Below are 144,179 nucleotides of genomic sequence, written 5' to 3'. Positions count from 1 at the left end.
ATTAGCTCCTACTATGCATTTCGAAAGCGAACATGTGTAATTGTCCTCTTTATGGAAGTAGTAATATTTTTTAAAAAATTGTAGAAGGAAACAAATAGCAATTGGGGTTTATCTTCCTATGTGAGGTTTAAGGCTAAAACGCAAAGAAAAAAACTGTAATAAATAACAATCTACCACCCCCAACGTACAACGTAGTTCTACCACAGATAAATATATATATATCTGTGGATCTACCTGATGAAGGGAAGCAGTCAGTGGCCTGCCATTGCCAAGGATTTTCGAAAAGGGACGGGGGTTCCTTCCGTCACTTTGCCATCTTTTCTTGCCTTTGATGTTCTTTTCTATAGGATTACTGGATCAAAAGGGGGAGGAATGACCCCCTACAATCCCCCTTGAGCCCACAACTGGAAAAAGAATTTGGTTTCTGAGTTCTAAGGTAGTGAGTTACTACGCTATTGAATGCAATGACAGTTTCTCCTTCGCGTTTGCAGTTTCATCATAACTATATCAGTTTTTTTTTATTTTATAGAAATTAATATTCCTCATTTGATTTATCACAAAATACGAATGTAATTTTGTTTCACAGTAGTAACGAATATATCTCCCACAATTTTTAGTAAAACACAATTGTTCTTGTTTGTATGCAATATTATTTTTAACTTTGTGCATTTCAAATAATTTGTTCTATAATTTATTTCATCTATACAATCTTCGTCCCGATTACCTGAAAGTTAGAAAAGTGACCTTATAGAACAAAAAAATTAAAGAAATATTAAGTGTACTAATATTTTCGTAATAACTACAATATTAATAACAATTCAAGTCTGCTTGCTTAATGAGTATTAGCTTTTGTTTAGTTAGTCTTTAAGTCCACTTTCTTCACATGAAGGCTAATCGGGACTGGACGTACAGTTTAAAGTAAGACCCGAACAACTATGCGCCTCCACCTTATGTCGAACTACACCCAACTGGTCGTCTTTTCACCAAGAGGCCAGTCAATATACAGGAAACTTAATGCATATGTGTGTCCAAATACACTCTTCTCAAGAATGAATTAATAATACTTCAATAAAAATGAAGATGCAGAACCACTTTTCTCGGACACCTTTTACAAAGGTGACCTCAAGCCGTTGTCCTAAAGCTCTTGGCAATTGGGTTCATACAGGCCCCCGCTACCTTTCTTTGCAAGCTCTTCACCCTTCAGTCGAAGGTCACTTTTCCTTTCCCTTCACCAAGGAGAAGGAAATCCTTCTTGCATTCTGTTTTGCAAAGGTAAATGTGCTTCGCATACAAAACAGATTCATATTATACGTTAAGGCCTAGGGCAACAATATCTTGTAACCCCCTTCATATATGTAGAGCATTTATATTTTTGTCATATAGCGTTACTTTTCTGATGCTTTTGGCTAATTGTAACGGTATGGATGAGTGAAGATGTGTTCAAATTGATGAACGAAAGAAAAACAATTCCAGATCGGGTCTCGAACGGAGGAACGTTAGTAAGGAAATTAAATGTCACCCACTGAATGGCTCAGCCATCGATCCAGTCACCCCTATTTAAAATTTCCTTTGCAACTTTTAGGCTAAATTATGTCTGACGGTTAGTTGCATTTATTATATTATCATCATATTATCGTTATCCCACACATTTGTGACCTACCATCAGAACAAATAATCGGATTGATCAAAGGTAGCCAAGTGGCACTAGCAACATTTCTACGTTGTAACAATTCCATGGAAAGTTAATGGGATTGTTACAATCTAGAAGTGTCCGCGACTGTACCTTTATACACCATTCGTTATAAACTGGTAAAGTGTAAATTGCATAGAGTTAGGAATATTCTGTTGTTGAGCCGGTCTGTCTCGTATTGCCACACGATAATCAAACTTGATAATTTATGAACTTTTCACAGAACAGCCGACGCCAAGAAGGCCAACATTGTGCACATCTGTTATGCATTACACGTGATTCTCAACTCTTACCTGTACTGTGTTAAGGTAACTGATTATTCTTTTAAGTGTTAAATACTTGAAAGGGGCTCCAAAACTCAAGTAGGAGATGAAGCCCAATGCCCTAGAAACCAATAATAAGTTGTACGCCCCCCTTCTGTCTTACAGGTTGGTCAATTGGTTGATTTGGTGTTTTAAATCCACTTTAGGCAGAGTAAGGCAAATCGGGACTGGACCTAGAGTTTAAAGTGGGATCCGAACCACTATGTGCCTCCACCGGGTATCGAACCCGGGACACCTTGATTACACAGTGATATATGGGGGAAAAATATCATCGTTAAAATTATGTTTAAGAGTATCGACGTGCACCAACATAATTCCGCGCTCCTGTGACAACTTTCGAGGTTCAGGTCCTTCCAATAGACTTCCTTGTTGGGTGACACATGAACAGCGAATCGAGTCCCATCGCCGTTCTATTTCCTTCTGTAGATTATAATTGACGTTGTGATGCTGAGACAGCACGGGCAATCCAATCTCAAGCATTGAAGTCACAAGATTGCTGTCGTATATTTGTTACTATTAGTATTAGTTGACGAATGTGGCTTCTTCTTTGAATATTTGACTTTCTAAGCGATGGGAAGGTTTTTGGTGCTGAATCGCTTCGCACCTCGAAGCTCAAAAGAGTAGTCTTTAATACCTTTTAAATAATCCTCCAAAATTGTATTTTTTTTCAATGCATGAATGTGTAGGCTAATTGTTTTTGTTTAGAATTGTATGAAGCACAAAAATACAAAAGATCGTGTATTATATATTTTTCCGCACGAAGAATCCTCCCTTCCCCAAGAAAGTACCATGACTTCGCCACTGCGTGAAGCAAAATAAAATATCCCGAATGTCCTCATACAGTTATTTCGATATGTATTTTAATTCTTGTGCAAGTTTGTGTGTGTTGGGGTCTAACTATTGTGCGTCCGTTTGTCCTATCTACTATCAACAATGATATGTACAATATTGGATTCTCAATAAATATCTTCTTTACTCTAAGGGGTTTCACAATATTTTACTTGCGCGGAATGGGGGGCGGGGAGTGGGACACAGAAACTTACTATGAGCACAGAGCTGTGTGCTATAAGTCACTGAAGCATAATTCATCCGATTGATAACGGTAGCGATACCGGGAATTTTCGTCTAATCATATCCTGATTCTAGTCTGACGAGATGGCTAAATTATTCTCATCTGTCGAGGGAAATTATTAACTGAAATTATCTGAGATCAGAATTTCTTGTGAGTTAGACAGCAAATGATGCCTGTGAATGGAACCAACAACTATATATAAACCATGCTTGATGCATAGTAAGGCTAATCGGGACTGGACCTAGAGTTTAAAGTGGGATCCGAACCACTATGTGCGTCCACCGGGTATCGAACTCGGGACCCCTTGATTACAAGGTTACGATGCAACCACTGCACCATCGGGGAAACCCTGTTAAACCATAAAATAAGTTAGACACCCTACATTCTAGTTAAACTCGAGTCCCCATTTGTCTTGTATTTTTGGTTATTTTATTTTAATTTTCTTTACATTAGCCATCTGCTGTGATCTTAGCTCGCGTTAATTCGAAGAAAACCCTTAAAATTTTTCAACGCCATCTCCTGGTGGGGACTTGCGGACCTCCAGGAGAGAAACTGAAGGTAAGGCGCTGTGCGCTCTCCCTAACGAGGAGTATCAGAACTACCAAGAGTGCTCAGAAAACTACCGGTGCTCAGTCAAGCGTGGTGAAGGGTGACGGCCATAAGAGGGATTGCTCTGGTTATAAAATTACTTACTGTGGTATAACATTAAAAGTTGTTTTTGAACTTTTAATGTCGCAGTTTCGTTTACGCTAGAACATATTTTTGGTTTAACATTTCTAATTTACACTTTAAAACTGCTCAAGAAAACCCAAGGATTCTTTACTGTTTTTTTTATTACGAACTTCAAAAATAAACTAGCGAGTAGTATGTATGCTTCGTTCTGGGGACGCCCTTTGACCTACTTTTTATTTTACGACGTTTTACGGACTAAACTAACCTACAATGAGAGAAAAATGGACAGAAAAAGCTCTGGCATCACTTTTTAAGCTTTTTTTTACCTCCTGCAAATCTTGCTCTTATGCTACCTCGCCTTTTGACCTACTTTTGAAATGACTTACGACATTTTCCTATAAGGAGACTGTCTCCTCTTACTGTAAGGTCCCTTAGTGTAATCTACTACGACCTGCTAATATTTAGGCTTCTGCTCTCAGTGTAATCCGTTTTACGGACTAAACTAACCTACAATGAGAGAAAAGTGGACAGAAGAGAAGCTCTGGCATCATTTTTTTTAGCTATTTTTTACCTCCTGCAAAATTTTGCTCTTATATTAACTCGTCCTTTGACCTACATTTTTGAAATAACTTAAGACATTTTCCTATAAGGCTGCTGTCTCCTCTTACTGTAAGGTTCCTCAGTGTAATCTACCACGACCTTGTACTCTCAGCGTAATCTGCCACGATGTGTTTTTTTTTTTTTTAAAAAAAACACTCATGTGTGATCTTCTACAATGTGTGCCCTCCCCCCCCCCTGCTGCGACCTAAACGAGACACCTCTCTCCTACGATGTTTTTGGGCCCCCTCTCCTCCTGCTACGATATTTTCCTCCTCATGATGCAAAAAAAATGGTATTGTAGCGGTATTTGAAATCGACTGTGCCGCGTGAAGGGCACATGTTCAGTGAACAAATAGGAGAGAGAGCTTGGGAGAGAGAGTACAAGCAAGCGCCGCGCCGCCTCCTCAATTTTTTTTTTTCAAGAAATTCGATTTGATCCTAAAAAACTCTGCTACCATATTGGAGTGCTTTGGGTGTTTGTTTTTTTTTAGATTAAAAATTTTGTAATTGTAGGGGTTGTAGAAAAAACTATTATTGCTTGTTGGCGATATATTTAAAACTGTTCCGTCACCCTCTCGTTCTTCACGTCGTGGACGAAGGACTTCTCTGCGACCAGGATGACGCTGCACAGAGTATCGGCAGGTAGCGCGTCGTGGAACTCGCAAACGATCTTGATGTTGGTTCGATCGTTGACCACCACCTGCTTTCTTTTTGTCGTGTTGATGACGGTCATGGGTCTGCGTGTTTTGAATTCGCTGGGAGTGTAGTACATGTCCACGCTTCCCTCGGTCACGCGCTTGTAAGCCGTGTAAGCTTCGTAAAGTTTGAGATAATCATCTTTGGTCATGTCGAGGTTGTAATTCTCGCGTGGGAACACTTCGTTCCTACCATTCTTGAGATAAACGTTTTTGATCTTGCAGTCGTCGAATTTGCTGGAATCTTTTTCCTGATTCTTGTCGCGTCCGGTCTGAAAGAGCACTACGACGAAATCTGGCATGTCGAACTGTATGTTGTTGAACTGCGTCGTCACGTCGAATTCCATGTGACTTCCCGACGCTAATTTTTGCACGCACTGGTAACCGTGAAAGTGAATCGGCACCTGTGGACTTTTCAATATCTCCGCTTTGTACTTGAGGGCGTAGTTCGTTTCGTATTCCACGATCGGCATTCTCAACTCCATGCTCCGGATGACGCACTTGGCTGCTTCGGGTAAAGTGTTGGCTATCGGCGTGCCGTCCGAGTTTAAGTTGGTGTATCGCATCAGTGCGTCGTTGTCGTTGGCCGCTCTTCGAAACGTGACGCGCAGTCCTCCCTTCCACATGATCTCCTTGTAGTCCGAGAAGAAACCGGGCAGCAGACGCATGGGAAAGAGCACCGTGTGACTTGTCGTCGATATTTTGGTCCCCGCTTCGAAACCTCCCGCCTGATAGTATGCCGCGTCCGTTTTGGATAATTTCAATGTTCCCACCGCCGTCGACGTGATGCCTGGATAATCTATTCTGTCGATGACGGTACCGTGTTTCCTCACCTCCACCTGCGAGAACAGGTGAGGCACGAAGTTGTCCACGAGTATCAAATTTGCTGCTGGGGGAAACGCTTCTCCGCTTTCTTTCTTCAGCACGTCGAATTGAAGGTAGAGGTCCGCTCTGTGAGGATGAACGAACCCGTCCCCTACGTCCACGTCGTATTCGATCTCCCGGTTCGCTTCGTTGAGATTGGCGAACGTGCGACGGTTCGGAGGGAAAGATTGCAATTCGTAACTTTCGATTTGCTCCATTTTCACTATGTATGGTTATTTATTATACGTTGATCTCCACGATGGCAGTGGTCGTTGCACCTGCGAAATCCACCACCTCTCCTTTCTCGTTCGTGACCACCAACTCTATGTCGTCTATGCGGTTGCGACATACTGGAAAATAGATCGGCGAAGATGGCGTGTAGATGATCGGTTCCATGAATTCGGAACTTGGTTTGAACGTGGCTATGATTCCCGTCTGCTTGTGACTTCCCAGCAACCCCCCGTCCGAAGATTTCGTGATCATGCCTTCCGCCACGTTGCAGTGAACGTTCAAAGTTTCGATGGCCAAGAATTTAGGAATGTTGGTTGCCGTGTGTTTGATGCCAGCTTCGATTTTTGTATCGTTCTCGAAACCTAAAAGTTCTCCTATGGTGCCCAGGTCCACGGTCTCCGTCGCGGATACGATTTCCACTCTGTGCGTGACCGAATTTTGAGAAAGGTACGTGCCTTTGGGTAACTGAACTTGCAAAGTGGAAAGATTGTATTGGCCTGGCGTGACGACGATATGTTCGCTTCCGACGCTAATTTTGTTGTTGTGGTGCGTGACGTTAGGTATGAGGTACATGCTGTAGAATGCACGCAGAGCTACGGATTTAGGATAGACGATGTCGTCGTGCAGCGTGAGTTTCAAGATCGAAGATTCGCTCGTGAGATGGAACACGCCCATCGTGGTGATGCTGTTTCAGGTTCCACAGTGCTTTCTGGAAATCTTCCACCGATGGCTTATTTATTTTAGAGAGAAACGCGAGCACGGAGAGACAGAGATGACCGCAGTTCTCGTCTCCGAAATTTTGAATGCGTTCGTCGTTGTAGTATATATAGATTTTGTTCGTTATCAGGTAATGTTCTAAATTTGTAGGTGGAACACCTCCGAAAGAATCGAAAACGAATGCTTTGTTATCATTTTTGTGGTAACATATCCAATGCGTGCCTGGATTTTCTTGACTGTCCAAGTTGACTACGCCGCATTCTCTTCTTTTAACGGTTGAAGGTAACGAGTCGGACATGAAAACTCCTCTGAAGTGTTTGATTTGTAACGGTTTGATCAGAGATTCAATGTCTCGGTTGGTGAGTGCTGCTGTTTCTTTTTTTTAACTTTTTCATCACGCCCTTCCCCCCTTTCTTCTCCATGGCCAGGTTGTGACGTTTCTGTTCTTCCAACTCGGCCTTGTTCTTCTTCGAGTCGATGACGGTTTTCGCGATGGCGGCGCTTCCGCCGGCCAAACTTCCAACGGCCCCCAATGCTGCCAGGATGGCCGGGATGCTGAATATGAAACCTCCGATCTTTTGCTGTTTCCGCGAACGCTGCAAGCGTCTCAATTGAGGTGTACTGAGAAGTAATTTCATTCCGTGTCCTTTCGTCAAGCAAGAACGTTTCTTCTCGCGTTGTTTCTTGGTGAGTAACCCATCGAGGGCACCTAGATTTTTCAGATTGTAGTATGGTATCTGGTACACGACACCCTTGGGCTTCATGTTTTTTTTTTCACGGTATGTTATTTATATATAAATGTTCTGAGATTTTTTTGTTTCCCTCTCTCGCGTAATTTTTTTTTCACGGTATGTTATTTATATATAAATGTTCTGAGATTTTTTTTTGTTACCCTCTCTCGCGTAATTTTTTTTTTCACGGTATGTTATTTATATATATGTTCTGAGATTTTTTCGTGTAATTTTTTTTTTCAAGGGATGTTATTTTATATATACTCCGTGCAGCCCCGTTACACAAATTCTATTACGTGTTTTGTTTTCTTACCAAGAAGTTCCTTTGTCCCCTTGTACACGATTCGAGTTTTGTTCTCGATTAAAATAGATAGCTTCTCGTCGGATAACATGTTAGCGTATCGATCTGGTAAAATAGACTGTATTGTCCGTCGAGCAACAGACGCACCTTGGGACCATACTGGGTAGAAACAATTGAACCGGAAGTTATCGTGTAAGGTTTGCCGACTTCCAATTCCTGAATTTTTACATACTCGACTGACAAATTTAGCATTTGTTTTAATGCTTGGAGATCACTCATTTTTTTTCAGTCATATCGAAGAAAAATTTTCAGAGAGTGTTAGAGAAATTTAATTTTTATTCACGATGTGTGTTATTTATATATACTTTTTTCACGAGATTTTTTTTGTATCGAAGATTTTTTTGTCTGTGTTAGAGGAAGAAAGTCCGTGCTTCGGAAAACGCGATGATGTGCGTGATGATTTTTTCGGTCTCTTGCTTAGATTTGCGCCAATCATCCGTGTATCGTCTTCTTCCCTGCCTCGCCTCGTGCAATTCATCCAACCTATTGTTTAATTTTTCCCCTGCAGCCGAAAGAAGAGTGTCGAGATCACCGCACCTCATGCCACTGATCTCCCGAAGACGGTCCTTGACAGCCATTTCACAAGGGAAACGAAATGCCGGCGTTGATCTCGCTATGATTAAAAGTTTATTAACATCTCCGTTTACTGCCTGTTTGAATATTTTTCTAAGCAGTTCGTGCGGCAAATCAGTTATACGAGACATGTTGTTTTTTTACTGTATGTTATTTATACACCCCACCCAAATTTTTGTTTCGTGTTCATGGCGATGGTGGTGCCCAGTGCCGCAACTCTTTCACCCAGCGATGCGTCTCTGCTGACGAACCTTTCGAAAGCTGCATGCTCCAATTTCTTGTCTGCTTCGTGACGTGCATCCAGATCCGTCTGTTGTAGGCGATGTCGTGATCTTTGCATGCCGCGTCCAACGGATTCACACCCTTGTCTCCTCTCTCCAATCTTTTCTCGAGTTTGGTACCCGGTCCGCAGTACTGGTAGCCAGGTAAATGCATCTCGAAAGGTAACTTGTTGATGATGTCGTTCACGAGTCCCTTTCCTTCGGCCACGTTCCAGAATCTCGGAGGCAGCGTGTTGATGATTTTGATGAGGTAACCTATGCCCTTGTCGTCGTTCACGATGAAGTTGGAAAGTTTCGTGCTGATCATGTCCATGATGCCAACCTTCTCGTTGTAAAAATTACGATTGCCTGCATTCTCTTCTCCGGCTATCACCAACAATCGATCGACGAGCTTCCTCACGTCGTCCACCCAAACGAATTCTTTGGGTAACGTGTTGTAGCGTTTGACGCCGCTGCTTGTTTTGACCTGGTTCCAAATAGGTTTGATGAGATTCCTGTACTTCTCGCCGCTGCTCGATTTCACCCTATTCTGCGAGGCGTCGTTGTTTTGGTACAAGGCATCCGTCATGATCAAAATTTCCTTGTAACTCTGGTAATCTTCGTCGGTGTAATCTTTCGGCTGCTTTTTGGCGACGAGTTCCCACAGTCCCACCGTACCCGGATACCTGGTCCAACTATCCTTATCGCCTAAATTAACTTTAATGTCGTTGCCTTCGAAGGTCACCTTCGATTTTCCAATCTTCCACACGACACCACCGCCTTCGTTGCTCTCCATGCTCGGATACAATCCGAACACTTCATCCTTGTCGAATTTCCCCGTGCTCAGATAGTCTCGTGCCAAAGGTCCCAACTCGATCTTATCCGAAGACGTGCTACCTATGGCTCGACGTCGTGCCGGTACGTCCTTCAGTTCGAACGGCGTCGAAGGAATGCTCGAAATGGGCGTGGGCACGGTGTAACTTTTAGCTGCGAGTGGTACGAGTTCGTTGATCAAATTTTTATTTTGTTCCGTGACACTTTTAATTTCTTTACCTAGACCGCTGATGGCGTCGATCACGGGTTTATCTTGACGTTTCTTCTCTTCGTAGGATCCGCGATTCTCGGATTTCCAACCTTTGAAGCGTTTCACGAGGTATTCCCGCAACTTGAGATTTTCGTCTTCTTGAAATTGACGTTTTGACATTTTTCTATATACGTTGAAACGTTTTTGAAACGTCGAATTCTCAGCCTATACGTTCGGTTCTCCTAGTTTTCTTGCCGTCACCCGCTTGAGACTATCCACTTTTCTAACACTCACTTTTTGTTGTAATGGTTATTTATATATGCTTGTCAGACGTTTGAAAAAAAAAGAACGTTTTTTCAAATTTTATTTTTTAGATTCTCACGATTTTTTATTTTTTTTGGATTTTTTTCTTCTTGTTGCAAATCTGAAATTGTCCTCTTGTTAGCCTTTGAGACGTCTAGATAAACGTTTATTTTATTTCTATATTTTCCATGGTTTGCTTTTCGAGTCATGTCAATGGTCACGAATCCGAAATCGTCACTGTTCCAACAGTGGGAGCAGAATTTAGAAAATAGATTGTAATTTATGTCAGCCCCTACGTAATCATCGTGTGCGTGTTTTAAATTGGTGTGGTCTTGTCGAAACAAACATATGAAATTAGTGTTGTCGCGTAGCAGTTGTTTCGGAACCTTGGAAAAAGTTTGTGCCAGGTAGAAACAATCCAATCCTTTGTGACGACCTCGAGTGAAAAAATTACGAATCTCGTTTTGATTTTCCAAGATCATGTCGTCGAACACCACAACGGAATTCTCGAGACAATCGTCCAGTGGAATGATTTCAGATGCGAAAGTTGCAATGCCCAGTCCCTCGTACAGTTTCATAAGTTGCTGGTATTTCGCTTGTTCGAGACTTTTCGAAAATACGTAGAGGTGTCTGTTTTCCCAGTCTAACCAATTGGGTGAGAGGATAAAATTATCAATGAGCAGTGTCGTCTTTCCACACCCCGAAGGTCCTACGATCAGACACCGTATGCTGTCGGGGAGCAATTCGCCGTTCCTTTTCTTCGTTCGATTTTCCGAATCAGGTAGACGTTTCACGACATTCCACGCACTCATAGAATCACTTCGTTCGAATCGATCCAACTTGTGTCCGGAAGTCCCAGCCATTTCACCAAAAGTTTGTCGCCTCTCTTACGCAAAACTTTTTCGATAAGGTACGTGTCGGGGTGTTTCGTTTTAGAGAGTTCCTCCTCGTAAAATCTTCCTTTCAAAATCTCGCCGCTACTATCTTTTATTATATACGTGTGTCGGTTTCCGGGTAAAACTCGAACCACCGTAAAAAGTTCCGTGCTCCAATTTTTTGTGAATCCCTTCTCGAAGGTGCGTTTGAATTTGCTGATCCTCACCTGGTCTCCAATTTTGAATTTTGATTTCTTGGTAGTCGTGGGAGTGTACTTTGGACAGTAAACTGTAGAAATTAAACGCTGCTCGTCAGATTTCGTAACGTCAGCTGGCTTCATGCCTATCGTTCTGTGTACCGTATCACTATAGGTGTCGACGAGTTCCGGCAGGATGTCGATCCATTTGTAATTTCCCCGAAGCGTGAATCGTTTCCACATGTGTGTTTTCAAGGTTCGATTAAATCTTTCCACGATGCTGCCTTTGACGTGACTGAAGGTCGAATAATGTCGAATGTCATGTTTTTGAATAAACTTTTGGAATACGGCATTGTAAAATTCTTTACCGTTGTCTGTTTGCAGAAACCGAGGTCGTCTGCCACCGCTTTCGCGAAAAATTAATTTGAATGCTTCCGTGACGCATATTCCCGTTTTCGTCTTCAAAGGTAGAGCCCATGCGAATTTCGAAAATGTGTCTATGACGGTGAGGAGGTACTTGTTGCCCTTGTTCAATTTATGTACGTTTTTCAAATTGCCGCTGCTCATCTCCACGAGGTCACTTTGCCAGAGGTCATCGATGCCCTTGGTTACCACCGCCAAACGTTCGTAGTTGCGGCGTGCTGGTTTATGCAATTCTTGGACGATGGCTTGCCTAGACATTTTTTTTTTTAGAGATTACGTTTGAAGAGAAGCACCAGCGTGATGGGATTCAAAGGGGGTGGCACCTCGCTCGTGTTTTGAATGATCAGCTTATCGCCGGCACTCAAGTCGAAAACTGTAAGATCTTCGTCTTCGTGTATTTCATATATATTGCGCGTTTCGTTCCAACGTGCCAGAGGAATGTTTCCTGCTTTCTGGACACCACGATTCGATATTAAGGTCATGGTGAGAACGCTAGCTTTTCTGCCGTGAGACCAGTACGAAAATTCGTTTACCTGAATCGTGCCATCGAGGAGAAACTTGTAGTACGGATGATAAGGATGCAACATGTAGAGTTTGTTACCTTCGACGAACGTGGAGATTCTCTGTTGATTGGGTACGCTGTTGATTTCGATGGCTTGCAAGGTGAACAATTTGGCGAATTTAGTGTCGACGCCGAGCAGATTACTGTGAACGTGTCCGAGTTTATTTTCGATTGGCAACAAATATTCGACTATGGTATCCGTTACGGTAGAAAATGACGGTTTGATTTTCACTTCCACGTTCAACTGCTTGTAGTTTTCGTTGAGTTCTTGTAACTTGGCACCGAAAGAGGCCAGCGTCGATTCCTGCGTGGATTCCAGCACTCCAACTTGATCTCTGATGTTGACGACAATGTTCTGAAGGTTCTCGACTTGATTCAATTTCGAACTCTTCTCGGTAAGATCGTTCACGATGCTTCGCATCTCGGTAAACTGCGTGTGAAGGTCGGCGACGCTCTGCGAAGTGGGCAGCGTCGACACCAGCAAACTAATTTCGTCTCGAATCTGTTCCACGTTCGCCGTTTCCGTTTCCAGTCGTTTCAGCATTCGAGATATGTTCCTTTTCAAAGCGTGTAATTCTTTGGAGGTGGGGAGATTGGCCACCCTACTCTCGAGATCGCTCAACGAACTTTTGATGTCGCTCGATTCGGATAGTGCAGTCACCGCCGTTTTCAATTTTTCCAAATCTTCGCTCGAAGGTACGCTCGTCCGTAACGATTCCAAGTCAGCCTGTATGTTGTCCAGTACGTGATGAAAATGAGCAAGATTGGATTCGACGTTCAAATTTTCCAAATATTCCATCTTCTGCTGAACCGTGCTTAACGTGTCCTGAATGCTCGTCAACGCACTCGCTTCAGCGTGAATATTTTTAATTTCTTCGTTGATCAACTCCAGAGACGCCTGAAGCGTAGCGATGGTGGTTTGAATGTGTTCGAAATCTTGATAAGCCTCCAGTTGAATTTTTATGTTCGCGACGCTTTTACCGATGACCTGCAGTTCGTCTGACGATGGTAGGTTCGTCATTGTATCTTCCAAAGTCTGTAACTTGGATTTAATTTCTTCCAACGTGCCGGTGAATTCTTCTTGTAATTTGGAAACGACGACATGCAAACGTTCTACATCTATATCATTCACGACGGTTTGAAGTTCAGAGAAATTCTTTTCGATTGCGGAAGTTCGTTCTTCGATTTCGAGTTTCAATTTTTCCAAATCTTCATTTTTCGATTGAAATTGCTGTAATTTGGCCAAATCATTTTGAAGCGAATCCACGCTCAACTGTATATTTTGAACGTTGTCGTAAGAAGGTACGTCGACATAATTTTTTATGAGCGTCTTCAGTTCGGAATCGATTTTCAGAATGGGGTCGAGACATTGCGTTTGGAGCGTAGCGATCTCCGACTCTAAACTTTTGTTTAAGGTCTCCTGCAAAGCGATCAAATCGCTCCTCAACTTTTTAATTCGGACATCGAGCATGAGAATCTCTTCTGCGTGGTCCACACGCTTGGTGTTGCCGAAAATGTCGTTAGGCATTTTGGTTAACGGTTATTTATAATAGGATAGACGATTCGTAATTCTACGAAGAGAGGAATGAGATTGTCGTAATCTCCGAGGAGTTCCACGTAAAGACAATCTCCTGCAGACACATCGTACGACATGTTAGAAAGCACCTTGTCGTGCTTCATTCGAAAAATGTTCTTGCCGCTAGAAATTTTAATATTTCGCCCTTCGTTCTCCGGATTCACGGTGATTTGAAGTTTCCCGTCGATCGGAACTTCGTAGAAATGTAAATTGTTATTGAAGACGTAAAACATCTTGCCCACGTCCTCATCCAATTTCGTCCAAATACTGTTGAGGTGAATGATCAACAGACCGTTGAGTTTAGTTAACATGGAAGGTAGATCTGTCGTCGTGCGGTGTACAGTCTCCATGTTTGTTTGCTTTCGGAAACCAAAGAGATTCATGCTGGTTATTTAAGAAAAAATTGAGATCGTATCTAATATAAACAACACCACAAATAGTAACTTCATCTATGGTAGATCAATTATGCTTGGGGGTCTAATATAAATAACACCACAAATTAGTAACTTCATCTACGGTAGATCGTTTATGTTTTGGGGTCTAAAATAAATAACACCACAGAAAAAAGTGTGCAATTTAGTAAATTCATCTTTTTTTTCTTAGCAAAAAAAATGGAGAAGAAGGAAGCGAAACGTGCATGTGACCACTGTGGGAAATATATATCCATTTCTCACTTGGGTAGACATCCGAAGAATGTGCATGGGGAAGGATCAAGTAAGAGAGAGCTCGATGTTGACGATCAAGCGCCACGAAAGAAGCAGAAGAGTGCCGGCGAAAGTATTCGAAATATTTTAACCGAGGAGACTTTCCGATCTGAAGAAACATCTGATCTAAACAACTTTTTTCGCTCGGTCAAAAACAAGTTAATTTCGTCTATCACCGAAGCTTTGTTGCAATGCTCGTTGAAAATCCACCTCATCGTTTCCGTCATTTACGAAAACGTAAAAAAAGAGCGAGAAACTTTCCATCATTACACTGGTGTAAAGAGCCTCCACGCCGCCGACGTCGATGAGGTGGATGCCATTTGCAACCAGATGTTTGACGCTTTGTTGAACAAGCACGAGACTTTCCAAAAACGTGGATCGGGTTGGACACTTTGCGGTTCGCCTCACACTTTAACTTTGAAGGTGGCACGATACAACCCGATGGGAGCATCCAGCTACATCATTTTGCCCCCGGAAATAGCCAGTAAGAAAGCCATCATCAACATTCAAAATGAGGATAACAGATGCTTTTTGTGGTGCATCATTGCCGATCATCACCCAGCCAATAATGACAAACAACGTTTATACCACTACAACAAGCCAGAATATCTCTCAGAATTTGAAAAACCTATGGCTGGTATTAATTACCCTGTAAATCTACGAGACATTAGTAAATTTGAGACACAGTACAAGACAGATAAAAACGAAAGTATAGCAGTACACATCTTCGGATTAGACAAAAACAACACCATCTACGTTCTCAGACATAGCAACATTAAAAGTAATCGTGTCATCAGATTACTCCTGATCGAAGATGATGATAATTATCATTATTGTCTAATCCAGAATCTTTCAAAATTAACAAGAAGTCAAATTACCACAGATCACCATAAAATTCGAGTATGCGACAGATGCCTGAGTATATTCTACGGTCGAGGAAAAAAGAATGCTGATGAAGAACTCCGAGATCATCATGAAATGTGTAGTAAACATCCGGCTACGGCCATCAAAATGCCTTCTCGAGACATGACATTTTCCAACTACAAGGCATTGCTCTGGCATCCCGTGGTGATATGCGCCGACTTTGAAAGTTTCCAACTTCCACTCGCCATATGCGAACCGAATCCCAGCGTATCGAGCACCACCGAAATTCTACATCACGAAGCCTGCGCTTTTGGATTGATGGTCAACAACACAGGCAATGTTATTTTACATCGTGGCAATGATGCTCCACAAAAATTCGTTCAAACCTTGAAACAGATGGCCATACAATTCGCTCCTCTACTAAGAGAAGACAAAGCAATGAAGCCTCTTACCCAGGAAGAGAAGGAAGCATACGACCTTGCCTCTCAGTGTGGTGTGTGCGAAAGTAACTTCACCCTCGAAAATGTCAAAGTTCGCCACCACAATCATCACACGGGAAAATATGTGGCCCCCCTGTGTAACAACTGTAATCTACAAGTCAAAAAACCAAATTTTATTCCTGTATTTATTCACAATTTGGAGGGCTACGACGCCAAAATCTTCATAAAGGAAATGGGATGCGACGCTCAACCCATTAGCGTCATAGCTCGCACCAACGAGAAATTTATTTCATTCGGCAAGAAGGTGGACGTTGGAAATGGCAATCACGTAGAAATTCGCTTCTTGGACTCCTACAACTTTCTGTCTTCGAGTTTGGCGACACTTGCGTCTCAACTCACCGACGATGATTTGGTCGCCACCAGGAAATGTTTCGGCGACCAACATTTAGCACTGTTGAGACGCAAGGGTGTTTACCCCTACGAATACATGACGGATGCTTCCAAATTCTCAGAAACATCGTTACCACCGAGAGAATCATTCTACAGTCGTCTTAGCGACACCTGTTGCACCGAAGAGGACTACCATCATGCTCAGCTCGTCTGGTCTACATTCTCTTGTCAAACCATGGCCGACTATCATGATCTGTATTTGAAACTGGATGTTACGCTATTGAGCGACCGTTTTCATCTCCATCGCTCGAGAGGAATGGCAGCATATGGTTTGGACCCCGCTTTCAGCTGCACCACACCGGGTTATTCTTGGCAGGCGATGTTAAAATCCACGAAGGTGAAGATAGAACTCATCAAAGACGTCAATCAACTTTTGTTTGTCGAAGAGGCAAAACGTGGAGGAATCGTCTAGTGTCCCCTTCGATACGTCAAGGCCAACAATCCATATGTTGCCGATTTCGATGCAGGGAAACCGACAAACTTCTTGGCATACTGGGACATGAACAACCTGTATGGTTATGCCATGTCCGAGTCTCTGCCCATCGGAGAATACGAATGGATGAGCGAACAGGAACTTCAAGATTGTTTGGAATGGAGCGAAGATCATGAAAATGGATGTTTCCTGAAAGTAGATTTGGAATATCCTGCATCGCTTCATCGAGAACACCATGGATTTGCTATGGCACCTGTGATGGAATCGGCTCCGGAGAAGAAGCTGATGCTCACCTTCAAGAGCAAAGAGAATTACGTGGTGCATTATTGTCTCCTACAATTCTACCTCCAGCATGGATTGGTTTTGAAGCGTGTGCACTCGGGATTGAAGTTTAGACAGACCAGGTGGCTAGCACCCTATATCGACGGCAACACTCAACGTCGAGCATCAGCTTCTTCTTCCGCAGACAAAGACCTATACAAATTGATGAACAACAGCATCTACGGCAAGAGCATGGAAGATGCTAGGAAAAGAAGAAATATCAACTTGGTCTCCGACCCGAAGAAAATAAACAAGCTCGTCGCTCAGCCCACGTACAAGAACTTCACGATACTGAGCGACACGTTGGTATTGATCGAACGTGCTCTCCGCCACATAACATTCGACAAACCAATCGCCGTGGGAGTCGCGATCCTCGAGTTGTCGAAGCTGGCCATGTACAAGTTTCACTACGACATCATGAAACCACGCTACGGAGAGGCGATCGAGGTGGCGTACACCGACACGGACAGCTTCGTGTACAACATCCACACCGATGATCTATACGAAGATCTCAAAAGCATGAGCCAGCATTTCGATTTCTCCAATTATCCGAAAGATCACGTTCTCTTCGACGACAGCCAGAAAATGACGATCGGGAAGATGAAGGATGAAGTCAACGGCCGCATCATCACAGAGTTTGCTGGTCTTCGAGCCAAAATGTACGCCATCAAAGTTCAGGATGAGACCGAAATAAAGAAGGCAAAGGGGGTGGGGCGTTCGAGCACAAACGAACTAACCATAGAAGATTACAAGTCGTGCTTGTTCGACAAAAGCAAGCAACGCATGACCGAACATCGGATCACGAGCACCATCGGCCAGTTGCGTACATCCACGATCAACAAAGTGGCGCTTGATCCCCACGACACCAAATTGAGGCTACTGGACTGCAACATCCACACCCGAGAATGGGGATACCATGACGAGGAAGAAATCTGCTCGCACCATTAGACTTCTGCATCAAAAAAGTACGTATTATTTCTTGCACCACTTTTTTTTTTTTTTTAAAAAAAAACAATCATTCACACTAATTTTTGCATTCACGCTAATGTTTTAAATATTTTTTTTTATTTTTCTATCATATTATGTACACTATTTTTGAGGATATTTTTTTTTCTTTCAGATGCTGCACCCCGCGGAAACTTTTTTAGTTCTTACACATTCCATTCTTAACCAAAAATTTTTCTTCTCTTCAATCATAAAACACACACATTACACACGGAGGTCCTCTGTAGGGAGTCATGGGGGGGTTTAAAAAAAAAAAGAACCCATGAAACTCTACAGAGGCATGGCTTTGTTAGCCGTGGCCATTAGAACTGTGTTGGGCACCACGCACCCCCGGCGGGATATTTTTCTTTTTTTGGGGGCCAGGGATTTCCTTAACAAAAATAAATTTTGATTATCACACACACACACACACATTGTAGAAGATCACACCTGAGAGTTTTAAAAACAAAAACATCGTGGCAGATTACGCTGAGAGCAAGGTCGTGGTAGATTACACTGAGGGAGCTTACAGTAAGAGGAGACAGCCTTATAGGAAAATGTCGTAAGTCATTTCAAAAGTAGGTCAAAAGGCGAGGTAGCATAAGAGCAAGATTTGCAGGAGGTAAAAAAAAGCTTAAAAAGTAATGCCAGAGCTTTTTCTGTCCATTTTTCTCTCATTGTAGGTTAGTTTAGTCCGTAAAACGTCGTAAAATAAAAAGTAGGTCAAAGGGCGTCGCCAGAACGAAGCATACATACTACTCTAGCGGTTAATACATTTTTAATTTGCCCTGGAAAACTGGAGGGCTTTGTTTTACATAGTTAATACTAATACAAAAATTACCTCCAGTTGCCTTAGATTAATCTTAGATTAGTAACATGGATTAATAAACAGAAAATAAACACTTCAACCTCAATTAAAAGAATATGGTCGACCTACTTACGAAATTTACTCAGCGCTGCGCTTTCAATTTGACTGTAATCAACACTTCCGATATAAAAGTACACATCTCGAGAGCTCTCGACACTAGGGAGGGGGGGGGGGAACACTATTGGCAGAAGCTCCTTGATGTCTTCTTTCCGCCGCTTCTTCTTTCCCTCGAAGATCTTCGACGTCTATCCCTCGAAGTAATTCACCGTCGCATTCATAGTTCAAAGGTCGAACTTGGTATCAACGTCGTCACCTCGATTAGCAATTCTCAGTTCACAACTACACACTTGCAGTGTTCTTTTCACTTCTTTCGCTATAAAAGTTGCCACGAGAAAACAGTCTGTATTTAAATAAAATTCCGCGCGCTCTTTTCCTAATCACGCGAACGTTCTAATGTCCGGAACACAGATCACTGTTAACTGTCCACTAGGCAAACGACATCTACAAAAACACTCCCCGAATATCTAACTGCAACTTGCTGCCGATAGCACAATCAAATTCGGGAATTCTCCATACCCAGAGATCTGGACGCCAACTGCTGCATGTAAACTTCTGCAGCCAACGCGCGAAGCAACGCGGCCTTTCACTCAAAGGCTCTACAAACACTACTCGATAAACTTCACCGCGTTTTCCTTTGTCCCTTTACACAATGCATAGTAAGGACAGAGTTCATTTTCCCCGAGGGGTGTTAATCTCTATAACCTCCTTCTTCTCGGAAGAAATAATCAGTCCTCAAAATAATCTGTTATAGATGCCCCCTCCCCTGTAGAGACATTAGATGGACTGATCAAGAAGAGCTAATGTCTTTTAGAGTCTATTCATCTCCTTGAATTTTTTGACCAGACATCGTATATACATTTTTCACACTCACATTACAGTTATCATTTTTTCTTTAAATACACATAACGATATCGATATTTCTTTATATGTAGCACAAAAATGTTTGTAAGGTATGATTTTCAGTTACTAAATATGTGTATAATAATTTAATTACAATGATTTCACGTGAATTCACGACAATAAAAATTCAAATATTTATTCTTGAATTCATACATAAGCACCATGTGTATTCATTCATCTAAGCACTATTAACATTCTGCACAAACTTTCCAATATATATATCATCATAGTTCACCTATCTTAATACCTTACATAAAATCAACTTTCAATCATTACCACTATACGGTCTATCAATCCAGTACAAGTAACCTTAATCAATCACATTTAGTCTTGCAGGTTTTCCAATTGTTTCAACTGTCTTACATAAATTTCTCTCTTACTGTTACTGCAATTCCATAATTTTATATTTTCCACATGTTGTGATTTGAAATATTTACTAGAGCTGGTACAGGCGGGTAAGTGTAGAATATTACAAAAGTATTTTGATTTCTATCTTTACAAAATATCATCATACTTCATGAAATTAATCTAACAGTAAACCTCCTTCCTCTTGCCATGATCTTTACCTTTCTTTTCTTCTTTAAGGCATCAGCATGCTCAAATTACTAATTTCAGGAAAATACATCCTATCGTACGTCGCTTATCTTTTTAACAAACTATTTCTTGCAACAGAATTCTGGACATAATCTTTCACTTAAACATCAGCATGTTCTTTATTACGTAACTACAATAATTTTCGGTTCGCCTTCGACCTACTATTTTTCATTTCTGGTCCGCCTTCGACCTTATATTTTAAAACATTTCCGGTCCGCCTTCAACCTTATATTTATGTGCCTCTCTCGCACTATATCTTAATACACACTGACTTTTACCTCATATAGCTATGTCCAAGAACTCTCATCACTTCATTATTATATTAATGCTATTTAACCTTGCTTTTTAAAGAATTTCCTCAAATAACTTTCTTTGGGCATAACTGTTTCTATCTTCTTTCTCATTTGTTCTTCACTCTTTATTTGCAGAATCATTAACAGTTCTGAGGTTCGTTTCATATTTCCACCTTGGTCTTCCATAATTATTCTTCCTTATTACAGACTACTTTCAAATTATTATTATCATTTACCCGCTCATTGACAATAATAGTTACCAGCGCTTTTATCAAAACCCTCATTAAACTTTTTACATTGCACCACAACAAGTTTTCACATAACCTATACAAAACAACTGACATTAAATAACTTTTTCTTTTCATTTTCTCAATTTTCAATATACTTGGCTCATAACAACATACACACATTTTTTTAAACAGCTTATTTACATTTGAACAATTTCCATCATTTTATCAAAATTTAGATAAACTAGTAATTTTCAAAATGTTCATCAAGAGAAATGGAAAATTAGATCTTTCTCTCTAACTTAATAATTACATTTTATTATATTAACCAACAAATTAGAATGTCTATCATCTTTAGATTTATCAGTCTTTGTTGTTTCTTCAGTTTCCGAATATTCCCGTTTGTCGTCACTATCATGTATCTTTTTCGTATTCCTCTTCTTTTTCTTCTCTCTTCTCTGCTTTTCAAATTTCTTCTTCCTCCTCTTCCAACTTTCTTCAAGAAGGGAAACTAACAATCTGTCAACACTATTTGAACTCTCTCTTATCTTTAAAGTCTTTTCATTTTGTTTCCGATTTTCCATAGGTTCAATTTTCTCACTATGAGAATCACCACTAGCAACTTTCTTCCTTACTTTCTTCTGATTCTTCTTGTCTCGTATCTTTTGTGGCTTTCTCTTACGCTCTCCACCCTCATCAGTTGAACGCATTTCTCTATTTTCCTGTTTCATCCTTTTCATACTTGCCTTTGATCTATCTGTGCTAACATTCTTAGATTTTTCACGAACTTTCTTCTTCGCTTTCCGTGACGCTTCTTCAATTTTCTTCACTTTCTTTGCAGCTTTCAATTTCATTCTCTTCACTTTCTTTACTGAACTATATCTAGGTCTCATTCTAATTTTCTTCCATTTACTGATCAGAGTCATTTCCGGTATCGTCACGTCTAAAGTTACACATTCTTGCAGCTTAGGAAACAGATCATAATTTTCCTCAGGCTTTTCGTAAATATTTTCTTCTTTACTTATCAGTTCAGGAGCTAACTGTATCCCAAAATGGAACTCATCAATTTTTTGACTTTTCAATCCCAACTCGCAAACTCGTTCCTCAAGAACCTGTACTTTTTCATCTGTCTCTCTGTGTTCATTTTCTATAATCACTTGTTGTTGATCAAAATCATCTTCTTTCTTTTCACTTTTCTCACGGACCTCATTACAATCATCTTTTACTTCATCGATTTTAGCCTGAAACTGAATCTTACTTTCCTGGATAGCGTTCACCTTAACGACAGCTGATTTTTTCTGTTCTGGAACTGACATTCGATCACTCAATTTTTGTAAACCAACACTTACTTCCTTCATTTCCTGCCTATAGTAAGAATCACGAACCTTCCGACCCTCTGTAAACAACCGTCTCACTTCGAGTAACGTATCACTCCGCGCCAGCTGTTCGTGAATGGTGCGGCCATCATATGCTGCTCACTCGCAACCTATAATTTTACGTAACATGGGAAAACGTATTCTTATTTTAACTGATAATCTACACATTGAAGTATAATATATTTTCTACAAGTTATTAAATACGTGTTCTTGTTCAAGAATGAACATATTTTTCTACGCCAAAAGTCCCATTTATCTGACACTGGGTTAACAGATCCCCCTTCCCTCCTCCTCTCTCAGTATGACAGCGCCAAAGTTATACAAGAGAGTGAGAGATTCGTTTCAGTAAATTCAAGCCTTTTGGTTTTATTGCTTCCTCTTCCAACAAATTATTGCCCAACATTGTTGACATGTAGAGTATTGTTTTCTCCTTTGTGCAACAAATATACCGCCAGTTTTAGCAGAAGCTAAACAAAGATAAGCCGGGGAATAAAAATAAATTGTTTATCTTTCTGTCGGTTTCTCGTGCACTAGAAAACAAGAAGACGATAATAACCACATTATTTACGCAAGTCTCATGCAAGTAATGTATTTTCTTACCTTGATTCAGCAGTTCCGTTTTGAACTTGAGGCATTTTCGGCGCTAGACATCATCCTGTCAGAGTACAGTCTGTCAAATTTGCTTCCCAAAAAGGAACTCAACGTGGCACAAGAGGCGATTTAACGTCGACTGCTAAAATTGGGGAGATCGTCATCAGTCATCACTATCAACATCTTCCCCACAATGGACAGGACGGCTCTTTTATTGAAAGAATACGAAAGCACCTCGCGTTGTATTGAGCTTATCTCAAAATCGGTGTACTTGTTTATACGAGCAACAACGTGTTTTTTTTTCGCGGGACTCACAACTTGACCGGTCGTTTTCCTTTCTTTCACCACACAGAAAAAACAAAGACGCAGACACACAATTACACTTGGACACCAACTTCACTGCTTGCTCAGGATAGCACCGACACAACCTCACATAAACGTTAAGAACAACCTGCTTCTTGCCACTTTTCAAACGGCTGTATTTCCGAAAGACTACTCTGAAAACACGGGAGACCGTCCTGCACGCATGGAAGTCGCCATGTTCGAAACTGGCGCTATTTTCTTGCTGTTCACGTGATCGATTGTAATTTATACAATAATCACGTATTATTATTATAAACAGAAACCTTTAATGAAAATATATTTTAAAATGTATAATCCAACGTAATTTACACGTTTTTCTTCCATTAGCGTACTTTCATAGAACGGACTACATGATGCGGAAGAAATCCGTTATTAGGTTGTTGCCAACCTCAATACTTCTCACTAAGTCAAGTACAGAAACCGTGGTATGTCGAACGTCGGCATATGATAGTGTGATTTCACATTGTTAGTGACGATCCTCCGCGGATGGGGGAGGGGGTGGGACGCAGGAGTCGATCTATAATCCAGAGGTGTTCACCATCCGGACATGGGCGTCCGGAAGGGGGGGCAAGGGGGGACGTGCGCCCCTGGAAAACGAGAGTCAACCAAAAATTACATATTTCACACATATAATTTAATTTTAGCCACAATAATGTGTGTTAATTATTGCACGAACATGATAAATTCAAATTTAAGCAATGTTTTCTGAGGGATGAACACTATTATTGCGGAAAATATGCCATGTTGGACCCCCCTGGAAAAAATACCTTCCTTGCCCCTCCCTGGAAAAAATCCTGCGGACGTCCATGCATCCGGATTTTGACATCCTCACACTCCGGAATACTTTTGCGGGTGAAGGAGGTCAGGCCGTAGGGTGAGAGAGGTTGATTTAAAATGAAGATTTCACAACAAGAGAGAAGAAAAATGTGACAATATTTAAAAAATCACCCCCAAATATGCATTTTATTTTATATGTAGCGTACAATAAAATATGACTGCCTCAAAATATTTCTGTACTCTACAGTCTTCTTTCCCCACTTTTATGCTTCTCTAAGTTTCCGTTTTAGTTTCCCTTGGTGTCTTTGCTGCATAATCCAGCATTTTTGAACGGGATGAAAAGCACAAAACGAGTGTGTTTTTGGATGAAGTAAGTTTAGAGATGTTGAAGTACACTCTGGAGGATACTGGAATGTGTGACCTTGAGGTGTAGATCGACCACGTTGTGACACGCACATTTTTCATTAGTTACGAGACGATGAGGGATAGGTGATATTTTAATTCCAAATTACTTAGCCGCCCCCGTGACGGAGTGGTTAGCACATCGCTCTACGACACCTGGGGTCCCGGGTTCGAATCATGGCCTCGGCATGGGTGTTTGTGAATTTCCATTCATCGATTTCATCATATCATCATCATTCATCCCCATCTTCGCAAATCAGCCATAAGTGGCACAAGAGGGGAAGTAAAATAAAGCAATTGAATCAAACCAAATGAGTTATTTCCATTATTTTTATCTAATTAATAATAAATCATAACACTTTCAAACATCAAATAAATTTAATGAAGAGACCCCGGTTTCAAAACGTAATTTATCTCAATGTGTCATATTCTTCTAGCAAGGTTTCTTTTAGTAAAATATGAGAGAAAATTAATCCTTTGGTACGGAACCGTTTTACTCCTGGGGGATAAGATGTAAATTTTGTATTTGATTTTTTAAAATTTAGTGTTGCTTTTCGTCCACTTTTGGCTAATCCCGACGATGAGAATGAGTGATCGTCAGATGAAATTGATGAAGGTACACTCACAAATAACACCCATGCCGGGATTCGAGCCAGGGAACTTCAGTGATGCGTCTGAAAGTCGGCCACCAGGCAAGATGTACATTTTTAACTTTACTTTTTTACATACAGTCAATAACTTTCAACAGGCCATCAGTGATACACTGCTTATTCCGCATCTGCTGACAAATGGAATGTTTTTACACCTTGTAGGCTATGTGGATTAGTTTTTTTCATAAGTTTGCAACACTGTTAGGGTACACGTGCTTTTGTTTATCGAAGGTCGTAAGTTCTATGATTCTCACTTTACGTTCTTCCATTTTTTTTTTTTTTGCATAATCTCTCCCATTTCAATCTATCCTGTTCCTTATTTTCTTCCCATTTCAGCCTATCTTGTTCTTCTTTCTGTTTCCGTTCTAACCTATCTTGCTTCATCATCGACAAAATTGTGCTTAAAACATAATTTTCCTTCCCCCGATCAATGTCAACTTGACAAACAAATTCGTCACTTTCTTTCGAAACACCCTGTTCTTTTTCCGTTATTTTTTCATTATCATGAACTTCATTTCCAGCTCCGTTCTTGCACTGCTTGCAGGAAAAATCTTTCTCAACGCAGTCTTTATGCACCCATTGTTTACAGTCTAAACATTGTACAGCAGCGTCTGAAATCAACAAACTGCCGCAACAAGGAGCTTTCCGTATTGTACGAGCCATGCTGCCGACAAACATGAACGCAGGTTGTAACACTCAATGTTTACATAAACATCGCCGACAACGACGCAACACAATGCCTGTTACCCCTGTCATTTTTTTCTTTCACAAAGACAATCTAAGGCAACTCCCGGGTTTCGTCACCATGTAACATTAAAAGTTGTTTTTGGACTTTTAATGTCGCAGTTTCGTTTACGCTAGAACATATTTTTGGTTTAACATTTCTAATTTACACTTTAAAACTGCTCAAGAAAACACAAGGATTCTTTACTGTTTTTTTTTATTACGAACTTCAAAAATAAACTAGCGGTTAATACATTTTTAATTTGCCCTGGAAAGCTGGAGGGCTTTGTTTTACATAGTTAATACTAATACAAAAATTACCTCCAGTTGCCTTAGATTAATCTTAGATTAGTAACATGGATTAATAAACAGAAAATAAACACTTCAACCTCAATTAAAAGAATATGGTCGACCTACTTACGAAATTTACTCAGCGCTGCGCTTTCAATTTGACTGTAATCAACACTTCCGATATAAAAGTACACATCTCGAGAGCTCTCGACACTAGGGAGGGGGGGGGGAACACTATTGGCAGAAGCTCCTTGATGTCTTCTTTCCGCCGCTTCTTCTTTCCCTCGAAGATTTTCGACGTCTATCCCTCGAAGTAATTCACCGTCGCATTCATAGTTCAAAGGTCGAACTTGGTATCAACGTCGTCACCTCGATTAGCAATTCTCAGTTCACAACTACACACTTGCAGTGTTCTTTTCACTTCTCTCGCTATAAAAGTTGCCACGAGAAAACAGTCTGTATTTAAATAAAATTCCGCGCGCTTTTTTCCTAATCACGCGAACGTTCTAATGTCCGGAACACAGATCACTTTTAACTGTCCACTAGGCAAACGACATCTACAAAAACACTCCCCGAATATCTAACTGCAACTTGCTGCCGATAGCACAATCAAATTCGGGAATTCTCCATACCCAGAGATCTGGACGCCAACTGCTGCATGTAAACTTCTGCAGCCAACGCGCGAAGCAACGCAGCCTTTCACTCAAAGGCTCTACAAACACTACTCGATAAACTTCACCGCGTTTTCCTTTGTCCCTTTACACAATGCATAGTAAGGACAGAGTTCATTTTCCCCGAGGGGTGTTAATCTCTATAACCTCCTTCTTCTCGGAAGAAATAATCAGTCCTCAAAATAATCTGTTATAAACGTTGATAGTCTAATACTAATAGTGGCTTCCTCGATGGCGCAGTGGTTGCGTCGTCGCCTTGTAATCAAGGGGTCCCGGGTTCGATACCCGGTGGAGGTACAAGTGGTTCGGATCCCACTTTAAACTGTAGGTCCAGTCCCGATTAGCCTTACTGTGCATAAAGTGGACTTAAAACACCAAATCAACCAACCTAATACTAATAATCGCTATTCGCTAAAGAAGTGGTTACGGATTGATAAATTATTAACAGAAACGAGTGATAAATTAGCAAGAGCAGAATAGAAGATTGCTCTTCTCATTCCGTATATTTACACAAACTCAGATATGTCAGCCTTGCACTAAAAATTTAATAAGACGAGGAATATTCTTTTTTGCATTATGCTAATTGGAGTATGTGAAAAATAAATTTTGTAAGCTTCCCACTACTTCGAAAGATTGCGGGTTATATTGTATCATATAACATACATTTGATATTATATGAGAGTACGACACATGCATTACCTACTTCTATCAGCTGTTTCAGTTTATTGCAATAAATATTTAGGTTTTTTTTAAAACATATTTCAGTTGAAAAAGCATGAATTTGGAATTGACAAGCAGACATTAGCACGTAATAAAGAAACAAAACACAATCGAAAACACAACTTTCTCCAGTTTCTGTTGCCAGGTCGTACGGCAAGCAGGAGAAAGTTCCACCTTACAAGGTGGAGAATAAAAATGCTTGGTGCAACCCACGGCCGCCTAAATCTCCCACCTGTCGTTATCCAGCACTTTGTAAAGTGGCAGATTGAGTGGCGATGGTGCAACCGGCCCTTATTCTTACTGCGGACACGCGCGTGGCACGCAGCAGACTCGGCCTTGTTTTTATTCCATAAATACAAAATCAATCACTTAAGTTGAAAATGACGTGTAGAATTCGAGATTTTCAGAGCTTCGAGAAATTTCGAACATTTCCCGTCGCTAGTCGTGAAATTGCGATTTTTTCCCGTCCCGAATGTCGGGATTTAAAAAAGGCCGCGTCTGCTGCCACGCACGTGTCAGCAGCAAGAATAAGCTTCAAATTTGCTCCTGCCACGTAATTCGTCTGCTAAGAGGATGTTACAAATCTTAAGAACAGATTGAGACGAGAGAAATGCAAGTTTATGTTTTGTGGGAATGAATGTACAGATAATTTAGAACCTTTTTCTTTAGACAGCATTTAGCGATATTATTTTAATGATAATACGAGAGCATACATAGCATGATGAAATCACGATAAAACAAAGACCGAGTCTACTGTCACGCGCATCTTTTTTGAGGTTCGAGCAGAAAAATAACGTGGCAACAGACACTACCTTAAAGATTAGGTCCCTAATAAACCTAAATACTCTCGTAGTTAGCTGATTAAAATAATATCGCTAAATGCCTTCTAAAAAAAAAAGGTTCTAAATTACCTGTACATTCATTCCCACTAATCATAAACTTGCATTTCTCTCGTCTTAATCTGTTCTTAAGATTTGTAACATCATCTTAGCAGACGAATTACGTGGCAGCAGCAAATTTGACGCTTATTCTTACTGCTGACACGTGCGTGGCAGCAGACTCGGCGTAAATTTAATTTCTCTGTGGTCTTATATTGTTCAGAGGTTGGCAACGCTGGTGCCGCCATGGATTGAAAGCTGAAAGTAGGCGCTGTACTGAAAGGTTTAGTGATGGCAGAGCGTATAGAAGAGAAAGTGTGTGCACTTCGGTTTCTTCCCGTAAGCCAAGTGAATAGAGCGGTGCCCCACCGAAACACTGGCAGCACCTTCGCTTGCGACGAGCGTCTTCTGCTTGCAGTGCGGCCGCGCTTTATGTAGAGAGTTGTGTTTTGTTGTATCAGAATAACATTGTGTACTTTTATTAAAGACAACGTTATTACGTTATTGAGTTTAGTGTCGTTAGATTTGTGATTGATCCGTTGTGACTAGTTTGTGTTGTGTTCAACGCATTATTATTGTGTTTGAGACAGCAGCGAGCGAAAACTACAAGATGCCTACGTGTTTCGTACCCGGCTGTAGATCTAGATATGACCGCTGTTCTTCAGGTAGTAGACATTTTTTTTAGGCCACTAAAGACAAAATGGGAGTGTGCCATCCCTAGAACAGATAAAAAACTAAGTCATAATTGCTATGTGTTTGATATTCATTTTTCCTCTGACCGTTTAGTGAAAGTGCATTCGTTCATAGTGGATGGCGAAACAGTAGAAATTCCACGACAAAGGTGGAAATTAAAACCAGAAGCTGTTCCTCATATATTTCCTAATCTGCCCAAATACCTCTCTAAGACAGTTAAATCTCCCATGAAAAGGCAATCCTTGGGGACAGATGATAATAAGGTAAGTACTCGTCGCAATGTATCATTAAGCTTATCAGTAGAGGACGATTTGCTTCACACTGCGGATGCTAGCAATACAATAGCATTGCTAAAGAAAAAACTTAAGAATCAGAAACGCAATTTAATTAGAACGCAGAATAAACTAAAGGTCGCACAGGCTAAAATAAATTTGCTTGAAAAAGGCGTTAAAGATGCTAAATTAAAGACAACGGTCACACTGTCAAAACAGTTCGCGTCTCTTAGCAAAAATCAAAAAATTGTAATTGATGCAATCTTAAAGAAATGCCAACTGAAAAGTAAGACAGGAATGAGATACAGTTCTGAGTTTATACTGGAGTCTCTTCTTTTAAAAATTAAGTCCCCAAGGGGTATAGACACTGTTTGCATCACGATTTGCTACCTTTGCCTTCTGAAGATCACTTAGAAAAATTGGTGAAGGGTCTTATATGTCCTTATGCAATCAATTTACGTACCAGCAAAACTTGCTTTATTTTCGGGCGGAAACTGTGAATACAGGACTGAATCTCCTCTGACGTCTTTTGTTAATCAAATGCGAACTCTGGCAAGAGCAACCGAAAATAAAAATCTTTCGGTGAAGAAGCAAGCTGAAAATGAAATAAGGGAAAAATTTCCATTGTTGAAGATGAAATTCAAATACCGAACTGAGAAAACAACATACCGAACTTAAATGAACAAAGTGTTGGTAAATAATACTTGGCGTATCATTTGGCAGGATACATGGTGCGGTATATTTCCAAAGTGACGGATTGTAAACTGTGTACAACTTTTCTGCACGGGGAACCAACTAATGTACCTGCCCCACTTACGCTAATCCAAGCCTATGGTTCGGACGACGGCTGTAATACCTTACCTATGTATCGAAAAGTGTTTATGATGTTCTGCTACGAGTGGAAGAAGTTGTTGCAAAAAGAATTATCATGTGCTAATAGTTTATGGGGTGATATATTTTTTGAGTGTTTGGACAATTTAAATATAATTGCTGTAAAAACTACGCAATTAGGATGCTGTGAAGATCATGTGCTGCGTATCTAAACTCGTATTTCACTATCTGAAATGTCTATTTTTCTTCCGCACCAAAGAGATAAGAAAGGAATTAAGTGCCTCGAAGACAGCAAAATCATCTCGGAAATTCTCCAAACTATCCAGCTGCTGAGCTCTTCTCCAAACGTAAGTAACATGCATTTTTGTTTCTTATGTAGTTAGTTATGTAAGCAACGCGCCGTCTCAAACGTCACCACTGCCATCTAGGCGGTGGACCACGGCAACTCAGGGAGTGCGCACACTATTTCTTCTATACGCTCTGGTGATGGGTTCAAGCCGTTTGTGTGAATCGACTCATGAGCGCTCGCTCACTGACAAGAGTCGTTCAAAAGAGTCGTCAAGCTTCTTTTTCTCGAAACACGTGCCTGAAGAGGGGGAAGGGGGGTAGGAGGTGTTGAAGCAGATGATTGCATTTAAATAAACGAACACAACGGAACGTATCAGCCTCTGTCCTTCAAGATTAATAAATTGTATTGCATTTTTGTGTATGTGTGTGTGCGCGTGTACCCGACTAGATGGCCAAGATTCTGAAGTAATCGACATTTGATCTTGCCACAGAAGTTCCCGGGTTCTAGTTCCGGTCTGGGCAAGGATATTCTTTACGAGTGTCCCTTCATCTATATCATCACGCATCATCCTCATCGTCGCGATTACTTAAAATTTGAAGAAAAGCGGCATAAAATAAGAAAAATACAAATACGATTCTGTGTGTGTGTGGATATACACATATGAGTAAACAGTAAACACACACACACAAACAAAATTTATTACACATACTTGTTTTCATTACTCTGCCTCATGAGTGAGATTTTCTATAGTTGTATCTTTTCAGTTTGCATTTCATGCTGTGGATAATGCAAATTATGCAGTACGATAGCATGCACAGAAATGCTATATAATTATATCAACCTTTTATTAGTAATAACGTGCATTTACATATTCTTCCTTATTTTCATTCGATCACTGGTTTTAATATCGCAACAAATGTGAGAAAGCGAGTCAACAAAATGCACTCCAGATCTTCGCTGCGACACATGCTTGCCGACTCTTTAAACAGCACAGTCCCACGACTCTCTCCCCATCATTCGTTCACGACTTTCCTGGCAGCTCGAAGAGTCACAGCACAGCGCCACGACTCTTCTCCCGCCGTTCGTTCACGACTCTCGAGACGGCACGAAGAGTCGTGGAGCACCTTAACGACTCGCTCGCCTTAGCGACTCTTCTCCTCACTGCGCCACTGGCCAAGTGCAACAAGTGCAGATGTTTTCACCCAATTTTCAAATTAATATTGACATTTTTCATTTGCTTGTTAAATTAAACTATTTCCCAGCAGAACGCACACGATAATACTCAAATAATTCGCCGCTCGGCGCTACGCACGTGAAGAGTTCGTCGTAGCATAAACAACCCAAGAGCAAATGCCGCCAGGTTGCGGAAAACTTAGCGCCGGTTGTCATGGCAACGGTGACGTCACCAGCGTTGGCCTTGAACGGGTGTCGCCTTTTAGGTGCAGCAGTTCTCTTGTCGGAGAAAACATTGCATCCAGTGGTTGCGGCAAAATCTTTGCGTTCTCGCGAGATCTTGTTCCGCGTGTGTGTTTCGCGCTTCCTATCGTGTGTTGTGTTCATGTGTTGAGCTGTGGTTTCTACAATAAACCCAGTAAATGACTTAGTGTGTAATTTGTTGCAGACACCATTTTCCAGATGGACGGATGAAGACAAAAAAGACGTTTTAAATTGTGGGCGGCCCACTGACATTCTTCAAATATCAGTTAAGCGAGGGAACAAAAAGGCAGGGAAATCGTACAACATTAAATTTAAAAGTTCCTGGTTTGTCGACTCTCCTTGGTTGTGTAGTAGTCGATATTTGCCATCGTTGTTCTGCTGGCTTTGTTTACTGTTTAGCAACAAATACGTACAATGTGTGGAATAAAGAAGGGTATAACGATTTTGTCAATATAACGCGTTCTCTGCATAAGCACAATGATTCGGTGGAACATTTAAAGTGTAAATTACAATTCAAAGTTTTTGAAAAAAACAGGAATACCATAGCAGATGCCCTTCAAGAAAATAGTAGGCTTTTAAATGTACGGTTCAATGAAAATGTAAGATTAAATAGGCTTTTCCTACAATTAATAGTTGACGCAACGCTGTATTTATGTAAACAAGAACTTGCGTTCAGGGGTCGCGACGAAAGCGTGTCTTCGTTTAATCGTGGGAATTTCAAGGAACTTGTTGCATTATTAATATCGAGAAGTTCGTTAGAAATACAGAACCATTACAAGAAAATAAAAAAACGTGTTCAGTGGTGACTCTAAGACATTACAAAACGAACTCATTGCATGCATTTCTGAGTACTTACAGGAATATGTTAGGAATGAAATTAAAGCTTCAGGTTTTTTTTTCTGTTCAAGTGGATGACACCACAGATATCTGCCAGATATCACAGTGCTCCATCATTGTGAGATATGTTAATGAACTGGTTGAACGATTTTTAGGTTTTTTTGACGTAAGTGCTGATAGGTCTGCGGAAACACTCTTTCATTTGTTAGACGGTGTATTGGAAGAGTTTGATTATGAACGTAAATTATTTGCGCAATGCTACGATGGGGCAAGTGTAATGTCAGGGCACTTAAACGGACTGCAGAAAAGAATTAAGGTTAAAGCACCTCAAGCAATGTTTGTCCATTGTTTAGCCCATCGGCTAAATATGGTTCTGAAACAAAGTTGCAATAGCAATTCAAAATGCCGCATATTTTTTGCGAGTATCAGTGGTTTTCCAATTTTTTTTTCACAAATCTTCCAAACGAACGCATGTTCTTGATTCAGTTTTGGCCAAAAGAATTCCAACTTTAACTGAGACGAGGTGGAGTTCCCATTCCAGTAGTGTTGCCCACGGGACGAGACGGGACAGGCTTTTAAAAATTCGAGACGAGACGAGATTGACCATGTGTCATAAGACAAACGAATATTTTCGAGACGAGACAGCATTTCCACGAGACTCCACGAGACGAGACAGGTCAAAGTCTTGTCTCGTGGGCAACACTACATTCCAGACTCATTCGTGTGATCATTGAAGACTGGGATAGGCTGAAACATGTATTTGAAATAATTATGGACGATCCAGAATCTGATGAAAAGGCCATTCGATCAAGCAAAGGTTTTCTTCATGAAATGAACAGTTTTCAGTTCACTTTCCTGGCCGTAGTTTTCAATGACATTTTTAGTATGACTGACGTTCTTTTCGATGTTCTTCAGAAAAGATCGTTGGACATCAGTTTCTGCGTGGCTAAAATCAAGAGTACGACTGATATTCTAACGGCAAGAAGGAACGAACAATATTTCGGTACATTGTTTGAAAACACAGCCAAACTCACGAGTGTGACTACCGGAAGAGAACAATCAGAAGTTTTCTTTAATTATAGAATCCTCTACTTTGAAATACTTGATAATATTTTGATGCAAATAAGTGTTCGGTTTCAAGACTGTGACAAATTGAAGTTCCTCTGTCTTGTAGACACATCGAAATTTCAGACACATTCCATTAATTTCCCCTCCGATGCACTATGCCAGCTACAACAGTGTCATCCCCAAATATTCAATAAGCCTCAGCGCCTTAAAAATGAGCTGTCTCTTTTTTACAATGATCATTTAAAGTACAAAAATTGCACACCTGAAGAAGTTCTTCATTCTTTGAGGGCAAATCGAGATGTATTCGAGGAAACTTACAAACTCTTCTCCCTGGTCGAAACAATACCCTCAACCAGTGCATCAGTGGAAAGGAGTTTCTCGTGCCTCAAGAGAATAAAAACCTACTCAAGAAGCGCTACATCACAGAACCGACTTTCATCTTTGGCGAACGTTTCAATCCAAAAGGAGCTCTTGAACGAACTTATTGAACGTCACCCCTTCCATGAAGACATTATCGAAAGATTTGCAGCCCTGAAAGATAGAAGGATCGATTTGAAACGTAGGTGAGTCAAGCATGATTCAGTTCAACTTACTATTTGTTTTTCATTGCCTATAAATGTACTTCTTCACCTGTTATTTTAGGCATCGTTCGTCGCGAGCTCTCTTACACAAGGCGCGGCGGCGGCAGTCTCGCCAGCAGACTGGATCTACAGTTTAAAGTGGGATCCACCCGCTCGCTCTCCGCGGATGGCTAACAGATGTGTTTAAGAAATTTATATCGCTCTTGAACATTGTCCATGTCCATCCCAGATAGTTGTTTGTTGTTCCACAGTCATTCAATATAAGTTTCTGCCAATATCATAATGTATGATCGAATTTCTATAATTATACGTATGTATTTTTTTTAATGTTGCTTTCTACTAGTAAAACACCTTAACACGTAGGCGCACCGCAGATGGCCAACAGCTGTTTATATCACTCGTGAACATGACCCATGTCCATCTTACGTAGTTGTTCCTAATTCTGCAGTCATTCAATAAAAGCTTTTTTGCAGTATCATGTACGATCAAATTTATGATTAAACTTCTATATTTATTCTTTAATGCTGTTTTCATTAGTAAAATATTTACACGTTAATGTTAATGAAATATTTCACGTCCTATGAAAACGATTTTGACGGACAATGTTTAAAGTTCACTTCATGCTCAGATAGTCTAATCGGGATTGAAGCTACATTTTAAACAGGGGTCTAAATTACTGGGCAAGGTGCCTCCACCGAGGATCGAATCCGAGACAGGAAGCGATTTCCTTACCAGGATTTAACAAGGAATGAAAGGATGGCTGAATAAAATAAATAAAACAAACTCCATGGTGCATGTTCTTTGTTAAGGTTTCTATGTTGGCCAGCTTGAAATAATCTTGGAGTGACAGATAAGTGGTGTCGCCCTCCTCAAAGTAAGCCTATTGACACCGAAAGTTCCGGGTTCGAACCCCAGCCCAGAGATGAGTGGTAATCTGTATTTAACCTCCTGTCAATTACTCTAATCCTCCGTCGTTGCCTTGTAACGATACCTGGTGGATCCCACTTTAAACTGTAGATCCAGTCCCGATTAGCTTATCTGTACGTAAAATTCATTCATCCTCGCTGTCAATACTAAGTAATTAGGTATAAAAGATGCATAAAATACAACAAAGCGTGTTAGGCAGTTAAAATATTAAAATTGAATTAATAAATTATAAAACATAATTACTCCATGCTAATTTATAAGAAATTATAGCATTTTGAAAAATGTTTGTTCCTTAATGGGAAAATAACTAGTAGCTTATTTCTTCTGTTCATTCTCATGTTAACAGATTTGTTTTCTTGGATAAATAAAATTGAATGTGTAAATTAAAAGGTTTACATGTGCACGAAGCGGAAGAGCAACTCGATCGGGTATCGTGGTGAGACAAGATGACTTGGCACATCGTTTCAACTCGTCAATGAGATTGCATATCTTGTTCGCGATTTGATTTCAAGTTAAAAACACCTGTCTGGTCTTGTTCGCTTATCGATTTCTAAAGCATAAATCGGTATCGTTACTCCAATGAGACGAGATTCTCGGACAGTACATTTTACACAGAGTGTCTCTCATCATCTCACCAACTTTGGAAGGGTTGGCCCTGTTTTCATTGCGATTTTGTAATGTCCTGCTACTTGTGAAACTGATTCACTTCCCACAATTTCAGTCGCCTCTGTGGAGGAGTGGTTAGAACAGTGCGCTAAGAGGAATCTCGGAATTGAGTGTCACTTCAACAATTTTTTTTTCTGATTCACCCTAATAGCATAGTGGTTAACGCTGTCATGTATTAAAATGGTTTGCGTGGCAAAAATTGTTATAAGTCCACTTTTATGCTCCAATAGGTTAATCGGGTCTCCCCAATGGCATAGTGATAACGTCGCCGGTAATCAAGGGGTACCGTGTTCAATACAAAGTGGAGGTTCGGATCCCACTTTAAACTGTAGGTCCGGTCCCGACTATCCTATCTGCACATAAAGTGGACTTAAACAATAACTACTCAAAATAGGCTAATCGGAATATTGTAATCAAGAGGTCTCTGCCTAACACCTTCCCAAAATTTTTACAAGATTCCCCTAATATTTTTTACTAACATTTAATTTCTTGTAATTTTAGCGCTAATTTTGTCTGGACATCATAACTGGGTATAGGCTTCCAGGGGCTTGACTTCCGGCGAAGAAACGCAATGGTTTGGCCGAATTTGAAACTACAAGACCAGGGACGTAGCTAGGTTGATCAGTTCGGAGGGGGGGGGGCAAAACTTAAGATTTTTTCTATTAAACCATTAAAAACTAACAAACTATTAATATACCACATAGGTCTATATATATAATCTTGTTGGAAGAGAACATTATTTTCTCCTGTAGCCCCCAAAAATTTACGGATATACACTCGCGAAATCCACGGCCATTATTCTGGAATCTAAATGCAGAATGAACTTATTAACTTAATGGCATCTAGACAGTCTTTAAAAATCCATGTATTTTCTCTTGTCAGATTTTTGAGACATCAAGAACAATGTCATTAGTCCTTACTCCTTAGAGATGTAAATTTGCTCGAAGAAAATTGAGAAGTAGAGACCCTCTTCCGTGGGTTTAAATATAAAAGGGTGCTCGTATCAAGTGTACGTACAAATATGACAACGGTGCGAAAATGAAATGTTTGTGTAATGAGTTCATGATAGGTATCCCATGTATATGTTTATACCAGAATCGAATCCGGCGGCCTTTATAGCAATTCGACACCCTTAACCACTATTAAAGTCCGCGCGTTCATTATATCCCCAGCGGTTAACAAAGGGAGCGGTACTCTTTGTTAAAAGAAACACCCAAGCTGGCGGTTTTCTTTTGAAGTAGAAGCAACAAACTGGAGTAGGAAAGCGATGTTGCCAAATTGAAGAAAGAGGAAAAGCAGAAGGAAATTGTAAGGAAAAAAGAAAAAGAAAGAGAAACAAGATTAAAGAATATGGAAAGAGAAAATAAATACAGATAAAGATTAAAAAGGAAGTGTTTAAGGGTATTATCGAAAAGGGGGGGGGGAGAAATATCCAACTCTTACATATTAGGCCTTAATTGACACCGGTGTTCGGGGGGATTCTGAATTAAACGTGTTAAATACTCAAATTTTTTTTTTTTTTATATGAGACATGCACGAGTTTTTTGTGGCTAGGGTTACAAGACGTCCGGTTTTTCCCGGACATGTCCTACATTTTAGCCTTATGTCTGGCGTCCAGAAGGAATTTGAAAAATATCATAAATGTCCTACATTTTGAGCGTCACATAATATTAATTAGGAAAATAGGTAACACAAAGAAATCATGCAAGTTACAAGTCTATGGACTACGCTTCCAAACTCAATAGTGAAATTTATTTTAATTCAGTCATTGAGTCATTGCCCAAAAAGAAAAAAAGTTTGTCCTGCTATTAAACAAACAGGAAAACGGAAGCACTTAATGAACAAAGTTTTGGGACCATTTTCTGATAACGTCACTGTTCAATGCCTGAGCAGAATTTCTTGTCTTAGGGTTTATACTGATGGAACAAGGTGTTGCCCATTCTTATTCAATATAATTTGATTGTAAAGCAGGGGTATAGAGAACAAAATTATTCAAGATGTCTGCCAGTCAAGAAAGTCATGGTAGTCAAGAAAAAGTAAAGAAATTAACAAGTAGGTCAAGAAGTCAATAAAAAGGCAATAAATTATTCTTGTGGTCAAGAATTTTTGCTATCACAATGACTGATTGGTTGATTTAGTTTATTAGAATGAAATTTTATGCACATATGACCAATCAGCATTGGGCATACATGCCCACACACAAATAACCACAGGCCAACCTAAGTACAAGGGCCATTAGGTTGGCATCAGGGAAAGCTTGTGAGAGCTATTTTCCCAGAAACTTATACCCCCCACCCCCAATTAGAATCATGGGTCATGTTTACCAACCAGTTGTCACTCATGGGAGGGGTAGAAATGCTTTATTTATAAAGAACCAACCATTGTTAGGCTAACAGTAGCCATTTTGGAGAACAAAAACCATGTGCTCCAAATCACATGTTTACTAAATCTTTTATTCTTTACTGAAAATCAGAGATAACACTCACCCATAGGTAAAATCATGCCTAATTTATTAAAAGTAAACTCATTTGCAATTATCTGGCATAATTAAGCCAGAAAAGCTGAAAAAACACTTTTGTTTATGCTTTTTAAGCAACTGATAACTCTGCCATCTGGTGGGAGAAAGTGGCAATTCTCCCAAAGACAAGGAAAGATCTCAAAGGACACCAGCTGGCCAATGAGAAGCCGTCAAGGCTGTGACGTCACAGAGGAAACTTTCAGATGGCCTATTGTGTTCTGAGCTTGCTAGTCAAGCTCACTTGTATTACAGACCCACCTGAGAGCAGGTCAGCTTGGAAGTTGCTGGTAAAATCCAGTGTGAGAATGGCCACCTGTGCCAACAACAAAGGATACATAAAGGGAAAAAGGATCTAAGGTCCTGTTACAGTAAACACAGGCCTAAGTGTGTGTGACCAAGTGGGATATTGTGTCCACAAGTGCAGTTAAGGATCCCAGTGAAAATTCAGCAAAATAGCGAGTTTTGTGTCCCTCATCCCATGTGGAAATCCAGACCACATGGTCGGCAGAACTGACGCCATAGAAGCATCCATAGGATATCAAAGAATATCCAAGTTGTTCTTAGCCATCCTTCCAAGAAAAGCCAGGAAAATTCATTTATCACCCCCCAAAGCCTTTGTTACACCAAGGAAGCACATAATAGTAATTTTTTAGTGTGGTATACCACAAATTTGTCCATGTGTCGGGATGTGGCAATAAAGAGTGAAACAGCGTGTGTAAAGCCCCAGGTATGAGTGATATAGTGTGAAAACGGCTGATATGTAAGTACAAAATCTTTTGTATATCTTTTTTGTGTCTTGTACAGTGAAGTGCTCATGTTTGGTGGCAGCTATGTCATAAGCGGTGTTCTTTTCAATGAATAAATATGTCGTTTAAAGGTGTCTGACCTTCTATCATTTTAGTGAATCATAAGCCTATTAACCCCTCCTCTAGTTACCGATTATTAAAGTTAGGCTAAAGTTCGTCTGTTGCTTAACAGATATCTCAGGGGATATCTGTTACTATACGGAACACCACACGTGGAATAGGGTCTGCGTGTGGCCGCGTAAAGCGTGGTTCTCTTTTGTTTTTGTTGTTTTTGATATATTATATATTTAAAGTTAACCTTTTGTAAAACCAACTTTAAAGCAACATAATATAAGCAAACCCCCAATCCAACAGAAACCAATTCTCCCCTTATACGAGATTATGAGACTCAGAGGTAGCAGATTCACTACAATGGATACAAGGTCAAAGTCACTAGAACGGCCAGCCGGCCATATGTCATCCCCCAGTGGTAGTGGAGACTCCCAACTAGCCTTAATTATAGCCATGCTCAAAGACCAAGGGCAAAAGATTGACAATCAGGGGCAAAAAATTGATAGTCAGGGACAAAAGATTGACAATCAGGGGCAAAAAATTGATAGTCAGGGACAAAAGCTTGACAGTCAGGGAAGGGAAATCGTCCAGGCATCAGCAGAGATGCATAGGAAACTGGAGGCTGTTCGTATGGAGTTCCAGGCTAGACTGGACTCCATCCACAACGTAACGACAAAAACTTCCGAAGCACTGGTTAGGTCCGTATCGTCAAATACCGACAGGATCAGTAACGTAGAAATCAGATGTAACGAGCTGGAAAAACAGGTCAATAGGGACTATGTCCAGCTATCTGAACAAGTTAGTGAATTGAGGGAAATAGTGCAAGGGGTAAATGGCACAGACAACCAGACCATCGTAGCACAACTCCGAGGCAGGTTAGATGCCCTGGAGGACACTTGCAGGGAAATTGCCCGCAGTGATAGTACCATCGCCATAGAAGATAGAATTCTTGAGCGATTGAGGAGGGAGATGCAGAACTGTATGGTTAAAGAACCTAGTTCGCACAATAGCATCTCCGAGGGTCAGAGTGTTCCGCAGCCCGCCTTTCCGCTATCAGACAATAGTGAGGAGGATCGGGCAACCGAACAGGCTAAAGATAGTGCAGCCCTCACGAAAATTTTGGCGTGCCTAGAGGGGTTGGAGAGGTACATTACTAAATCACCTGCTCCGGTAAACCCATGCACCAAGCCAAGTCCTCACCCAAGTAAAGAGTCTGCCGTCGGAGCCACCAACCACTTGCACAAGGTTCCCGAAGTCACTAGCAGAGGTCCAATGTCAGATCATAGTAGTGGGTATTCCTCCCCCCAAAGGTACCATGCTTCACATAACTTCTCGGAATCCTCATCCGGAGGTTCGGACACAGAATTCCGAAGCCAAAGGAAAAGGAAAAACCGAAGAAGGGGTAAAAGTGCACCCAGGGTTAGGTTCTCAGACCTAAAACAACTGCCCACGTTTAGCGGTCAGGGAAATAATCTGGCCTCTGATTTCCTACAAGAATTTGAGAGGGATCTTGATCTTCTAGAAATAGATCTAGAGGATGCCCTTAAAATAGTGTCGTATAGTCTGCGGGACGAGGCACGCCAGTGGTTCGAAAGGAACGAACACAAGTTCCGATCGTATGTGGACTTTAAGAAACAGTTCCTGAAGTATTTTCAAGGTGATGGGTGGAGGGCTTCCTCATTATCAAAAGCCCTTAATGGCAAATATAACCCTAACCTACATAGATCAATGCATAAATATTTTTGGAAACAGGTGAAGATGTTTAGACTGGCCTTACCAGAAATTGCAGATCACCAGATTTTTACACATGTCATCCAACAGCTGCCACGTAGCTTAAGGGATCAGCTAGTCCTAGCCCCCTTTACCTCTTTACAGGCAGTGGCCAATTCCATACTCAGGTATGAAAGTGTACAGGCGCCACAAAACCCTGAGAGGGATAGCACAAGGCATGCACGACTTCCATATGGGAGAACCACCCCTCACGTCAACCAGACGTACGTGAGTCGTGGGAAGGATGACACAAGTGGTCCATCAGATCCCGATAAAGCATACAGTAACCAGTACAGGCGTAGGGATAAGAATAGGTTTAAGGAACCCATCAGCGGGAAAAAAGGTAAAGGACCAAGAAAGGGTATAGAACCCCAGGGTAGGAGTTCGTTAAGACCTCTCGGGTCCACAGAGCATATAGCTGAGGTGCATTCCGAAAGCCACAGTCAGGGAAACTAGATAGGCAACGTCCTGAAGTGGGGAGGGGCGATGCCGAACCTAGATTAAGCCCACCATGTTCAACCCAGTGTGATCATCATCCAATCATTAAGGCCCATCAAGCCATTGGAGATTCAATGTTGTCTAGGCTAGCTCAAAACAAGTTTGGTTACCCAGTCCAAAGGGACTATGACGGTAGATACCATGTAGGGCTATGTAAGTCGGGACAATCCTCTAGCCAGCTGCTCAGTGAACTCCGTCGTACTAAAAGTGTGCACGATAAAGTAGTGTTGATGATTGCAACAAATGACATGCTCCGAGGGGAAGACAGCGACCGAGTGCTGCGGAACCTCGAGTGCATAGTAGGGGTTCTTAAGAGGAAGGGTGCCAAGAAGGTAATCATTCTGACACCTCCACCAATTCCCAGACTAGCTAAGGAAAATAGAGCTAAGTTCTGGGCAGGGTATGATTCTCTCATAGGTAAAATTACCTCACTGGATAACAAAGGTAATATAAGAGTGCTTGATGTTTTTTCCAAGTTTACTCACCAGGGTCAAGAATTAAATATGTCTTTATTTGAGGAAACCATGGGGTATGGCAGTTACAAAAGGCCTGACCTGGTTCACCTCAGTCCCAGGGGTATGGACGTAATTCTCAAGGCGTTAGATGAAGTACGGTGGTTTACCCAGCATCAGCCAGAGACCAACAAACGTCAGTCACCTCAACAATGGGAGGATGTAGATGCCATAATGCCATACACCCCACCCACGGGAAACTAGCCAACGCTGCTCTCGTAGGAAGTAATGGTGGCGAGGGTAAAGTAAATCCCCATAGATTAATAAATGTTCCATTCTGTAACAGGGACGACAGTGTGTCTATAGAAAAGGAACTGGTTAGGGATAATTGTAACAGTGTAGTACCCATTAATAATTTGTATTAGCCAAGTAACGTGCAATATTTTTAATGTTATACATTGTGTCAATGGTAGAATTATAAGTAATCAACATGTAAATAACATGAAGATATGGAGATGTAGTCCCAAAGTATACAACCTGTACATCGACAAGCTCAAACTATTACATCCCGATTTAGCATCCAAAGTGCCTCAAAAATGCTAAGCAAAGTTGTGGATGGAGTTCAGTTCTGTCTGAATACAGAACAGCAGTTGTAAATAGTATATGGGACCTATATTTCATTTTTGTGCATTTTATATACTGTCAATGTTCTAATATATCCTATATTTAGAGTATTTCACATTTATGTTGTCCTATTTGAGGGTAGGGTAAGAAATATATCTCAGAGCTAAAAAATGCCAAAACAAAATTAGTAAACATCTCCACTACCACCATGTTTGAGTAGGCCAAAGGTAAATGTCGACACAACCAAGGTACAGCCAAAGCCAAACATGGGAATTCACCACCAACACAGCCAAATTGTGTAAGTAATGGGGCAAGTGATAGTGTGCAGTGACCCATCACAAGTGTGCCACCATCCCAAAACACACAGGCTTAGAGGTGAAGTGCGATACATCGCAAGCAAGATGTTGGGAACTATCCACCATGCCCCCTGAGGCACAGGAAGCATGGGGAGTGTCCGAATAGTGGTGGATACCCATAGTGCGCATTGTGTAAGTGCGCATAGACAAGTGATATCCGAACCTACGTATAAATAAAGTCCAATGTGTGTATGCAGACTTAGGTACGCAATTACAGTGTTCAAGGGCTTCTTTATATAAATGTGTCTCTTTGGACTAAGTGCTGAAAGGGTAGAGTAATCCATTCCCTTCAAGGCGAAGAGAACAAACAGTCTTACAAATTACGTACGGTGACCAAAGTATCTTATATATATATATGTACATCTATATAAATTCTTTATCATAATGGGTATTCATGACTCAAGACACCCAAGAACTTTAATAGGGATAGGAATGGAGTAGGAGGCAGAAACTCTGTCCTCAATGTATTACAAATATTTTTAATATGTATATTTCCAAGAGTGCATCAATGTAGATGTGTATTTCAAGTATGGTAATTTTCAACATGTCTATTACAGGGTTATATTAATGTCAATATGCAAGACTATTTCAAGTGTTTCTTTTAACAGAATATGTGTAATTTAATTTTATATAGCCGTGAATATTTATTTTTGTGTGTGTTTGCATAATAGTGTTTAAGGTTAGTGAGGATAAAGAAAAACGAATCGCTTCTCGAATCCTTTTTCTTTTTCCCGAGGGGCCGGGATATGTATGACCAATCAGCATTGGGCATACATGCCCACACACAAATAACCACAGGCCAACCTAAGTACAAGGGCCATTAGGTTGGCATCAGGGAAAGCTTGTGAGAGCTATTTTCCCAGAAACTTATACCCCCCACCCCCAATTAGAATCATGGGTCATGTTTACCAACCAGTTGTCACTCATGGGAGGGGTAGAAATGCTTTATTTATAAAGAACCAACCATTGTTAGGCTAACAGTAGCCATTTTGGAGAACAAAAACCATGTGCTCCAAATCACATGTTTACTAAATCTTTTATTCTTTACTGAAAATCAGAGATAACACTCACCCATAGGTAAAATCATGCCTAATTTATTAAAAGTAAACTCATTTGCAATTATCTGGCATAATTAAGCCAGAAAAGCTGAAAAAACACTTTTGTTTATGCTTTTTAAGCAACTGATAACTCTGCCATCTGGTGGGAGAAAGTGGCAATTCTCCCAAAGACAAGGAAAGATCTCAAAGGACACCAGCTGGCCAATGAGAAGCCGTCAAGGCTGTGACGTCACAGAGGAAACTTTCAGATGGCCTATTGTGTTCTGAGCTTGCTAGTCAAGCTCACTTGTATTACAGACCCACCTGAGAGCAGGTCAGCTTGGAAGTTGCTGGTAAAATCCAGTGTGAGAATGGCCACCTGTGCCAACAACAAAGGATACATAAAGGGAAAAAGGATCTAAGGTCCTGTTACAGTAAACACAGGCCTAAGTGTGTGTGACCAAGTGGGATATTGTGTCCACAAGTGCATTTAAGGATCCCAGTGAAAATTCAGCAAAATAGCGAGTTTTGTGTCCCTCATCCCATGTGGAAATCCAGACCACATGGTCGGCAGAACTGACGCCATAGAAGCATCCATAGGATATCAAAGAATATCCAAGTTGTTCTTAGCCATCCTTCCAAGAAAAGCCAGGAAAATTCATTTATCACCCCCAAAGCCTTTGTTACACCAAGGAAGCACATAATAGTAATTTTTTAGTGTGGTATACCACAAATTTGTCCATGTGTCGGGATGTGGCAATAAAGAGTGAAACAGCGTGTGTAAAGCCCCAGGTATGAGTGATATAGTGTGAAAACGGCTGATATGTAAGTACAAAATCTTTTGTATATCTTTTTTGTGTCTTGTACAGTGAAGTGCTCATGTTTGGTGGCAGCTATGTCATAAGCGGTGTTCTTTTCAATGAATAAATATGTCGTTTAAAGGTGTCTGACCTTCTATCATTTTAGTGAATCATAAGCCTATTAACCCCTCCTCTAGTTACCGATTATTAAAGTTAGGCTAAAGTTCGTCTGTTGCTTAACAGATATCTCAGGGGATATCTGTTACTATACGGAACACCACACGTGGAATAGGGTCTGCGTGTGGCCGCGTAAAGCGTGGTTCTCTTTTGTTTTTGTTGTTTTTGATATATTATATATTTAAAGTTAACCTTTTGTAAAACCAACTTTAAAGCAACATAATATAAGCAAACCCCCAATCCAACAGAAACCAATTCTCCCCTTATACACACATCTAGTTTCTTAAAAGTAATCTTCTTTGCGCGTGCAAAACTGAATATATGAAGGCAATAGAAACAACAAAGTTCTCCGCGCTCTAGTCTTTCAAGGATCGATCCCTGGTGGAACTCCAAAATTTCTGAGATGGCCTAACATCAAGAGGACAATTGAGAAGCTACTTGAAATCAATATGTAAGCGAATTCCACTCTCAAGACTAGATGGGACTCGATGTGATGACCACGCGTCACCGAATGGAAAAACACTTCGGAGTCTTTGTCCTTCAAAATTAATTTTACTGAATAACTGTAGTTTTCTTTAGAGTACCTAAACATGGCTTTTTTTTGCGCAGTACAATGTTGTTTTCTTTCACCCTACTTTTATAGTTTTTCATTCAAAGGATTCCACTCCCGAAGCATGAGCATGACGCACTACGAAACCAGAGGTCCAAGGTTTGGACCTTGGACAGGTGTGGTTGCATTATGTCTCGGATTGCTATTCCTTCGGATCATCATTAAATCTCATCGTCGCATTTAATCCAAGAGGTAGAAAAGCGGCGTAAAATAACGAAATAGAAATTATTGATTGACTTGGTTCATTTTATTTCACTTTTCTGACACTTTTTGGCTAATCGTGACGATGAGAATGAGTTAAGATTAACTTGATGAAAGGGCCATCTCAAACAAGACACATTCTCAGGCCGGAATTCGAACACGGGACATTCTGCTTCGTAGCGTAACCTGATAACCACTGCACCACGGAGTTGTCGGCCCAAATAGAAATGAAAATTAGAAAATGCCGTCTTGAATTTGCAGGAACCGAGTTCACCAGCAAGGCCAAAAGATTTTCGCTCCCACTAGGATAGGCAAATAACAGAAAATGCTTGATAAGTAATTTGGCTCTCCATATTTCATGATATTATTGTTACGGGCTGCTAATTTAATAACTAACTAATTAACTCAATTAACTCAACTGAACTGAGCTTAGCAACGCAACAACGAAGAATCTCTCGCCTCACCTGCTGGGCGAATAAAACACTACATAAATTATAATACGGTCAGGATAAGTGCCTAACAGTCGGAGTTACCAAGAATAAACCTAGGAGGATTTGATTTTAAATACCTGAAATGACGTTACATAATACCACGGTGTTTCTGAATATACACATATATTAAAGCACAGATAAATACACATTACATCTTGCCCTCTTTCACTCGATCTCACATTCATTCTCTCATTCTATGGCATATTGCGACAATATGACAAATACAAAGGTTAGATTATTTACTACTTTGACCATACTCTTGCTATGTCTTGGCTACATTGCCTTTTACAATTTATCGTTTAGGATTTTAAGCATAAAGTGAATAATTGTTCCTTGTGCGAACCCCTTCTATCTTTTCTGAAGGTATAAATATATTCAATGAACTATTGTTTGCTGTTAACATAAACTCTCATCTTTAAAAAACAAGTATTAAATGCTTTTGATTACTCCGCCTGAAAACAGATGCCTAGGGATGCCGTAGCACTGATTTAAGTTATGCAATGATTTGATTTACGCAGATTCGCGGTAGATAGTTGTCATCTTTCTCACACACGCACATGGTTGGATCTTACCTTCGCTGCATTCCCTCTGACCTGGGTTGGGTGAAAGTGGTCCTACAGTTCTGGAAGGCCTGCACACTCCATTGTTGTACCTCGCGGTTATCCTGGTTGGCGAAAGTGGATCAGTCGGCAGCTCCATCTGGCATCATCGGATCCTGGCTTCACTCATGCACTTCGCAGGGACGTCCAGGACGGTACACGCACACTGTCGACTCCATACGATAACTTGCGCAATAATTGGACAGTTCTTCGCGGTCACTCGTAGGTACAGATACATGACTTGGGCGGTGAGACGAACATACGCGATTAGCCATTCGCGGTTTCACATGGATATCAAATGTTATTAACTTTTACTATTTAGGACGTTGTTTCGGACGATTGACACGGGTGGACGTGTCTGGCGTTATTCTCACATAACCACACGTATGTGCACGGATGCGTAGACGGCGAGGGGGAGAAGGACCCCCTGATTCTACTTTGCTCTACTCCATGGCTCTGAAACACTCACTCGAGGAAAACAAATCCAGACCTCGCAGCTTGCAACTCGCAGCTCGGTCGCGCGTAGCTCACACTCCGGTGGCGATTGTAGGCAGAACTGTGCAAAACTGTGTCTCTCTATTCCAAATCATCCCTTTTATTCCAGATTTGAACGTAGTGACGCGCTACCCTCTATGATCAGGTGCTTGTTTATTGTTTCTGGTGCTTTGACCGTTGTCCTCCTATCCTGGTCAATGCTCACTCCGGACCTTAACCCCTAGTAGCAGCCCCTCGTGCAGAGATTAGGCTAACTCTTCCTCCATTGTATTCAGTCACGAAAAGCAAGGACAACTCAGTAGGGTAGCTTCTCCCTTTCAATTCAGCGATGAATCTTTAATAATTCATAACTCCCGTATTTCTGTTCTGATTAGGCTCAAATCTTGGAATCAGTACTTTCATGATGTGGTCTTCCGCTGGTTAAAATCTCATCCAATTCGGTCCATTGGTTAAGAAGTTGCATTTTTCTTGATATTCCCATAAGAATACATGTAAATCCGAATTCCGGCGAAAAACGGTGGTTGAGCAAGCTAGTGCTGGCTAAGACAGTTCGCTAGACACCTGTATTCGCGACGGATATTAATATTACCAATTGCAATTAATTCCTACTAACGGGCAATTAGATTAATTACTTGTCACTCAATATTTGACCGTTATATTATTATGTAAGTAACTATTAATCGCTATATAACTTTCGATTAATTTTTTTTGTATGTCTAGTCAACTTTCCCGCCTAAGCACTAAGCAGCAGCCACAGCGTCTGCATTTCCGGGTAGAGGTCAGAGTTGCTAATGGTCCAGGAATTTTAAATAAATTCAATTCCCATCCAGGAGAGAAAATCAGCAATCGTGAATGGGTTCTGGACCGTAACGAACCTCTTCATCTGTAACGTTTTCAATTCGGTCCATTAATTTTTTCCAGATGAATTTAATTTCGGTCCAGGAACCTTATTTCCTGAAGAATTTAAATACGATCAACGAACATTTTTTTCCTGATCTTTTTAAATAGGGTCAAAGTTCCGTATTGAAATGAAACAATTCGCAGCTTGGTACAAATTTAGATTGTGCGAGAGAAAAGGTTCCGGTCCTATAACGGAATCCTATAGAACAAATTAGAATGTATGCGTTCCCTAATCTTTAACAATCCCAGGGTTGTTAATGGTCCAGGTATTGTAAATAAATTCATTTCTCATCCGGGAGAGAAAATCAGCAAGTGTAAATGGGTTCTAGGCCTCAATTCGGTCCAGGAACCTTTTTTCCGTATGAATTTAAATACGGTGCAGGAACTCTTTTTTCGGTAAAATTTAAATACGATCCAGTATCCTTTTTTTAATGGAACAATACACTACTAGGACCGAATTTAAATTGTGCGAGAAGAAAGGTTCCGGTCCTGCAACGGAACCCAATAAAACCCATAGAAGTTATGGGTAGATGGACCTTTGACAACCCTGGTAGAGGCTAAATGAAGAAAAATCACAAAATATGCAGAATTTTGAAACGTATTATTTCTAGAGCATACACAGTACTATATAAAATTGACTACATACCTCGTTTCCTTCCTTAATTGAAATGTGACTTATTCTTCATCATATGTGAGATCAACCGCCGTGAGAGTCAAACGCGGTCTCCTGTGTGGTAGTCGGACACCAATTTAGAAAGTCAATGTGTTGGACATTTGGTCGATCAGTAGATCCTACTTCAATTTTTTCGAGAGGTAAACGAACTGGCAGCTTCACACTCGAAATTTCACTTCGCCACTTCTCGGATCAAACTGTTCTTCGAACTAGCTGACAGTCATCAATTATCGACCAATGAACACAGTAGGGCAAAAAGAAGCAGATGTTTCTTGAAAATGAGTGGAAAGTTACCAAGGAAGGATTATAGGATATAAAGTTGGTACATTACAAAGGCTTATTATGGCCTTTCCTTTCATTACAGGTTATGAGCACAAGGGTTGAGTGTGGGAACCTGAAGGAACTGCGACATCTTTGTCATTCATCTTCGGCCAGAAAAGGGACAAACAGTAGAATTTTGTCTCTTGCAATTTGAGAAGCCTATGTCCATGCTGAACCATAAAGTAATTAACCCAGAAAGTCCTAGCTACCTGCAGTGCGTTTCGGCGCGGCCGATAACCAGAGCCAGATGAAGATAAGATTTTGTGGGAGGGGGTAACCTGGCTTAGGCTCCCTGGTGTGCATGAAGGGAAAGTGTGTTTTCAAAAGGTCCCCGACTTCCCAGAAAGGGACGGCCCATAAAATCACTGCATTTCCTACCAATGTATCCGTTTGTTTTCAACCAAAGTGTATGTCACCGTAAGATCCGAGCCCTTCGAGTTCTGTCGGTGGCGGGACTTCTTGAGTCTTTTGTCACCATGGTGCCAATCAGAGTTTCTTTCTGCCAAGGTCGTTGCACCTATGAATTGGCTCTTCAGCTTGAGTGGCAAAAGACATGTTGTACGGAGGAAAGTTGCACCGGAAAAATTACCTTCTTAAATACGATGAAACCTGTAAAACATCCACAGATATTTATTCGGGGGTGGTCCCTTTGACAAAACATCAATATTCTCAAAATTATTCGAACGGACTGTGTAAAACATTGCAATACTCCAAAAACTGAACCTGCTCTGCAACACAAGGAAAATGCCTCATTTAGCAATTGTTAAGTTGGTAAGTTCAGTATGGCACTACATTTTAAATAATACTGATAGAATAAATCAATAAAGTTTGTTAAATGACAACGACTCCTTACCACAAGAATATAATTAATCTTTACGGATATCCCATATAACGGTTTGGGGTTCGACGTGCTGACCCCACGTCACCCCATTACTGGTTAAAGATGTCCACACCTCTAGATATGATTGTGGGAGGGAGACTGGCAGTCGGGAGATAGACCAAGGCCCTACCAGGGCTGTCGAACCACGGGTTATTATTTATTTATAGATGCTTAAATATATGTGAAACCTCACATGTCTTTCCAGTGACTTATTTCAAGGGCTGTACTTGACTCAACAAAATAAGCTTACTGTGTGAAGCAGATTCATACGAACCAAAAATATCCAAAATTATAACAATAATAATAATTTACTTCAAAATTACAAAAATGTATTTACTTGTTCTTGTTTAAATTTTCGATTCTTCGAAAAGTTTGTTAAGGAGTTGAGTTGATGTTTTTAAGTCCACTTTATGCACAGTAAGACTAATCGGGACTGGACCTACAGTTTAAAGTAAGATCCGGACCCCTGTGTACCTCAACCCATGTATCGAACCCGGGACCCCTCGATTACAAGGCAACAACCCTATCACTGCGCAATCGGGGAGGCATCGTTTGTTAAGGAGGAATCTCAAAATCGGTCTTCACGATATCGAGAAAAATATGCTACTCGAGAAATCGTACAGTTTGTGAAGATAATTACTTTTAACACGTTGCGTGTTTTAGACTGTTTCAATAGTAGAATAGATATTTGGTGCGAATAATACTACTTACCCGGAGATATGAGGCATCCTGCCACCATTATACTTATTTAGCGTGTATTGCACTCTGATTCGGGACCAGTTGTAACTGTTTGCATATATGCGGTTTACCGCTGCACAAGCGGTCGTTCTTCAATCTACTCAATAGGCCTCCCCGATGGCGCAGTGGTAGCGTCGTTTCCTTGTAATTAAGGGGTCCCGGGTTCGATACCTGGTGGAGGCACATAGTGGTTCGGATCCCACTTTAAACTGTAGGTCTAGTCCCGATTAGCCTTACTGTGCACAAAGTGGACTTAAAAGATCAAACCAAACCATATTCAATCTACTCAAGCTCAAAACATTGTTTGGACGCAACGGCAACACTCAACGCCCAACCCTGATTGTTGTTGACCTTTGACTGCTGGAGGTGGAAAGACCGCTCCCTCAAAATTCCGAGAAACGACGAAGTTCTAGGTTCCTAAACTGACATCTACTATAGCTAGAACCAGGAAAACGAGGAAGAAATGTGGTTTTGGGTTCGTGCAACTCAAATTAAGAACAGTGTTTCTAACTGAAAGAAAAAAAATACTGAAAAACTATTTTGCAATATTTGTCATGAAAGTAAAATTTTCAGCAAATGTAGAACAGTTTGCCGGGGCCACGTGAACGTTTCGGGGGGCCAGTGACCCCCCGGGCCCTCCCTAACGACGTCCCTGTACAGGACAAATTTGTTGGCTGTTCTTCCTTGCCCGTCATGGCCTGGGGTTGCGCGCTCTCTCTCTGCAAACAACACTCGCGAGTCGACTCTTTCCTTCGTTCAAAGAGTCGTGGCACACTTTAGCGACTCCTTCCCCTCTCATCGTACACGGCACGTTTCAGCCAGCTTCACTCAACTATGGGCCCGTTCCGAAAGTCGCACGAGTTTAACGCGTTAAACGAGTTATGGTAACTGACCGTTCCATAAGTGCTTCCGTGCGTTTCGTGAGTTTCATTATGCTGTCCCAAAAGTCGCATTCCGTGCGTTTCGTGCAAGAACGAGATTCACCAAACGCACGGGCCAGGATGCTGGTTTGTTCCGTGAAAATCGTCTGCTCCTTGCAGACAAAGCGCGTGCTGATGGATTCAAACTGCACTAGTTCGGAAAATGTATTATAATTTTAACAGATAGCGATATGAAGCAACATGCACAAGATAAGTATGCCTTGACCGTTGTTAGAATGTGATTAAAATGAGTAACAGTGGCCATAATAGAGTTTATTTTTGCCATAAGGACATTCCTTCCGCTGACGCCATGCGGAAACTTTCTCTAAACAAAACGCTGCGCCTGCGCTTTCGCCTAGAGCGTCCCATAAGTCTGTAAAATAACGGGTTTCACCAGATTCACGAGCCCAGTTATATTCGTTGAATGCGTTCGTTTCGTTAAGACTTTCGGAACGCACCCTATATAGGGGTAGGGAAAAGCAAGACTACTAGAAGGAAAGGCTGGGGTCAGATACGCCTCTTTTCGCGACTGCCGCGGGTGTGACGTCATCAGCGGACAAAACCCAGCTGAGTCTTTACCCCATAAGGAAAGAAACGTGGAAAGGCTGATCTGTTTTGTTCTTTTCGCTCTTTTTTCTTGTATTTCTGGATTGTTGGGTTCAGGGTGCGAAATCTTGCAGGGGGGACGAGGGTAATTTCCGCCCACCAACAATCTTGGCTTCAAAAATCCCCCCACCAAAAATTTTCCGGTGGGTAGAGTTTTTGTTATAACAAAGGAAAGATAAGCAATTACTTTAATTTCCTATATACTTTACTAAGAATAATATCGAAAACACACACAAATTAGTGTGGTTGTGAGTGTTGAATGCTTTCTCTCACAAGAGATCATTAACAAATCTACAACAATACGCACAATAAAAGTAAAACAAGAATGCAAAACAATAATAACTATGAAATCTAATTGATTTATATTAACATAGTGCACAAACTAAACAAAAACTTACACATAATAAAACCAGTTCAACTATGTCATAATTTATTAACATCTTTAACCGGTTAGTAAAGGAATTACTTAGCTGCTTTGCAATATCTGATATGTATGAAAGTAACCAATTAATTTCTAATTAATAATCATAATAATTATTTTAATCGAGTAATTTATTTTTACGTTTAATAACATTACAAATATGTACATCGTAAAATTCACACATATGTTTGTGGGGAGGGGGTTCTAGGTTAAGAACTTTCTCCCCCTCACCAGTTTTCAATGATTTCGCACCCTGGTGGGTTGCGAGGTGTTGCAGTTTACAATGCCTTCAGTGAGGTGTTGCGACGTGTCGTGATCTCCGATGAAAAAATAAAAACAGCGGGTGACAATATTTAACTAAACACTTCGCATCTAACGAGACTTGTTAGTGGATTGCGATACCAGATACGCTTTCGTCAAGGACCACGTGTAGTGTTGCCCACGGGACGAGACGGGACAGGCTTTTAAAAATTCGAGACGAGATTGATCATGTGTCCCGAGACAAACGAATATTTTCGAGACGAGACAGCATTTCACAGCATTTCCACGAGACGAGACAGGCCAAAGTCTCGTCTCGTGGGCAACACTAACCACGTGATCAGGTATGGCCCCAGAACTTCCCCACGTTCCCCGAAGTGTTGTTCAAAGATTCATAAGACTCAGAACTGTAATCCGAATGAGGAAAGTTAACGAAGAAGTGAATATTAATAGCAGAAGCAAAGTCAACAAATTGAAAAAGTTGAAGTGAAACAGCTCCTCCCTCACCTCTAAAATAGACGACTTCATAAGTATAACAATAGGTAAGTCCGCATCATTTATTATTATTATTATTTTACGCATTCAACATATATTTTTCTTTCTGCCCTAACAAAACGCATTACTAGGTGAATTAACCCAATTTTACATGAAACTAATGTTTCAGAGAGAAATGTGACGACATATAAACTACCGATAACATGTGTGCGTAAATGGCTGTGTAATCCAACTGTAAGGACATACGTTATGTCGGATCCTAAGTATGTCTGCGTATTTACTCCCAATTAGCTTCTGGGCATAATTACGGATCTTTTTTGTTCATAATTACTGCTTTGATTCGGCTGCGAAACCGGAGCGTAGAGCGATCTGTCCGCCCGTGACGTCACGCCTGACGTCAAGGACCACGTGATCAGGTATGGCCCCAGCCTTCTCCTTCTAATAGTCTTGAGGGAAAAGGAACAGAGAGGACCCCCCCCCTCCCTCTCCACTCCAGTCACCATTTGCTGCCCGCAGAATCGACTTGCTTTCTTTTAAATATTCCGGCCGCCAGGCGAGTATAAACTTGCGCATGCGCCTTCCTCGCAAAAGTCGTGGAAAGGAGAGGGAATAATGGAATAATAGTTGCTTGGCGGGCGGAGGAGTCGTGGCACACATACGACTCTTGGAACGTGTCGTTCAATTCTGGTGAACTAGTCGTTCACCGTTCACAAGAGAGAGTCGTTACTTTTGAACGACTCGTTCATGAACGACCCATCACTAGAAAGGTTGTTTTGGTTCCTTCTCTAGTCGGTTTCCCCCTCAAATAGTTGTTACGTAATATCTGAAGATTTTTGTTAGTATACAACGAAGAAATCCATTGGCAAGAAAGTAAGTACGTGTGTATGTAACCTCGCGCTACGACGCCAGGGGTCCCGGGTTTGAATGCCAGCTTGGGCATGGTATTCTTTGCGAGTGTCGCTTCATCCATTTCGTCATGTCGTCAGTCATCCTCATCTTCGCGATTAGCCAGAAGTGGCTGAAATACGAAGTAAAAATAAGAAGAAAATTGTGTATGCAACCTTCAGATGAAAGCAAACTTTCAATTGGCTGATTCCGAAATCTGCATTTATATGTACAGGGGTGTGCTTGTGTGGGTAACAGTAGGATAAGCCGGAGACACTTTATACTCGGTTGTTTTCAAATAAAAATCATTGCTACTTACCTCATATGCAGCGCGGAAGATTTTTGAAGCTGGCGATAAATTTTTTTCCATGAAAAACACGTTACTTTTAACGTTATGATTCTTTATTTGTCGTTCCTAATTCGGCGGCCAAAGCTTGACTCACGTTGTCTGTCGTCAGCTGATATGCAGTACTGTCAGATGATGTGCAGTGTTGCCAAACGTATGAACCTATAAATGTCGCACAGGCTATTCACAAAATGTTTTTCATCGACAATTTTTCCACAAAGAGCTTCGAAACTTGTTCAACAAACCATTCACGTAAAGTTAGGTTAGGTTCAGTTAGGTTAGGTTCAGTTAGGTTACGAAAATTTAGAAAAATTAATTTCACCAAAAAAAATATTCATTTTATTAATTTCACCCAAAAAAAAACATTTTATTAATTTCACAGAAAAAAATTAACTTTCACCACACTTAAATGTATTTTATTACTTTCACCAAAAAAAATCATTTTATTAATTTCACCGAAAAAAAAAATAACTTTCACAACACTTAAATGTATTGCATGCGACCGGCATGCTTAAAAAATTCATGGACTCTTCTCTCAAGTGGGAATTTTTTCTTGAAGAGGTACTCCGATAAGTAACCCGTGAAGTGATGTTTCTTGCGACCAAACATTGGGATGGAATGACGGACATTACGCCAGGCTCTTTCGATGTTTTGAGAATGAACTTCTACATTGGCGCCTCTCATTCTTTGCTGGTTTGCATTATGGATATGTCCACTTGCAGGTGTGTCGATGAACTCCACACTGTGGTTAACTCTGAGGTGCGTGTATCCTGCTCCCTGCAAGTTTATATATGCTTTCCAGCAATCTGAAATAATGGTTGTTCCAGGCAGAATGAATTGCTGTATTACTTGTAGCAGAGTTTGTTCGTTGCGGTTTTCTACAGGAACCATGAAGAAACGATCACTGTTCTCCCTTTCAATTCCTCCAAACACCCACTGACCCCCAACTGGACGTGCTCTTCTATTCAAACATCTTTTGGTCTTTCCGAACTTTGCTTCATCAACTTCTACAACCACTCCAGGACCTCCTATTGGTCTCGAATTGGCAAGAACCCAGTCTTCGCACACTTGCCGGCAGTGGTTGGACCAATCCACAATTGTTATTGAACACATGTTCAGTTCGAATTTCATGTACTCTTGTCTTGGGTAGGGCAACAACAGCCAAATTTTACAAAATTTCACGATATTCTGAACAGTTAATTTACTTTGTCCTATAAATGTACCCTTCCTTGCAGAGATTTTGAATCCACATGGAAATCTTTTATGCTTTAATTTCCCACGCCCCTGCACTCTTTTCGAACATATGTACAGCCATTTCCCATCCCGAGCAATGTGCAACTTACACATTCTTGAACATTTCGGACATTCCATTTCTTCTTTCAATATTCCATGTTCGATTAGAAAATCTCGAGGATCCTCAATATCCGGGAACATTTTCACCACGCAACCTTGACACGTCATCTTGTCAAACTTCCGCGTGGTTGCTACACTGTGAGGGGGTTACATAACCAAACGCACGGAAAATTTGATTCACGTAGTCAACGGTAATGGCGGCACGAGCTAACGCACAACGGAGATGCATGATTGACGAAAAATACCTTTTTTACGGGCAAAAAACGTAGCACGATTCTAAAAAACAATACCTCCGGTTTCGTAAAGACCTCCAGAACACAATTCCGTAAGTACTTTCTCGTCTTTTCTCCTGTAAATTTTAAGAAATCCGTCTCCGGCTTATCCTACCGTTACCCTGGTGTGTTTATTGAATTACCAGAAAAAAATTAGGGGCTTGGTGGTAAAAATTTACTATCCTTCGGACACCTCTAATTTTTTCGTTTCGTCAATTTTTGACATTCGTACTTACGTATCTGCTTCGCGGAATATTCCTGAAGGTGTATCAACGTTGTTTTTATGAAATTTGAACTATGTTTCCTAACCTAACAGAACTAACCTAACCACGTGCCAATGGTTCGTGGGGCTAGCGCCAATGGTTCGCAATTATTTCCAGTTTCCAGATCCTGATACTAACACAACACCAAATTTTAACTATGTTTCCTAACCTAACAGAACTAACCTATCCACGTGCCAATGGTTCGTGGGGCTAGCTATTCTCCGTCGGAGAATTGATTTTCAACGAACAACATGAATTTCAGCTATGAAACATTCACACATCACACAAAACACTTTCCCGATGTTCGACAATGCTACAGGAATTTATTACGGTAAGTAGTTTCTTCTGTAAAAATAAATAAATGTGTCCGAAGGATAGTAAACTAGTACCGAAAAAAAAAAACCGCTCACACGTCATCTTGTAAAACTACCGCGTGGTTGCTACACTAACACTTATTAACCGAAAAATGATGGTTTTTAGGCTAAAATTGATGCACAAACCATTCACGGAAGGTTAGGTTCAGTTAGGTTAGGCAAACAGAAAATTAAATTGAAAAAAAAAATCCTGCTCACACGTCATCTTTAAAACTACCACGTTGTTGCTACACGGACAGGGGTTTACATAATCCAACGCACAGAACATTTGATTCACGTAGTCGACGGTAATGGCACAAGCTATCGTGCAACGGAGATACATTAATGTCGAAAATTACATTATTTACCGGCCGAATAAGTTGCACGAATGGAAAAAACACTATTCCCAGCTTCCAAAAGTCCACAGGAACTCAATTCCGTAAGTACTTTCCTGTCTTTTTCCCTGTAAATTTGAAGAAATATGTTTTCACTATATCTAACTGTTATCGTCATTTCGATCTTAGTGGCTCTTGGTACATAAATCCATTTCCTCAATTTGCTGATGATGGGTAATCACCAGATTCCCATATTTAGTCCTAGAGCAATTATCCACATTTTGGAAATCACGGTTTTCCTTGTTTCAGAGAACCTATAAGTTGTTTACTAATAGTTCACCCTTTTATGGGTTAGCCACTCCTCCTTATTCCAACCTTGGCCTTTGGCCAATGAATTGGACTTATCCTCTTTCCATGCTGTTGATTCACCAAGAGACAGAGACTGTATGCTTTAGTGTGGCACGCTGATATGCACATAATAAATTAGACTTCCAGTATTGTTAAGACTAGCACCAAGTCAAATACCATGAGTTCAAATATTTTATTGAAGATAAAAATGTATTTTATATTAATTTGGTTTGTTGTAAGGAATGGTTGAAAATCCATCCGTTTCACCTGTTGTTAGTATTGTGGGTGTACCCATCGATTCCGTGCCCACAGACATTTTAAAACTTCAAGCTAGAACTCCCCTGTGACCGTCTGTCCATTAGGAACAAATTCTCTATGAATGATACCCATGGAGTCAAAGAACGTGATGAGCATCGTCTTCATTCGGTACTTCTGCAAGTGAACTTTCTTGGTATTTGTTGACCCTTGGCTCTTCTACACCAAACTCTGGCACTTTGTTTTGTTTAATTGTTTCCAGCATTTTGACCTAGGGTAGTTCCGCTTGTGTTATTGTAACTTTTAAGAGGATCCTTCCCCAAAGTTCAAATTTACTGGCCAGAGAGAGAAAACAGAGTAATTAGAGAATGGGTGTTTTTCCAAATCTTGCATACAATATGTAAATGCACTACAACATCAGTCTGGAAAATTATGGGATACACTGTGTATATTGAAAACAGTAATGTACTGTCTATTGAGTACTCTGGGGAAAAATTGAGAATTCTGGAAATCTCAGGGAAAATGTATTTGGAGTTCATGTGGAGACCCTGAATTAGCACCAGAATACATGCGCGGGTGGAGTAATGCTGTTCGGACAGAACTAATTATCATAGTATTGCATGTTTTTGTTGGATGGATCTGTTCTTTCAGAAATTCTCTTGCACAAGTGCCATCCCCAAATCGTTACAATGCCCATTTTCTTTAGCTGTGCTACTGTCAAAATGCCAGAGTTTCTGTGCATTCAGCTCCATACTGCCCACGCGTGCATTGTTGTTTCTGTTTTGCAACGTTCATTGCCGAGGTTCCCTGTCCGAATTGTTGCTGTGAAAATGGATTGCTAGGCAGAGCAGACACAAATTTTGGACCTGATGAACAAGCTGAATGAGACACTGAGTTTGCATGCAAAATGTGTGTCGCTGCTGCTACAAAGTGATTTGCAATTTTGCAAGCACTACTGTGTATAATGTTTTACTATTAATAGTATTGAAATAAAGTTTCTGTTAGCAGATGTACTACTACTAATAATATATTATAAGTACATAATACACAAATATATAATATACATAATATATTATTAAACTACTTATGATAATATCTTCTCTCTGAGTCATAGTATTTACATATGAAGGAGTTCTGTGCCTAAATATTCCAAAGAGAACAATCTGCACTTAAATTTCCACAAATGGGTAATTCCATATCAAGTCAAACAAGAAAAAATAAATTTTGGAATTTGATGTCATGGATTTGACTACGTTTCATATCATCTGAAATGTAGAAAATAGTTGTGTTTTTTTTATTTTTCATGTTGCCCGTTTTTTAGTTATTGCATTTTGATAATTGACAAAATTGCCCAAAAACCGCTCACCGCTGAAACTTTAAATACAATTTGCAAGAGATCTGTTTCAACTACAGGGCTGGTGGGCATGGTCCCATTTTAAAGCTTATCAAGGGGGCTTTAATTTGATATGCAACATGCTTGGTTTTTTATAAAAAAGAAATTTTGAAAGTTTTTCAAAATTTAATTTTACAATTTCCAAAAATCAAAAATTTTAAACATATTGGTACACATCTACTGAGGGTTGTCAAAATCTCAAGCTGGTATGTCTGGTATCATATGAAAAGTGAATTCCTTTCAAGACCATGCAATGATTTTTAAGTAAACAAATTTTACATGCTTAACCACATTATAAATACAGAAGCATACATACCAAGTAACTGCTTAGTGATACAGAAAGTCTTTCTTTGATAATATGTATGATGTTTGTGTCATCTCCTCTTGCTTCAGCTGGTATGTTCTACCAGTGGCTGTTACAGGGTCCACTTCGCAAGGACTGTGTGTCTTGGGATTTTAAGAACATGTGGTCGCCTTGGATAACTAAATGGCTGTGCTGGACCAGAAGAATGCAAGACACCTCCACTTCATGTTCTACATTCTCTTTCGAAAGTACACATCCCACTCACCAACAAGGTTATTAGAAGTATAGGTTGGGCCAATCCGTTGTTTACTCGTAATGACGAAACGACGGCAAAAGGTGAATGTATCCATGAAATGAATTCCAAATCTATGCGCTAGTGTTGCACTATGCAGATAGGAAACCATGCCAGAAACTGAACACACAAAATCGAGTACACAAATGAGCATTTCCACCCATTTACATTTTGTGGCTTCAGACAAATTGAAAATAAATATCGAAAGGTACTTATTGTTATGCGGGACAGAATATTTTTGATCGGAACGGGAATTTTTTTTAAATCCCGACATTCGGGACGGGAAATATTCGCAATTTCTCGACTAGTGGGGAAATCTCAAATTCTCATTTTCACCTTAAGTTATTTTCTTTGCATTTCTGGAATGAAAACTAACAATTTCCGATAAGTTCCAGACACTTGCAATGTAGAAAACGTCAAGAATTAATACCGTTTTAAAATGACCATTCGGTATTTCTCGACTGCTCGGGATCCAGAAATTTAGGGAAGTCATTTGCTGAAGTCGTGATAGGGACTGAATTTTTCTTTCCTATCCCGGTCCCGACTTTCCGAGATACCGCACACCACTTGTTATTATTATTTATTTTAGTTCAGCACAAGATACATCTTCCAAGTACGTTGAACATAATAATATATACGTTTTTCAAAAGGATTCTTCGGTCACCGAGCTTTGGATCGTGTGGAAACGCTAACGTGAATCATGCTAATGCTAGAATCTGCAGTGCGCATTTCTGCCCAGAAGATTATTTACGTAATCTGAAACGTCAACTTTTAGGTTTACATCGAAGAAAGATCCTTAAGCAAGATACCTTCGACTCCTTATTATGAGCAGGAATGTAGGGAGTATAATCCTGGTAAATACTTCGCCTACCATTTCTTTGCCATTGGTTTACAATTCTCTCTCGCTTTTTCCCTACATATTCACATAAAGCAATAAAAATACAAACTGCTAACTTTTCATTCCATTTTGGTTATTTATTAAACGGTACGTGTTTGTATTTATATTTGATAAATTTACTTTGCTCTTCCGGCCATTTAAGTCAATTGAGATTATGAAGAAGTGATAAAATAGATGAATGGCCAATCACAGATCCCCTTACTTACAAGAGCGACCACAAGAAAATGAACCTTCCTCCTCTTGCGTTCAACTCGGACTATAAGGAGCATGCTCCACTCTCCCCCTCCCCTCCACACTGGAGTACGGTGCACAGGTGTCGCGAGTCTGCGCAGGTTTCTTTGCTTGTGGTTCCACTAACTATAACAGTAATATAAAAATGTACACTCACCTCACTTAGTTATCCGGCAGTTTGTTTCTTTATACATCATATTTGGAGAAGATACAATTCAATCTATAGTTGTACGTACACTGTATATATAATACACCTTATTACTGACTTCCTTGACCCTGGATTTACAGGGACAAGGAAAACAAAGAAAAGAGCATAATTTTCTCTTCGGAGAAGATGTTGAACCTACACAAAAAAAAAACTCAAATAATGAATTCGACAATGTAAATTGATGAGATTTAGTAAATCATTTGATGAAGTGAACTAATTCTGAGTGGACTAATCGCAAAGGACATAATCAGCTCAGATCCTATTACTTCTTCATGATATGTGACGTAAAGTTCCCGCCCAACCGTTTGACGGCGTTAGAGGTTATCGCATCTCCTTTTCCACAGCGTAGTACACATCCTCATCTAGACATTGTTCTTGTTCTGGTGTTTAATATCTGCATACTGCAACACTGTCGTTTTGTCATTTCATGTGACTTCACATTGAAGTGATGCATTCACTTGGCCGGTCACACGTCATTGCACGCAAAAAACGTCAACCGTTACCATGGTTTTGGGCCAGGGCTGCTCACCAATTGGCATCATATGCACATGCTACAAACCTATGTTGTGTTTAAAGGTTAATTTTCAACATCTGCATTAACTTTAACACAATGTACCAAAGTTTCTTCAGATGCAGAAAACACTTTAGTCTCCACTTTTTCTGTGCTTACTGTTATGAATGCATGAAACCTCTTGAGTCCCTGTTACAGCTACAGCTTCACCAAAACGTGTCTGTAAAAGTCTGTCTTTTTCCAAATATTTGTTATTTGTCACATAAGCGAAAGTTATTGATGGAATGTTCTCCTTTCCCCACTCAAATAGCTGCAGAGGTGTCTTGATTTGGTTTGAAAAAGGATCTGGAGACTAGCTTTGGCTGCCAGCCTCTTTACTGTCCCTCCTTCACACACTCCCTTACCATGTGCTGTTGCATAAAAATGACACCAGCCGCAATGCCATTGAAATCTCTATGATGGTTGCACAAATTTGCAAAGTTTTTGCGATTCTTCTATTGCACGGCTGAACCATCAGAGAAGTAATATAATATCTGTAAGTTTGGCAGACAATCAATTTTCAAGAAATCTAAAAGCTTTCTTTGGAAAACATGGATAAGAACTGTGTTGTGAACATAGGCGTAACTAACATGCTCTGCGACCCCCCCGCAACTTTCAGTTTCTAACTTTCAGCGTACTATTATTATTATTATTATTTTTACGCTTTCCTTTCCAAAATATAATTCACACCTACATTTACATTCAGTGCATACAAATATGAAAATATATAGATTTAATTTGAATGAGTGTACAAGCTGGTACGAAAGATTAAGACAACAGCCAAACTGTAAAAAATATGTATTATAATTACATTTGAAAGTACACTTTTACTACAAAAATTACGATATGGTTAAATGTCCGTTACCAGTCTGCATTTTTTGAGGGAAGCAAATTCTTGCTCTAATTTGGTCAAGTCCAGTTTTCAAGCCCGATCACTTTCGATGCTTAACAGTGCCAGTCCACTCAATCTCATTGAGTCATTGTGCTCCTCAAGTAATTTTTGATCAATTTTAGCTTAGAGAAGGACCTCTCAGCTGATGATGATGTCATGGGTAGGGTCAGATATAGCATATAAGCAGTGCATACATCAGGAATACAACTAGCCACAATTTTCTGAAGGCTTGTTAGCAAGGCTTCCTTGAAATCAATTGAATAGCTCGGGTGTAAAATATAGTAGCCTAAGTGACATTTTGGTCATTTTGGAGTTACAATGTGCATTGTGTAGTCCATTGTAAATGGAGTTGAATTGTACTCTAAGTGTTTCGTTTCGTCAACAGATGACAGAGCTAGACGTGTTGAAAATTATGGTATCTACCAGTTGTTTCATGTAAAGTATGGTAAGTAGCAAAGATGGCAGCGAAATGGCTGTTACTGAATTGCAACGTGTCTCCAAAAGTTCTCGAGTATTGAGGCAACAGCAAAGATGAGAATGAGTTAGAAAGTTTATATGATTCCCATAATGACCCAGAATATGTACCACTGACTGAGAATGAGGAGAATGAAGAGGTTACCAATCTAAAATGCGACTAAAACTGTGCATGGCCATGTACATACTATATATCATGTAAAACGTGGTATCTACTGTAGATACCATTGTTTACATACAACAGTGCTCATAATGCCAGTTTCGCATTAAATTTTACTCTCGTACCTGGATGTGAACTGCGATCTAGTAGAGAAACACATACTTTTCTTCTACTAGATATAAATAACTGTAGTCACATACAAATTTGTTTGATTTTTAATTGGGTGTGTGCATTTAAGGCTGCTTTAAGATACCATGCCTTACAAGCAACGTCAAAAATGTATTACACTTAAGGTATATGTAATTTGATTTGAATCATATCAATTATTTGGAACAGTTTAGTGTTTCGAAAAAACGTTGTTTTTCGAAGAAAAAAATGTTTTTAGTTTTTCGAAAAAAAAATATTTTTTCACTTTTTTGTTTTTGGAAAACATTTTCGTACTTTCACTTTTCATTTTCGAAAAAATGATTTTTAGATTTTCAATTTTTCGAAAAAAAAAGACCATCCCTATTGTATGCATAAATTGCTTATTGAATCACAAAAATCTAACATTGCCATTGTATGCAATTTGGATAGTCTATGTAACACAGCTTTGTATTAAGAAAGGCCTGTGAATCGCATTCTGCTTGGCATGCTGAGGTAATAAATAGAGCCTCTATATGTGTGAAGTAAGTATGTGAAGCTAAAAAACTGCTCATATATAAACATTTTTTAACGAATATTGATCTCCATATAGATACAACCTTGGTGGCAATGAAGTTCGACCAGAAAGGAATACGTGATTAAATGCACAGAGGCATAGGTGGTGGAATGGGTGACCCGCAGAAGTGACGCATGTGTGTAAGAGGAGGCGTGTGAGCAGGCAAGAATCATGATCCCAGCATGTTGCACCCAAGGTCACGTAAAGAACGAAAACGGGGAACAATACGCGTGACATTGAACTTCGACCAGGCACCAGATCCATACAGAAAATCCCAGATAGTGGCGCATTCGACGGAAGCATGACGTCACGGACACGATAAGGGAGTCCGCCGTATATAAGCGCGTGCTGTGCACCGAGGAACCGCAGTGCATCATCACCATGGCCAGGGGCAAACCTATTGACAACACCGTAAGGAGAAGAGTGGTGGAGTTGCAACCGGATGGACTCAGTGAACGGGAAATAGGGCTCCAACTGAACTTACTCAAGTCAACCGTCCACTGCATCATCAAACGCCACCAAAATATGGGTACTACAGAGCCAGGTAAGGCCCCCGGTCGAAAACGCGTGCTGAGCGTGCGTGACCTACAGATATTTAGGCGCTATATCCAGACCAACAATCATGTTTCAGTGGCCAAATTACAACTGTGGACTCGAGAACGCTTTCACATTGAAGTGTCAACCAGAACCATTCGCCGTTACCTACAGCGATGCAGTTACCGAGTGTACAAGGCAAAACGTAAACCCTTCCTTTCCATGTTGAACAAAGGCACTCGACTACGGTGGGCACGAATGTACCGGGGATGGACATTTCGGCAGTGGAACAGGGTTTTGTGGACGGATGAATCCATTTTCAATGTTGTGTATGGGAAAATACGCAAAACAGTCATTTGTCGGAAGGAGGAACAGAATGAAGCATAATGTTATGCACGTCGGGTACAGAAACCTGCGTCAGTGATGGTATGGGGATGCATGACGGCATCTGGGGTTGGCCCACTACACGTCTGTGAGGGCATTGTGAATGCACACGCCTATACACGCATACTGGAGCGGCATCTTCCCACAGTGCGAAGGCACCTGTTCCACAGGCGGTGTCTCATCTTTCAACACGACAATGCCAGACCTCATTCAGCGCAGCTGACAAGAGAATGGTTGACTCGCCATCACGTGCAAACTCTGCCATGGCCACCATCGAGTCCCGACCTCTCGCCCATTGAGAATGTGTGGCGTGTTCTTAAGCAACGTGTGCAACAGAGGGGACCCACGACAGTGGCTGCTCTTATCGCCTGCCTGAAGGAAGAATGGCACCTCATCGATGTGGAATACCTTGAACGACTCTTCCGCAGCATGCCCCGACGCATTGCCACAATTATTCGCCGACTGGGCGGCGTCACATCATGGTAGAGTCCAGCGCAGATAATTCTGCCGTGCAATGCGCGACAGAACTAAAGAAGCAGTGTTGCTAATGGAGCAGATAGAAAAATCGCTGCGGTGCGCCGATGCACAGCTGTTACGTACAACAATAAAATTAGAGAATTCAGGTCTATCTAACGTTGAGTTTTAAACGTCATGCATTATACCAGGACTAGGATTAATATGTACTAATAAGTGACTATGTATGTAGCTACATACATATGGACTAAAAATTCGCAAAATATGAACTAACACATACGTAAAAATTACCAAAAATGCTGCAAAGAAGACTTCTTCATACGATTCCTTATTTGAGTGATTTCAAACAAAATAAAAAAATATATATATTATTTTTCATTGCATTAATGCACTGGTGGCGTTCTAACTTTTCACTCCCAAAACCCGTATACACTGGTATGGAACTGCAACGGCAGATAATAACATGGCAACGTGTTAAACCGCTACAATTGCACCATAACACTCCTCCTGAAGCAGTATTATTATTTCCTCTCTGAGATCGGCGACAGTCGGTTGCCTTTGTTGTACATTTACAAAGGATGCCGGCTTCCACAACAATAACAAGTACATATACTGCCACTAGACGATAAGCTGCGCGGCTTTTTCTTTTGTTATGAACCAGGGCCGGCGCTAGTCATTTTGCCTCCCTGGGAGGTGGCGGCAGATGCCGCTCTATTTCGACCCCCCCCCCCCCCCGGTCATTACGCAGCAACGGAAAATTGAAAATCAATATATTCCTAACTAAAACATCAAAATATAAAATAAATAATGAGACTTCTTATGCTATTTCAATACTATTCAGCGCAAAAGAATATCTCGCTCGATCACAGTTTTCAATAGGCTTATTTTTTTCTTCTCTTCAAATTTTGCCACTCTGGGCGATGGGACGGTTCGCCCTCCCCTTCCGCCGGCCCTGCTATGAACTTGGTCACCCATCAAAGCATGGCAATTTTAACACAGAAAACAATATGTATCGCATTAAGTAGCAAAAATGACAGCCTCCTCTATGCAATTTCTACAAGAACACGTGCCGGAGCCAGAGTTGAAATGATGTTGGAGCCACATTATTTATTTATTTTGAATAATTCCAAAATTATGAAATATGAACAATTTGTTGCTGCTGTTCGCTGCTCTCTTGCCAAAATGCTTTATTGGGATGCTAACACCATGACTGGCTGGCTTCCTCCTTCATGAACTCGTGCACGTTGCTTAGAATTTCCCGAGCTTGGCTATGCAAGGTTTTTGATTTCAACTTCGACAGAACTGGAGGCATTATGGAATTTAACGTTCATTAGCAAACACACACTTTTACATACACACACGCAATACACGCACACAACGTCAAACCGGTCAAATACTTAGTATAAAATAAAAATATGGAGCTTCCAATCCAACAAAACTCACCGCTACTTTACCTGCCTTTTCCCCTTCCGTGACAGAAATAGTGCTTCATTATTACAGTTGGCAACACTAGTTACTAGCTAGCCAATGAACATGCACTGCATAAAAGAAGCAAGCACTACGCCGTGCTATATTGCCACATTAGCGTCCCTACCGAACGGTGGGAACCGCGAGCTGAAGCGCTATTCAATTGTTTTCAATGATGTTTGCGCGAGTGTGTCCAGGAATGGAATGACAATGTGGCAACAATAGCGAAGGTTTTCGAGCAGGGTAGAACACATAATGCTAAGAGAGAGGGAGACGAAACGAAAATTCGTTTCTACGCAACGGCAAATTTACGTGTGTGGCACTCTAAACAGGATCCCCTCTAACAGTGGTCGAACTTCAGTGTCACGTGTAGATGGACGAAAATGTTTTAATTTGTGTGGACACCATACATTGCTGCGTTCAGCGGAAATTTATGTTTTCCTTTGTTCCATGTAGCCTGCTGAATAAAGTATGTTCAGCATATGCATGTGTTCTCCTTCTTTCACAACGCACTCCTATATTTGTGACTGGTCGAACTTCATTGTCACTAAGGTTGTATAAGGAAGTTATTTTTAATGACAAGCATGCAGAACTTATTTTTCTAAATACTAACGTAATAAAATTATGAAATCTACTTTTCTAATGGTGTTCATGTCAGTCATAGACATAGGAAAGCAAGAACTTGTTACAACAAGTAGCTCAATACAAGTAGCTCAGGTTATTGTTTATTGAATAAAATTATTATTATTCAAGGCTTTCATTTTTGTGTTACAAATGGTTATGGTTGCTATAAAAAGTCTAATGTCAAAATATTATTATTGAACTGACATCACAAGTCAGCTTGAATAAAGCGGTATCTGATCACTCATTTTGATAATATCATTGCATGTAAAGCATGGTAACTACAACAATTCCTTGAACAACCCTCAAACAAATCACATGTAGCACCACTGAAAAAAAAATAATTCTGATGAAATATCATGTTTGTATGATAGTAAACATACAAGTGAATCATATTTTCTGTAAATAATTTAGAAATTTATTTTAATTTGTAAATCAGATTTTTTTGAAACATCAACTTTCAATATCTAGAAACCTGCATTTTGTCACTTAGGGCCTACCATGTTTTATACCCGAGCCCTTCAATTATGATGGGACAGGAATCACACTCATCTTGATAACACTTATGTTGTGGTACCCTACACATTATTTTTGAAAGACAATCTTGGTATGTTTTTAATGGATTTTCATGTCCTGGAAGAGTTATTTAATTTAAGTGAGCTCCAGCTATTGTTAGTTTAACATTTTGATGAGTGGTACAAACAAATACACTGTAGGTACCACTGGCTCCTTCTATTATGCAACTCTTTAGTCTTAATTCTACAAATTTTGAAAACCCAATCTTAAGTAGCAGGTATTTAGATTTAAAAAGTCTGATACACCACAATATTCCTCTCAGATTTGAGCTTTAACTGTCTCACACTCATGTTACCAAAGAGATGCCAATATGTGTAAAATTTTTAAAAATTTCGTTTATTGGAAATTGTAAAATAAAATTGTGAAAACACTTTCCAAACTTGTTTTTCGCAAGAAACCAATCATGCTGTATATAAAATGAAAGCCCTCTTCATAATCTTTAAAATGAGACCATGCCCAGCCCTGTAGTTGAAACAGGTCTCTTGCAAATTGTATTTAAAGTTTCAGCGGTGAGCGGTTTTTGGGCAATTTTGTCAATTTTTAAATTTCAATAACTCCAAAACCGGCAACATGAAAAATAATAATAAAAAAATATTTTCTATATTTCGGATGATAAGAAACATGTATACCAAAATTTAGCCAAATCCATGACATCAAAGGTTTATGCACTGGTTGATTTGACATGGAATTACGCAAATAATCATACATGTATTGCTGAAAATTAATAATTTTTAAGTAAAATATTTCAATGAGCAGTAATCGAAAAATCTTCCTCAGAGCTAGGCCAGCTCTGAATATCAGGTGCCAGGAAACCACTTATTGGCAATTGTGCATACTATAAGAAGTTGAGCATCACCGTATTCAAAACATCGCTAAATCATGTGAGAAAGCAGAAAATTAGGGTGGGGGGAATAGTTACTGATTCTATGAAATGTTCACAATGATACAAATATCATTTGCTAACTTACGCTGTACTACAATTTGAACTTAGAATCTTCAGAATTTTGTACATGCAAACTTAGAAAAACAGCAATATTACAGCAAAAGACCACAGTCACCAGGCTGAAATTTTTAGTCGCCATGGCGACCTGGCAACTACGATTTTTCGAGCCCTGGCAATTAATGCCATGGTTCCTGTGCATGTAATAGTGTTATGGAAAAATTACAGGCACGGTAGTGCAGACCACGCAACATTCATTTTCTGAACACAACTGTAATTATTATAAAAATATAAAGCAATCATTACATATGTTTGTCTTAATATTCAGTGGTGTGTAAAATGAGAAAATAAAATATTGTTGCAGAAAAATTAATACAATATTTGTGATTATATGTCAGTGAGTGCAACACTGTCTGTGCTTGTAATTATGTTTATGAATGGAGTGTGTGCACTGCGGTGTTAAGTGCTAATGTAGTTTTCTTTATTTTTACTTCAAGTATACATAAAATACACCTGAAGGTTTGTTTTTTTGTATAAGACATTCATAGGGTTACCAGATCGTTATGAGGGAAATGTAGGAACACAACATTCACAATAAATAATATGCATTTCCAGAACATATTTGAAAGTAATTTAAAATTTTCAGCTTTTTAAAAAATATGATTTATTAATGAATTCTCAAATGCAATATTTCCAAACTTGCAATCAGTACTACACAATACACTTCTTGGTACTTGATTTAACTCTTGACACTTTTGAAAGGAGCCAATTTTTACCAAATATAGTCAAAATATATTTATGATAGACTGAACAGTCAAACTCTTTGAAATTATGCTGAACCCACCAAACTTTTTATAGACTTTTTGAAAATATTATTTCTCTCGTGACTCCTTTGTGCTGATGGTAATGAATAGAGCTCGGATTTATAAGCGAAATGCATATTCTTTTCCAGACTTCTAATGGTAAGAAGAAAGGTTATACTTCGTATTACATACCTTGATGAGCTATTTAACTAAAGTTGAAAGTGCTTATAAATGCTTATTTCTGCAGGAAACGGTTATGCTTACTTATTTTATGATTTTGGTTTAAAATATCATATTTTACTCAAATCTGTTTATTTCAATCCTATTTCAATCAGTCATATTTCAATCCTATTTCAATCACACTACGGCATCGGGATGACAAGATCAGTGCTTCTAAATAGCCGCACGAGAGAAATGGCATCCTAGTAAAGATACAGTGCATCCATAATCATTTTTCCAAATTACCTGATGATATAACAGTTGAAAGCTCGAAATAATACATTGCAACATTCGCTTTCTCTTATTGATGACATTTCAGTAACATTGTCTTCAGAAACTCATGGTGTTGGTAAAATTGTGTCTGACAAGCTGACAGGAATTACTGAAAAATCCCAGTTACAAAACACTGTGCCAAATTTATAAAAAGATTTCTGGTGAAGAAACAGACATTGAAGAGGAATTCACCGAAGAAGAACTGTGGTGTTTTTCACATGCTCCTGCGAAGTCATGCAAGGTGGAAAGAACATTTTCACTGTACAAATCATTCACCACTGACAGACGCAAGCTTCACACAACAAAATCTCAGGATGACCTTCCTTACATACTTTAACAGCTTTGAATAAGTTAAGAGATCTAATAAACAATTTTTTTTTTCAGATTTTCCTGTATTTGTTTATGTCTATTTTGGGGCTTATTTTTTCATTTTTTGTGCTTATTAACTTGCTTATTTTACTGTTTGATTGTGCTTATAAATCCAGGCTCTAGTAATGAAAGTACTCTCTCATTATGAGCAGAAATTGCAAACAAATATTCAGCAATTACCATAACTTGTTCCATAAATTTCTTCTAGGGTAGCTTTTATTTCAGTAACTTTGTTCTCTACAACCCCTGCTTCACTGTATTGAATAAAAATGGGAAACACCTTGTTCCAACAGTAATAAACCCCAAGGCAAGAAATTCCACTCACGCACTGAACAGTGACATCATCAGAATGTGGCTCCAGTGTTCTAGCAGAAACCTTTATTTTCTTTTTGGGTAATGACTGAATCAAAATAAATTTCACTATTGAGTTCGGTACTGAAGTCAATAGACGTGTAACTCTTTGTTCAACTGAAACACGTATTTTCCTAATTAATAAGTAATGCCCAAAATGCGCTAGTGTTGCACTATGCAGATAGGAAACCATGCCAGAAACTGAACACACGAAATCGAGTACACAAATGAGCATTTCCACCCATTTACATTTTGTGGCTTCAGACAAATTGAAAATAAATATCGAAAGGTACTTATTGTTATGCGGGACAGAATATTTTTGATCGGAACGGGAATTTTTTTTAAATCCCGACATTCGGGACGGGAAATATTCGCAATTTCTCGACTAGTGGGGAAATCTCAAATTCTCATTTTCACCTTAAGTTATTTTCTTTGCATTTCTGGAATGAAAACTAACAATTTCCGATAAGTTCCAGACACTTGCAATGTAGAAAACGTCAAGAATTAATACCGTTTTAAAATGACCATTCGGTATTTCTCGACTGCTCGGGATCCAGAAATTTAGGGAAGTCATTTGCTGAAGTCGTGATAGGGACGGAATTTTTCTTTCCTATCCCGGTCCCGACTTTCCGAGATACCGCACACCACTTGTTATTATTATTTATTTTAGTTCAGCACAAGATACATCTTCCAAGTACGTTGAACATAATAATATATACGTTTTTCAAAAGGATTCTTCGGTCACCGAGCTTTGGATTCGTGTGGAAACGCTAACGTGAATCATGCTAATGCTAGAATCTGCAGTGCGCATTTCTGCCCAGAAGATTATTTACGTAATCTGAAACGTCAACTTTTAGGTTTACATCGAAGAAAGATCCTTAAACAAGATACCTTCGACTCCTTATTATGAGCAGGAATGTAGGGAGTATAATCCTGGTAAATACTTCGCCTACCATTTCTTTGCCATTGGTTTACAATTCTCTCTCGCTTTTTCCCTACATATTCACATAAAGCAATAAAAATACAAACTGCTAACTTTTCATTCCATTTTGGTTATTTATTAAACGGTACGTGTTTGTATTTATATTTGATAAATTTACTTTGCTCTTCCGGCCATTTAAGTCAATTGAGATTATGAAGAAGTGATAAAATAGATGAATGGCCAATCACAGATCCCCTTACTTACAAGAGCGACCACAAGAAAATGAACCTTCCTCCTCTTGCGTTCAACTCGGACTATAAGGAGCATGCTCCACTCTCCCCCTCCCCTCCACACTGGAGTACGGTGCACAGGTGTCGCGAGTCTGCGCAGGTTTCTTTGCTTGTGGTTCCACTAACTATAACAGTAATATAAAAATGTACACTCACCTCACTTAGTTATCCGGCAGTTTGTTTCTTTATACATCATATTTGGAGAAGATACAATTCAATCTATAGTTGTACGTACACTGTATATATAATACACCTTATTACTGACTTCCTTGACCCTGGATTTACAGGGACAAGGAAAACAAAGAAAAGAGCATAATTTTCTCTTCGGAGAAGATGTTGAACCTACACAAAAAAAAAACTCAAATAATGAATTCGACAATGTAAATTGATGAGATTTAGTAAATCATTTGATGAAGTGAACTAATTCTGAGTGGACTAATCGCAAAGGACATAATCAGCTCAGATCCTATTACTTCTTCATGATATGTGACGTAAAGTTCCCGCCCAACCGTTTGACGGCGTTAGAGGTTATCGCATCTCCTTTTCCACAGCGTAGTACACATCCTCATCTAGACATTGTTCTTGTTCTGGTGTTTAATATCTGCATACTGCAACACTGTCGTTTTGTCATTTCATGTGACTTCACATTGAAGTGATGCATTCACTTGGCCGGTCACACGTCATTGCACGCAAAAACGTCAACCGTTACCATGGTTTTGGGCCAGGGCTGCTCACCAATTGGCATCATATGCACATGCTACAAACCTATGTTGTGTTTAAAGGTTAATTTTCAACATCTGCATTAACTTTAACACAATGTACCAAAGTTTCTTCAGATGCAGAAAACACTTTAGTCTCCACTTTTTCTGTGCTTACTGTTATGAATGCATGAAACCTCTTGAGTCCCTGTTACAGCTACAGCTTCACCAAAACGTGTCTGTAAAAGTCTGTCTTTTTCCAAATATTTGTTATTTGTCACATAAGCGAAAGTTATTGATGGAATGTTCTCCTTTCCCCACTCAAATAGCTGCAGAGGTGTCTTGATTTGGTTTGAAAAAGGATCTGGAGACTAGCTTTGGCTGCCAGCCTCTTTACTGTCCCTCCTTCACACACTCCCTTACCATGTGCTGTTGCATAAAAATGACACCAGCCGCAATGCCATTGAAATCTCTATGATGGTTGCACAAATTTGCAAAGTTTTTGCGATTCTTCTATTGCACGGCTGAACCATCAGAGAAGTAATATAATATCTGTAAGTTTGGCAGACAATCAATTTTCAAGAAATCTAAAAGCTTTCTTTGGAAAACATGGATAAGAACTGTGTTGTGAACATAGGCGTAACTAACATGCTCATGTTTGTATGATAGTAAACATACAAGTGAATCATATTTTCTGTAAATAATTTAGAAATTTATTTTAATTTGTAAATCAGATTTTTTTGAAACATCAACTTTCAATATCTAGAAACCTGCATTTTGTCACTTAGGGCCTACCATGTTTTATACCCGAGCCCTTCAATTATGATGGGACAGGAATCACACTCATCTTGATAACACTTATGTTGTGGTACCCTACACATTATTTTTGAAAGACAATCTTGGTATGTTTTTAATGGATTTTCATGTCCTGGAAGAGTTATTTAATTTAAGTGAGCTCCAGCTATTGTTAGTTTAACATTTTGATGAGTGGTACAAACAAATACACTGTAGGTACCACTGGCTCCTTCTATTATGCAACTCTTTAGTCTTAATTCTACAAATTTTGAAAACCCAATCTTAAGTAGCAGGTATTTAGATTTAAAAAGTCTGATACACCACAATATTCCTCTCAGATTTGAGCTTTAACTGTCTCACACTCATGTTACCAAAGAGATGCCAATATGTGTAAAATTTTTAAAAATTTCGTTTATTGGAAATTGTAAAATAAAATTGTGAAAACACTTTCCAAACTTGTTTTTCGCAAGAAACCAATCATGCTGTATATAAAATGAAAGCCCTCTTCATAATCTTTAAAATGAGACCATGCCCAGCCCTGTAGTTGAAACAGGTCTCTTGCAAATTGTATTTAAAGTTTCAGCGGTGAGCGGTTTTTGGGCAATTTTGTCAATTTTTAAATTTCAATAACTCCAAAACCGGCAACATGAAAAATAATAATAAAAAAATATTTTCTATATTTCGGATGATAAGAAACATGTATACCAAAATTTAGCCAAATCCATGACATCAAAGGTTTATGCACTGGTTGATTTGACATGGAATTACGCAAATAATCATACATGTATTGCTGAAAATTAATAATTTTTAAGTAAAATATTTCAATGAGCAGTAATCGAAAAATCTTCCTCAGAGCTAGGCCAGCTCTGAATATCAGGTGCCAGGAAACCACTTATTGGCAATTGTGCATACTATAAGAAGTTGAGCATCACCGTATTCAAAACATCGCTAAATCATGTGAGAAAGCAGAAAATTAGGGTGGGGGGAATAGTTACTGATTCTATGAAATGTTCACAATGATACAAATATCATTTGCTAACTTACGCTGTACTACAATTTGAACTTAGAATCTTCAGAATTTTGTACATGCAAACTTAGAAAAACAGCAATATTACAGCAAAAGACCACAGTCACCAGGCTGAAATTTTTAGTCGCCATGGCGACCTGGCAACTACGATTTTTCGAGCCCTGGCAATTAATGCCATGGTTCCTGTGCATGTAATAGTGTTATGGAAAAATTACAGGCACGGTAGTGCAGACCACGCAACATTCATTTTCTGAACACAACTGTAATTATTATAAAAATATAAAGCAATCATTACATATGTTTGTCTTAATATTCAGTGGTGTGTAAAATGAGAAAATAAAATATTGTTGCAGAAAAATTAATACAATATTTGTGATTATATGTCAGTGAGTGCAACACTGTCTGTGCTTGTAATTATGTTTATGAATGGAGTGTGTGCACTGCGGTGTTAAGTGCTAATGTAGTTTTCTTTATTTTTACTTCAAGTATACATAAAATACACCTGAAGGTTTGTTTTTTTGTATAAGACATTCATAGGGTTACCAGATCGTTATGAGGGAAATGTAGGAACACAACATTCACAATAAATAATATGCATTTCCAGAACATATTTGAAAGTAATTTAAAATTTTCAGCTTTTTAAAAAATATGATTTATTAATGAATTCTCAAATGCAATATTTCCAAACTTGCAATCAGTACTACACAATACACTTCTTGGTACTTGATTTAACTCTTGACACTTTTGAAAGGAGCCAATTTTTACCAAATATAGTCAAAATATATTTATGATAGACTGAACAGTCAAACTCTTTGAAATTATGCTGAACCCACCAAACTTTTTATAGACTTTTTGAAAATATTATTTCTCTCGTGACTCCTTTGTGCTGATGGTAATGAATAGAGCTCGGATTTATAAGCGAAATGCATATTCTTTTCCAGACTTCTAATGGTAAGAAGAAAGGTTATACTTCGTATTACATACCTTGATGAGCTATTTAACTAAAGTTGAAAGTGCTTATAAATGCTTATTTCTGCAGGAAACGGTTATGCTTACTTATTTTATGATTTTGGTTTAAAATATCATATTTTACTCAAATCTGTTTATTTCAATCCTATTTCAATCAGTCATATTTCAATCCTATTTCAATCACACTACGGCATCGGGATGACAAGATCAGTGCTTCTAAATAGCCGCACGAGAGAAATGGCATCCTAGTAAAGATACAGTGCATCCATAATCATTTTTCCAAATTACCTGATGATATAACAGTTGAAAGCTCGAAATAATACATTGCAACATTCGCTTTCTCTTATTGATGACATTTCAGTAACATTGTCTTCAGAAACTCATGGTGTTGGTAAAATTGTGTCTGACAAGCTGACAGGAATTACTGAAAAATCCCAGTTACAAAACACTGTGCCAAATTTATAAAAAGATTTCTGGTGAAGAAACAGACATTGAAGAGGAATTCACCGAAGAAGAACTGTGGTGTTTTTCACATGCTCCTGCGAAGTCATGCAAGGTGGAAAGAACATTTTCACTGTACAAATCATTCACCACTGACAGACGCAAGCTTCACACAACAAAATCTCAGGATGACCTTCCTTACATACTTTAACAGCTTTGAATAAGTTAAGAGATCTAATAAACAATTTTTTTTTTCAGATTTTCCTGTATTTGTTTATGTCTATTTTGGGGCTTATTTTTTCATTTTTTGTGCTTATTAACTTGCTTATTTTACTGTTTGATTGTGCTTATAAATCCAGGCTCTAGTAATGAAAGTACTCTCTCATTATGAGCAGAAATTGCAAACAAATATTCAGCAATTACCATAACTTGTTCCATAAATTTCTTCTAGGGTAGCTTTTATTTCAGTAACTTTGTTCTCTACAACCCCTGCTTCACTGTATTGAATAAAAATGGGAAACACCTTGTTCCAACAGTAATAAACCCCAAGGCAAGAAATTCCACTCACGCACTGAACAGTGACATCATCAGAATGTGGCTCCAGTGTTCTAGCAGAAACCTTTATTTTCTTTTTGGGTAATGACTGAATCAAAATAAATTTCACTATTGAGTTCGGTACTGAAGTCAATAGACGTGTAACTCTTTGTTCAACTGAAACACATATTTTCCTAATTAATAAGTAATGCCCAAAATGTAGGACATATTCCTCCCAGATGCTGGATATAAGGTAAAAATATAAGACTTGTCCGGGAAAACCTGGACGTCTGGTAACCCTAGACATTCACCTCTTTTGGGTGCACATTGCAGAGTTAAGAGGTCAGTATCTGAAGAAGCGATAATGGTGGCCAACAATGGAACCTCAAAGTAGTTTTAGTTTGCTGGAGGAAAAATACATTTATGACAATTAATTAGTTCGTTCATTAATAAAGATTTCAGTTAAAAATCATATTGTGATTTCAAATTGACCATATGTTCAATTAATGGCATAGTTAGGAAATGTAAATATGCTAGCAAATGTACTTAAAATTCAAGAGACAACTTGGAAGGAGCAAGGTGAAACCTCAAAAATGATAAGCATGCAACAAAAATGACGGAAAATATTGAAAAATGAACAAATAGCAAAAAAAGATCAGAAAATGCAAAATAAATAAATAAAAAACAATGTTTTCTGATTCTAACCAAAAGGAAATGAACTACTATCAGGCTTAGCATGGTCTTCAAGGCTCAGAAAGGAAATAAAAAAGATTTTACATCAACTTCCTAGCAATACTCATTAGTGTATATCTTCTTCTGTGATGCGTGTACGTTCTACTGATATTTGTTTATATTTATTTATGTAATTTTGTCATTACTCCAGTGAGCTTATACTTGTTTCTGGTTTCACGTGATTGGAAACATGATGTTGATGATCAGTTGAAACCTCAGATAGAAATATGACTGCAAAACCACTGTTCTGCAAAGAACACTAATTCAAGAGCACATGCAAAACGTTCGCAACAAGTGTGGTAACACATCAAAAGAGGCAATTTGAAGGTAGAAACATCTTCAGAACACTTTCTTGCTTAAAGTATTTTTTCCTAGTTTTCAAAAATATTTTTAGTGTTGTTAACAGTATTATTACTATAGCTATTAACAATATACCATATATCCTGTAGCAAAGTGAAAGGAGATGAGGCAAGGAAAAAGGGTGTTCCTTTTTGGTCTGTCACTCTTGTCTTCTTCATCCCACACAGAGAGAAGACTTGCATTTTTTAAATCATCTTGCTGTATGTAATAAAGATATTTTAATAGTTTTTAGAAAAGTTCACTGATATTTCCATGTACATTTATTTTTGTTTACTTTACAGATTGTATTTTAAGATTTGTTAGTAATCATTTTGTGTTACCAAAAACGGAACAGCCGACTTCCATGGTAGAATGGTTAGCACAGCATGCTACAATCCCAGCCTGGGCATGGCTTTTCTTTGTCAGTGTCTTTTCATCAATTTCATCATATCATGAGTCATCCTTATATTTGTGATTAGCCAAAAGTGGCAGAAAGACAAAGTACTGTAAACCAAATCAAATCACAAGTACAGAACTACAGTATTTAATAATTCTAAGAGCATTTTTTATGCTAAAATCTCAATGTGGATTGTTTACTTTATACAATGATGGAAGCAACAATGTCATTTCGGGGCTGGTAACTGACTGTACACCCTCTAAAATTTCGATTTTTTTTTTTAATGTATAAATCTCGATGTATTTCAAAGCATGAAACTTATTACTAGTTCTAGAAACCACAAGTAATGGAGATATTTAGCCCAAAAATGTTACCACAGCATATGCAATTACTCTCATCCCGGACCACTTTTCACCATTTTATTAAACTTTCTCACGGGAGTACAGTGGCTTATCAACCTGGACCGTCATTCCATGCTCTGACCAACCTTCTCCCATTAACATACTGCTTTGCTAGTCTTGCTCTGGAAAGTTTTTCTGGTCAGTAGAATTTAATGTAATTTAATACACCAGTATTAGTGTAAAGCAGAGATCACTACAGTGGCGAAGTAAAACAATTCTCTTGGTCTTAAAAAATAAGTTACATGGTTTTACTTTCAATATTATAATTTCTGATGTAATATATTTGTTTCTCTTGTACCTTATTATTGGATAGTGTTGGTTATAAAAGTGGCCCAAATTGATTAAACATATCTGTTTAAATAAACAATATTTTAATTATTGCACTGTGCATTATCATCGTGTGGTAGATTGAAGATATTTGCAGTAATTCTCAATTTGTTGAAGTACATATTTTCATCATTCTTATCTCTGCATTAGGACAACCATTTGTACTAACAATAAAGGAAATTAAAATATTTGTGAGTATTGTCCTATTCTCTGTGATATTTGGTTGCTCTTGACATGACCAATTTCTTATTTTTAATTTCAGGTGACTATAATAAGTCATGAAGAAACAGAGATGCCAAATGTTGAAATAGAAAAAAATCGAAGATTTTAACAAATGAATTATTTCCCAAAATGTCAAACATCACTTGCACCAAGACTGCTAATTCAGATAAATAGTAAGTTATTTTGTGATGGTTTCCTATATTTTGCTATGTGATGCTTTTCATTTGGTCTGAAGGATGTATTGGTAATGTCGTCACCTTATAATCAAGGCATCGTGGGTTCAATGCCCAGTGGAGGCACGTAGTGGTTCAGGTCCTACTTTTTACTGTAGGTTCAGTCCTATTTAGCCTTTTTGTGCTTAAATTGGACTTAAAAGCAAACTCACTTGGTCCGAAACACATATTTTGTACAAAGAAAAATAAAATGATAACACTGCTGAATTTTGGGGGGGAAAAAGTATTTTGAATGCTGATCACAGAAATGACATCCATCCCCCCCCCCATTATGCCAGGATTTGTAACAATTTCACAATCAAAATTCTCATATTCACCAGTACATCACATATATTACACAACACAACAAAATAAATTTACACAAGGGAAATTTTTGTTGTTTCCAAACCAATAGGTGATTCTGGAAGTATTTTAAATGCTGATCATGCAACTGGCTATCATATATACTATTCCTGTTATGTCAGGGTTTGTCACAATATACATATTTTACAATCAAATTATTCACATTTGTTAAAACATTACATTTATTACACAATGCAAAAATAAAAATAAGAATCCACAAGGGAAATTTCGGTTGTTTCCAAACCAATGTGTGATTTGTGGAGGTATTTTGAATGCTGATCACAGAAATGACATCAATTTCTAGCCATCACGTCAGAATCTTTCCCTAGGTCAGGATTTTTCCCCACTTCATAATGTTCAATCAAACTACCATATTATAACATTGAGTTTTGGGTATTTTGTGATGGAAATTTTTGTGCGGGATCTCGAAAATAAAACTTAAGTAACTAAAGTCCATTCAATTTTTATGCCAAGATATCACATGAATGCGGAAGGTAGATTAAATGTTTACAATTCTATGTTCACTTGTATTTCAAAGTTGGAGGATTTGTATTGTAGAAAAATAATATTTTCCATAATCTAAACAGAGCCATGGGGAAATAATGGAACTACTCACATTATTGTAAAATTAAGGTTGTTAACATATTGCTGTTTTCTGAAAGAGAGAAAGAAAAAAAAATAATGTGATGGATGGTAGTGAATTTCATTTTTGGAATCAGCGTGCTGAAATTATAGACACACAACAGTTATTTGCGAGACATGCAAACCCATGTTGACCAGTGTAATTATTGAAATATTTTGAACATGTAAATTGTTTCTTTTCTTTCTAACATCCATGTTACATAAATTAACGGAAGAATTTCAAAGCAGCAAATGTTATCCTGTATATTTAAATTCAGAAAGTGACACTGCACTATATTCAGCTCAATGGAACATAAATGAACTCGATCAGTTAGTGCATGAAGAGGCACACATGTGGGTTGCTGAAAATCTTCACAACGAAGGCCATTTAAGATTTGGTGAAGTTTGTATCTGAGAGCATGTGTTTAGTGGTAATTTGTCAGAATGCCCAGCAGGAGTTTTCTTCTGGACAAGGTGGGTGGTGAATGATGAAAGCACATTTTAGGTTTTAACATGTTGAATGCAAAAGAAATCGTCAATTTCTCAACATGAACGAATGAATGAATTAATTTAAATTTTTGGGTGTGTGTGCACATAAACAGTCTGACAATTATCAAATGAAAAGGAAACAATGATTGAAACAACGTCTGCAAGTTTTCATGTGGTATGACTTGAAGATTCGATAGTACAGCCTGTTGGATGTTCCTGTGTTCATCAAAAGTACATAATTTTGGCATCAGCTTCATTTTCACAAACAGGAAATTGTAACAAGAGTTTAGATCTGGGGAGTAGAGAGGATGATTCAACACACTCACTTTTTTCTCTGGCTAGGAATGTCTGGACAACAACTGCCTGATAGCACTGTACATTGTAGTGGAGCAGAAAGTAACTGCCTGGTTCAGGAAAATAAGGCTGGATATGAACAGTTGTCTTTCATAATCATTCATGACACTGTGATAATAACAAGAAAATACAGTTTCACCCTCTGCAACATATACATGATGAAAAATGCCTTTGCCATCACAAGAAAATGCAATATTGTGTTAATCCTTGATTTTTGGAGCTGCATTTTCTTGCCCCTTTGTAAAATTAGCAACTTCCATTCTGCACTTTGTCATTTCGTAGGATGACCACAGCCAAAATGCTATGTTTCATTCCCCTCAACAATGGAATTCAAGAAATATTTATTCCTATGAGCAGTTTTCAGAATGTCTTCCACATAGTGATTACGTGATGACACCTTTGCACCCATTTCACAGCATGGCAGCATAACTCCCAGAATACCCATTGCAAGTTCATGAAGTGGTGGGAGGTTGTAGCTCATGGACGATAATGCACATGCACATGTTACTTTACAGATAGAATGTACACCTGATACAGCATAAAATAAGTCTCATTTCTTGTTAGACTGTGTATGCCATTTTACACACTTCTGAGTATAAGAGAAAATATCCTCTTATCTAAAACCCTTACTTTGAAGTTAATATAAGGGTGTAACGAGACCCTTCATAAAAGTTAAAGGGCAAGGTTGTAAAGGGACCTGCACAGAACATGCACAACACATCAAGAGGTAAGGATTGATAAAAAAACTAGTTCAGATATAGTGCAAAAAGCCCGCTCTTCTCAGAAAGCTGACAAGATTTGTTATAACACTGTCAAATATTTTATCTTACTTCGTTTCAGGTTACGTACAGTAAATTCTTCAAGAGATATTGAACTTTTTTCTAGTTCTAAGAACATACAAGTTTTAGGCTGTAGGAGGCTGAAATATTTTTGAAAGCTAGAAAATGTTAAACAGTTTCACAATTTTATTATGTTCTAGGAAGGAATGAATTCAAAGTCAAGTTGTTTCTTTAACCATTTAAAAAGTAAAAAATATGTTGAATTTCATTTTCCTCTTTTCATGCTAAGGTATGTGTTGTTCCATGAAAGACTCGGCAAGTCATGTAACAAGTAAGAATTCTTACCAGAGCTACAATTTTGATGTACGCAGACAGGATTGGATGTATTAAAGGTTTCCTCTTGTTTTTAAAACAGGAAAATTTACTTGGTTTGTATGCATTTTTTTCTAATCACCAATATCTTCCGTAATATGTTTTCCCCCCTCATTTATAAATATACATCTTTTCATTTTTAGTGTTGAATTACCAGATTCCAGTTTCAAATCAGAAAGTGAGACATCTAGTGAACATTTTATTCTGCCAGACAACAGAAATTTTGAAACAATCAACGAACTGTCAACTGTAGCTAATGGAATTTCGGCTACAAGTGCAGGAAGTGAAAGTATGAAGCTTGAATCATTGCTAAGTATGGAGTCAAAGGAATTTGATTTGGTTGTGAAAAATTCTGTGGAAGACAACTTCTCGTGTGATAGAGGAAAAAGTGTATCCGTGAAATGTTTGAAAGAGCCTGATTTTGAACCAAAATTCAAATTTGAAACAACCTGCAATGCAGAACACGAACTGACTTCTCAAACTACCTTAGCAGAAACTATTACATCTGAGGTAGATGTGATTGAGAGAGGCCCTGATGGAGAATATGAAGAAAAGGCTCTTATTATTAAGAGTGAAGAAGTTTTCATCACAGATAACACTACCCAACTTTTTGATTGTAAAATCAAAGATGAATTTGAAGCTCCGTGTCTGAGGTATGTCCTTTTATGTACAACACATGTTAGAACCTAGCATAATAATGGAGGTTAAATTACACTATACTTGTGCAACTGCTATAAAATTATACAAAAAACAAAATCTTTGAGGAATAAAATCTCATTATATTGATATCAATGGATACTACTTAACGCTATACATCACAATGCCTTTTCCTACTAGTTACTGGTTTGTTTACAATGTCACATTCACATCAGTTTCCAGCAAAGTGACTGATAATAATATTTATATATTAAATTTTAGCAGATGGCTGGTTTCTAATGAAACCGTACGAATCATGCACTTTTGGTAAGCTGGTTTCACCAGGCAGTTTCTTGATTATATTTCAGTTCTATTTTTTTTTTGGCTCAGTTACATTATGGCTGAGCTGATATCACTTTGAACTGATACAGATGTCGATAATCTCACTGATACCGATATATTCAGTATAATTTTACTATGATTCCTATCTTGAAATGCATTAGTATAACCTTGAATTGTACTTCATATTGTTATAACTTCACCAGCCTGGACTCAAATCTTGCATAATACGTAGTTATGAAATTACAATATAACTGCTAATACATAACATTTTCAAAATATTCACGAAAAGTGCAACTAGTGTTAATTTGTTAATATGTTCATTAATTTATAGACATGGCTTTTATTTATTGCCTTTCCTAAAATAATTAGAACTGTTCTATTTGCTATCATTATGGTAATGCAAAAGCCACACTGTAAACTTTGCAATTTCTCAAAAGCTGATGAAGACAACTCTACATTGGCTGCTTAATTTATTTAGTTTTTGCATTATTGTATGGTCACATTGGATCCAGTTTTCCCTGAACTTTACATTGGGCTGGGGAGCTGAGCCCCCCTGGCACTGCCATCAGCCCCCTTGACATTAGGTAAAACTATTTTATATAATTTGTTTGCAATTAAGGGTAAAATTGTACATAGCAGATATTCTTTTGCTCATAACTTGGTGAAGGATAAATTCACAGGAACAGAAGCTATTACTTTCATTCATCTTGTTTATGAGCCAAAGTCTAAGTAAGCAAGTATATTTAGAAGATTATTTTGAAACTTTTGTCATAGGGGAGCTTTTTTTATCTGTACCTTCTAATCTCTGTTGTGGCCTCCCATTTAGACAGAAATCTGTGGCTTTAGCATCATTATCCACATTCCTTCTACAACTGCGTCAAAGGTCAACAGATCCCAAGTTTTGGGGAATGAATGGTAGTTTAATTGCTTTGGCTGGGCGTAGAATGTATAACGTGATTGCATATTGTGCATTTTTTCTTGTATGATATAAATATCTGTATCATCAAAAGTAGGATGGAGTGTGTAGTAAGGGATAATGTCAGTAGCAGTCAATTAACACATTATAGAAAAAAACAGTAGTATTTGTATGATATTTGTGTATTTTATATTAACTTGGGAAACTGGTTCAAATGAGTTGCTAGATTGATTTTGATTATTACCTAACACTTGGTTTCAGCCTGTAAGCATAGATTTAGTTTTCTTTGCTAACTTAAAACCTATCTTTTTAGGGGCTTATTTTAGCATTATTCTTAATTGTATTTACATCATCCCCTAGTAAGTCATCATCTTCATATGCTAACAACTGAGTCATTTAATTTTAGTCCTTCATTAGTTTCATTTACCTTCCTAACAGCATATTCTAAGGCAAAATTAAAGAGCAATGGAGATACTGCATCTCCTTGTTTTAACCTTCATGAATTGTAAATTTGTGAGACATATTAATACCCACACAAATTTTACTTTCTGTTTTATCATATTAACTAATATATTATATAATTTAACCAAATCATATGCTTTTCTAAAGTCAATGAATAGCTGATGGACAATTCACTTTTTCTCAAGTGTCTGTCTGATGTGAAAAATTTGATCAGTTAATCTCTTAGGTTTAAATCCACATTAATAATCACCTATAATTTCACTAGCATATGGGGTTAGTCTTCTTAAAAGAATGTTAGATAATATTTTATATGATGTTGAGGGTAGTACAGAAGTTCCAAAGTAATTATTGCAGTTCATTTTATCTCTTTATTTTTTTTAGTGGAGTTTAATGTGTAGCATGTACTGAAATGACCGACAAAATGTTACTTTGCCAAAAACGTTATTTGAAAGGGTGAAAGGGGTGAGGAGAAAGATTTATGAAAATGTTTATTATTAGTCAAACCTTTGACTTGTTTTCAGACTAATGTAAGTCGAACTAGATATTTTTATAATTTTTAAATTCTTGAAGTCTCCATTATGCCCAAGTCAGCTGAATGTGGTTGAATGTACAGTTCTAAGTAAGATACAAACTACTGTACAATACATGTGGTAATAAGTGTAAGACATGAGGCCTGGGTTGTTGGCCAGACACACTTGAGTTTTGGACTCACCAAAGGTTTCAGGTTGAAATTCCAGGTAAGATTCCTTGTAAATATCCATTCTCCAATTTCATCTGATCACTGATCCTCATTGTTGTAATAGTCAAAAGTTTGAAGAAGAGAGATGCTAAATAACAAAAATACCAATACAGATACTGGAAGTATTGAGTGCAGCCTTTTCAAGTAATTATTATGTACCAGCATGCTGCAATGCCAGAGGTCCTGAGTTGAAATCATGGCTGGTCATCAGTTTTCTTTGTGAGTGTCCCTTCATCATTGTATGTTTATGTTGTATGTGCACTCGACCGCAGATATAACAGTAGGAGAAAGTTTTGCCCGATGGGAAATAAGTTGGCAATGCTGCACACACCGAGGCATTCTTGATAAGACACTTGAGGAGCCTCTAGCAAAGTTTTCTCAATGCACAACTTGTAACGAACCCGTCTCGTCACAAATTAAACGAGTCGCACCTCTATTTTCATGACCATTCTAAGAATATAAGAATTTGAGATTTATCTAAATTTTAAAGATGAGTTCCACCTCTATTTTGGGAAATTTATTTTAGGAATATTAAAGGCCAAAGCTTAGCTGGCAAGTGAGTTAGACTCCACCTGTGGGCGAGAGAAGGTGTGCTCCGCTACGGCGAGAGAACAAACACCAAGAAGAGAGTTCCACTCCGCCCTCAGGCGAGAGAAGGTGCGCTCCGCTAACGCGAGAGTCCAAGCACCACAGATGACAAGGTGTGCTCCGCTACGGCGAGAGACCAAACACCTAAAAGATAGAAGGACTCTGCTTTCGGGCGAGAGAAGCTGAGCTCCGTCTCCGGACGAGAGATGAGGTTGGACTCTGTCCATGAGTCAGAGAATCCGCTCCATCTTCGTATGAGAGATAGCCTCGCTCCATCTTCGGATGAGAGATGTTACGTTCCGTCTTAAGACGAGAGAAGTGAACTTGACATCGCCAAGAACACACTCCACCCTCTGGTGAGAGAAGTGACGAATCAGCTTTCCTTTACACCCCCCACAATCCTCCAACCGCAAGGTAGAAATTTATGGGAGATACTTTAGTAACAGGTTTCAAAAAAATGTAAACGTTTGGGTCCCTATGTATCTAGGTAAATTATGAATGGACTAAGTTTATCCTTTGTATTAATTTAAACTCTTAACCTCTCTGTGTTTGTTTAAGTTTTCTTTCTGAACTTTATTGTTAAATAAAATTTTATATGTTAAAGTCCATCCTGTGTATCGCTCTGGTTAAGTCTTTGGCGCTACCCTTTCATTTGGCAACATACACCCGAACCCTGAGAGCAATTTAGAGTCTCATGAGACTGATGTAGGAAAAGGTTAGCATTATGGGTAATCTTGAAACAACTGTAGTGTGAGAGAAGTCTAGGCCTGTGCCTGCCGAAGTGGTGGACGGCAGCCGAGGACGTTTCAAGATAATTGGCGCCCAACGTGGGGCCCGAAAAGTGCTAAACAGGAGAGAGTATGCCAATGCCTGCCGGATAATGTTTCAAGATAATTGGCGCCCAACGTGGGGCCCGATAGTGCTAAACAGGAGAGAGTATGCCTGCCGGACCGAAGAGCAAGTAATTGACGCTCTCAACGTGGGCTGCCTTTTTAAAGACCGTTTCAAGATAATTTGCATCCCAACGTGGGGCCCGAAAGTGCAAGACCCGAGACAAATGGACTGTTTTAAAACATGGGGCTCGATAGTGCAAACGTGGGGCTTGAAAGTTTAAAATCCGAGAGATATGGACTGTCTTAAAACGTTTAGATAGTGCGAACGTAAGGCTCGATAGTGCAAATCTAGTGTGGACACTGAATCAAGAGTTTTGATGCTTACAACGGAAGACCCGAAGTGCCTGTTACAAACTGTGAAAAGTGAAAATAATAAGCAAGAGTCTTGCTGTTCCTTGCCGAACAACCTGGAAGTCTAGATCGTTGGAGACAGAGTTAAATTGGCCGTCTACAGATATCAAGCAAAGGATCATTCGTCCGAAGAAGAAGAAGAAGAAGAGAAAGAGAAGCACTTTGAAGAGATATAAAAACTATACCTTAAAAAGGGAATACTAATGATTAATTTAATGGACTTTTACTATGTTTCCAACATGATGTGAGCCTTATTTTGAGAGACTAGGAAACAAAACTCTTATATATATATATATTATTGAAACAAGATCCCAATGAAAGGCTTGTGGGCAGTGAAATTACCATAAGAATGTCTTTTAGTAGGTCTTGAGTTTGTATCTAGAAGTCAGAGTACCATAATTCCTTCGAGTGCAGTAAGGCCAGAGAGGCGTGCCAGAGCGAGTGTCTCTGAAGATGAAGAGGGTATAAAAATCCCAAGTATAGAGACTTAAGAATTTTATGAGAAGCCGTTACGATGTAATAAGTGCTCAATCTGCCAAAATACTTATAGATTTCCTTTGTAAACAAAGAAGGGAAAGTTATAAACAATAATTTAAAAAGTGGTTTTGTGTCTAACTTTTAGAGTGCAAGGGCAACACTGTGAAGTTTGTATTGAATTAATCAATCTTGTAAATTAAGTATTGCCAGGTTGTCAGTAGGTGGCGTTAATGTCACACAACTGTTGCTTCTCTTGTATTTAGTAAGTGTTTAGTCTAGTTATGAATCAGTTGAGGTTAAGTCTACTCAGAGTAAACCTCGTGCTGCTTGTGATCCGGATTGCAGGATGGATAAGGCATTGAAGATGTTTCCCAATGTTAAACACCTGAGAGAACAGTTAAAACTAGGTAATCCCTGGATGAAGATATGTTGTGAGTCGATACCAAAACTAAAGTGTCATCTCAGCCGAAAGGAGCAAGAACCTAGGCAAGTCAAGATAATATCTCCTCCCACTGAAGATCCAGAGGCTCCAAGAAAGGAAGAAAGCTTGTGCCGCGACTAAAAAGTGCTCTGATCAGTAACATAGCTGTAGAAGATGTCAAACGAGGATATAGTTCTTGGCCGTACTTTCCTTCCCATCCAGGAGAAATGGATTTGAGTAAAGTGGTCCCCAAGTCAAGTAAACCAGTGCAAACCAGTGCAAAATTAGTTGACACCAGTATGCCTGTTCAAGCAAAACCAATGGCACATGATGGACTGAAACCTAAGGCTGTTGTGGTTCCCAGACTGTTGAGTGTACTTGAAGATAAAGGGTCTTTCATTAAGAGTGATACTTTTTAATTTTTTTTTTAAAAAATAAACCACTCAACGTATCAAAGTAAATTGTGCTTTATTTTGAAGCTTAGACATTGCAGTTATGTTCGGAACAAAATATCGTTCAAATGTCCATCACGGCTTTGAAGACACTGACGCACACGAAGCTCCAATTGTTAATCACTCTGGCCAACATTAGTGGCGTTATGTCTGCGATAGCCTGACGAATGGTCGCCTCCAATGTTCCAAAGTTCATGGCTTGTCAGCATAGACCTGGGCTTTGATGTAGCCCCAAAGAAAAAATCCATGGGTGTTAAATCACATGACCGTGGCGGCCAATTCACACATCCACGTCTTGAGATGATCCGGTTGCCAAACTTCTCCCTCAGCAAATCGAGCGTATCATTTAGCTGTGTGGCACGTAGCGCCATCCTGCTGGAACCACATGTTTTCAATATCTATGGTGTCAAGTTCTGGCCACAGAAATTCGCGTAACATGGATCTGTAGCGGTTGCCATTGACGGTAGCGGTTCTTTCATCGTCTCGAGAGAAATAAGGTCCAATGATGCCACCACGCCATAAACCGCACCACACAGTGAGTTTTTCTAAATGCAATGGCACCTCATGGACCACTTGTGGGTTCTTCTCGATCCAATAACAACAATTTTGTGTATTGACGAATCCACTAAGACAACAATGCGCCTCGTCTGAGAAGATGATTTTTCCACTGAAATCAGGATCAGTGGAGCCATCGTGTGCGTCGGTGTGTTCAAAGCCGTGGTGGACATTTGAACGGTATTTTGTTCAGAACATAACTGCAATGTCTAAGCTTCAAAATAAAGCACAATTTACTTTGATACGTTGAGTGGTTTATTTTTCTTTCAAATTTTAAAAAGTATCACTCTTAATGAAAGACCCTTTACTTCCCTAGCTGAAACAAGAAGCCAGGAGAAAGGAACTGAAGAACCAGGATCCGGTTCGAGTGCTGAACTTCTATTGTGGATCGATAAAGTTCGACAGTTAGAAGCCGAAAACAGGAAACTGCAGTCTACCATGCGAGACCTGACTCATGCGGAACAAGCTTGGGATACCCTGAAACCAATTGCCAAGGCGGGAGAGCTGTCACTCGTCCCACCCATGAAGGTCACTAAGAAGAAAGACGTCGTACCCCAGGTTTGTCAAGATGTCCGAACTGAAACAAACAAAATTAAACCTTCCTATAAGCTGAACTGGAAGGGAGACGAACCATTGTTGGCAACTCAGTTGAAGGCCATTTTAAAAGGCAAGCCGAGACCTTATGTACAAACTATTTCCATCCTCAGGAAGCAGAATATCCGAGTGCCTAGGAGGTTTCCATTTATTAAATTTTTAAAGCAAGAAGGACTTTTGTTATGAACATTTGAATTAATGTAAAATGAGTTATGTTCAACTCTTATTACTAGTTCTGAACTAAGTATTTTTCATTGTTAACTTGTTTTAATGTGAAAGAAAGAAGTTGTGACAATATATCTTATGTAACATTTTTAGTATAATCTTTCTAGAGTTCTGGGCCTCCTCGATGGCGCAGTGGTAGCGTCGTTGCCTTGTAATCAAGGGGTCCTGGGTTCGATACCCGGTGGAGGCACACATAGTGGTTCGGATCCCACTTTAAACTGTAGGTCCAGTCCCGATTAGCCTTACTGTGCATAAAGTGGACTTAAAACACCAAATCAAACCAAATCTTTCTAGAGTTCTGTAAGAGAACATATTTAATGTTTAATATGTTTAATTGTTGTAAGGTTAACTTTCTAATCAAATCTTTTTCATTAAAATAAAAATATAGAGGTGATAAATTTTAAATCAAAAGATTTTCCCTGAAGGGAGGGGTTATTGTATCGAACCCGTCTCGTCACAAATTAAACGAGTCACACCTCTATTTTCATGACTATTCTTAGAATATAAGAATTTGAGATTTATCTAAATTTGAAAGATATGTTCCACCTCTATTTTGGGAAATTTATTTTAGGAATATACTTTTATTAGTTTATTACTTCACCTGTTTTCGCTAGCGTCGCAGACCCTATATAAAGGCCAAAGCTTAGCTGGCAAGTGAGTTAGACTCCACCTGCGGGCAAGAGAAGGTGTGCTCCGCTACGGCGAGAGACCAAACACCTAAAAGATAGAAGGACTCCGCTTTCAGGCGAGATGAGGTGCGCTCCGCTCCGGCGAGAGGCCAAGCACTTCAAAGGAGACTCACTTCGCCCCATCAGGCGAGAGACCAAGAGTAGTAAGGGCTCCATCTTCGGATGAGAGAAGCTGAGCTCTGTCTCCGGACGAGAGATGAGGTTCGACTTTGTCCACGAGTCAGAGAATCCGCTCCATCTTCGGATGAGAGATGTTACGTTCCATCTTAAGATGAGAGAAGTGAACTTGGCATCGCCAAGAACACACTCCACCCTCTGGTGAGAGAAGTGACAAATTAGCTTTCCTTTAATTCACCCCCCCCCCCAACAATCCTCCAACAGCAAGGTAGAAATTTATAGGAGATACTTTAGTTACAGGTTTCAAAAAAATGTAAACGTTTGGGTCCCTATGTATCTAGGTAAATTATGAATGGACTAAGTTTATCCTTTGTATTAATTTAAACTCTTTACCTCTCTGTGTTTGTTTAAGTTTTCTTCTTGAACTTTATTGTTAAATAAAATTTTATATGTTAAAGTCCATCCTGTGTATCACACTGGTCAAGTCTTTGGCGCTACCCTTTCGTCTGGCAACATACACCCGAACCCTGAGAGCAATTTAGAGTCTCATGACACCGCTGGAGGAAATGGTTAGCATTGTGGGTAATCTTGAAACGACGGTAGTGTGAGAGAAGTCTAGGCCTGTGCCTGCCGAAGTGGTGGACGACAGCCAAGGACTTTAAAACTCCTGCCTGAAAGTCACGCTACATGTCGATTGATAACTTTCGGAAGCATGTTGTTTATTCTACACAGTTCTCCCCAAATGCCTGTTTGAAAATGAATCTTGTGTTCATGTCTTTTATTGCAATAATCTTACAAATATTTTTTGTTCTTGTTTTGATTTGCTTTTATGACACATTTATAATTTATTGCAACTATGAGGATGGATGATATTTTTAGATTAAATTGATAAAGAGTCCTTCAAGAGATAGGCATACCGAGACCAGGACTCGAACTCGGAACTAAAAGTGGAGAAGTTTAGTCATACCATCCTAGCTCTTGGCCTCGACGTAGCTTATAATTAGTTGTAATGCTAAGGAGTTTTTCTGTCATATTCAAGCCTAATAACTGTTTTTGTACACTGTAATTTACGAGTTCATTTTGCGGGGACAATCCCCTTTTTGTTCCATGGAAATGGGGCAGGGGACACATCTCGTTCATAACCCAGAAACAATCTTAGCCTATACTTGAAGTATAACATGCTAAACATGGACATGGCAAGTTGCATTTTTCTACTCAGATTCTTTATGTCTAAATTTTATCCCAATTGATAGTCACAAACCAATGCAAAGTGTTTGCTAATTTACGTGAATTCACAATTGTTAATGTATACTGGACCTACATTTTTTAATATTAAACCTGGGTGATGGAATTTGTGCCTCAACATAAAATGATGCAGTTCTGATTCACTATCAAGTGAAAGCTGTAAATATTAGCTAAATTTGAAATAAAGGCCTGGTATTCATTATAAGAGAGAGTGGTAGAAATATGTGTAAGGAAGATGTCAAAGTGTTTGTAAAAACTGTCAACCTCCGTGCAAGTGAGGTTAGCACAGCATGCTACAACACCAGTGATCCTGGGTTCGAATACCGGTCTGGGCATTGATGTTCTTTATGAGTCTCTTTTCATATCATAACTCACCTTCATCATACTGATTACTCAAAAGTGGCAAATAAGCGATGCTAAATAACAAAAATAAAAACCTTATGTGAAAATTAAGAGCTCATTTCAACATATCTATTATCCCCAAATCCTGCAGCACAATCAGTAACTAACTGCCACAAATTTCGTGAATGTATTTTTTTTAGATCCACTTTATGCTGAGAAAGGATATTCAGGACTGGACCTACAGCTTAAAATGGGATCCGAACCACTAAGACCCTGCACCAGGCATTGAACCGAGAAATCTTTGATTGCGAAGCGACGACGTTTTGACTATGCCATCATGGAGGATCTCTTTAATTACATCTGCATAGAATAACATAAATTGATTTTAACATATTTTGGACACTAAATATTACCATCACAACTGGAAATTAGTTTTAGAGAAAATCGAAAATACGAGGAATATCTATTGTTCTTCTCGTGTTACTGTTACTTATAAAATAAGAATTTCATATCACTATCACAGTGGCGGCGATTGTGTTCCAAAACGAGGGGGAATTGGCATAACTGGCAAGGGGGGGGGTGGTCAAGGACAGTTTACTTTTCCTTGCTAGATAAGGTTTACTATAGTGTGGGAGCAAAGGTGGGAAAAAGTAGGATGGGGAAACTGCACCCCCGTTTCCCCTAATCACCGACATTGCACTGTCACAATATATTGCCACTATTTATTGAAGAAGCAACAATGCTTCAAACTCAGAAGCCAACACCGAAGGTTCTATTTTTGTTATTTCACGTCACTGTTCTGCCACTCTCGGTTGATCACGATGATAAAGATTAAGATGTGATAGACGGGACTGGGATGAAGACAATCACACATTTATATTGTGAAAAGCAAGTTATAACCCCAGACATTCGACTTCAAAGCACTTTACACAAACCAATGTGCCACTGGGTTGGCTTTTTCGTATTTATCAGTTCATAAAATTAATATATTCATCATTCAACTTCCAGAGCTAGCAAAGCAAGGTTAAATAACAAAAACGATAACATATTTACTTTTATCACTCATCAATTTCATGCTGACCAAATCCACATACAAACCTCTTTTGGCAATCGTTTTGCAGAAAGGCCTTGAGGATTAAAGATCCCCACTTCCTGGGTCAGCTCGAGACAATTCAGGTGCTTTATCAAAGCTGCTCTTGAGCACCCAGGGTTTCTAACCCACTTCGCCATAGATCCTCCTAATACCTATGCTGTTGATTGTACCATTACTGAACCTAATTTTCGTGATTAGTCAAAGTGGCAGAGAATCAGAGTTAAAGAAATCATTCAATTTGTGTATTTCCTTTTTTTTTCATCGCTTTTCCAGCTCTGTAGGTTAACCTCAAGAATGAATTGTCGTTAAATGAAATTGATGAATGGAACTTACAGAGACCCATGCCTTATGGAAAATGAAAATGAAAATTAACATGTTATGCTGATTGCATCAAGTTTGATGTCATATTGCACAGCATAACTTATAATTTCCCCATGAACAGTGGTCAAAAGTAGTGCCATACTTGTATCGGTGCTACTGTAGCTAGCTACAATTTTTTTATCTGTAGCGGCAGTACATTTTGAAAATTGTAGCTGTAGCAAAGCTACAAAATTACTGTAGTTGTATCAAATATTTCACTACAGCTACATTTCTTCTCAATATTTTGAAGTAAATTTTGAATGTGGCAACAGCGTAAAAAAAAATTCGACAGTAATGCTTACTTTTGCTGGAGGTTCATAAAGACAAAGTCTATTACATGGAAATGCAGATACTCTACATTATAAATATCTTGATATCACAGATTATAGTTATCCACATAATTTATTTCATTAGTATCTGAATAATTCTTTCATCCAGACAACTAACTAACTGACATACATGAATATATTCCAGCTAATGCTACTTTTTTTTTTTTTTTTTAGCTCCATTGCTATTTTGGGGAGCGACTTGCCTTGATTGAAGCACCCCTGCGAAAAATCCCTCATTTGCAACACCCCAGAAGTGTGTAAGAGTGTCATTAATTACTGTGTAAAACAACTTGCAGTGCAAAAGCAAGCGATCCATTTTCCACTACAGTGAAGCAATAGTGCTAGCAATCAATGGCTCAGTATGTTAACAGCATTGATCATTGTCAATACATAGAATCTCACCAGCAAGAAATGATTGTTACAATAATGATAGCCATACAGTTGGTGAAATTACAATTGTTTTCATCATAATATTTGTTCAAAATTGTAAAATTACAGTAAGTTTAGAAAACTCGAGTTCACACAATAGTTTCCTCAATATATTTCATGATATTGTAAAAAGAACGTATGAATTACTGACTTTTTTTTTGCAGAAATGACAATTTTCTTTCTAATACAATATTGTTTCCAAATTTATGTAAACATGCTTCCAAAAGTTAAGCACGCGATGGTAAAATCAACAAAAATGGAAAAAGTAAAGCTTTGATTAACACAAAATTGCAAATGTAGGTAGCAAATGTGTTTATGCATTAAAGAAAACAAGAATTGTATACAAAGACGAAAAAAAAATACTTTTTGTAAGTTATGACGTCACTTTTGGGTTATTAACATAATGATGTTAAAAGCAAACAAACTTACAGTAATATGGTATGTGACCACCCCGGACCTTCACACAAACTTTACAACAATTTTCCATGCTTTCAATGAGGTGATCAACCATCGCAGATGCGAGCAATGCCCATTCCTCCAGTAGGGCAGTTTCCAACTCTCTGAGACTGGCTGGAGGAGGTAAATGTGCATCGATATCATGCCCGAGGACATCCCAAAGGTTTTCAATTGGATTAAGGTCGGGGGAATATGCCGATCACTCCATACGAGAAATGCCCTCACTTTCCAGGTACTCGTCAACAATGTTGGCTTGATGGGGACGGGCATTATCGTCCATAAGGAGAAAATTAGGACAAACTGCTGCATCGTAGAGTCTCACAATGGGGTCTAGTACTTCATCCTGATACCGTGCAGCTGTCACAGAACTACCTTTAAAGGTGTGCAGCTCGGTGCAATATCCCATTGAAATTCCAGGCCACACCATGATGCTGACACCTCTGAATGCGTGATGTTCGATGATGTTCTTGGCCTGATTGTGTGTGCCTCATTCTCTTTCAGACCCTTACACGCTTATCATCTGATTCCAGGGCAAATCTGTACTTGCCGGTGAACAGGACTTTGCACTAATCTGAGACAGTCCAATTGACATGTTGATGACATCACTTTAATCTTGCCCCTCTGGCTTGGATGGTTAGTACAACACAAATACGTGGTACTTGGGCGTACAATCCCTTCATGTGGAGCCTTCGGTGCACAGTACTGGCAGATATTGTCTTAACAAGTGCCGCTGCAACCAGTTGTGGAGGTCGCTCGTCGATTCCACTTGGCTACTATAGCAATATATCGATCATCAGAGGGGCGGTAACCCTTGGATGACTGGCACAGGTCTCCGGACAACTGTTTGACTTGTTTGGAATTGTTTGCATAATCGGGAAATTACCGAATGATCAACGCCAAAGATAATGCGGCATCTTTGATTGACTGTCCTGCTTCAATGCGTCCGACAGCACGCCAGCGCTCACTATCTGTCATTCGTCTTCTTTCAGCCATAGAAACACGAATATTATCAAAAATAATCCTACAAAAGTTAAAAACCCTTCGTATCAGCTTTGAAATGCACCTCAAACCCTTCAGAATGCTGGCATCTTCAACAAAAGTGTGATGATTCTTGCACGAAATCTTCGCTTTTATGCTATTTCAAGAGCACAGATTAAGCACCTAAAGTAAGAATCACGAACCTTCCGACCTTCTGTAAACAACCGTCTCACTTCGAGTAACGTATCACTCCGCGCCAGCTGTTCGTGAATGGTGCAGCCATCATATGCTGCTCACTCGCAACCTTTAATTTTACGTAACATGGAAAAACTTATTCTTATTTTAACTGATAATCTACACATTGAAGTATAATAAATTTTCTAGAAGTGATTAAATACGTGTTCTTGTTCAAGAATGAACATATTTTTCTACGACAAAAGTCCCATTTATCTGACACTGGGTTAACAGATCCCCCTTCCCCCCTCCTCTCTCAGTATGACATCGCCAAAGTTATACGTACAAGAGAGTGAGAGATTCGTTTCAGTAAATTCAAGCCTTTTGGTTTTAATGCTTCCTCTTCCAACAAATTATTGCCCAACATTGTTGACATGTAGAGTATTGTTTTCTCCTTGTGCAACAAATAACCGCCAGTTTTAGCAGAAGCTAAACAAAGATAACCGGGGAATAAAAAGAGATTGTTTATCTTTCTCTCGGTTTCTTGTGCACTAGAAAACAAGAAGACGATAATAAGCACATTATTTACGCAAGTCTCATGCAAGTAATGTATTTTCTTACCTTGATTCAGCAGTTCCGTTTTGAACTTGAGGCATTTTCGGCGCTAGACATCATCCTGTCAGAGTACGGTCTGTCAAATTTGCTTCCCAAAAAGGAACTCAACGTGGCACAAGAGGCGATTTAACGTCGACTGCTAAAATTGGGGAGATAGTCGTCATTCATCACTATCAACATCTTCCCCACAGTGGACAGGATGGATCTTTGATTGAAAGAATACGAAAGCACCTCGCTTTGTATTGCGCTTATCTCAAAATCGGTGTACTTGTTTATACGAACAACAACGTGTTTTTTTTGCGGGACTCACAACTTGACCGGTCATTTTCCTTTCTCTCACCACACCGAAAATACAAAGACGCAGACACACAATTACACTTGGACACCAACTTCACTGCTTGCTCAGGATAGCACCGACACAACCTCACATAAACGTTAAGAACAACCTGCTTCTTGCCACTTTTCAAACGGCTGTATTTCCGAAAGACTACTCTGAAAACACGGGAGACCTTCCTGCACGCATGGAAGTCGCCATGTTCGAAACTGGCGCTATTTTCTTGCTGTTCACGTGATCGATTGTAATTTATACAATAATCACGTATTATCATTATAGACAGAAACCTCTAATGAAAATATATTTTAAAATGTATAATGCAATGTAATTTACACATTCTTCTTCCATTAGCTTACTTTCATAGAACGGACTACATGATGCGGAAGAAATCCGTTATTAGGCTGTTGCCAACCTCAATACTTCTCACTAAGTCAAGTACAGAAACGGAAGTGGTATGTCGAATGTTGGTATATGATAGTGTGATTTCACATTGTCAGTGACGATCCTCCGGGGATGGGGAAGGGGGTGGGACGCGGGAGTCGATCTATAATCCAGAGGTGTTTACCATCCGCATGGTGACATCCTCACACTCCGGAATACTTTTGCGGGTGAAGGAGGGCAGGCCGTAGGGTGAGGGAGGTTGATTTAAAATGAACACCTCTCAACAAAGGAGAAAAAAATGTGACAATATTTAAAAATTCACCCCTAAATATGCATTTTGTTTTATATGTAGCGTACAATAAAATGTGACTGCCTCAAAATATTTCTGTATTCTACAGTCTTCTTTCCCCACTTTTATGCTTCTCTAAGTTTCCCTTGGTGTCTTTGCTGCATAATCCAGCATTTTTGAACGGGATGATAAGGACATACGAGTGTGTTTTTGGATGAAGTAACTTTAGAGATGTTGAAGTACACACTGGAAGATACTGGAATGTGTGACATTCAGGTGTAGATCGACACGTACATTGGTCATTAGTTACGAGACGATGAGGGATAGGTGATATTTGAATTCCAAATTAGTTAGCCGCCCCCGTGATGGAGTGGTTAGCACATCGCGCTACGACGCCCGGGGTCCCGGGTTCGAATCGTGGCCTGGGCATGGATGTTTGTGAATGTCCATTTATCGATTTCATCATATCATCATCATTCATCCCCATCGCAAATTAGCCATAAGTGGCACAAGAGGGGAAGTAAAATAAAGCAATCAAACCAAATGAGTTATTTCCATTATTTTTATCTAATTAATAATTATTAATTTAGTCAATCAAATCATATGTATTAGCTTACTTTCATTATCTATAATAATAAATCATAACACTTTCAAACATGAAATAAAGTTAATGAAGAGACCCCGGTTTCAAAACGTAATTTATCTCAATGTGTCACATTCTTCTAGCAAGGTTTTTTTAGTAAAATATGAGAGAAAATTAATCCTTTGGTATGGAACCGTCTTACTCCTGGGGGATAAGATGTAAATTTTGTATTTGATTTTTTTAATTTAGCGTTGCTTTTCTTCCACTTTTGGCTAATCCTGACGATGAGAATGAGTGATCGTCAGATGAAATTGATGAAGGGACACTCACAAATAACAACAGGTCATCAGTGATACACTGCTTATTCCGCATCTGTTGACAAATGGAATGTTTTTACACCTTGTAGGCTATGTGGATTATTTTTTTCATAAGTTTGCAACACTGTTAGGGTACACGTGCTTTTGTTTACAGAAGGTCTGAAGTTCTATGAATCTCACTTTAGGTACACTCTCTACTTACAAAAAGGAAGCTACACATAAAAACTGAAATCTACATCCGAAGCGATTTTCAGCCAGTCAAATTCACATCCGCTTTCGAAAATTTGCATTGCATGCTTAACTTTTGCATCACTTCTTTGTGACTCGCTAATTATGACAATGAGAATGAATGGTTTATTTAGTAATTCTCTTATCTAGAGTCATTTTCTACCACTTTTGGCTAATTGCGAGAATGATGAATGATGATGAGCAGTGTAGGGCATGGAGGAGCAGTAGGTCTATCCTAGTTTTGGTTTTGAATCTGCTTTATGCAATGATAAGCTAATCGAGACTGGATCCAAACCACTATGTGCCTCCTCTGGGTATCGAACGTTTGATTACAATGTGACAAAATTTCCACTGTGTCTTCAGGGAAGCATCCCCATCAGGAAAACTTACGTAAAGCATCACCCAAGTCAAAATGTAGGCCTATCTACCCAGTCTTCCCCATGCAGGTTTTTTTCCCCCCCCAGAAAACCCACCAAAAGACAAGTAGTCAATTTTTTTTTTTTTTTTAAATAATGTAAATTATTGCTTAAAATACTTATGAGTTCTAAGATTGCTAAAAAATTTTGGATGGCGGATAGTACTAGACGCGTGTAAAGTCGGCTCCGAAAATAACGTCCGCTTTTTATTAACATAGAGCATTATCACGCCAGCAAATGTTCTTACGGCGCGTATAAGTAGTCAACCCGTGGCTTGAAGTACTATAGATTTCGCTCGATATCCCACAACATACTAAAACTCCACTTTTTAGTTCTCAATTCTCGTGCTTGTGAGTGAATAGCGACGCGGAGGCAGTGCTACCATGGCGAACAAGCACCTCGGCCAACGATGCAGCGTGCTGGAGGCGAAACTCAAGACCATGGAGGACAAGGTGGAAGCGGTTCTTTGCGGCGGGGCACAGATGGATCCTGGGGCAAGGGTGGCCGACGCCCCTTCTGGTCTTGAGGAGTTACGGAGGGAATTGCAGGACATCAGAGGCGAGCTGGTCGTCTTCCCGGAAGACATGAAAACTATTCAATCCCAATTGACTCACCAGGAAGTAGAATTAGATAAACTGCAACAATACAGCCGGAGGGAGTGCTTGCTGCTGCATGGAGTACCGGAAAAGCCGGAGGAGGTGCCCACGGAAGTTGCTCTACAGATATTCTCCACGAAACTTGGCGTTGAAGTTTCTTCTGACTTCGTGAGCAGATGCCATCGCCTGGGAGCACAGAGGAAGAGAAGGTCAGCGGCCGACGTCGTCAGACAAGGTCATCGACCTTTGGCTATAAAATTAATCTCCTATAAACATCGCGATGCTTTGTGGCGAGCGAAGAAGAACTTCAAGGGGAGCCAATACTTACTGACGGAGTCGCTAATGCCAAAGAGGCAAAGGCTTCTCCAAGACGCCAAGGCAACGTTCGGCAACAACAAGTGCTACACGATCGATGGAAAGATTGTGGTAGTTACGCCGGAAGGGAAACATTTTATAGAAACTGAACGTGAATTGAAATTCCTCACGTGCAAGCGGTCGTAATGTGAGCGTCGCCGAAGACGAAACTATGAGTGTGTTTTTAATGTTCTATGTGAAACTTTTTCGTACCTTTTTAACCATGTTAAAGAAACAGCCAATGAAAATTAACTTTTTCTGTATGTGCGTGCGTGTGTGTGTTGTGTGTAGTGTTCATGTTTCATTATATTTAATTATGCTCGAGCTGCTCAGTTGGACACCCTCAAGGATTTCTCTCAACGTAAGTACGCTGTTTCCTATCATTAATATACGTATCTGCTCTGTTCCTTCACTCACTAGTAAACAATGTCTCCAACTAAGCAGTTGGTAAACCTGCCCGCGCACGGCACATCTGGAACTCGCCCCTTCCCTCGGGCCCCCAGGAAAATAGGTAACGGTTTCACCGACTGCCCGTCGCCCCCAACACTTCCCAACCGGACCCCTCCCCTCCAGTGCCTCACAATCGTGTCAGTAAACATGAGGTCCATCTCGGGGAAAATAGATGAGTTCAGACACATTGTTCTCGAAACCGAATATGATGTAGTAATCGTCACAGAAAGTTGGCTGAAAGACAACAATGACGCTTCCAGTTTTCACGTCGAAGGCTACACGGTACTTCGAAAGGATCGAGTCCACAAACGTGCCGGTGGCATCGTTATTTACTGTCGTGCTGACATTTCTGCCCAGATGCTATAGTAGGCTGTCAGTTCTTGAAGATTACATTGCGCACGTGTTTCCTACTGTGGATAATCTAATTGTAGCCGGTGACATGAATAGCGATTTTTTATCACCTAATAAACCAGAAACAGTTTTCCTCAAGTCAATAGTAGATACCTTCGGCATGACGCAAGTCATTCGTAAACCCACTAGAATCACAAGAACCTCTAAAACATAGTGGACGTCATCATTGTAGATGATCCATCCATTGTACACCCCGCTGACGTAACGGTGCTGATCAGCAATTCAGACCATTGTTTGACTTACATCACGGTCCTTCTTGAGAAGCCCAACAAACGTTTCAAAATAATTTCGTACAGAAACTACTCATTGTTCGATATGGAGAGTTTTGAAACGGACGCTAAACATTTTCACTGGGACAATATTAAGCATTTCGAGAGTATTGACAAAAAGTAAACTTTCTTAATAATGGTATTAAGACTATTTTTGATAAGCATGCCCCTGTACGTACTGCACGAATAACCAAGAAAAAAGTACCGTGGATAACCGACAATACCAAACTATTAATGAAACTTAGAGATAATATGTTCAGTTTGAATTTATTCTCTGAGTTCCGGCAAGATTCGGAAGAAATAGAAGATTATTTAACGAGGTTTGAACAGTCTTGTTTGGCTCATGATGTTAATGAAGCCAGGAAGGTACCCATACTGATTGCAGTTATAGGACCTGATCATTCAAAGTGCTAAAGACTATCCTAGCACCTGAACCAGTCAAACGGCAAACGTATTCGACCCTCAGGGATAATCTACTTAAACATTATGGCCAGAAAATCAACAAATATGTGGAACGTTTTAAGTTCAGGCAATGCATGCAGGAAAGCGGCGAGGATGCAACACGATTTATGGTACGTGTTAAGCAACAAGCACTTAAATGTAGTTTTGGCCAGTATTTACAGGAAGCCATTATAGAGCAAATAATTGTAGGCATTCGGTCTGACGCCATTAGAAAGAAATTACTGTCTGAATCTACATTGACTCCAGCAAAATGTCAAGATGTTGTGCTCCAAATGGAATTAATTGAACGGGAAACACAAATGTTCGCTCATCGTAAAAAGGAATGTAGTTCTAATGTAGTTGCATTTGCTGGGACACAGAAATTGAAACCATGTTTCCAGTCCTCACTAGCAAGCAAAAATAATTTTGTTACTCCTCAGGATAGAAGTTACAAAAGCACTGAAGAATGTGATAGATGCTCCAGAAGGCATGATCTTGGACATTGTCCAGCAAAATATTCGATATGTTCATTTTGCAAAAAGAGAGGTCATTGGCATGTAAAATGCAAGTTTAGGAAAAAGAACCATGAACTTACGAGTAAGACAATTATCTCGGATCAATCTTTTAAGTCTAATATTAAACCTTTAGACGCTATTGTTAGTGAACAAAGCATACATAATGAATTTCATGGTTTGTCTTTATTGCACGTCGAAGTTAGTGATTCTCATCCGCCAGAAGGTAATACTTGCACTATTTCATCAAGCACAGAAAATTCACAAGTAGAAGATGCAACACTCACTCGTTCAAAAGCAAGGAGTGTTAGTTTCAAGCCAAGAGCACAAGCTATAGATGGCACTAATGTTCTTGTGTCAGCAGAACCGTGCATAGTTAATCTGTGTATTGATAAACAAATTGTACAATGTGAACTAGATACTGGATCTACAGTTACGCTGTTCAATAGCAAGTCTTTCAAAAAAATCTTTCCACATAGGCGAACACAATTTACTTCACTAACGTTACGAGGCGTGAATAATGGTACGTTAAAGTTGAAAGGTCAATCCTTAGTGGATTTATCATTGAATGATGTATTGTATAAATTGCCGGTTATATTGTGTGAAGAAGAACTGCGTTATCCGTTGATTGGACGTTCATGGCTGGACAGTATTCATCCGGGTTGGAGAAAACTGTTAACACAATGTAACACTGTGTTGACAAACATGAGATCTGAACGAAAGAATAACGGAGATATTAATACTAAAATACCGGAAAGTGAAGGTTTGAGACCAGCTAATTTATTATCTAGCAAATATGGTAGAGTTTTTGATGGTGATCTATCAAAGCCCATCACACCATTTAAAGTTGATATACCTTTGAGAAGGAATGCTTCGCCTGTTTCTAAACGACACTATGAAGTTCCATATGGACTACGAGATAAAGTACGAAGTGAAATCCCAATAGACATAGACGCGACAACTTGCAACAGCGTTGACACATGTGATTCAAAAATCTCTTTGAAGGAATTTAATAAAGCCACATTAGAAGACCCACTGTTAAACAAGGTAATTTTGTTTGTCAAACATGGTTGGCCAAATAGATTATCTGTAGAAGATATTCAATCCGGATTGGGTGTTTTCTTCGAGCGATGACGTCTTTTATCTGTGGAGGGTGATTACCTTAGCTGGATGGGAAAAATTGTTGTACCATCCATATTACGTGAAAAGGTATTAAAATTACTACATTGTAATCATGCAGCATCGCGTGTTATGAAAGATACAGCTTCGTCAATATACTGGTGGCCAAAGATGCTCAAGGACATAGACAAATATGTTGATAATTGCAATATTTGTCAATCGGAAAGGAGGAAAGTAAGAAAAGGCCCTATAAATGAGTGGCCAGAAGCTTCACGCGTATCAGAGAGAATACACGTAGACCACTTTTTCTTCGAAAGAAAGAAATTTCTTATTCTAGTCGACGCATTCAGTAAATGGGTTGACGTATGGCCAGTTCATTCTCTGGGTTCGGCGGAAACCATACGTTGGATATTACAGTCTTGTTCTTACTTAGGTCTCCCAGACAATATTGTGTCAGATAATGGTCCTGCGTTCAGTAGCCTTACTTTCCAGAACTTCTGTTCACAATACGGAATAAGGCACATAACCATACCTCCGTACCATAGTCCGAATAATGGAATGGCCGAGAGATATATTCGCACCGTTGAAGACCATTTGAGAAAATTGGTATTGGAACACCCCAATTTAAGTTCATTACAAATGGACGCGAGGATCGCGGAAGTTCTTCTGTTTTTGAGAAATTCCAGATTAGGAGAAACTCAAAGTTTGCCTTCTGCTTCCGTGTTGGGATTTCAACCAAGACTTTGGTGGATGGTAACAGATATGACTGAGCGGGAAAGGTGAGTGGATCGCCCACCATTTCTTGGATCACGGCGGGGCCGAGTAGAGAGGAAGAGACTTGACAAAACTTATCTTGCATATCTTCCGAATGATCCAGTCTGGGTGCAGACCCCGAAGGTAAATTCGCCCAAGCATGTACCAGGAATGGTATTGTCTAGAGTTGGCAACAGCTTAATATATAAAGTGAAGTTGTTCGACGGAGCGACACGAACGGTACACGTCAGGTGGCTACGAAAACGTGAGTGTGAACCAAACCCCTCATCAACATATCTACCTGAATCGATACCAGCAGGACAGCCGGAGGATGCAGAGGGAAGAGATAACCGAAACCAACCAAATACAGATGCTGGGCACACACCAATCAGAAGATCGAATAGACTTAGGAGACCTCCTGATAGATATGGTGAGACCAGCACCAAAAAAAAAAAAGAGAGACTCCAGGAGGAGATAGATGTAAGCCTTGTTGTGTGTGTGTGATTTCTTATCTATACATGCACAAGAACACGTAGGTTCAAATTAAACAACATAACTTTAATACATGGAAGCCATTCACGTACATCTTTCACACAGTTTCAGAAAATATAAACTGACGAACAATCAGTCACATTGGGATTATTATAAAGAACTGCGGAATTTCACCACGTCGGTTATAAGACAGGAGAAGAAGGCCTACCTCTCGTTCCACATCAATAGAAACGTCCATGATTCAAAATTAATGTGGAAAGAGATAAAGAAATGTGGTATTTACGGAAAGGTAGAGCCGAGTGTCCCACAATTTTTAAATGATCCGCATCTGTTAAACACCCACTTTATTGACAGCACCAGTCCCTCTAACCAAGAAACCGATCTCATCCTCGAAGAGTGTGAATGCTTCCTTACAACTACATTTACTGAAAACGGCGACACCTTCTTCTTTTGACCCGTCAAAGAAGTAGAAATTGCACAACTCGTGTCCAAAATCAATTCCAATTGTTGTGGCACAGACGGCATAAACCTAAAAATGATAAAGCTAATTCTTCCACACATTCTTTCACCTCTGACTCACTTGATAAATTTCTCGTTAGATAAGAACACCTTTCCCCTTGCATGGAAGGAGGCTAGAATCCTGCCCTTGCCGAAGAAACGACACGTGACCGACATGAACGACTTACGACCAATTAGTATATTACCTGTCTTATCAAAAGTTATCGAGGAAGCAGTGTTATCAAAAGTTATCGAGGAAGCAGTGTACAAGCAGATAGAAAGTTTTGTTACCCAAAATCAAATATTGCCGCAGTACAGTCTGGTTTCCGACCTTCCCGCAGCACTGCAACGGCGCTCATGAAAGTAACAGACGGCATTTTACAAACGCTAAACGAAAGTAAGGCTGCAGTCTTGGTGTTGCTTGACTTGTCCAAGGCGTTTAATCTTGTATCTCATCAGCTACTCCTTTCGAAAATGAGTTACTACGGTTTTTCGCCGGGAGCAATAAAATGGTTCCAGTCTTACCTTACTGGGCGAGTGCAATCGGTGACGCTTCCCTCAGGAGCTACATCGACTCCCCTTACGATACCCTCAGGGGTTGCGCAAGGAAGTATTCTATATTCCCTCTTCACCGCCGACCTACCCCTAAATGTACGACACAGTGTACCTCATTGTTATGCAGATGACACGCAGCTGATGATGCCAGTAGACCCCAAAAATTCAAAACCAGCAATTGGTCTCCTGAACCGTGACCTTGATGCTATTTATAAATGGTGTAAACGTAATGGTCTTGTAATTAACCCCTGTAAATGCTGCTTTACATTAATTGGTTCTAGCGCTGCCTTAAATAAAATTCAAATAAATGGGTTATCAATTAATATTAATGATGTGAGGGTCCCACACTGCACAACTGTTAAGAACTTAGGTGTGACATTTAATCAGAAATTTGATTGGCAAAACCACGTAACGTCACTGAGTTCAAAAGCTTATGGTATACTTAGATCACTCTATAAATCATCTCATTTACTTTCGACTGATGTTAAATTGTGTCTTATTCAAGCTCTCGTTCTTCCCATTTTTTATTACTGTGACGTTGTTTACGGTGTTAATCTAACAAAAAAAGAATGCTAAAATTGCACAAAAAGTACAGAATTCTTGTATACGTTTTGCATTTAGCTTGAAACGAAGGGGTCACATACTGCCTTACTTAAATGACGTTAATTGGCTGAATATGACACGATGCAGAAAACTACATCTGGCCTGCACCATATTCAAAATTCTGCAAACAAAAACACCGACATACTTATACGACAGACTCCAATTTAGATACGACGTACACAACTACAAGACTCGACACACTAAGAAACTTAATCTGGACAGATTCTCAAAATCCATATTCCTGTCGTCCTTCAAAGCTGCTTCTGCATATTGTTGGAATGCGCTGCCACCAGATGCTACCTCGTGTGCAACATACAACAGCTTTAAAAGGGCAGTAACAAAAATACTTCTACATGAGCAGGGACAGAGCCTCAGTACACATGACTAGATTCAGCATGCTTACGTTGAAACCAAAACAAAAAATAAGCAGATTTGAACCCAAGATGAACATTTTGATGTGTGTGAATGAGAAAAATTGTTTTTATCTTTATCTTTTTATCTTATCTTTTTATCTTTTTAGAGTGTGTTAATTACTGAAATAGTTAGAAGTGAAAATGGAATGAAATTTTTATGTTATAGTAGTAATTGTATTCTGTTTGTTTTAGTGTACTAGATTTTGCGGGTTAAGTGGTAGAGCAGCCACAGGCTGAACTTTGCCCATGAATAAAGAAATTCTAATTCTAATTTTAATTCTAAAAGGTTTACCAGAGCTTATAATGCTAAAAATAATGAATATAGTTCATGTCATAGTGGGTTTTTTCAGGCTATTTTCCTCAAAGCATGGCAAAAATGTGCTTTTAACACAAGATGATTATATATCCAAGAAACAAAAAAAAGTAGTAGTATCATAAATTTTTAGATAAAATGTTTGCATTGATTCATGCAGCATAGATGAACTAAGCTTATAATATGGAAATGTGGGAGCACTTTGGTTATCAGTCACTTCCTTATGTGGGGAAATGCATGTTTGAACATTACAAGGGACAATTTAGTGCATTTTATTGAAATGTCGTTAATTGTGGCATAATTAAATCTGAACACACTTTAATGGATTTTTTTCATTTTGCATCATAATGCCTATGCAGTAAAATGTTTTTTATGTCTGGTTAGGAGCCCTATAAACATGCAAGTTTGGAACCTACAAAATCTACCACAATTTCAGCTTTGTGCATGAAACTTACAGTAGTATTATGTACTTGCACTATAAGTTAACAATAGAATTATTAAAGTATGGTGCATGATTTAGGAGGAGCATGAGTTAGGGTGGGTGTGCAGAGATGGATAGGTCATCAATATAATGCCCATGATAACTGCTGTAAATTTAGAATCAATTAGGTAAAATTATTTCTGCAGCTATAGTTCGACCACAAGAAAAAAAAACCTTCCGTCGAAAGCGTTCGCGCATCTTCCCTGCCATTGTCGGTGCTCGGGGCTGTGTGGCCAGGTCAGACTTGAAAAATCAGGAGATCGTTCCTTGAGAAACCAGATCTTCTACAAAATCCAATGATCTAATAGTAGCGGATAAATGACGTTATTTGGGGGGACTGGCATAGGCGTGTGCAATTTTTTTCCAGCGAGGGGGGAACAATGTTTTTTGTTTTTTTTATCAGGCGGGTAAACTACAGCATATTAACCCGTAATAGCGTTTTCCTCTCAGAAAACACCACTTGAGTTTGAAATTACCACGTTCCTATTCTAATAATGGATGTAAATTACTGTGACTGAAATCGACTCATAGGTCTGAAATAATAGGTACTTTTATGTCAACATTCATTTTCCAGAAGGGAAGGGAACGAGATAGGTTGTGAATAACCTAGAGTCGACAAGCAATAAAAGCCCCCTGCTGCAGTGGCGTGCGTTGTTTACGGTGTAAACGTCACACATACTTTTGTAACAATGGTACTAAACCCAGCTCCCTGTGTTTGGCGAAAAGAAACCGAACAACTCTATTTCAGGAGTGGACGTGTTTCAAACAAAATATAGTAAACCGTCCGAGCCTTCTGCTGGTGTTCGGTGTGCAGGTATCGTTAAGGGTTGGCACGCGTCCTGCACCATAATAAGAAAATGAATTACGTATGTGAAATATATTGGTGAATTATACAGCATGTCTTCCTCAATAATTGAATATAACAACGCTTATGCTAGGGTTCACCCATCTGCTAGAAATAACCCCCCCCCACCCACCCACACACACACACACATATACACACACGCTACGAAGTCAGAGGTTCTACCTAGCCAGGCATGGACGTTTCACTGTGTTTGTGTCACTTCATCCATGTCATCACTTCTTCATTCATCCTTGTTGTCGTACTTACTAGTAGAGGCACAAAAGCGATGTAAAATAATTAAATTGAAATAGAGTTTGGGGTGGGATAAAATACAGCCATCTAAAAACAGTAATGTAGTAAAAGTAATAAAATAATGTCCTAGCACAATTGAGTAGTGTTTGACATAATTTCACAGTTCAAACAACACTTTTCACGGCTGAATGAAGTTCCAGTCCACCTCTCCCTCCATGTTCAAGTAAGATGAGCAGGAAATGTGTTTTTAAGCTGGCCGTTGGAGGTTCCATAGCAATAGTTTATTAAGGAATTCTCCCGAGAAATCAATAGGCCTGGCAATGCTGATGTGAGCCGGCTGAATGTTCCTTCCCCCCTGCCCTTTCCCGCACACGCCGGCATGATGTGCTTCTGTGCAGGTTTTTTTGCTTGTGGTTCCACTATAGAAAACATGAGCAAAATTGGACAATTTGTTTGTAGATGGTGGATGGAAAGCTGGTTTTTCCCACGTTGCAGGCTGTAGGCTATGCTCTACAATGTTAAACTGAGTCATTCTAGAGATTTCATTGGTCCGAAATTTTGCAGTAAAACTTTGAAAATAATATTTCATAGGTTATTTATTTATTTATTCAAATTTCAGATACAGCACTTGTAAGGCCATTTTACACTGAAAATTCTAATAAATCAACAATGTCACATGACAGTTCCGACGACACAATGAAAAATGCAAGGAACAAATGTTTCCTGAGAGCAACTATAGATGGCAGCACGCCATATAAAGAAGAGCAGAATTCATTGTAGAAACTAGGAGCGGAGAAGAGCGATTATATATATTATAGTAAATGCAAAATACATAAAGGAAGAGTATAAAAATTATAGAAGGAGAATAAAATGTTGTAAATAGCCAATTAAGATAAATAAGAATATGCTCGTATATGAAACAATTATGAAAGTTAATAAGTGAGCAAATGAATTCAGAAATGTATCTCTCCTTTTTGATCGTAGTGATCAAAACTTGATTTAATACCTCTGGCGAGGAGAACATCGTCAGCTTTTGTATTTGTCCGTCCCTCGGTGGCGCTGTGTCAAATTAGATGCCCTGAAGCACTTACGGTTGTGCTTCTTATTAGACGCACTGGGCCATAGGCAGCACTTGCTGTTAGCGATCCTGGGCTATTCCCGTTTTGGTCGTTACATAGGAGGTGGCACTACTGTCAGTTTAGTCGACCCTACTCTTTCTATAAGTATAGCTTGTGTCTTTTGTATAATGCCAAAGAAGCAGGGAAAATGAGCGCATATATGTAATAAATAAGATTACGCTTTAAGAGGACAGACTTTAAATCAGAAGAAAGAAAGGAAGAATAAGCCTTTTCCAAAAAATAGAAGGAAGAAGAAGACTTTTCACTAATTAACGATAGAAAAGAAGAAGAAGCCTTTTCCCAAATAAAATATAGAAATGAAGAAGAAGCCTTTTCCCTAATCAAAGATAGAAAAGAAGAAGAAGCCTTTTACGAAAATAGAAGGAAGAAAAGAAGAAGAAGCCTTTTCACTAATCAACGATAGAAAAGAAGAAGCCTTTTCTGAAATCAAAGATAGAAAAGAAGAAGAAGCCTTTTCCCAAAATAGAAGGAAGAAAAGAAGAAGAAGTCTTTTTCCCAAAATTGTGAGAAGAAAGAAGATGATGATTTCCTTTCAATTATACATATATTTATAAGAAGAATATAACCGACGTAAATTTGGAATCAGCATATATATATATATATATATTTCAATGTATATACAAGCTTCGTTATATATTATCTCTGTATTGTGTACAGTTTTCAGAATATAGATCCACATTTAACTATATCCTCTTGACTATAAAACACTTTATTATTTGGAATTCTTGAATAGAGAACCTATCTCCTGAGATTAAGATATCTGTAGCCGAAGTATAAGTTTATTTTACGAAGTGCACTAGAGGGACGTTGCACAAGTGGTGACCAACGTTGCGGGTTGTAGAATTGTGAATAAGAAAGCAAAGAGAGAGAGAGCCAAGATGGAGAAAGCAAATAAAGTCGAGGACGAGGTGAAGGAAAATGAAGAGAAAGTGGAAGAAATGAGCATGATGGAAATGTGCCAGAAGTTATTGATGAAGATGGAAGAGTACCACAGAAGGATGTTGGGATTGTTTGACAAAAGGGAGAGAATAATAGAAGGAACAATGCTGTCGATCAAGAGTACGAGTTTAGATATGAATAGAAGAAGCGAAGATGAGGTTTCAGAGATTTGAGATAAAAATGAACAATGAAATGAAAGTCTGGAAAGGAAAATTGGGGAAAGCGATCCTCAGATAGAAGTAGCTATTTCAAGAACAGAAGAAAATGACAGCAAGACAGAAGTAGATGTTTCCAGAATAGAGGAAATCAAAAACAAGATAGAAGAAGAGAAGGTCCTTATTGAAGATAGAAGTTGGAAGATGAAAGAGGAAAGTTCGAATGACGAGCATGACAGCAAGATAGAAGAAGTAGCTATAAAGTTACGAGAAGAAAACACTCAGAAACTTAAAGAGGTCAAAGAAGAGGAAGATAAGAAAATAGAAGAAGAAAGAAATAGAAAGGGATGATAAATTTAGTTGTCAATGTAATGATGAAGAAATCCATGTCCAAATGAAGAAGAAAGTTCCAGTGACGAGTCTCTGACGGAGGAAAAAAAGAAGCATATGCCTAACCGAAGATGTAAACTAAGAAGGAAGAAAAGTAAAATGAGATTTAGATATATTCACGTAAAGACATGGAAGAAGAAGAAGATAAATAAATTAAAAATAGAAAAGAACCTGAAGAAAGTTAATAATATGCTTAAAAGGGTCGAGATAGAACAAATTTATTTTGATGCTACTTCGCCAAAGAGAAGGAAGAAGAAGACGAGATGGAAAAAACAAGGAGAGCATGCATTTTATGAAGATGTAGAACATAAGAAGAAATCTTGGCAGAAACCAGATTGGAAGAAGAGAGAAATGAAAGTAATTTCTTTACTGGAAGAAAGTTGGAAGAGGGGGAAGAAGGATCTTGAGAAGAATAGAAAATAAAATAGAAGAAAGAAAAGAAAAAGAGGAAGAGAAAAATAAAACAAGATAGTGACAAGCAACGAGTATTTGAAAGAATTGGAAGAAACAAATAAGACTGAATAGTGCAAGGGAAGGAGATGTTATGATTTATAGACTGACAAGCAGACGTTTCTAGAATTATTAAAGTTGTATGAAAAAGTTCCAGTTCACCAGAAGAAAAATTCGTGGAATTATTAGTTTGGGCAAATATTAATGATCTATTTGAAAGAAGAAAATTTTAGTTCTTTAATGTTAGTTCCTGTAAAAAGATATATATAATACCCATCGTTGGAGGAAAATCTATTCAGAAAATGATATCTTAAGAAAGAATAATGAGTGCTAATTTATGTCACCACTCCATTGAACAATGAGACCGATCGGGGAAGATCAAACCTGTAAAAGGAAAGATGCCAAATAAAGTAATGGAAAATGGATGTAAACTTTTCAATTGTACGAACAGAAGAACGAAGAAGATAGAACAGTTAGGCACAGAAGGAAGTTAATTATGAAGAAAACTCTCAGGAAAAAGGAGAAGACAATATGAAGGAAGATCGAATAGTATCAGTAAAATGAATTCTTTGTAATCTTAGACGATTAAAAGTCATCGTGTATTTAGGAAAGTGCAAAAGAAATGGGTTGTAATCCCAGCAGTTAAAAAAGAATCGGTTGTATTCCGAGAATTGGGTTGTAATCCCAGAAGTTAAAAAGAATCTGTTGTATTCTGAGAATTGGGTTGTAATCCCAGAAAATAAATATATCTAGATACATGCTGATATGAAATTAAAATTGATGAACAACTCTATATCTGAGGAAACAAAGAAGAGTGTGGCTGAATTGTTTCTGGGGTATATGGAAGAACCTAGCATCTTCAAAGAATTTGATTGGCCGAGAGAAGTAATATCCAAAGAAGAGGCTAAGGAAGTATTACTAGACATATACATTAAGAGAATGAAGAAAATGAACAAGAAAGCAGAGAATGGTATGAGAATAAAATTAAAAAAGGGAGACAGTATTTTGCAAAGCACACCCAATGAGTAAAGCATCAGAGAAAGCAATCAAGAATTTGTTTTTCATATATGAAGGGCCATACGAGGTCATGAACTTGTTTCGGAACACAGCGGTAGTAAAGCATACAGAAACGAAGATAGAGAGAAGAGAGAACCTGGAGAATATCAGGAGGTAGAACTGCATGGAGGAAGTAAAAAAGAGCTTAGTTAATAAATAGTAGAAACAGTAAGAGAAGCCACATAGAACGAGGGAAAAATTTATAGATTTACAAATGAATTTTTCAATATATAAATTTTTCATCCTCAAGGAGGGGGATATTGTGTCACGTGCCAGTTCCGACGACACAATGAAAAATGCAAGGAACAAATGTTTCCCAAGAGCAACGATAGATGGCAGCATGCCATATAAAGATGAGCAGAGTTCATTGTTGAAACTAGGAGCGGAGAAGAGCGATTATATATATTATAGGAAATGCAAAATTTGTAAAGGAGGAGTATAAAAATTATAGAAGGAGTGAATAAAATGTTGTAAATAGCTAATTAAGATAAATAAGAATATGCTCGTATATGAAACAATTATGAAAGTTAATAAGTGAGCAAATGAATTCAGAAATGTATCTCTCCTTTTTGATCCTAGTGATCAAAACTTGATTTAATACCTCTGACGAGGAGAACATTGTCAGCTTTTGTATTTGTCCGTCCCTCGGTGGCGCTGTGTCAAATTAGATGCCCCGAAGCACTTACGGTTGTGCTTCTTATTAGATGCACTGGGCCATAGGCAGTACTTGCTGTTAGCGATCCTGGGCTATTCCCGTTTTGGTCGTTACATAGGAGGTGGCACTACTGTCAGTTTAGTCGACCCTACTCTTTCTATAAGTATAGCTTGTGTCTTTTGTATAATGCCAAAGAAGCAGGGAAAACGAGCGCATATATGTAATAAATAAGATTACGCTTTAAAAGGAAAGACAATGAATTAGAAGAAAGAAAAAAAAAGAAGCCTTTTCACTAATCAACGATAGAAAAGAAGAAGAAGCCTTTTCCCAAATAAAATATAGAAATGAAGAAGATGCCTTTTCTGAAATCAAAGATAGAAAAGAAGAAGAAGCCTTTTCCCAAAATAGAAGGAAGAAAAGAAGAAGATGATTTCCTTTCAATTATACATATATTTATAAGAAGAATATAACCGACGTAAATTTGGAATCAGCATATATATATATATATATATATATATATATATATATATTTCAATGTATATACAAGCTTCGTTATATATTTTCTCTGTATTGTGTACAGTTTTCAGAATATAGATCCGCATTTAACTATATCCTCTGTTGGGTATAAAACACTTTCTTATTTGGAATTCTCGAATAAAGAACCTATCCCCTGAGATTAAGATATCTGTAGCCGTGGTATAAGTTTATTTTAAGAAGTGCACTAGAGGGACGTTGCAACAAGAACAAGCCAAGATGGTTTTAGGTAAAAACAAAAAGGGATACATATAAACAGATAAGACATAAACAAGGAAACAAACAAAAGATTTACATATTCGTTCTTAGAGAAGATCGGAAAATACTTTCAGGGGCAAAAATGTCGATGTTTGTAGGTAGTTTATTATAGAACTGTGGCAGCCTGTGGATCATAGAGCACTGTATAAGGGAAAGCCTAGCGGTAGAGTTGTGGAACAATTCAGTGTTTCGGGTCGATCGAGAGGGAACTCTGAAATTGAATTCTGTAAGTAGAGATTCAGATCTTAATTTTCCATTGATGATTTTATAGAAAAAATTTATATCGGCCATATCGCATCGGGTCTGCAGTAACTGGATGTTCAAAGTAGTCAGGATGTCAGGTTTCTGAAGATGCCGCAGAGAAGGAATTCTATGACGAACAATGGTGGTAAAGAAGCTGAGGACGGAATCCATGCTAGAAAGATTTGTATTGGAAGCCATGGCCCAGACTGGAGAACAGTACTCGAGAATCGGAGAAATGAATGACTTGAAAAACAGGCTAAGAGAAGTTGAAGTATCAATTTCAGTGAATCTGTAGAGGAGGCCTAAGAGGCGCATTGCACTTTTAGTTGTAGCTGCGATGTGTTCCTTAAAGTTTATTTTTTCATCTATGATAACACCTAGATCTTTTTGGGTTGCAAGTGTGGTAATATAATTGTTTTCAAGAACATAATGAGAATGTATTTTGTTCTTTTTCAAAGAGACTGAGGGAGGAACATTTCTGCAGGTTAAGTTGTAGATTCCACTGCTTACACCATGTGACAAGTTCGGAAAGAGCATTCTAGAGAATCACAGCATCTTGTGTGGTTGAGATTTCTTTGAAAAGTTTACAGTCGTCAGCAAACATGAGTATATTGACAGGATGTGAAAAAAATCTTTGAGGGAGATCGTCCATGTATAGGATGAACAAGAGGGGCCCCAAGATGCTCCCTTGTGGCACCCCAGACAAGACAGGAAGAAAATCAGAAGAGGTGCCTGAAAGGGAGACACGCTGTGTTCGTGAGTGTAGATAATCCTGGATTAAGGAGAAATTTGCCATGTATGTTAAATCTAGTTCGTAATTTGTGAATAGTAAGAGCATGGTTTATTTTTTCAAAGGCTTTTGAAATATCCAAATATATCACATCTAGCTGGGAATTTTTGGAAATAGCCATAGTGGCATGTGAAAGGAGAACTGAAAGATCAGTCAAGCAAGAGCTACCTGGAAGAAACCCATGTTGGGCATATCCGCATATGCGGAGATGTAAATCTGAATAATCTGTCCTTAATGATTTTTTCACATTATAGACAGAGGTGACAGGAGTGATATTGGTCTGTATGATGTAGCACTATTTTTGTCTCCAGATTTGTGAATCGGTACAACGTTAATCGGTACAACGTTAGCTTTCTTGAACATCTGAGGAAACACTCCTTCAGAAAAGCACCTATTTAGCAAAAGAGAGAGAGGATGAGCCAAGAAGTCGGCAGTGTTACAGAGGAAAATCGTGGGAATTTCATCTGGTCCTAAAGAGCGGTGTATGGGAAAGATTACCAAATTAAACTATCAAATAGATTCGATATTTTGCAGGATTTAAATGATGATGAAAATATAATTGAAACAGACGTAAATAAGAATTCGGAGCACATATGTAATGCAATAGAATCAGCAGCTAAAAAAAGTATAGGATGCCATAAACCAAGAAAAAGTAAGCCATGGTTTGATAATGAATGTCATAACTTAATAGAAATAAGAAATCAGGCTAGACTTAGGTTGTTAAATAACTCTGATGATACAAATTTAAGCAATTATAATAGAATAAAGGGAGAAGTTAACCGCACGTTTAGAAGTAAAAAAAGAGATTACTTGAAAAGTAAAATGAATTTAGAAAGGGGTGGCAACCTAAAGTAAACTTGATAAAAGATAAAAACAGCACTTTTTTGGCTGATTCAAGCGATATTTTAAATAGATGGAAGTTTAACCTTTAGCCACCCGATTCTCTTTTGCATGTAACCTTGCCGCCTGAGCCGATTTTCAGCAAAATACAGAGTTTTATAAAAATGACTGTAGATCGAACGCTAATTGCCGTAGACAGATAAATGATATATCGTTTTACTCGGAATGAACCATAGATTCGGACTATATAAAATTTATGCACATTCGGCGTATATATGGAGGGAGAAGGGGGGACAGAAAACTGAAAATTCCAAAATTTTTGAAGGAAAAATGACAGTCTTACCTCCCTTCCTTTCCCCAACAAAAAGTACAAGACATTGTAACAATACACATGGAAATAATCGCTGGAGTGTTAGGAACAAGAAAATAATTGCACTATTATCATATGATCAATAGAACTCGACTTGTACCCTCAAAACGGCATGTCTGCATGCCACTGACTCATGTCTCGAATTTCAACAAAATTAGTTACCTTCAAACAACTGTAGATCGGATGCTAATTACCGTAGACAGACAAATGATATATCGTTTTACTCGGAATGAACCATAGATTCGGACTATATAAAATTTATGCACATTCGGCATATATATGGAGGGAGGGGGGGATGAACCTGAAAATTCAAGAATTTTTTGAAACAAAATGGGGGTTTCGCCCCCCACCCTGACAAAAAGTACAAGACATTGTAACAATACACATGGAAATAATCGCTGGAGTTTTAGGAACACAAAAATAATTGCACTATTATCATATGACCAATAGAACACTACTTGTACCCCCAAAACGACATGTCTGCGTGCCACTGACTCTTTCAGAATATATGTAATTGCACATTTGGTCAAAAAGTCATTGAAAAGATGTACAAATATGATGTCTTTTGTACTTATCTCTGCTGCTGCAGCTCCCATGCTTGGTCTGGAGCCATGACTCTCACTGATGGTACTGCATAAAACACGGCTCCAGACACAGCAGCACATCACACACAATGCAGCGACATTTGGTTTGTGACCCGCACAGTGCACATTGTCGCTGTTCTCTTACCATTTTGGGGAAATGGCTGTAGCCACGAACCTCGTACTGGTTAGCGTGTGTAGAAGATGGTGTTCTGGCCCCAGTTGGTCCGGGCTGTGCTGCTGCTAGGGAGCTGCAGGCCGGGTGCCTGGCCCACCACTTGTCCCCAAAAGACTTATAGCCAACCGATGGCGGATCTCCAAGAGCCTCACGTTTGGATGGAAAGTCTTGAAGAGCAATAAGGCGTTCAGAACGGACTGGTCGAGTAAGTGGAAGAACAACTTGACAGTCCACTTCATTGTCCTTCGTTGGATACATTAGGAGTTAGTCATACGGTCGGCCTTGTCAACGTAGCCCATGTGGGTATTGTATTCGCCAGCTTGAGCACGTTGCCATTGCCATCACGGAATTTTCCCTCAGCTGGTGACTGATTCATTTCGTCAACACCTACACCTCTCTCTTGTCTTTCCAGCATATCACAGTCAAGTCATTCTTCACCCGAAAACGTAGGTCACCTCTCTTCAGCTTCAAGTCAGTCTTTGAAAAGTTGGGGGTAGGCCTTTTCGAAGGAAATTGATGGTCCCGCAGCATTACACACCTTTTGCTGCAAGATCGCCAAATAGCTCAGGAGAAGAGAATAATTTATGGCCAATCCTTGCACCTTCCCCATCATGGCTACAACAAGAGCGTGAGTTGAGGTCATTCCCGCAGTCACCCAGATACACGGTCATGTCATATGTATATCCCAAAGAATCACAGAGTTTGTAGATCTTGATCCCAAACCTCCCCAAACCTCTTGTGTTTCTTTGGAATATACTGTTTGAAAATGACTTTGCCTTTGTACAAAACCATAGCTTCATCGACTGCTAAATGCTCTGTAGGATAGTAGCATTTAGAGCTCAGCTCATTGATTTTGTCAAAGACAAACCTCATCTTCCACAGCCTGTCAAAATTGGAATCTTGGGGGGAGGTGTTCTTCGTATTGTCCTCAAAGTGTAGGAATCTGACCAAGTGAAGGAATCTGTTACATGACATTGTCTGTCTATAAAACGGTGTGTGGAGGTGAGGTGTCGTAGACCAGTAGTCGCGCCATTCTGCTCTGCGGTCATGTCCCATCAGTAACATCAACCCAATGAAAGTCTTCATTTCGTCAAGGGTCACGTCACGTTTGGGCTTTGTTGTTGGGTGCTTTGCGATACGCTGGCGGTACTACCTGTTGGTCTCAGTCACCAGATGAAGGAAGATTTCTTCTGAAAAAGTCAGCGTAAAAAAGTCCAGGGGAGAGAAATTGTTGTCAATATGTCGAGCCTTTAGTCCAGTCTGTCCTAGGAACGGTTGCAGGTTGAGAGCGGTCCTTCCAGTTCGGGGTGGGGGTTGCCAGTCGACAGGAGATGCAGGAGGGGAGGGGAACATGTGTCAAGTCTTTGTGACTGATATGTCAGAGGGAATGTCAAGTTGTTCGTCTTCCCACTTGGAGTCCGTGTCCATTGCCTCAAGCTCATCTCAAATTTCATCTGAACGGAGATCACTTGGAGAAACCGTATGATTCAGTTAAAAGAGATAAATTATGTAATATATTAGTTGAGTTTGGAATACCTAAGAAGCTTGTTAATATGATAAAAGTATGCACCAGTGAAACAGAAAGTAAAATTATTGTGGATATTAATATGTTTGACAAATTTGCAATTCATGATGGGTTATAAACAGGAGATGCATTATCTCCATTGCTCTTTAATTTTGCCTTAGAATACGCTGTTAGGAAGGTAAAAGAAATTAATGAAGAACTAAAATTAAACGGTGTGACTCAGCTGTTAGCATATGAAGATGATGAGGAATGATGTAAATACAATTAAGAAGACTACTAAAATATTTTTTCAATCAGCTAAAGAGAGAGGTTTGGAAGTTAGCAAAGAGAAAACTAAATATATGCTTACAGGCCTAAACCAAGTGTTAGGTAATAATCAAAATCTAATTATTAATAACAACTCGTTTGAACCAGTTTCCAAATTCAAGTACTTAGGAGTAACACTAACAAATGAAAATGATATTAAAGAGTATATGAAAAGCAGACTTAATTCAGGAAATGCATGTTACTTTTCTCTTCATAAACTTTTGTCTTCTCGTTTAATACTAATATACCGCGTGAGGCACCTAAAAGTACCACCTGAAATAGCGAAGAAACCAGAAACAGTAGCCATGTGAGGTTTGCGGGAAACAATAATATCAAATGGGGCCCGTAAATCGGAGGTATGGGGTGGGTCGACAAATATCGACAGATGGGGCATCTGGAGCAAAGTCATATTTTTTTAAATGGAACGATATACAATAACATGCATAATATAAAAGAGCACCCTCAGAGAAACACAACGCCGTTGGTCTCATGCATCTACTGCACATAGGAACGAAGATATGGCCATGTGAAAATATGTAAACAAACTAACAAGTGGCCCACTTGACCATCAGTACCACGGCATGTACAAGTATGAGATGTCGGAAGCCATTGGACAAGATGAAGACAGAACATGTTAAAGGAAGAAAAAATACAGTAGACATCGTCAGCACCATGTATTTGACAGTGTTACAGCATAATGAAAATGACCATGACAGTATGTCGAAGAACCACTGCGTAAGAAGCGAAAACCTGTCAAAGTGTGTGTTCAAAGTGGTGGCCGTCAGCTGCGATACAGGCAACGAGGCGCCCACGTAAAGATCTTTGCACAGAATGTAGCATCTCGTAGGGAATGTCCCTACAGGCTGCAGTAATGCGGTGTTGCATATCCTCTGGAGTTGTTGGCACATCCCGGTAGACAATGTCCTTCAGCTTTCCCCACAGGAAAAAGTCTAACGGTGACAAATCTGGGGAACGAGCCGGCCATTTGACAGGCCCTCCACGTCCAATCCAACGATTTGGAAATGTATTTTCCACACATGCTGTAGCGCGTCTTGCACTGTGAGCTGGGCACCCGTCATGTTGGTACCACATGTCCCTCCTTGTCTGAAGTGGTATGTCCTCCAATAGTACAGGCAGTTCATGTTGTAAAAACTGTATGTATCGGTCAGCATTTAGTGTCCCTTGTATAAAAAAAGGGCCAATGAGATGTTCACCCACTATACCACACCACACGTTCACACTCCATGGGCGCTGGCATTCCACTTGGCGAGGGATGCTGGGATGAGTCAGCGAAGTGTATTGCGCATTCTGCACACACATAAGTTTCACCCATATCATATTTCCCTCCATCAGGAACTTCACGGGAATGATTTTGTGGACCGTGTTCGGTTTTGCACATGGTTGTTACGACACGACACACCCGATTTGTCACGTATCCTCTTCACTGACGAGGCAACTTTTACCAATCATGGAAATGTCAACCTAAGGAACATGCACTATTGGTCGGTGACAAATCCCACCCTTCCTAAAACACTCACTATATTACCGAGTTTCTATTAAAAACTTAAAACTCAAGTGATGTCATAACATTGTTGAGACTTGTGTTTTTAATCTACGAAAATATAACCCAGTCAAACATGAGCATAATTAAAATTCTTGCAAGACATGGGGCACATCGAGTATCTGAGCGATGCTCGCTGAGCAAGATTTTAGCTTGTTGAGCGGACAGATCATTCACTTGACGCTGTGTGCTCATTCATCAAAATATCAGTGCCTTTGAATAATCTGTGATCAATGTGGCTGCGTCGAGTGGACAAGATTTCAACCATAAGACAACTAGCCGTGCCCCTTTTCGGCTGGCACAACGCGAGAGCTTTCGCATTGTGTTGACATAGTTGCAAACTTCACAGAGAAGTGACTAATTCTGACCGATTTGTAATACTCGTTGGAGAAGTAATTCGCAAGAAAGATACTTTCCTGCATACTTGGCAAGAACGAACGTAATATCTTCCCCAAATTTATATAACCAATTAGATAGATGCGTCTAAAGAGTCGTCCAGACGTTTTTGTTATCGATTTCTTCCGTAAGAAAAGACACACGCACACAGACACTCATGTGTTGCAACTGACGTTGACAACATTGAACACATTTTCTGAACAAAAGAATTGCCTAAATATCAAAGGGATTCATTGAATTCTAAAAATTGTAGATCTACAGTTCATTTAGCAGATAATCGTATTTCAGTTGTTAGTAACACCGATTGTTGATGTATTGTCTTCCGTGCTGGGGTTGCAAATTAAAAACAAAGGAAGGCGAGAATACCGTGATCGACTCGATGTCTTTAATTGTTCAGTGTTTTTCTTTTTAGTGAAATGAAAGTGTCCGATGGTGTGTGAAAGGAAGGGTAGTTAGTAAAGATGAGTCAGATTAGAGCGTTATTACATACACCATTTTCCAAGGTACTGTACGATATTAAATTAAAAGTTAAACAACTTGGCTGTCCCATGCCAGATTTAAACATCAATTCTATTTAAAAATATCAAAAGAATGGTAAAGGTGACAGGCGTCGAAATTTTAATGGTCACATTTATTTCCTAGAAACTCTGGCCGACCTCCGCATAGCTTGCTACGACGCCAGGGATTGCGGGTTCGAATCTCTGCCTGGGCATTGGTGTTCTTTGTGAGTGTTCACTCATCCTTATCTTAGCAATTAGCCAAAGGTAGTACAAATGCGAAGTAAAATAAACCAATCTTAGGAACTCTGAATTTTTGTCTGCAATTTTAATAAACAAAGTTCCATTAAAATTACCTCTTTCATTAGATTTCTATGACATATGCTAGCGAAAATTTTTCGATTTCTTGATCACGTTGGCACTACCCATCATAAAGTCCGTGTGTTTATTATATCCCCATCGGCAACCCTTTCATGAAACTTAACACTGGCAACAATAGCCAAACCGCTCCCGATAAGCACATGCACTCAGATGTTGTTGCCACATTTTCTTTACATTTCTTGTGTTGCAATGCGGAGCAGGTGGGTGCGTGTGCCTCTCATTATTTTTGCGCCATAACCAGGTGCGGGGTTGATTTTGTTAACTTGTTGTGTTATGGTGCTGTGTTGTTGCTTTGTTATAGTGTTGTGCTTTTAGTTTTATTATTAGACTTTGCTTTTGATATTAGCATGTGAAGACCGTGGGTTCCAAACCAGGTTCCTTTAGCAAACGTTGTTGCGCAGAATTTAACTGACGAAAGTGACCCCCAGCCAAGTACTAGCAGCAGCAGTACCAGAGTGCTGAGGAAAAGAAAGAAAATTCGGAACAAACAAGATTAAGAATTTGTATGCAGTGTGCATGAATATGTCTCCTGGAAAAATTTAGGAAGAGGACCAATATCGGAGACAGCAAATATTTTGAAATTAGACAGGAAAACAGTGCGAAAGATCACAGAAAGAGGCCCAGTTACACCAAAGAAGCCTGGTAATAAAAAGAAAAAAATTCATAATGTGGACAAGTTTGTTTGCGATTTTGTTAGGTGAGAGATTTACAATTTCTTTTCCAAAGGACGCGCACCAAGTGTTTATGAATTATTAACAAAACTTAAACTAATATCAGATTTCCCTAACAAACAAACGACGCTTCGAGAGCTTCTGAAGAAACTTGGATATTATTTTCGTCGGCTGAAGAAAATAAATGCAATAATGGAGTCAACAAGAATTGTTGCTTGGCGGTAACGTTACATCCACAAATTTAACAAGTTGAGATCAGAAGGCTGCCAGATTATTTATTTAGATGAAACTTGGTTCGACACTCACGACATTGTCAAAAAAGGGTGGGACGATGGTACTTGCAACTGTATTTTGAAGTTGCCGTCAGCGCGAGGAAAACTCATCATGGTGTTTCATGCTGGGAGCAGTGAGGGGTGGGTCCCAAATTGTTTGTATCTTTCAGCTAAGAACATTGGATAGTCACGACGAAATGACCGCACAAGTGTTTGAAAATTGGTTTACCAATAATCTGCTGCCAAATTTGCCAAGTGATAAGAAGTGTATCATAATTTGCGATAATGCAAGGTATCACTCACGGCTGCTAGTGAAAATCCCAACTATGAAGACAAAACTGCAGGATATTATTTCTTCATGGAGAGGCACGACATTCCAGTACCGAAACCTGTTCCTTTAAAAGCCCTTTCATTAGAAATTATTAAATTGGCAAATATTACTAAAAAGTACGTAGTGGATGACTTGCAGCGTCACGTGGACATGAAGTGTTGTAACTCCTTCCCTACCATTGCATATTTAATCCCATAGAACTGGTGGGCCAAGTTAAAATCATATGTGAGGAAAAACAATGCATCTCCTACTCTAAGTGCCAGTGTATGCCAACTGATGCATGATGGAACAGAGGCAACTGATGCCCAGGTTTGGTTGTCCTGTATTCAACACACCATCAAAATTGAGAGAAAATATATTAACCACGACACGGATAGTAACCAGGAGAGATTAGCATTTCACGTGATAGACAGCGATCACGATGATGATGAGTGAAATAAATTTGTTAACTATATATGTATATTTTGAATAATATACAAGGTGTCCATAAAGTCTCTCTACAACTTCAATCTTTTATTCCAAACACATAAGAAGAGATAATTAAATGAAATTTGTCACATAGTAGCAGTATATATTGAAGTTTTTTTTTTTCATAATTTAATAAACCTCAATATGGGCACCATTGGTTGCACGAAGGACGTCAATGTGAAAATCGATTTCGCGCCATGTCCGCTCTAGCATAGCCTCATCAATGGTGGCAATGGCATCAGTGATCCTTTGTTTGAGGTCAGTAATGTTCCGTACATTTGTTCGATACACAGTGTCTTTAACATAGCCCCATAGAAAGAAATCTAGGGGCATTATATCTGGTGACCAAGGTGGCTAGGGAATAGGGCCATCCCGTCCAATCTACCTACCGGGAAATGTTTGGTCCAGGAAGTCACAAAAATTTAATCCTCAATGTGGTGGTGCACCATCCTGTTGGTAAAGGATGGTTGGTTGAAGGTGAGCCAGTTGTGGTGTCACATATTCAGTCAAAAGGTCAAGGTAAACATTTGCAGTAATTGTTTGCTCCACAAAGAAAAATTGACCAATGATTCGATTGAACATCAATCCACACCACCCATTCACCTTTGGACTGTCTCATTTGAGGTCCATTGTCACATGGGGGGTTTCTGAGTCCCAGATTCTTGCATTGTACATGTTCAGTTTACCGGAAACATGAAATGTTGCCTCACCAGTAAAACACACACTGTTGAGGAACATTGCATCCTCCGATATTCGATGAAGCATGTCCACTGCAAATGTTTTGCGTTTTGGTTTATCATTGGGCTCGATGGCGTGCAACAGTTACACTTTATATGCAATCAATCGCAGGTTGTAGTGTAGGACTTTGTATACTGTTGATCGTGGTAGCTGTAACTGTCTGGCAGCAGTGGATTTCTTTGGAGAATTAACAAAGGCTTGTCTTACACGTTTGATATCTTCCTCTGATACTCGTTTTCTTCCACTTCTTGCTTTATTCAAAATTTTACCGGTCTCCATGAATTTCCTGTGCCATTCACGAATTGATGGACGTGCTGGTGGTTTTTTCCCATACCTAGTCCTGAAGTTTCGCTGAGTCTGAGTGTCAGATTTTGTTTCAATGAACCACGCCACACATTGTGCCTTTTCTTGCGGAGTAGCCATTTTTCTTTCGAGGACCTCTCTTTCTTCACAATGTTACCGGAAATACACAAATTGACTATTAGTACAAAATTTAATAGTAAATGAGTACAATAAAAAAAAAATCACTCAAATATCTCATCATTTGCATTTGTAGTGAATTTTTGAAGTTGTAAAGGGATTTTATGGACACCCGGTATTTTTCGAGGAGAGAAGTTAGGGGTATTCAGTGTAAATATGAGGATTTATAATGTGCCTCTTTCCTGTCTTTATTAATATTGTCCTTTTTAATATTTGTCTGTATTTATTTTCTCTTTCCATATTCTTTAATTTGTTTGTTTCTCTTTCTTTTTCTTTACCCTTTCTTTCTGCTTTTTCTCTTTATCTCTTCTTCAATTTGGCAACATGGCTTTCCTACTCCAGTTTGTTTGCTTCTACTCAAGAGAAAACTGCCCGCTTGGGTGTTTCTTTTAACAAAGAGCACTGCTCCCTTTGTTAAGCGCTGGGGATATAGTGAACGTGCAGACTATGCTGGCTGGCAGCCACCACTGGTATTAACTATTACACCATCCAGGAAGAGTAGAATCAAACTGTTGGACAAATATTTTAGAAAGAATATGTTAACCGAAATATTAAATAGCTTTGGATTCAGTCAACTATTCCGTGACCCAGTTATCTCTGGAGCAAGGCAGTACATAGCGTCAGAGTAGGGGAGGAAATCGAATGGGCAGAGCGAAGCAGTACATGCTGCTGTGAAGGTTGGTAACTGCAGTCGCTTTCCCCTTCGTCTCACGGGTTCATTGGTGGAGGCTTCTTGCACCACTACTTGCGCAGAGACTTGTTTTTGTTTGCCTGCTCCAAAGATAAGTGAGACAGGGTATAAAGCAATACAAAATGAATGTTAGGATACATTACTGCTAGGGGAAAAATGTATTTTATTTTTAAAATATATACTTTTAAACATAACCTGATAAAAACTAGTTTTAGCCCTCCCCCCAGTAGTCTGATTGTTGGATACACCAAAGTATGTGTGTCCTCAGGGAATGCAATCCTGAAAACTGATCACAAAGCAACAGTATTAACTATTACAGCCTCCAGGAAGAGTAGAATCAAACTGTTGGACAAATATTTTAGAAAGAATATGTTAACAGAAATGTTAAATAGCTTTGGATTCAGTCAACAATTCTGTGACACAGTTATATCTGGAGCAAGGCAACTATTCCAAAGTGCAGCTATTATACATAGGTGCTTCTTTTGAATGTCTATATGGTTGTTTTGTGTTTTTATTCAGAAGTAGCGTAAAAGTAGCAAGTAGTGAACAGGAGTATCATAGTCTTTGGTAAATGTAGCTGTAGCTAAGCTACTTTTAAAAATGTACCATTCTGATCACTGCCCATGAACATAATTAGTTTTTATAATTAATGAAATTAGTTTCCTTTGTATGACAGCTGGTGAATTTTAAGCTGTATTCCAGGGTGTCTACCTGTCAAGAAAGTGAAGAAATCTATAAATAAAATGAAATATAACTTATTTTTACGTATGTTCAGTGAGTATGTGTTGAGTGATTGACAACGTTTCAAGGACCACTGTCCCCTTCTTCAGGTCGGTTTATCGGCTTCACGGTTGCCCACGAAGCTTCATCGACGGCAAGGATTAGGTTTACATGGATAGGATAAAATATTGGTATTCCATCACAACTGACCTGTTCTTTTTAAAAAAATCACTATGTAAAATTTTCCTACTATTAAAATCAATCTGTTACAACTTATTAAAAAATAATCCCTCCAGCCATTTTCCGCTCACATGTTGACAGTCAATGGCTTCCTTGCGAATGCATTCATGGGCAACCATGAAGCCAATAAACTGACCTGAAGAAGGGGACAGTGGTCCTTGGAACGTTGTCAATCACTCAACACATACTCACTGAACGTAAGTAAAAATAAGTTATATTTAATTTTATTTATAGTACATAAAGTGAGTAAGTCGATGATGGTAACCTGAAAAATGAAAGTGAAGAAATAAACAGGTATTTCAAGAAGGTCAAGAAATTATGCTTGTGGTCAAGATTTTTTGCTATTTTTTCAGTATAGTGAATTTACATTGTTATATACCTGTTTTTGGATTTGGTAAAATTAAATATTTGGAAATCAAAAATTGTATTGAGTTGTGGTTAAAATTTCTTCACTTTGTTTCTTAAGAATTACATTCTTGTATATGTGAAGTTCTTAATTTCCAACTGTACCTACCAAGGGGGTGATTAAATAAATGTTAAGAAAAACTAAAAAAGGTAAAGAAAATAAGAAGAAAGGTGAAGAGAAAGTCATGAATTTGGGATTTATTATTTTGGTAAGACACCCTGTATTCTTATCACTGGTTTAAAGTTTAAGAATATTTTCATTTCAGCACAGTGCTGCTAACATAACATCTCTACTCCACCTGAAGCCAAGGACTGGAAGATTTGCAATTTAACCCTCGAACACTAGCATGTTCCCTTATTAGTGTAACTACCATTACGTAAATTTTATGTATATGATGCAATCGATTTTCAACACAACCTCTACATCATGAAAACAAAATGACGATTGTTTTTGAACATTATTTTGTTTATTTTCCTTATATTGGGGCTTTCTTCTTCATTCTAAAATGCATAAACATACATAAATTAGGATGGGCATATGTAAAGGATATATGAGTTTCACAAACATGTATTCTCTCCCTCTTCCCCCCCCCCCCCCTTCTCCTGATTTCCTTTTGTATTTCTGTCCCCATTTCTTTTTGCGGGTGTTCATTTTCTTATTTATCCTTTTCACACTTTTCTCCTCTACTTGTGCCCTCCTCTCTCACACACATATACACATGCACGTACACATAATCCTTTCATAAATTCTTCTAATCAAATTTCCCATCTGAATTCTCTCTATTCACTCCACTCTAAAAATTCTGTTATTATTTTACATCTTATTTTTTGCAGCATCTCGACCATTTATTGAATCGATTAAATTGATAAACAGACACTCGTAAAGGAACAATGGGTGCTAGATTGATATTATTATTATCTTTCTATATTTTACTTCGCATTTATGCTACTTTTGGCTAATCGCAACGATGAGGATAAAATTCATGAAGGGACACTCGTAAACAATCATACCCAGGCCTGGACTCAAACCTGGGAATTTCAGCACAGAGATCAAAAGCCGATGGCTTACCATGCTTGGGCACAGCCGCGGCCAATTATTATTATGAGTGATAATTATTATTAATGATATTGTCTTAAGTAGTGTATTTTACCACCATATTATTTCATACAATCATCAAACAGATGAAAATTAAAATGTTAAGATACCTGCCTACGTTTTTTTTTTTTTAGCTTGCAATATAAACCCCTACTGCACGAAGCCAAATTGTTGGAATAGGAAACAGAACCAAGTTAACATATCTTTACTGTGGTTTTTGTGGGTTAACTGTGAGTTTACTCTTACTCGCAAGTAAATCAATGTTGGTGCACACGGGAATCAAGCTGTCAACAGACAATCTGGAAAGTTAATCATGCCAGATGACTCAATACTGCAAAGCTCATAATGCATTTGTACATACAGCACATTAAGCATCTCCCTGATAATTACAGAAAGCATGTTGAAAATGTGATTCGAAGAAATGCACTTTATCTCCATCTTGAAAGCTGCATCTGTTCATGATCACTGATGAAAGAGCATATTAACTCCAGGCGAACCTTACTTATAATCCTTTAAGCTAGAAGTGTCAACTACAAATTTAAATGCAGAAGTATGAAAACCTCATCTCTAGGGTAGCTGAATCGATAACTGAGCCACAAAAGATATGTGATATTCCAACACAAGAACTGCATTGCATGCTAAGTGATGAAAATAATCCAGACTTTCTTAAAATACTACTCCTACTCTCTCATACTCATGGCCATGTGCACGAACGAAGATCAAATTTTAAACTCGGATCGGGAAAGGATCACTGGAAAATTCCATTGCACGAAGACGGTTCAACATTTGATCGCGATCTAGGAACATCAAAACGAGTTTATCTTCTGATCGGCCATTCGCGACCGTTTTGGTGTCTGATCCTGGTTCACGATACTGACTCTTCGACTGTAGGCAGTTCTTTTTTAATATAAAAAGAGCAGAAAGTGATATCGAGGGCGTGCAAACGCTAGAGATGTTGGATGTACAATGCTGATAATTCGAGAACTATGTAAACTAAAAACTGCCAAAATAATGATAATAATAATTTGTGCTTCTGTGGTGCAAAGTCGTAATGTTTATAAATACTGTACTTTCTATCCCAGAACACAAAACATATATAAATGTCATATATTACGTGCAAGGTAAATTAGAACACAGCAATGTTTACGATATTGCTACATGGTGTTGGAAATATGATTGTATAAATTTACGAAAATACATGTTACTCGCTATTTACACGTCACGACAATATAAATATATAAGAATTAAGAAATGAAAAATCAAATACTTACCACAGTACAGTAATAATAGAAATAATAATAATATATATCTTTATTTGAGCGGGCGAGGTTCAGCGTACTATGTTCCCTCAAAATCGAATGCATTTCGTAAGGCATTAAAGTCCTGTAGAAGAAGGTTCCATGCTTTCTCCTCCTCCTTTTGTGTTGTGCCGTCAGTTCTTTTTTAATATTATTATATTGTTACACTCCACTACAATCTTGTACCTTGTACATATTGACAAGGTTGATTAGTACATCTCTCAAATTCAGAGAAGTTTGCAGCCCGAATTATTTTCTTCTCCTACATGTTGATACTTTAACACATCACATTACTCTATGGAGTTCATGATTGTCATTTGTTTTAACCAACCAATCAGGTATAGCCTTACAAATTAATCTCGGATCAGTTGAACGGAATCTCCTGAACGTCGTTTTTCGTTGGTGCAATGCAAATCTTTAAACCAAGTTCATTTAGAGTGGATTAAAATTGATCTCGTTCATCTGAACTTCGAAATAATCGGCGTTGGTGCATGCAGCCATCACTGTACTTGGAGTGTTTTAAAGTCTACTTTTTGCACAGAAGGCTAATTGGGGCTGGACCAAAAATTTAAAGTTGGATCTGAACCACTTTATTGCATCCACTGGATATGGGAGACTGGACCTTTTCATTGCATGGCAACAGGGTGGGTGAGGGTGGACAAGCACCCACCCAAACAAATTCAAGACATAAGTTTAAGAATATATGAATGCTTCAATAAGAAGAAGTATATTCTTGTCTTGATTCCATGCACAAATTATTTCAAAAGTTTCGCTCATTCGCTGTTTTTGGATTTACATTAGATTACTGAGTGCAATAAGGAAAATATTTGGAAAATAAGTTGATGAATAATAGCGGTCAAATTTTTCTCTTATTTAAAACTTGAAACATGATCCAGTTAATACTTCTGTGGCTAGAAGTAGTGCAATACAGTGTATATGGCAAACCTAAGTGCACGTTTTCTGAGGTGGGGAGTACAAAATCATATAGAATGGAACAAATATCTTAAAACAACCAAACACATAAATAAAAACACCTTTTTCGCGTTACTTCCATATACGAGGTGCATGCAAGTTATAACACCACCCTTTTTTTTTTTCCAGGACTGGAAGCAGATAGAAACATGCGGTTTGTTGTACAATACACGGGCACTCGTTGTCCATGCGTGACAGAGATGGTAGAACTCTAGCAGCAGCGGCCAGAGTGAGGACTGTTTTGGATACTTAAAATGGTGACATTTTCATTACAAGAGCAGCGTGTAATCATTCATTTTCTCCATTTGCTTGGTGTGACACCAATTGAAATTCATCGCCAGTTGTGTGAGACATGTGGTGATGGTGTCATGGATGTCACAATCGATGAAAAGAAAGTCCCATTCATGCTGTCATCACGCATCAGTATTGCCTGGCAACATGTCACGTGCGCAGCCTTGTGGTCATCCATCAGCATTTGTGGCACCCACCTGGAGGACACTTTTCTCATTTTCAGGTCTTCATGCAGGATTGTGTGCACAGATCCCTTGGAAATGCCAACTTTGGAGGCGATGTGTTCCACACTCATTCGGCAATCCTCCAAAACAACTTTCTCCACTCCCTCGATCATGTCGTCAGACCGGCTTGTGCGAGGCCGAGATTGTCTTGGTTTGTTGTCACACGACGTTCTGCATTTTTTGAACTGTCACATCCACTAACGCACATTAGACACATCCATGACACCATCACCACATGTCTCACTCAACTGGCGATGAATTTCAATCAGTGTCACACCACGCAAATGGAGAAAACGAATGATTACACGCTGCTCTTGTAATGAAAACATTGCCATTTTAAGTATCCAAAACAGTCCTCACTCTGGCCGCTGCCACTAGAGTTCTATGTGCTGTACAGTGCTGCCATCTCTATAACGCATGGACAACGAGTGCCCACATATTGTACAACAAGCCGCATGTTTCTATCTGCTTCCAGTCCTGCAAAAAAAAAAATGAGGTGTTATATCTTGAATGCACCTCGTAATATGAAAAAAAAATTGATCTATGATAAGGCTTCCTTATCCTAGTGTTTTGGCCCATAGATATCTCATTTCGATTGTGTGATAATCAGAGGGTGCCAGCTTCATACAAATATATTGGGGGGGGGGAGATTGATAACAATATTTTGGCAATGTTGATAATTGTCAGTAAATGAAATTTTTCCAAGAGTTTTAATATGCTATGAACAAGAGAAGAATTGCTACGTAATTACCATGATCAAATTTGATGAATTTTTTGGTCTAAATTACTTCCCACAATATACGAGTAGTATGTACAAGTATTTGCTTTCCCAAGCGCTATGCATATTTCTATTGAAACCTATCGAGAAATCTCTTTTCCTGAATTGGCCAGATGAAGATTCATTACAGTAAGTAATCACTTCTGTAATACAAGTTTCAATATTCATATTGCTCAAATTCTTTGACGTTTAACATTTTTCAGTGACATCTTGTGTGAAAATTCTTGTTTTTATGCTGAGAAAGTTCATGCAGAATGAACAAAAACTCTGCATTCCTTGTGTGTTTTAAAATATTCACCATAAGACATTAATTAAATGCAAAGATTCATATGCACTTATCAATTTGGAAAAACCTCAAGAGGCAAGTAAAAGGATATTTCATTAACCCTCATCCAGGAAGCAGAACTCTTTCCAGTTAAAAAAAGTCATAATATTCTAACTGGATCATTAATTTTGAATTATGGACAAAACAAAAATAAATCTTCACTGTTGTTGGTGTTTACATACCTTCTGTATAAGTACACACAGCATGTGTCTTGTACAGTGGTCGGAAGTAGCACGCTACTTGTAGCGTCGCTACTGTAGCTAACTACAAAATTTGTAGTGGTAGCTGTAGCGACACTACATTTTTAAAATTGTAGTTGTAGCGGTAGCGAAGCTACAAAATTCCTGTAGTTGTAGCGAAAATTTCGCTACAGCTACATTTTTCCTCAGCATTTTGAGGTAATTTTTTAATGTAGCAAACGGCGTCAAAAATAAATGACAATATTGCTTACTTTTGCAAGAGACTCAAAAAGACAAAGTCCATTACATGCAAATACAGATAATCTAGATTATAAATATCTTTATATCGCAGATTATAAATAGCTGCGTAATTTATTTCATTAGCATCTGAATAATTCTAATATCCAGATAACTAATTGGCCTATATGAATATATTCAGGCTAATAGCCATTTATTTTAGCTGCATCGCTATTTTGGGGAGAATCATGCCGCATTTGCTACACCGCCAGGAACAAATGCCCCGTTTGTGCCACCCCTGGAACAAATCCTGTGGATATTGATGGCGTAACAGACAGCAAAATATCGATAATTACTGTGTAAAACACAACTTACAGTGTAAAAACGGGCGATCCATTTTCTACTAATCTGACAAAGCAATAGTGCCAGCAATCAATGGTTCAGTACGTTAACAGCATTGATAATTGTCAGTGTATAGGATCACACCGGCAGGCAATTATTGTTACAAGAACGATTGTTTCTGGAATTACAATTATTTTGGTCATGATATTTGTTCGCAAATTTGAAAATTACAATATGTTTAGAACACTCGGGTTTACACATCAGTTTCCTCAATATATTTTATCATATTGTAAAAAAAACGTACAAGTTATTGACTTTCCTGCAGAAATGACATTTTTTTGTTAAAATACACAGTTTTCAAATTTATGTATTTTTCCTACTTTTGCGTCCCTTTCCTGTAACGTTTTCTAATCATGGCAATGAGGATGCATTGTTTATTTAGTTATTTTCTTATCTAAGGCCGTTTTCTGCCACTTTTGGCTAATTGTGAGAATGGGGAAGAATGATGAGGGGAATGGAGGAGCAGGAGGATCCCATCTTCCCAACTAGGAGTCTTTCCTAGTGTTTGTTTTGAGTCCAGTTTATGCACAAATCAGCTGATCGAGACTGATACGAACCACCATGTGCCCTCCACCAGGTATCGAACCTGGGGCAATTTGAATACAAGGTGACAATTATAATTTCCACTGTGTCTTCGGGGAAGCATTTTCAACAGCAAGACTTACGTAAAGCATTGTTCCACCTGTTTCTCATTTATACCATTAGAAGCATCCCCCAGATATCCTCAAGGTTTGAGCAAATATCCGCCATCCCCCAAATAACATTCTGTTTAAGTTAAGAAGATTAAATTGCTACATATCACATTTTTATCTTATTCCCATTTTGTGCAACACGTTCTAGTTAATTTCGATACATGTGATATTCTTCCAATTAATTTTAAAAAGAAGTCTGTCACATAAATATTTTTCAAATGACAATCAGAACATCACGGATACGTGTAAAACCTAGTTTTTTGAATTGATATGCCACTTACAAAGCTACTTTATTCTCAAACACTTTATTAAAATTATATAACTGAAGTAACACTGCTATAAAAATTATAGAATGAAGGGAATCATGGTAATAAATAACAGAATCTATTTTTCAGTAAGTACAACTATCATACTAGGGCTTCTTTTGAATAGCCATATAGTTGTTTAAGTTTTTAATACAGAAGTAGCGCAAAAGTAGCGAAGTTGCGAGTAGCGAACAGGAGTAGCGTAGTGAGCTACTTTTTGGTAAATGTAGTTGTAGCTGTAGCGAAGCTACATTTTGGAAGAGTAGCTGTAGTTGTAGCGAAGCTACTTATAAAATGTAGCGTTCTGATCACTGGTCTTGTATCGTAAGAAGAAACAAGGTATTTTGTTTTGTAAAGGACATTAATAGTGGAAAAGGAAGGTTGTTGAAACTTGCGCAACTGTAAATGTCGAACTTTGACATAACTTGCTTTCTAAAATGCTGAAATTACAGTTTTTTAGTTTTTGTTTTAAGTAATGTGGACTGGACCTACAGTTTAAAGTGGAATCCTAACCACTATGTGCCTCCACTGGGTATGATAAAATTACATCTAAAATATTTTTGTTTCGAGGTGGCTTTCCTCCATGTAGCGCGAAGCCTTCACTATCTCCTACGGCGGCGCTGATTTCACAAATATGACTACTTCTTGTAACCTAATAACTTACACTGCCTTTTGCAGTGGGAAAGAATTTCTTCCATATGTTTCATAATTTTCGCATGAAATTACTGTTATTTGTTACGTTCGTTCATCTTATAAAGTAGAATGCTGAAACTTCCTTCTCAACTTAAAGGGACAAGTCAAAGCGTAGTACACAGTGAGAAATAAAAGCATGGACATTCAGATACAATGAAAGGAAGGGGGACTTAAATGAGAGAGAAGTAGGACTGACACAGGAAGACTGAAGAAATGATAGGAGAAAACTCTGAGCAGCAGCAGATCTTTGAGTGGTCAATACAGGCGTATAGCCAGAGGGAGGGCTAAGGGGGCTGAAGGCCCCTGAAATCCTAGAAATATATAATTTAAATAGTGTAAAGTGGCAATTAATTTTACTTCTTTAGCAGGATTAAAGATCTTGTATAATGAGTATTTATAGACTGAGGAATTGTAGCTTTCCTGGCGACGTGATTCGAACAAGTGTTCTCGGGTTACCAGCCAGGTTAAGTCAATGTTGGCTTCCAACGTTTCGAGCGCATACATTGATCTCATCATCAGAGAATATAGAATTGGAGACCAGTGTAGTGTTAAATATATGACTATTATGGGGCAGAGTTTGAACTTTGTCTTCTTATTGGCTCGCTCAGGATCCTGGTGTTCTTATTGGCTGGAGCTTTGTTTTTACGGAGAAACGAGTTCCAGGAGTGACTGAGCTGGAATCCCACGTCCCTGTTAAGATTGGTGCTTTCCCGTGATATAGCTATGGCTTCTGTTACTCGTCGGTCCCAATAACCGGCACATTTGGCTTTAATTTGATGTCAGAAAATCCCTCTGTGTCCGTCTGTGATGCTGTGTTCTGCAAATCCTGACTTTTCTGGTTGGGATAATCTGATGTTCTTTGCATCGTTGTTCAATGCTGTATCCTGTTTTGGCCTATATATGGTGTTCCACACTTGCTCCAGATTTATTCGTCATAATGTATGTGTTAACACAACTGAGAATTAGAAAAAAGTTTTAACCTTAATTCCTGACAATCAACAGCTTCTAGGGGGAGAGGGGGTGCAGAAGTGTGTTTCTCAGAGTATTCATCAAATTTCTTTTTGAAATGTTCTATCAACGGCCTATGTTCAGCCAACAAAAAAAATAAAGAAAAAAGGTATTCGAACCCGTATCTTTCATGCCTGAAGGAAATAAGGATACCAGCATGAAACCAACTGCTCTATAATACCTTACTAACAATATGCCTTTAAAAACACGTTGATGTTCATGAAAACATCCACCTTCCTGTTTTAATGTGGTTTATAGTTTCTAAGTTCATGGAATTGAAAACCTTTCACTGCAGCGTTTTTCATTAACTTTGACCAACTCGAAATTGAGTACTGTCAGCTTGAGCTGAAGTGCAATGTTGTTATCTTTATGAATTTGCGACTTGCCTACCTCTGCAGTGACAAGTGGATATTAATAGCAAAATTTTCATTGGAAACTTCTACAACCATCATAGAGTTAGGCAACACACATAACGCCTTGAACAGAAGTGAGTATTTCATAATCTAGGTGTCCCATATTTATTGATTGTGACTGTACATTATATAGTCATTAATGCTATGAATACTCCCAGAGATATTTATTTTTCTCATTCCAGCAAGTTGGATGAAAAGGACTTTACAGTAGATCCTCTTGACGTGAGGACTCTAGAGAGAGATGTAGATATCTTCCCTGGACCTGAGGAAGTTATTCAATATAAATCAAAGGATGCAAAGGAAAGTATCATAAATTTTACCCATTCAAGAAAATGTAAAGATGATTCAGTATCCAAAGGTTGCCAATTCAATAAGGCATTCAGACAGACAACAGAGACTAATAGCAATTCTAAAGTTAATGAAGATATTCGCTTATATAAATGTAACCATTGCAACAAAACCTTCACTGAAAGAATTCTCTTGATCAAACATTTCAGACTCCATGAGGATCTTAGTCCTCTCAAATCTAAATCATCAAATGAGGCAGTCAATCAGAAAGTAAATTTGAATGCAAATGTTAAAATTCATGATAATATTTGGCCCTTCGTTACTACTCGGCCCAATAAATCTTTCACCCATAAAAGTTATTTAACCTCTAATGCATTAAACCATGAAGGTAAATATTTAATTGAATGTAATCAATGTGGCAGAGCATTCAAGATGAAAGCAGATTTGAAAAGTAACAATAACAAATCTCCCCTTTGTAATCATTGCAGTAAGGCATCTACAGACAAAAGTCAGTTAACAATTCCCAATGTTTTCCAACCTTTCATCTGTACTCACTGCAACAGAGCATTTCAACACAGATCTAGTTTGACCTCTCATTCACGAATTCATGATGGTATTCGGCCTTTTGTGTGTATGCACTGTAACAAAGCATTCACACGCAAAAGCGATTTGACATCACATTTACTAATTCATGATGGTATTCGGCCTTTTGTGTGTATGCACTGTAACAAAGCATTCACACGCAAAAGCGATTTGACATCACATTTACGAATTCATGATGGTATTCGGCCTTTTGTGTGTACTCACTGCAACAAAGCCTTCACACATAAATATAACTTGACCTCTCATTTACGAATTCATGATACTATTTGGCCTTTTGTGTGTGCTCACTGCAACAAAGCATTTAAACAGAAATCTAGTTTGACCTCTCATTTAAAAATTCATGATGGTATTCAGCCTTTTGTGTGTACTCACTGCAACAAAGCCTTCACACATAAATATCACTTGACCTCTCATTTACGAATTCATGATGCTATTTGGCCTTTTGTGTGTACTCACTGCAACAAAGCATTCAAACGCAAAGGTGAGTTGACCTCTCATTTACAAATTCATGATGGTATTCGGCGTTTTGTGTGTACTCACTGCAACAAAGCATTTACACACAAATCTAGTTTGACCTCTCATTTAAAAATTCATGATGCTATTTGGCCTTTTATGTGTACACACTGTAACAAAACCTTCACACAGAAATCTCGCTTGACCTCTCATTTACTAATTCATGATGGTATTCGGCCTTTTGTGTGTAATCAGTGTAACAAAGCATTCACACACAAAAGCGTTTTGACATCACATTTACGAATTCATGATGGTATTCGGCCTTTTGTGTGTACTCACTGCAACAAAGCCTTCACACATAAATATCACTTGTCCTCTCATTTACGAATTCATGATGATATTCGGCCATTTGTGTGTACTCACTGCAACAAAGCATTTAAACAGAAATCTAGTTTGACCTCTCATTTAAAAATTCATGATGCTATTTGGCCTTTTATGTGTACTCACTGTAACAAAACCTTCACACAGAAATCTCGCTTGACCTCTCATTTACTAATTCATGATGGTATTCGGCCTTTTGTGTGTACTCACTGCAACAAAGCATTCACACTCAAATGCAACTTGATCTCTCATTTAAACATTCATGATGATATTCGGCCATTTGTGTGTACTCACTGCAACAAAGCATTTACACAGAAATCTAGTTTGACCTCTCATTTAAAAATTCATGATGCTATTTGGCCTTTTATGTGTACACACTGTAACAAAACCTTCACACTGAAATCTCGCTTGACCTCTCATTTACTAATTCATGATGGTATTCGGCCTTTTGTGTGTAATCACTGTAACAAAGCATTCACACACAAAAGCTATTTGACATCACATTTACGAATTCATGATGGTATTCGGCCTTTTGTGTGTACTCACTGCAACAAAGCATTCACACACAAAAGCTATTTGACATCACATTTACGAATTCATGATGGTATTCGGCCTTTTGTGTGTACTCACTGCAACAAAGCATTTACACACAAGTCTAATTTGACCTCTCATTTAAACAGTCATGTTGATATTCGGCCATTTGTGTGTAGTCACTGTAACAAAGCATTCACACTCAAAAGCACTTTGACATCACATTTACGAATTCATGATGGTATTCGGCCTTTTGTGTGTACTCACTCCAACAAAGCCTACACACACAAATCTAGTTTGACCTCTCATTTACAAATTCATGATGGTATTCAGCCTTTTGTGTGTACTCACTGCAACAAAGCATTCACACGAAAATCTAGATTGACCTCTCATTTACAAATTCATGATGGTATTCAGCCTTTTGTGTGTACTCACTGCAACAAAACATTTACAGACAAATTTAATTTGACCTCTCATTTAAACATTCATGATGATATTCGGCCTTTTGTGTGTACCTTCTGCAACAAAACATTTACATACAAATCTAGTTTGACCTCTCATTTAAACATTCATGATGGTATTCGGCCTTTTGTGTGTACTCACTGCAACAAAACATTTACATACAAATCTAGTTTGACCTCTCATTTAAACATTCATGATGGTATTCGGCCTTTTGTGTGTAATCACTGTAACAAAGCCTTCAAACACAAAAGCAATTTGACATCACATTTACGAATTCATGATGGTATTCGGCCTTTTGTGTGTACTCATGCAACAAAGCATTTACACACAAATATAGTTTGACCTCTCATTTAAACATTCATGATGATATTCGGCCTTTTGTGTGTACTCACTGCAACAAAGCATTCACATGCAAAAGCAACTTGATCTCTCATTTAAACATTCATGATGATAATCAGCCATTTGTGTGTACTCACTGTAACAAAGCATTCACACGCAAAAGCGATTTGACATCACATTTACGAATTCATGATGGTATTCGCCTTTTGTGTGTACTCACTGCATCAAAGCATTTACATGCAAATCTGGTTTGACCTCTCATTTACTAATTCATGATGGTATTCAGCATTTTGTGTGTAATCGTTGCAAGAAAGCATTCAAAACTAGAAAAAACTTGTTTTGTCATTTACAAATCCATGAAGGTGTATCTTCAGTGGAATAAATAAAAAATGCATCGAACATTGTTTTTACTGGAAATCACTACAAAAGTAAGTGACATTGTTTCTATTTTTATGGCAAGACAGAAATAAGTAGGTTAATCGTTTTAGAGATAATTTCCTTTTCAATGGAAGATGGAGATTTCAAAGTACTGTTATATATTTTCTTGGTACTATAAATTTAATATGAGACTACAGGGAAAGTGTAACATGAGAATGAAGGAGAAAGTGTCACAAGAAATGTTGTCACAGATATATCTCTTGTTATATTTAATTTTGTTTGTCTAAAATACAATTTAATATCAGCACAAGAATATTTGTTACTTGTCAAATGTAATTTAGTATCCATTTACTCAAGTCTTTAGAATTAATATTATTCTTTGTTTAATTTCAATGAAATAAACCCAGACCATAATAATACACCACTTGTCCTTTCCTTTCTTGCAAGGTACAACCATATATTCACACACTGTGTGTCATTTTCTTTCAACATAGTATAGAATTGAATAGCATTGTGTCCAACATAGTATAGAATTGAATAGCATTGTGTCCCTGTGATTTTTTTGATAACAATAGGCAACAAATTTAAACAAAAGTTTTGCTCCTGAAATGTAAACAACTAATTCTTGTAGATTTTGAGCTGCTGAATGCTAAAGTGACAATGAGAATTTTATAATTGGCTACCATTTATGACGGATATGCAATAGTTGCTGTTATAATTTAGCCATATGTATTTCTACATATATTTGTTTTTGTTTGCTTCTCCCGGTGTTGCTTTGCCTATCACTTGTATAGCCGCTGAGGATTATTTATAGGTTTCGTGACCCACTTTCCCTGGTTCCTTTTCTCCATCGATGTGATTGCCTGATGGAAACGTTCTCCATGCTCATCACTAACCATGCCAGAGATATCAGGTAGGATATCTAAGTGGGAATGGAGCATGTGTATCTTGATGGTCATATGACATTCAAGTTTCTGGTACAGAAGGAACATGTTCTCAATCAGTTGTTTGTAGTTTTCTGCCCCAACATTTCTGAGGAAGTTTAGTCCAAAACTTTCCTCTCATCACCCTGTAGTAATTTACACTGTCAAACATATCATCATTGAAGAGGTTTCAGATCTGAGGACCAACAAAAACTCACTCTTTAATTCTACTCTCACTAAGAGTTTATCCTTCAGTTACTTGAAAGCTAGACTGGTGTGGTCAATGGCTTCAACATAGTTCTTCATCAGACCGAGTTTTATGTGTAGGGGCAGTAGCACAATTTCTCCAGATATTTTCTTGCAAACCAATCTCTCTTCTCATTGTGCAATGTCCTTATTCGGCTGTCCCACTCACATGGAAGACATCAGTATTTAGTGTATCTTAGCTCCGATCCATTATCACAACCACTACAGGGTTCCCACACACCTGGCAAACCTGGAAATCTCATGGATAAACATCTAATTGGTCAATGAGTCCCAATGAAGTACATCTGAAGGACTATAATATGCTCCTTGTTGATGATAACAATTACAATAGACACCCGATAGTTACAACTTTAATAATTTGGTTTACCCTTCCTGCTTTGCAGATATAGTTCTTGGGTATATGTTTATTTTACATTATAGATTAATTATTATTGTGTCCATTTGTAAACTTCTATTTCTAAATACTAGTATGAAAATATTTGTTCCATGTTAGATAAGTTTGAAATGTGTTCTTGTGTGTTGCAATACAGTTTGAAAATATGATTAACTGCAACAAATATGTGCAGCCTTAGTCCTGAATTATATTCACACAGGGATGCCATTATATTCTTCAATTAGTTTTGTTATTCTTATTAGTATCAGAAAGTGAACTGATATGATTTTTTTTCCAGTTTTGATCAATTAATCAATTACTGATATAAAATATACTGATTCAGATAACCAAAAAATCAATGGGTCCAGTAAGAATGATTCTTGCAGAACATAAATGGTTATTTCTCATCCTTAATTACTGTCTGTGACAAATTTATTCAATGGGTTTAGTTTTAAATAAAGAACTATGTATTTCATAGTGATGGGACATATTAATTGGTACTCTGTTGGTATTGACCACTATAAGCATATTGGTTTATTAGTATAATTATCGATTGTTTTACTGATCTGACATATCTATAAATATCTCACAATTTAGTGCAATATTGTGCCATTTGGTTATTTTTTTATGGATGTACATGTAATCCCCATTCTGTAATATTTAAGAAGTAAATGTCTAAATATGCAGCTCTTTTTGCATTGCAAAAGCTTGGTTGATCTGCTAACATGCATTTGTTAAGGAGATAAATGAACAAATTGGAATTTTATATCGGGTTGATAGATTATCAGGATCGGTAAATTTTATTCTGGTACTTTCCCTTTATCTGCCAAAATTTCATACCGGGCCATCCATAGTATTTAGACATTTCCTTTACAAAAACATGACATTCAAATTGTATAAGAATAATAACAAAATGGCAGAATATTACACTAAATTACAGATTATTTACAAATATACTGTAATGAATGTTTATTAGGCAAAACTGTACCTTAAACATAATTTATATTAACTTATAACTAGGGAATGGAACTTTATGTGCTAAAAAACTCAGAAATATTTATTTTTTATGTGTCATAAATGTTAAAAATATGTGATGAAAACAGGAAAATATGTGACAAAAATAAAAATAAAAAACATTTGGTAACAATACAAAATATTACTTGCATTTTAAACACCTGAAATCAGTTTCTATATGCTTACCTCTTAGCGAGCTATTTTTTGGGAGAGTTGCAGTGGATCACCATAGTTTTTTTTTTCAAATTCTCCATTGTAAATCTGTGACAATTATCTCTAAAAAGCATCTTATATTGTGAGAAAGAGTGCTCCATGTCACAAAAACAATTCTTGCATATATGAGGCACGAATTGTCACTAACGCTGAAGTTTTCCAAAGCTTCCTCTTCCTCTACTTTACCTTCCAAAACACGTGCAATTTAGCACAAAGTTTGAAAACCTTGTTTTTTTTTTCAAAAATGTCTGTACATTTAGACATTAGCACTTGTGCATTAGATCCAGTGAGTTCTTTCAATTTCGTTTCTACTGTACGGACTTCACCCACGGAAGCTGCCAAAGTGTTCGCGAATGATTCAAGCTTTCGTATGGAATTAGAGAGAGAATGTACAGGTTTGTTGAGATGTATGCCAATTCAACTTTTAAGGAGGGATCCTTCAACAGTTCTTGCAGAATTTCTATAGACTTCTATATGCGTCTTCTTTGTCGAGATCATTTACAACAGATACATTTTTTTAAAGAAGTTCTGGGCATAATATATGAAAGAGGTGTGGAGAATAAACATTTTTCCTTTGAGGATTTCGAGGTAGCTGAAGTCAATGAGCGATTTTATGCATTTAAAATGAAAATTCGCAAAATATGTATTTACATATGAAAAACTGGAAAATATGTTATTTTATGTAAAATAAAATTTGCTGTGTTGACATTTAAGGCTATGATCAGAATTTTGGCAAAAACGAGGGTCTCTATCTTATCGCAGAAAAAAAACATTTATTTACCTAAATTTCCGTTCCCTACTTATAACTTCATTCATGATGGTTGTGGTTAACGTGGTTTAAGATTTACTTACGTGAAATTTCGTATTTGCACGTTGCACAGTTGCTATTTCAGATTTAATTTTGAAGGCTCACTGCCTTCATTCAGTAAGGGTGCGGCATCTGGAGCAGAGATTGTAGCATGTCAGTTCTTTATTAGTTCCCTGGTGGCAGTAGTTGCATTTTCCCCCATTTTGCAGTGCTGGGATGTTTCCTGGCTTGCATTGTCTGCTGTGCTCTCTGCGTTCTGTTGTCAAGTAGCATTGCTGGGTGTTGGTTGGGGCTGGGCTGTCTGCTGTGTTGTGTTGCTCAGTGTGACGTAGTTCCTGTTCTTCACTTGGTTGGAGGGGTCGAGCGGGTGCACTGCATCTTTTCTTTATGTGGCCTGGGATTTTTTGGAGTACCTAGGGAAACAAATGCCCAAAAATCATCCAACTCCTCTTCCTTCCTCTTTGCCTCCATTCTGATCTTTCCAGTCTCTCTTAACTCTGCCCACTTGATGCCTGTATACCCTTTTTATAACCACTTTTGAGCTTAACTTTCAAAAGTCTTGATCCTAAACTCTTGATCACTTAAGCCTACACTTTGTCACTGGGTTTAGGCACCCAAGTCTCTTCCTCCCATTTATCATTATCTGACTTTTCTTCCATTTGACAAGTCAGTAAGTTTAATATGCATGTAGGATGGTAACTCGAAACTCTCTCTGCTGGAGACATCCATAATTGTTACCACTTGGAAAATTGTAAGTAGTATAAGATACTATCTATCATCTGCTGCCAGTTGATACTCTGTCCATGATATCTATTTCAAAAACATTTCCTTTATTAAACTCTTAACTGCTTGAACCCATCCCCACTAATCTGTGACTTTCTAGATTCCAAGGTGGTGAATGTATCAATGTTATCCCATGACTTTTGCAAGACTTCTCAAACTGAGTACTTCTGAATGGTGGTCCATTATCCGATATTATAACAGAAGGGTAACCAAAGATCTGGAAATGTCTGTTCAAACATTGCATAGTTTCCTCTCCTGTTTCATCTGCCACATTTCCGTCCATCTGGAGCAACTATCAATGAGTAATAAAAATGTTCTACCCTGTATTAAAAAAAAGTCACTCAAATGGAACATCTGTTTGTTTCCATCCAACA

The 144,179-nt window shown here is 38.7% G+C and overlaps 1 protein-coding gene across 5 annotated transcripts; it reads left to right on the top strand.

The window, feature by feature from the left end:
• The first annotated feature begins 54,386 nt into the window (after positions 1–54,386).
• Positions 54,387–142,094, top strand: LOC145986422 (uncharacterized). Of its 5 annotated transcripts, none has more exons than XM_083120419.1 (4): positions 54,387–54,497; positions 79,285–79,417; positions 82,578–83,087; positions 136,172–142,094. In XM_083120419.1, the coding sequence occupies exons 2-4, from the start codon at positions 79,374–79,376 to the stop codon at positions 139,047–139,049; spliced, it is 3,432 nt and encodes a 1,143-aa protein (XP_082976545.1). In that variant the 5' UTR covers positions 54,387–54,497; positions 79,285–79,373; the 3' UTR covers positions 139,050–142,094. The 5 variants fall into 5 exon arrangements, with proteins under 5 accessions (XP_082976545.1, XP_082976548.1, XP_082976549.1 ...); XM_083120422.1 differs by lacking the exon at positions 136,172–142,094 and adding an exon at positions 94,435–94,788; XM_083120423.1 differs by lacking the exon at positions 136,172–142,094 and adding an exon at positions 89,583–89,650.
• The last annotated feature ends 2,085 nt before the right edge of the window (positions 142,095–144,179 follow it).

Source organism: Lepisma saccharinum, chromosome 4, assembly GCF_977018435.1.
Source record: "Lepisma saccharinum chromosome 4, izLepSacc3.1, whole genome shotgun sequence".
Taxonomy (NCBI): Eukaryota; Metazoa; Arthropoda; class Insecta; order Zygentoma; family Lepismatidae; genus Lepisma; species Lepisma saccharinum.
This window is presented reverse-complemented; position numbering and strand designations above follow the sequence as displayed.

Excerpts from the sequence above, each read along its gene's own strand:
- LOC145986422 (XM_083120419.1), top strand. The coding sequence starts at position 79,374 with ATGTCAAACATCACTTGCACCAAGACTGCTAATTCAGATAAATA. Across the intron at positions 79,418-82,577 it reads ACTGCTAATTCAGATAAATA|TGTTGAATTACCAGATTCCA; the intron begins GTAAGTTATTTT and ends TTTCATTTTTAG. Across the intron at positions 83,088-136,171 it reads TTTGAAGCTCCGTGTCTGAG|CAAGTTGGATGAAAAGGACT; the intron begins GTATGTCCTTTT and ends TTCTCATTCCAG.